General features: G+C 45.0%; 1 protein-coding gene across 1 annotated transcript; it reads right to left on the reverse strand.

Moving 5' to 3' along the window:
- Positions 1-1,362: 1,362 nt before the first annotated feature.
- Positions 1,363-69,547, reverse strand: PGBD5 (piggyBac transposable element derived 5). The gene is made up of 7 exons (XM_040968130.1): positions 69,208-69,547; positions 21,114-21,541; positions 14,562-14,696; positions 11,330-11,510; positions 7,796-7,993; positions 3,053-3,158; positions 1,363-1,680 (listed from the first exon to the last, which is right to left on the reverse strand). Exons 1-7 carry the CDS (start codon positions 69,545-69,547, stop codon positions 1,485-1,487), a joined length of 1,584 nt encoding a protein of 527 aa, XP_040824064.1. The 3' UTR covers positions 1,363-1,484.
- Between the last annotated feature and the right edge of the window lie 74,632 nt (positions 69,548-144,179).

The raw sequence follows: 144,179 nt of genomic DNA on the forward strand, positions 1-144,179 counted from the left end.
TTCAATCCAATTCAAGGGCACAGCAAAAGTGTTTTGAGACACAATCTAAAATTTGGCCCACGGTCCATGGCATCGAATTAAAACCGCAGGGCGAGGGTCATCACCATGAACTTGAACAAAGATGATACAGGGGTTTGGGAGCATGCTGCCAGCAACACTTTTGTTAACTGAGTGTGAACAAGAAAAAACGTCCCAAAGCCTGAGTAGAATAGGTTTTGCATTTGTAAAAATGAGGTGTTGACATAAACTGGGTTGCACGGTGACCCGGCAGTTCCTTGTCTATAGGGAGGGTCAGCCCGGCCCACCACCCCCACCTTGAGAGACACAATAACCCAGATCTCCTGGGAGCCCTGTGGGTGCCAGCTATGGGTTCCCTGCCTGGTCTTTCCTGTCCCGTAGCGAGCCAGCCCCTCTGGCTCCTGGGTCAAGTCACACCCATCCCAAGTGTCACCACAGTCCTGTCCCAAGGCCACCTGTCTGTCCTTTTCTGAGGATGGCAGAGGCCACCAGGGTTACTGCTCAGAGAGCAAGGACATTGGCTGACAGTCTTCCGTGGAGGGTTCTGTTGTTTGTTTCAGCAATGCTACTACACATTCAAAAACAAGGACTCCTGCCAATGATGGTGACATTGGTGATGACTCTTAAGGCCTGCAGGTGCCCAGGGTCTGTAGTGGACACAAGCCACCGCCTGGCCCCTGATGTGGCTCGATGCTGGGCATACACACCAAACTGCAATCATGCAAGGAACTGTGGCTGGGGTAGGAAGGGCAATTCCTTCCCTTTATAGCAACAGTAAGAAAATAACCTGAAGACATCTCAAAGTAAAAAACAGCATCACCCTCCATAGTATCTCCCTCTTCCTCCCACCCGCCAGCCAGAGAGGAAAGGAGGAATGGGTGGGGGAGGGCTGCTCTGTTCACTGACTAGACGCTCCCACCGTCTCCATGTGCGGTGCTCCCTGGGCTGTGTTCCCTCTTCTAAGGTACCTGCTATAAGCTACTCCCTCACGTGGTGACTTCCTGAAACCCTGCCAACCTCGTGAACCACCCCAGCCTAGCAGAGCCCAACAGGGCTTGCTTCCCCCGCTGTGAACTTGAGCCTGATCTCCAGCTGGCCTTGCATCTTCAATATGCAGGTGTGACTCCCAGGGCATCCTACAGCTCAGCCTGGCACAAGCATCTCCTGCCGTGCCATCACAGCCTTCCTGGTACCCACTGCTGCCACTGCCTTGCAAGCCTCAAGAATGTGGTGAGGAGAGAGCAGCACCCTCTAGAACCAGGGTGCGGCTCCTGTGCCTGCAGAGTGCTCCCTGCCAGGGGACAGGTTCTAGTTCCGGTGGAAACTGGGACAGGCGCTGTCCTCAGCCCACACCCCGAGGTACCCGGGGGTCTCGGGCTGGGCAGATGGAAGCAGCAGGCTCTCTTCCTCCTCTTCCTCCTACCTCGACTGCATCTCCTTCTGCGCCTGGCCATGTGATGCTGGCATCAGTGGGCTGGCGAGGCATCCTCCAGCCCCAGCAGCTCTCTGACGAGTCTCTCGCCAAACTGCGCCCGGCTGTACCTTGTCACGTGGTAGGCGTCTGACATCTTGTACAGGATATAGGCATTGTTGATGGCAATGCTGATGGAAAACCAGAAGACCTGCTGCCAGGTCTTGTTGGGTTTATGAGAAATGAAATACCTGAGGACAGAGGAAGGACAAAGGCTGACACTGGGGCTCAAAGACATCTATCCATCTGGGACAAAACTACCCAAAGGCCCTCCCTATGGGTGCCAGAGGGCTGCTGGGTCAGGCAGGAGGAGGTGGGGCTCTAGTCTGGAGCCCTGTCACAATGAACGTGTGCTTAAGATAAACAGAAAGTAAAAGCAACTCCTTCCCAAGGACCAGGAGGGATGGAAAGGGTTGCTGGAGGAGGCCCTGAGAAGCAGGTGTGAGGTGTTATCTACAGGTCCCACCCCTGCTGCCCACCACTCCCAAGGCCACCCTCTGCCTGTGCAACCATGTCCTTGCTCTGGCCATACCTTCCTTAACCCCAGGCCTGGCACAGTGCTCCCTTCCTCTCAGGTGCACCTTTGCCGCTCTTGCCTACCTGCCCAGCACACCAGAGGATGCTGCTCCTCCCAGGCCACCCATTCTCTGGCTGCACACTTGTGTGTGTACCTTGACCACAAAACATCTCACTGAAACAACCAGCCTGGAGCAGGTGGCCAGAAATAGTCACAGAACAATTGCCCGTTGCCTTATAATGGTCTCATGGGATTCAATAAGTTGCCAGCACACAGGAGATGTTGAGTACAAACTTGCTTGGTGAACCTCTAAGGAGTTGGGTAGCCACCTGGCACACACAGGCTGGGCTTTCCAGAGAGAACCAGGACAAAAGGTGAGAAGTTGCAGCTGGCTTCCATCTCCTAAGCAAATGTCCAGTTGCTTTCTGAATTAGTCTAGGCCAGTACTAAGTTGCAAGGCCCAATCTTAAGGATTTAGCAATTGCACTCACGCTCAGCAGCCATTGTCTGAGTGGCTGTCCTGAGCACTATGACCTTGGCATAGATGGGCATCATGGGTGGGTGCATGTTTGCACCCACATGCCCTGTGTTCTCCACATATTCCACAATATGAAACCCTATTTGGTTATCTTCAGGGTTATTTGAAAAAACCCAGAACCCAGCACTGGAGCACACATGGCTCAGGGTGAAGCAGCTGGGCTGGCGTCCCAGCTGAGGAGGGCAGTATGGGCCAGAGGGACTGGGTCGAGGGCATAGAAGGCTCAGGCCTGAGCTGACTGCTGAGAGAGAGGACGCATGTTGGGAAACCTGAGGGAAGGGCACACTGGGGCAAAGGCAAGGAGGTCTGGGAGTAGCGAGTGCTGGGCAAGGCCTTCTGGGGCTTAGAGCGGGGAACGTGCTGAGCCTGGGAGGCCAGGAGAGGGGCTCAGGGTCTGGTTTCACAGGGTCTCTGTCCTTCCAGTTTGAAATTGGGGAAACTCAGGACCACTTGCTGAAGTGCCTTGCTGTGATGACGCAACTGTGAGATGCACTCTGTGGTCACTTACTTGCTGTATTTGTCATCATATCGGCAGATGTAGCTAAGGTGAGCAGCGAATGCCTCCACAGCCAAGGGGCAGGGGATCTCCCCACTCTTCCTCTTGATGATGACACCTGCAGGGGGAACAAAAGAGCAAGCTCCTTCCTCAACTGCTTCTTACATGTGTGGATTCCCAGAGGGGCCCACATTCATCCAGCCCGTCTGCCCTGACCATGGCAATGAGAGGAGGTGGCAGCAGTGGCACTATCAGTGGAGTAGAAAGGGAGGAGTAGAATTGAAGGACACACAACACTGGCCAGAGGGCACTTCCAAGGAGTTGAGGAAGACATGTGAGTCAGGTGCACAGGCTGCTGCTGTGCAGTCAGCATGCTCAAGAACAGGGACATCACAGGTGTTGACAGGCAGCTTGGGGCAGGGTGCTCCACCCAACTGGCTCTTGAGACATCAAATGGGGTATATTCTGGACTCAAACTCCTCCCCCTGCCCACTCACACCAGATCGCGAGTCTCCCTCCGGGCTGAGTGGGGAGAAGCGTTCTGGAAAGAGATCAGGGAGGCCTGTGGAGTCATTTCCAACTCCATCACAGCAGAAGAGTGAGCCCTCCCCTTTCATGTCTGTAGGAGCTCTGGGGCTGGAAGGCACCTCAGTATGCAGGGCAGCTTAGAGATCCTCCCCGGCTCTACTCCCAACTGGACCCCCACCCTCCTACTAAAGACAGATAGGGACAAAGGGCTGGGCTCAAGTCATAGTGAGATTCACAAATTCCACTGGCTGGGCCTGAGAAACAAATGGGAACCCATAAGCACACCCGCCTTGTATGGTTGCCCAAGCCATAGTCATAAAGCCTGGGTTCCCGGGCCGGCTCCATATGGTATCAGTACACCCTGCAGCAACAAAGACAGCCAGAGCACGTGGTCCTTCTGTTAGCAGTTAGTGTCTGGGAGCTGCTAGGGCCTACCTCCCTCTTCCATTCCCAGCCTTTCCTCATGGAACCATCACAGGTATAACACTAGCTGGTGAGCCATTTTAAAAGAGATTAGTTCACCCATGTGTGTCATCTTAGCAATAGCTAACTAGATAAAGTATAATGGGAAAGTTCCCCCAGAAGCCCACCCAGAGCTTTGTTTGGGGCCAGCTGCCTCCTTGCCCATGAAGTACGGACCAGGATATGAGGGTGGCTCAGGCCCTGTCACCTGCAGGGGCCTTGCTGGGATCTGTGACTTCTGGGGGCTGCCCACTCTGAGGGTCAGTGTGTCCAACAAGTCGGGCCCACTCTCCATAGAACCCCATGTTATCCCTGGATTTGGCAGCTGGTTTCAGAAGGCAACCAGAGAAGGGGCACCTGTGTTGTCATTGTCTCAGACCTACTTCAGTCTCTGAGCATTTCCTTTAGTTTAAAAACAAGATCACTATCCTTCCCTCATGTCAGTTTAGATTTTGAGATATTATTACAACTGGAAAAGGTAAGGTGCCTGCCCCAGCACATCTTTTGCTGAGCTTCAGACCTGCGGATGGGACCAGGAAGTCAGGTGCTACTTATCATCTCTGTGGCCCATAACAGACATAGCAAGAACACCATGCATGGTGTCCATCTGTTCACTGGTGCACGCTGCGTGCCTGTGACCCCAGGAGAGCTTGCCCATGGCTGAAGGACTGCCTGCTTCATGACTCTCTTAGAATTTACAGATCTTTAAGGTCATCGTTCCACGTGTCTTCACCTTCCAGGAGCAGTGTTCTCTGCACCCTCCTCTGGGCTCCTGTTAGTGACATCATTCTTCAGGCTTGAATGAATGAGGCAAGACCTGGCTCCCACTCACATGCTTTCGGCCTTCCCATGAGGCTGAGTGAATCCAGATCTTCAACGGGCAAAGGTGCCAGTGGGAGATGACAGACTCAATACAGCTTTCAGGAACAAAATTCCCAGGGTTGGACTTTCCGTGGTGTGTCCATTGACATGGTACAGTATTTAAGTTTTTTAAAAAGAGTAATGGGGACAGGTAAAAGGAGACAGAACAGGACAAAAGACTGAGAGGCAATCTTTAGAATATATGGCCTATCACATGGGTGCCATTTAAAATAATTAGGAAAAGATGAAGCATTTGGTACATGGTTCAGGTGCAGAGGTGGGACTGCTGGTCAACCAACTCTTGCCACCAACCACTGTAAAACAGCAGAGGCCATTTGAAGGCAGGCATCGAGATACCTCAGAAGTACACCATAGTAAGAACTCAAGGCTGTTGTGTATGGCCATGCTACCCTGAACACACCTAATCTCAGAAGCTAAGCAGGGTTGGGCCTGGTTCCTGGTTAGTACTTGGATGGGAGAGCTCAAGGCTGCACTACTTAACAACTGCTGAGTTTGTGTTCATAGGGTCTTGGGGACAGAGGAGTCTATAAAGACCTGGGTGTAGAGAATATAGCCAACAGAATGACCTACATAGAGAGGGAAGGTTTTTTATGTTGAAATAACTTAAGCATAAATCATAACCTAAGGAAAAGAAATGCAGAGAGAAATCTGCTACAGGCAGAATGAGCTCAAATTAAGAAGAAAATTCACAAATGCTTTAAAAGAATCACTGAAAAGAACAGCAAGAAACCGTTTGAAATGAATCAATGAACACGTATAGACATGCCCAACCTTATCAGTGGTGACAACACTGCCACCAGTCAGATCGACAGCTTCAAAGATGAACAGGAACAGAACTGACAAAGCTGGAGGAACCTCAGATGGGCACAGAAGTGCAGCTCTGGGGCACACCCAGCACCCCAAAGCTGGGCAGAGTTCTTCCTCCCAAGATCTAGCACGTCCTCTAGGAGGATCTGGAGGAAATAGTTACATCCAAAGATCAATGTAATAAGACATTCACATGGTTAGAAATAACAGGGGGTCATTCACATGTTAATAGGGCAGCAGGTAAAGGAATTAGAGTAGGGCTGAAAGGATGAAATATGTTTTTTCTTCTTCTTAGACAAGTTTTTTTTTTGAACAACACTAAAGAGAAAACTATTTCTCTTTGTTAAGCAGAGAAGAAAGGAAATCTAAAAATGCGACCTAGAAAAAGGATTTCCAGTGGGAAGGAGCAGCTGGCCCCAGCCGCAGCTGGCCACCTGAGACCTGCACCTGTCTCGTCTCATGTGAGCTGCACCTGTGTGCACCTGCCACTTTCTAGAGACACCAGGGGAGGGGACAAGAAGGAGCAAGTCTCTAGGTATGCTGGGGTCATGGCAAGGATTTGAGGCTTTAGATGTAAGACACAGTATTTTGAAACTGGGAATTGTAACCAAATTAAACAGAAACACTACATTCATTAGATTTTTTTTTTTTTAAACCTGAGAGACCAAAACAGAAAAAAAAAAATCTCCATCTACTGGAATTGGGGCCACAGCTAGGACTCAACCCCAAGCCCTGTGGTATGGGATACTGGCATCCCAACCCGGGTCCTAACCATTAGGTCAAATGCCTGCCTCAAGTTCATGGATTTAAAAGTCAAATCTACCAGCTGTTTTTTTTTTCCCTACCAATGTCCTTACTAGCTCCCCTGCTGTCTGATTTGAAGCTCCTAATCTTTAAGCTTGGGTTGCAAGATTTTCCAGGTTGTTGCCTTAAATCTCATTTTCACACTCACTTCAGACAACACAGTGTGCTGTTCTGGGATCCCTCTTCAGCAACCATTGTTGAAAACAACTTGATGGGAAACAGTTCCTGCCATCTTCTCCCAAATATGCTCCCTGGAAATGCCCCCTGCCCCATACCAAGGCCCTCAGCACTGCAGTCTAGATCAATCCAAACTCCGCCCTTCAGCTTACAAGATAAATTCCAAACCTTTCCAAAAACGGCCATGGTATTCCTTAGTGCCTGCTTCCTATAGCCCTGACACAGGGCAATGCTGACACCTGCTTGAGCATCCTGATTATGACTACTACAGAAATGTAACTCAGCATATATGTAGGGATGATGGATGGGAGTAAATATACAACATACGTTAAGTATGCATGCATATATCACAAAATAGGAGCAGATATATCATACACACACAACACATGAACACAGTACCCCCTACAACATACACACACATACATGCACACACATCACACGTGGAAGGATGGTACACACAGAAGCTGTACAAACTTACACACATGCACACACACATGCTCCTTGCAGCATTCCTTCAGAAGTGAAAACAATAAAGTGTCCTCATGTAAAAGAATACTAGAGAATGTTCTTGTGTGTGGTGCCACTGTAAATCTTTCATAGCTCCCTTCTCTCAATTTTCTCCTCTTCCACGTAATAGTGTTTTTACTGGAGGTTACTTTAAATACAGACTCTAAGTAATACTCTTGATAATAAATGAATTTTATTTATTTTATTAAACCCCAGAGAAAATTCATGAAGAAATTAACAAATACCTGGCAAGCCAGCCAATACAGGTACTTTGTAGCCAACATTGAAAGATAAGAAAGGATCCATCTCGGAGCCTGGGGTTCAACCATAACTGATTACTACACCCCATGTGCAACCAGGGGGTGAGGGTGGGGTCAGAGAGGCTGCTTAGGTCGCCTGTCAGTCCATCAGCCCGACTTCACTCAAAGCTCAGAAAGCTCTTCCTCACCTGCCATCCCTGGACAGACACGGGTGGCAGCCATGACCAATGTGACCCAGCAACCCAGCACAGCTGGGGTGCACACCCTCCTCTGCACCATGCAGCCTGGGTCTGCCCACCAAGTCCCCTGGGACAGCCCCAGTGCTCACCTTGCTGCATGGGGGAGTAGGCATTGGTCAGGAAGCGAAAGTGCCCTTTGTTATACCAGCAGATTAGGGACATGTTGCCCTTCATCTTGATTTGGTACTGGCCCCGGGCAGGAGGAATGGCCGGGTTGGTCAGCATAGACGGCGGGAGGCCAGTGCAGTCACTCTTCCTGGAGCTGAGCAGGCCACAGCAATAGATCCCTGGTGGAGAAGAAGGCTGCAGAATCACACACATGCCATTGTCAGAGTAGTAGGTAGCTCCAAGTCCTGGGCAGGCCCAAGGTAAAAACAGAGCTCCTGAGAACCTTCAGGAGGCCCTTTAGAGCCACAGCTCATGGCTTTGGACCCCTGCACTGTCTCCCCTGGAACTTCACATGAATATATGTTAAAATTGCATGAAAGGCAATAGTGCAGCAATGGAACCACAGGAATGATGGAGCTTTTGCCACTAGAAGGCTCATCAGGTATACAACACATGCACCCATCACCTCATCTAAGGCCAGATATCATAAGCATGCAGAAGTAGAAGAACTGAGGGTAGATGAAGGCAAAACTCCTAAGGCTCATGGACAGACATGAAGTTCAGGTCCACTTGACAGGCCAGCCTGGCTGGAATTCCATGATCCTGAGGCCTGGTAGGTTATGGACAGAGCTGTACCACTCCAGGAAGCCATGTGAAACATGGGTCCTATCTCCTTGGGGAGCTCAATTACAGACAAAGAACACAGACTCAACCTCAACTGTGTGTCCTCCAGTGAGTGGTAGGGATTATGTCCTCTCAGACCCAGGGCCATCTCCCTAGAAGTGGCTGGGGTGGGTAGCAGAGAGCAGCATCAACAAACTTCTGCTGAGGCCTTACTATATTCCTCCCTGGACTCCAGGCCTCTGCGGGGCTTCCCCTTCAGGGTCCTGCTGTGTCCCAGACACCCCTCCTTGGGCTGAACCCTTGGAGAGGACAATGGTGACCTCTCCTCTCAGCTCCTCTCAGCTCCCTCCTGAGGCCCTAGAATGTATTCTGTATCTCATGTGCATCAGGGTTCATCATCTCCACCCTGCATTGGAAGAAGGACAATTTGATGAATTCTCTCTTTCAAGTTCCTCTCCTGGCTGCTGCCCACAGCCCTCGCCAGCAACAGGTGCAGGTGCAGGTACAGAGGAAGTAATGCTGAGAGGTATGCGTGAGGAGGCTCCCTGCTGCCTACAGCTCCACTCAGTTGGCTGGACCCAACCAAGCTACCCTAATCTCAAGATTTAAGGAGAAGCAACTATTTTTAAAAACAAGTGTGGGGAAGATCACAAAAATAGGCTGATGTGCTCACCACTCATCTGCAGCTCCATGTACATGAGCAGCCAACCAGCATCTGTGTTTTCTTTTTTAACTTTTTTTTAAAAAAAAAAAACTGAAAGAACTAGAGCTAGAGAGTGAAAGCAGGAGGCAGAGAGAGAGAGAGAGAGAGAGAGAGACTGAGATCTTGCATCCACTGGTTCACTCCCCAAGGCTGGGTCAGACTGAAACCAGGAGCCAGGAGCTTCTGGGTCGCCCACATTGGCCATTTTCCACTGCTTCCCCAGGTGCATTAGCAAGGAGCTAGATTGAAAACACAGGGGCTAGCATGGTGGTATATCAGCCTAATTCTCCACTTGTGTTGCCAGCATTCCATATGGGTGCTGGCTTGTGTCCCATCTGCTCCACTTCCAATCCAGCTCCCTGCTTATGACCTGGGAAAGCAGTAAAGGATAGTTTCAAGTCCTTTGGCTTCTGTACTCATGTGAGAGACCCGAAAGAAACTCGTGGCTCCCAGCTTTGGACCACTTTAATTCTGGTCACTGTAGCCATTTGGGAGTTAACCAGAGGATAGAAGATATTTCTCTCTCTCTCTCTCTCTCTCTAACTCATTCAAATAAATAAATAAATAAATAAATAAATAAACAAATAAATAAATAAATCTTGGGAAAAAACAAAGTGGAGCAGGCAGGACTAGAACCAGTGGCCATATGAGAAACTAGCATCACAGGTGGCAACTTTACTTGCTGCACCACAGCACTGGCCCCAGCATCTGCATCTTCACAGAGTGAAGGAGGAGTGGCAAGTACTACCCTTGTTTCCATGAATCTATCCTTATAGTGGAACATCTTTTGTAGCTCTTTTACAAGGTAGTCAGATTGTGCCCTGGCAGGGACAACTAGTTCAGCTGTCTTTCTTGCTAGACTCACACATTTTGTGTGAGAGATACTAATCCAGAGTAATACAATGAAGTCCTAGGGGTGGCAGAGCCACCAGTGACCATCAGTGACATGGGCACAATGGAGGACCACCGCCCTGTCACTTTGGAGGAAGCTCGTGCCAACACCTGTGTGAGGAGCTCTATAGTTGTAACTGCTTCTAAAAACAGCCAGTGAGCTCTTGTTCATGCATCACCCTGCCTTCTCTTGAGTAAGCCAAATTCCACATCTAATCATTTCCATCAAGACACAAGAACCTCTTCTCATTCTCCTAAGCCCTGGAGCCAGGAGGCACCCATTTTCAGAATGACAGGTGCAGCCCTGGCAGCCTGGGACCATCCGGGGACCATCCTGGGACCTGGCCACTGTCCTTCCAGCCTTGCTCTGCCTGGACTGAGCCAACCTGACACACATGCTCCGAGCCAGCCTTGAGCACACTGCTTGACCCCCAGTGCAGGTAGACAGAGCAACATGGGGAGCAGGCTCCATAACATGCATGAACACCAGCAGCAGGTGCATCACTGCCCATGCTGTACCCACACTGGGACTTGCTCTGGCTAGTACGTAAGGATGGCAGCCTGTGCACGTGCCATGTGCTCAGCCTGTGTATGCATATGTGCTCTAACAGGAGAACCTGTCTTCTGGTGCATCAGGACCAACTTTTCTTTCTTTCCATTCTTCACAAAGTCTGATCTCTGCATGCTTCTTTTTCCCAGTGGGGCTTGGCAATGATGATAAGCCCAGGCCAGCAAGCTGCACAGACTCCGGGACTGCTTCTTTACGGTGTCTGCAGAGCTCCCAGGGTGGCAGCTGCTTTAAGGCCAGATGTCTGATCTGCGGTTCTGGAGGCTGATGTAGCCAACCAGGTGCTTGCTGCACTTAAGTCAAACCCTCAAACCAGGCACCTCCTGCCACAGTGTTCGCTGGCTTTGTTTCCTCTTTCTGCAGAGCCACAGAAGGCTTGGCCAGTCTTGGCAAAGTATGAGTCAAGTACCCAGGGAATCCCAGGCCCCTCGGAGGCCCACTGTGTTATTCTCATCTTCCCATAACTCTCATCCATCATCAGGGAAGGGGCTGAAGTGAGGACTTTCTATTGCCTTTGTAGGAGAATAGCCTGGCAAGTGCCTTCAGGGTCCACAAAATAGCCTGAAAACAGCCACCATGCCCTCAGACCATGAGCCCATAAACTCAGACACGGTCCCTATGACTGGCCGCCCAAGACCTGCACCAGCCACTCCCCACCCAGGCCCGTCACTCCACCACATCCCCATGAAGGTGGAGGTCACACTTGTCCTGGATCCATGCTTGACCAACCTTGCTTCTCAAACTCCTCAAACAGGGTCAGGCTGGTGATACTGGGCCCCGTGAAGATGATGTAGTTCTTGCCAGCTGCATTCCGGCACAGGCTCCGGGCCACCATGCTGTGGAGCTGGGGTTTGTTCTTCAGGGCGTCCAGGGCATCAGGGCCCCCACCCTCCTTCAGGTGGACGTAAATCTGTGACAGAAGCACATGACATTCAGGATGGGAGTCCAAAGACTTGGACAGCAGGGGTCTTCCTTGTGGGAGTACCACCTCCTTCAGCCCCTCTAGGCCCACAGGAGCTTCAGTATGGAAGAGTCAAGGTAGAAAAGGATGGAAGCAGTAAGAGGTAACGAACTTGGCAGCTCAGAGCCACACAAATACATGCTCCAGTTCTGAAGTAAGACAGATGTAAGTTTTCCACCAATAACAGTGAAGGCAACCTTACTGGTTAGGGATGTGTTCACCTGCGCATATTCTGTTCAGATACAGCTTTCTAATGCACAAAGCACAATCGTAAAGATCACATTCACTCTCCATGGTAACACTCATGAAGTGCCAGTTCTAATCCTGGTGGCCCTGCACTCACACAGGAGACCTGGAAGAGCTCCTGGCTCCTAGCTTTGGATTGGCGCAGTACTGGCCATTGCACTAACTTGGGTAGTGTGAATCATCGGATGGGAGATCTTTCTCTCTCCTTTTCTCTGTATATCTGACTTTGCAATAAAAATAAATAAATCTTAAAAAAAAAAAAAAAAGAAACTCTCTTTTGAGCCCAGGATCAGCAGAGAAGATGTGTAGGTCTGAGTAATCTAAAAAACATTTGGAAGGCAGTGTTACAGAGAGAAACAGCAAAAGGGAAAGAGGGATCTACCACCCGCTTGTTCACCCATCAATAGCCATAAATCCAGGACAATATAAACACAGGAACCTAAAATTCTACCCAAATCTTCCATATGGGTACAGAGGCCCAAGAATTTTGGCCATCTTCTGGCACTTTCTGAGGTGTTTCAGCAGGTAGGTGAATTGAAAGTGGAGCAACCAGGACTTGAATCTGTGCCCTTATGGGACAACAGCATTGCAGGTAGCAGCTGTTGCAGGCAGTGTTTAAATCCTGTGTGCAAGTTGCTAGCATTAACATCATCCAAGAGGCAGACAGGGGAAGGTGAATGGATACCAGAAGAGGAATGCCCACAGTTAGCTTGGACTGGGCCAGACTGAAGCCCACAGCCTGAATCTCAGTCCTGGTCTCCCACGTGGGTAGCAGTGACCTAAGTACTTGAGCCACCGTCCTGCTGCCTCCCAGGTTGCACATGAGCAGGAGGCTGATACCTGGAGTGGAGCTGGAACCTCACCAGGGCTACTGTGCTAGGGAATGTCCCACACAGCATCTCAACCCACTGTGCCAAACACCCTCCCAGGATTTGAATGTAAGCAGCCCTGCAGGACAGTCTGCACATGTGTAAGTGGGAGATTGGCCCACCAATCAGAGCTGGTACATGTTTTTAAGGAATTGCTGGAAGAAGGATCTAGAATTGTGATTCGAGGACAGATGGGGATTCTCCCTGCTTCATGGAGGGGCCGGAAGTTTCGGCACCGCATGGCTCAGGTGCGGCAGCTCTCTGCCCTTTGTCTCTGCTTTCCTCCTGCTCCTTGAAGTGAGCTGCTGCTTCCTTCTCATTCTCAGAAATGAATGATCGCTTCATTTTCAGGATGATGCTTGCTTTAATCTCAACCCCTCACTTCCGTCCTGCTGCGGACTTCCCTATATTCTTGCAGTTAAATCACACAGATTTTTAAAACTACTTTCATCTGATTTTTTTTTTTTTGATGGTTCAACTGAGGATTTCTTATTTTTACAGTATTCAAAAACTCCACGAGATATTTAATGCTTTATAGCCATAAAGCAGGTTTGTATTAGATGATCTTATCCACTTTCATCTGAGTTTTTAAAAATCTATTTATTTGGAAGAGTGACAGAGAGGAAGAGGCAGACACAGAGACAGAGACCTTCCACCCAGTGGTCCACTCCTCAGCAGCAGCCTGGCATGGGTGAAGCAGCAGCCAGAGTTGGGCTCTCTATCCTGGTCTCCCAGGCGGGTGGCAAAAGCCCCAGTTCTTGAGTCACCCTCTGTTGTACATTAGCAGGAAGCAGAATTGGAAGCAGAACAGCTGGGGCTCGAGCTGGGACTCTCACAGAAGATGGTGGTATTGCCAGCAGCCACTGAACCCACTGCGCCATGACACTGACCCCGCACCTCCACGCCACTTCCATCTGATTGTAAGATTTCCTTTCAAATGAAATCAAGAGCATTAAACTGATATTGAAGATTTATTAGCATTCTCGGCATCACTGCTGTTTCACTGCTTTGTGTCCAGGTGATAGCCTGCCTGCTTCTCATGCAGATGTCCCTCCAGGAGACACTCAAATGAAAGGCACAGTGAGAGCGGTAGGCTGCACTGAGTTTCCATAGCTTTTCCTCTGGCCACCAAGAAATTCCAGGTCACTCTGGCATCTCTGCTTTTCACTTACATCTGGATCTAGAATCTTCTAAGTGGAGCTAATTTTCATTCAGCCCTACTTCCCGCTGATGCAGTCTGACCAGTCCTGAGCTAGAGCCTTAGCAGGATGGGACTTCAAGGAAAAGCATACATTGGTCTTTCCTAGAGGACACCTGCGTGTGCGCGCGCACACACACACAGATGGCCAATATCCACAGTGAGGACAGGCACCTCCTGGACTCAGGAAGGATGCAGTTGCCAGCTGTGTAGATGCCCTCAGGGGCCAGGAGGCCACGGATGCCAGGACACACTCCTGAGAGACAGGCTAACTTCCCCAGCTGGCTATTGAAGGTCTGGGGACTGGAAGGGAAGGGAGAAACCTGGGTGAGAGAGAGAGGGCATCCTAGAAAAGCCCAAAGCCTTGAGGAATGGCCTTTGGGAAGATGGGGATCATCTCTCACTGCCCAAGGCATGAGTAATACCTCCAGCTAACACTGCCAGGGCATGAGCCTTCATTGGGGAGGGACAATGTGCAGGGGATAGTGCTTGGCATGGCTGTGGCCTCTCCAAGGCCCTGCTGTCCTGCTGCTCTAGTAAGGTGTGGCAGCAGCCTGGCCAAGGCCTCTGTTGGTGCACCCAGGTAGAGTCAAAAGGAATAAGCCAGCAAGCAAGTTCTGTCAGCAATGGAGCTGCAGGTCCCTGAACAGCAGGTCTTGACGCCGCCTGGGCTGTCCTGGGGCTCACCTGGATGATAAAGCCCGTGGAAGAGCACTGCCGGACCCAGAGGCTGAATTTCCGCTTTTTCCTCTTCCGCAGCTCCCGCTCTGTGCATGTGGCTATGAACACAGGGTCCTCATCGATCAGGGGTTCATGTAGCACCTGGAAGGAAGGAAAAAGGCAAAGGTTCTCACAGAAGGCAGCGCTAGTTCAGGGGTTCGAAGCCAGCTTCGGCCTGTGACCATGTGTAACAGAGACTAAGGAACTCGACGCCTCTGATTCTGACTCTTCACACCCACGAAGGGTAACATCTATTTCGGCAGCAATTTCGGGTGAGAAGTGTGTGCAAAGCAGGTGACAGCCAGGACAGACGGCAGCTGCTCCGTGCCTGCAAACCACTCCTGTGGCTGCTTGCTGTTGGCCAGCCTCCAGGCCCCACTCTTACCTGGGTCCTTGACCCCTGGCTGAACACACCTGTTGGTGGGTACCCACTTCCTGTCACGGAAGCTTGCTTCCACTGGCAGATAGTGCCAATGGCTCAGATATTCTTTCTCTTGCTCCACCAACAACTACACCCCTTGGGTTTACATCTATGATCTGATTTCTGTTCCCTGAGAAGCAAAAATCAAGCACAATGTTTCTTCAGCGGATTTTTAAACAGCTGTCATGTCAGTCACAACTCTTCTTGGCAGCTGGGAATCCTCACTGGGACTGACCTTGTGGTGTAGCGCAGTAAGCCTCTGCCTGTGGCATCAGCAGCCCATGTGTGTACCGGTTCATGTCCCAGTTGCTACTCCAGTTCCAGTTCAACTGTCTGAGAATGGCATGGGAACACAATGGAGGATAACCCAGGGATCTCCCCTGCACCCATGTGGAGGTCAGGAAGAAGCTCCTAGCTCCTGGCTTCAAATCATCCCAGCTCCAGCCACTGTGACCATTTGAGGGAGAAAACTAGCAGATGGAAGATCTGTCTCTTCCCCTCTCTGTAATTCTGCTTTGCAAAAATAAATATGTATTTTAAAAATACCATCCTTAGTGCCCCCAGATGCCCAGGGAGCGACTTGGCTTTTGGCTCTCCTCCCAGTGTGTGTCCTTGCTGACAGTGGACCCCCCCAATGCAAACTTCAAACTTATGTCACCCTAGGTTCAACTTTTAATGATGTGGTCATATGACTTTTTCAACAAGAAGACAATAAAGTAAAAAGAAATGGCATAACACAAACAGGCTCCAAGGGAGTGGTTGATATATTATTCTTCAAGATAAAGTGCATTGAGGAGTGTTTCAGATGAAGTTTAAGACAGTGCCATCCTTCCCTCCCAATCCTATTTCAAGCTTCATCGTAAAGAGCGGACACTGTGGCATGATGGGTAAAGCTTCCACTTGCAGTGGCAGCATACTATATGGACACTGGTTGAAGTCCCAGCTGCTCCACTTCTAGTCCCTTGATAAGGTACCTGAGAAAGAAGCAGAAGATGGCCTAAATCCTCAGGCCCCTGCACCCACTCAGGAGACCTGGAAGAAGCTCCCTGCTTCTAACCTTGGCCTTACCTAGTCCCAGCCCCGGGCAGCCATCTAGGGAATGAACCAGCAGATGGAAGACCTCTCTTTCTCTTTGTAACTGTCTTTCAAATAAAATAAATCTTTAAAAATAAACTCGAGTATACACTGGCAACGATCAGATTGCACAAATGCCACATAATGCGCTGGATCAGTGACTAGCAAATCACACCGAATCAGACTCATTGCCTGTGCTTCCAAATAGAGCTTTATTGAGACTTTCTGCAAGAAGCAGTGACCTTTACGGTCACAACGGCAGAACAGACAAGACAAAACAGAGAGCATGACCCACACAAAGTTTATAACACTTCCGGTTAGGGCTGAGTGTTTGGCCTCATGTTGGGACATGTGTGTTCCACATCTCAGTGCCTGGGGTTGACACCCAGCTCTGACTCTGCATTCTACCTTCCTGCTGGTGTGGACACTGGGAGGCAGAAGTGACGACTAAAGTAATTGGGTTCCCAGTCACCGATGTGAAAGACCTGGATTACATTCCAGCTCCTGGCTTCACACTGCCCTTCCCTTGCCCTCTGCTGCAGGCACCTGGGAAGTGACCAGTGGATGACAGCTACATCTGAGGTAAGCATTTTGGGGCTGTAGCTAAGACAGTGCTTGGGGCTGTTGCCTTCCATCAGAGGGCCTGGCTTGAGTCCAGCTACTCTGCTTCTAATCCAGCTTCCTGCTAATGTGCAACCTGGAGAGCAGCCAGCGATGACTCAAGTACCTGTGCCTGAGCCACATGGGACTCCCAGATTGAGTGCTGGGCTTATGGCTTCAGTCTGGCCCAGGCCCAGATATTGTAGACATTTGTAGGGTGAACTAGCATGTGGAAGATTCTCTCTATCTGCCTTTAAAATAAAATGAAAACAAAATTTTTAAAAATGGATTTTCATTACATGGTCATTTACAGAAATAGTCCGAACACACAAGGCACCTACAGGTCTTGCTAAAACACCCGCTTTGTTTCAGTAGAGCGCAATCATGCATTTCCAGCAAATTCCCCCGTGATGCCAGAAAGCGGGGGTGATACCACGTGGGGACTGGACAGGATCTTTCATTCTTCTATTGATGAAGCCTTGTTTTCCTTGTTTAAAAATAACAGCCTTGTATTGTTCATGGTTTAGCTTGCATATAGTTTTTTAAATTGTGAGGCACTTGGGGACACTATGCTTGGCTTCCCCTGTCGCAGGCTCACGAAGGAGAAGGCAGGAGTGGCTGCCCTGGCTGCTTCCCTGAGCCTTCCTGTACTTGCTGGCCCTCTGCAGCTCATAAAACATTCAAGGTCCAATTTGGACCCATTCTAGCAAAATGCACAAAATCCATGTACAGTGGGATAGTGGGGACGGAGAGAAAGTAGGCTCCCAGAAGCCCTTGCCCTGCCTGTCCCTCCCTGACCGATACACCCATTCCTTCTCCCTTCTCAGGCCAGGGACAACACAGCAGCCCCCTCTCCTGCTCCTCTTCAGACTAAAAGTACCTGTACTCTCCTTGCATTGAATGTATCCTCAGTGGCAAATTCATATTTAATCACCTCAAAGTAAAAGGGTCAGCAAGATTATTCTGACCCTTTATGATTTTGCCCTCTCCTCCTATCATCAATAAATGAATTATGAAAACATCATTTACTAAATGTGGCATAGTGTGGTATGCTCCCCAGAGCTCCGAAGGCTGTGCCTGCCAGGAAGGCCATGCCTTCCTCCTCCTCCAAGCTGCCGATTCGTAAGCATTCCTCTGCTTTCCAGCTGCACCTCAGGGCCCCCTTCTGTCGGAGGAGCTCAGGAGGCAGGTTAAGGCAGGAGCAGGCCCCAACATCCACATCATTTATCTGCAGCACCTCTCTTGAAGAATCCTGCTTGAATGAATCCAACTCCACCTTCAAGAAAATGCAGAGTCTGCTGTTTTGTGTCTGTGAGCAAGCACACTCCTGACACTTCGGTTACCATCAGCTTCTGGGAGTCCTCGGTAGACCCTAAAACTAAACTTGCAGCAATTGGCCAGGTTTGTGGGAGTGAATGGTCTTTCATGTGGTGGTGCACTGAGCCCAAGGGGCATATGAGGGAACAGGGTGCAAAGCAGTTCCAGGCTCCTGTGCCCCTGAGCAGAGAGCAGCAAGCAGAAATGATGGCCTTCAAGGAAACTGTGAGGCACAGGGATAGCTGACGGCAACTCACAACCAGGCCCCTGCTTCTCCTGGGGTGGGATGCGCCAGAGCCCAGGGAGGGCTTCTCACAGACAGGACAGGCTGGGAAATCAGAAATCTGCAGAATTTCTGGCCTCTCCACTCAGGGATCAGCATGGGTAACCCCTTTCTTCTCTAAGAGGCAGGTATATCTCTGCGAAGAATATAGGGTGGAGATAAGCTGCACATGGCAGCTGTGAAAGAACAAGAAAGGCTAAGGTGTACAAGGTGCACCTGGGCTGCCACCCTGTCGGAGGATCTATCAGAAGCTGCTCCAGGGAGCACGGGGAATCACAGCTCAGTGAGGAGGTACCATACTCTAGTGAGGGTTTCACCTCCTTGTATTAAACTTGTTCCCCATGCGCTAACACAGAGCTGGGCCCACAGGCCTCTGGGACAGCACTCACACCTGGCTTTGCCTTGCTTCCTGCTCTAAGCTGAAGGATGGGGTGCAGTGGGTGTCCAGCTCTGGCTGCACTGGTCCCCTGTGCTCTCCACTTCCCCTCACCCCTCATCACATCCATAGGCATCATCCCTGCCTCTAATGCTCTTCCACGGCCTGCGGGGATCCTGGCCAACAGGGCACCACTAGAAAACCAAAACACATCAAGGTAAAGGAAGTCAGTATAAAGAGAAAACAAAACAAAACAATTGTGTTATTTAAGAGTGCTTCTCCCAACAGAGCCTCATATCAGGCCCCATTTCTCTGTCTTAGCAGTAAAAAGTTGTGAGTTGTAGAAGAAAACCATAACTCTACAGGTTCTCTGTGTTCCTGGGGCCTTCTCAGCACTGTCTAGCTAAGCTGCACCCCTGGGGAAGCCGGAGCTGCTTCCAGCAACACCTACCCACTCACAGAGCTGCAGCTGAGCTATGCCACCGTGCCTAGCTCAGAAACGCTGTTGGGCCTTCCCTTGAAGCACCCGAGGGACAAGTCTGTGAGCTGCAGATTCCCAGGGGACATTGCAGTATGCCAAAGAGGCAAAGAAATCATTTGACACTTCAGTTTTAGAGTGCAGAGACAGCACGGGGCTGGCACACAGTAGGCACACAACAGGTGGGAAGTATAAACGTGGATCAGGCCCATCTGGCTGGAGCTAAATGGATCCGCTGCAGCCCTATCTTTGGGCTGGTATCTGTCAACCATCCAAGGAGCTGGGCCCATCTTTCCTTTTTCTCTTCCTCCCTCTGTCTCCATTCCGTTCTTTAAAAAAAAAAAAATCTAGGGACAGGGAGAAATAGACAAGAGAACCTCTCACTTGCTTACTCCCTAAGTTCCTATAAATTGCCAGGATTGGGCTTGGCTAAAACCAGGAGTCAGAAGCTCACACTAGTCCTCTCACATGGATGACAGGGACCCAAGTACTTGTACCATCTCGCCTGCTGTCTCCGAGGGTCTGCAATGGTGGGAAGCTCAAATGGGGGGACAGAGCTAAGGACTGAACCCCAATACCGTGACACTGGACATAGGTGTCTCAGTCATCAGGGTAAGATGCCCATGTGTGGCTGAGATGTTCCTGACAGACACCTGAGCACAGCGCGCTCCCAGTCTCCTGACTGACTCCAGGACAATCAGATTGTGGTTTTTGCTCCCTTGGCCACAGCCACATATTCTGATTGGATTCCCTCTCTCCCTCCCTTCTCTCTGCCTTTCTTTTGTAAAGATTTTCACCTATTCATTTTGAAACTAAGAGCTACAGGGAAAGAGAGAGAAACAGAAAGATTCCCCATCCTCTGGTTCATTCCCCCAGATGTCCACAACAGCCAGAGCTTGGCCAGGTCAAAGCCAGAAGTTTCTTCTGGGTCTTTCACATGGATGCAAGGGACAAAGCACTTGGGCTATCCTCTGCTGTTTGTTCCTGGCAGTTAGCAGAGAGCTGGATTGGAAGTGGAGCAGTGACCAAATGGCACACTGATGTTGCAGGCTGCTGTTTATCCCATTGTGGCACCACACCAGCCCTGACTGGGTTCATTTTGAATTCATCAAGTCTTCAACAAAACAGCAAGAACCTTCTCTGGTCTTCAGCCACACAGGAAGAAGGCACAATACTGAGAGTTAGGAATAGGTTCCAGAAGAACGTCAACATGAGTTAGAGGCTTATTCAGAGGATCTTCACAGAAAAAGCACAAGAAGAACAGACAGGTGGATGGGACTCTAAAAATAAACATGAGGGAACTGAACTTCCTTCTCCATGTACAATAAATCAAAGGGAGCTGGTTCACGTGACCCAAAGTCTTCCTGGATTTGCCTAAACAAATCTCTAGAAAGTAGCCACTTGCTTGGTTCACTAGAAAGCTACTCAGGGAATTCCACAGTGCTGTGGATAGGTGCAACAGGCACAGGCAGACTCCCAGGGGAGGCAGACAGGGGCACAGGAGCCACAAGATCTGCTGCCTTTTGGAATGAGTGAAGAGACTGTGGCAAGCACAGGGAGCTAGGACAGAGAGGTCCAGACTGCTCAAGCTACACTCAGAGGATCACAGTCCTGCCCCAGAATCCCCAGAACATAAAAAACAAAGATGAAATTCCAGGCTCACTACCTGACACCTATAAGCGCTTTGAGCCCCTTTTCATAGGTTCCCTATAATTAGGAATGTAAGTATCATCAGAGGAGGACAAAGACAGGGCAGGATACAGGAGGGAAATTTCATCTTGGAGTAAAAGGCCCCCTTGTGACTCACCTCCGAGCAGAAGCCATTATTACTACTCCCTTCTCATAGACTATGTGGATTAGCAGAAGGAAATGGAAGGGTCTCAGGTGGCACCTAGAAGGGAACTCCGTGGCTGGGCAAGGCAGGGAGGACCAGCCAAGGTGAGAGGCCCTTGTTCTCCCACCAGCCTCACCTGCGTTTGAGAAGGTCTGAAGGCGGCGTCAAAGCTGTTCTCCAAGGAGTCAAGGAAGGGCTGAACCTTGTAGAGGCCATGCGTGGTCTGGCTGGAGCGGAAGGCCACGACGTGGAAGTACTTGAGGATCTTCTCAAAGCGGGCCTGACTCATGACCAGGGCGAGGCTCCGGTTGCTGTAGAAGCCGCCGCTCCAGATGCTGAGCACGGACTCGCAGTGGGAGATGCTGGTGGAGATCATGTAGCCCAGGAATGCCTTCATCTCTGTCAGTGACACCTCGGCCCAGGCCCCATCGCTCCCGAACCGCTCCTGGAACTTCTTGGCATACATGTTCGTCTGCACCACCATGTTCTTGAGGACATTGTCTGGAACAAAGAGCTGGAAGAAGTCCATGGCACTGGCGCTGGAGGGCATCTTCCGGGTTGGACCTGGAACCCAAAGGCAGGATGAGTGTTTATGACAACCATTCCCAGGGCCCTGGCTCAGCATGTAAGCGGTTGCTTCGTGCTCCAGCTCCCTGGGAAGCCAACCTCTTCATTCCTCAAGCAGGGGCCTTCAATGCTGCAACCCAGAAGTTGCCCTGGGCTTGACTGTACACTTTTCCTGGCCTTCATTATCTTGTAAGTTTTGTAAACAAAACACTTTTACCACTTAGGGCCTGAAAAAAATCCATCCAGAAAAGACAGCAATTTTTATGATGCATTCCCCACAGGGAGACTCCAAATTTGTTAGTGAGTGAATATGAAAGAGCTTGGTTAATTTCAGGCATGTCAGAAAAACCTCACAGATGGTGACAAACACAGTCCCTTTGAATACACCCACCGAGAGATGTTCCTCAATCTAGGATGGGGTCACATTCCTGAGAAGCCCAATGTTACACCAACATGTTGTTAAGCAGCAAATGCATTTAAACATCCAACCTGCTAACACCCCAGCTTAGACACGCAACACACCATCAAACAACAGTGGCTTAATCTTGTGTTCATGCCATGAAGAAAAGATCTCGCCAGACTCACTAGCTCAGGAAAAGATCAGATCTCAGACTTTGAAGTATGGTTTGTACCAAATGTACATTATTATCATGCCAGCTTAACTTGGGGATGGGTATGTTCTTTTTAAAGAGCTGTGGCTTCCCATTTCATGTGGTTACCTAAAGGGGCCAACAGCATGTAGGTATTTGGGGATAACAGGCTTTGCTCCCACTGTACTCAGATCGCAATTCCTTGTTAAAGCATCCTTCTAAATTTTAATTATTGCTCCTCTTAACCTTCCTTTACTTCTGACATGATCTCTGAAAAACATGCTTTCTCTAGAAAAACTGTCCAGAGAATGCACACAAGATAGCTCAGGTTTTAGAGTCAGGTGGACAGATTTGGGGAGTTGGCACCCAAATTTACTTCTTGCAAACTGCACAATCATGGATGCACTTCTTAAATGTCTTCCAGTTCTAGTTTTCTTGTGTGTAAACTGAGCTCAGGAATACCTATTTCAGAAGGTGGAGGGTGGGGTTGGTGCTGTGGCACAAAAGGTTAAGCCACTAGCTGAAACGCTAGCATCTCATGCTGGAGTACTTGTTCGAGTCCCAGGTGCCCCACTTCTGATTCAGTTCTCTGCTGATGTATCTGGAGAAGCATTGGAAAATGGATGTGTTTGGACTCCTGACACCCGGGAAGGAGACCCAGATGGAGTTGTGGCAATTTGAGGAGTGAGCCAGTGATGGAAGATTGTCTCTCTCTCTCCCTCTTTCTCTCTCTTTAACTCTGTCTTTCAAATAAATTTTTAAAAAGAAAAAGGTTCACATAACACCAGCAATATGCCTAACAAAGCACCTGGGCTTCAGGTAGGAACATAATGCAAAGTCATTTCACCAAGGAATTAGCCATGGGAATTCATTGTCTCCAGGCTTTCACTGTACAATGTGACTGGCCTCACTTTTCAGAAAGGACAGGGGCTCAGCGTAAACTGGCATGTTCACTTTCATCAACCACTTTTTGCAAGAGGCTGTTCAGGTACCCTAATCCACTGGGTCTTGGAGGAAAGAAGGCAAGACAATGTGGACATCTGGGGTCCCACCACCACCCTATTGGTAAGCATTTTACTTCTACAAAGCCTTGCAATTAGGGTGGGGTGGGACCCTAGCTCAGGGTTGGTGCTGAGAGAGGACACCTGCCTCCCCTGCACTGTGCATGGTTTCCTTACAGGTGCATAGAACTCTGGGAGGGGATTATAGGTGAGCCCAGGTGAGTCAGTTACCTCCACCTGAGGCAGCCTCATTAATTCGTATCTCATCTCACTCTGGCTCAAGACAGGAAAAAGATGCAAGTATCTCAGAGTGTGTCCACTGCCAACCTGCAGACTCCCCACCATCCTCACTCCATGCTCCCATTCCCCTAGAGTCCTCCCTGAGGGTCACTTGCAAACTACTTTTCCTCTGGCCCAAATGGACCAAGCCTGCTCTCTCCCTTCACACAAACCACTGCAAGACCACAGATGTGGAGACCGGGACTGCTGCTGGCCTTTACTCCACGGCGAGGAAAGGCTGGTTTGTGGGCTCGTAACTACAGCCTCTCCAAGACTCAAGCACTCACAGAATGGGGCAGAGTCAGAATGTCTTTAACGTGGACTTGCATTCTGGGGAGCAGAGGGCACAAACTGTCACTGGTTTGGGGACACAGATGAGGACCTGTCAGTATTTTCAAACTAAGGCCGTACTAAAACAGGGAATTGTTTATCTCCATACTGAATCAAGCAGGTAAGACAGAAACCAGAATGAGCTGCCTCAACACAAAACTATCCCTGCCTCATCTGGACCCCGAACACTGCATGCCACAAAAGGGCAATGTAGAAAACAGCAGGTCATGTCCAGATTGAGGCAAACCCCACACATGCTGGCTTCCCACAGGGGCCACAGGAAGTCATGAATCCCTTCTCTAGCACCCTTAGAGAACCTGCTTGGCTTCAGAGAGAAAACTCCAAGGGCAGTTACGAGGATTCATCAGCTCCAGGCCTTCCTTTTATTTTTATATATGTATTTGAAAGAAAGCAGAGTGACAGAGAGAAAAGATAAAGAGATCTTCCATATGCTGATTCACTTGCCAAATGGTAGCAAAACAGCCAACCGAGGCTGAAGCTACAGGCTTGGAATTCCATCCAGGTCTCCCAGGTACCACCTGCCTTCTTCTGCTTTCCCCGCATCAGCAGGGAATTGGATTGGAAGTGGAGCAGCCGGGGCTCAATTTGGTGCTCTAGTATGGGATATGCATGTCATAAGACCACAGCCTGACCTGCTGTGCTACAACACTGCCCCTGTACGTGCTATGTATGCCTCCGTGCCTGCTATACCTCATGCTCACACTACAGTGTTTCATAAAGAAGTTGCCAATAAAACAATTTTAGAATCTGGCATTTGAGCTGAAAATTTTTTATAGGAAACATGGACCACAGAATATCTGTGTGTAGTCCCTGCAGAATAAAAAAGATAGGTTTAATAAAGATGCTAACTCAATAGCTTTGACTGGATGGTATGTGACAAAGAACTGGTACACAGACAAGAAGTGGCATGTCCCCAAGCCCAAGGGTATCAAACATTTAAAGGTGGCTCTCCTTCAAAGCCATCCACTAATACAAAGCAGACATACGCATGCAAGTCCAAGAGAAAGCCACTCCCATACAAAAGAGTTTGCTACTGTTTGATGGCCAGCTCCTGTCCCTGCCACCAGTACATGACCTGTTGGCAAGCATCTCTTGGGGAGCACTCTGCTCAGCAGAGGTGGCCCTGACTATCCATACCAGACTCCCCTCCATCCATGAGCACTACAGCTGCATACACCTGGGCTAAGCACTTCCCCTCCTTACCCACAGCACACACACCACTTCCCACCGTAGTCGCAACTCTGTGAGGAGTGTCATGTAACATTCCAGGCACATTGAAAGGGTTCTTTGGCTTTTGTCAGTGAACAGAGATCAGGCCATGCATGTCTGTACAAACTCAACAAAGGACATGGACCGCTGCAGCCAGACCTGGCTCTCAGCAGTAGTAGCAAGACAACACAGGAAGCATCCTAAACACTATGCCAAGCACGGGGTGGCTCCGGAGTGAAACCTTAAATGTCAGTCCAATGAAAGGAAGAATGTCCCCAAACAAAGCCTCCATGGGAAGTGATGCCCTGAGCCTGGAGGTGCAGGTGTATTCTGTGAGCATTCCTGAGCTCAGCCATGTCTAGGTGTGCCGTGGCACCCTTCAACTCATGTGGAGCATGTGCAATCTCTCCTCCACCTCACTTTCTCTTCTCTTGACAAAATTCATCCATTAAGATATTTTGCTGCCCAAATCACACACTTCTCTCACCATTATTCTGAAATAGTTATCCAGCAAGACAGAGGGCTGGCTCTAGGCTCCAGCCTCATGATCAGGAGCTAATCAACCTCTCAGAGCCCCAGTCTCCTTGTTGACAACATGAGGCTAACAGTGGGATGGAATTCATTGAGTCGGTATGCAGATTAAGTGGATGATGATACATGTCAAACTCAGGTGCTGGGGCTGGTGTCTGGCATAGTGAGTTAAGTCACTGCCTGCAATGCCAGCATCCTATGTGACTGCGAGTTCGAGTCCCAGTTACTCCACTTCCAATCCAGCTGCCTGCTAATGACTTACGAAAAGCAGCAGAGGATGGCCTAAGAGCTTGGGTTCCTGAGTGAAGTTCCTACTTCTTCGCTTTGGACTGGTCCAGCCCTGGTTTTTGCAGCCATCTGGGGAGAAGTGCAGTGGATGGAAGATCTTTCTCTCTCCTCTCTTCATAATTTTCAAATAAATAAATAAACCATTTTAAAAAAAAAACCCTGCTGAGGTACCTTGTCCAGTGCTTAATTTCAGATAATGCCCCATAAATGGTAACATCTGCTGATTCCTTCTCTGAGGTTCCAGTCTCTCTCTAAGCCGGCAGCCCTAGAAGCCAGTTAATGTTTCATCCCAACACCTCGTCTACTGTTCACCAGGCTGTATTTTTAAAGTCCTGATGGGATCCAGCAAGGGCAACATACTTCTGTGCAACCCACCAGGAAGGGGTGCAGTGGTGGAGACCAGCCTCTTCGGGAGGCCTTGCTGCACACACAGGATCAGCCTCAAGGGGCCCACTGGGTGAATGCTAAACCCCTGCATAACCCCATAGCTGGCTCCTTCCCCTGAACACACCGATCACACCAGTTACAGCTTCCCCACCCCCATTTGGTCGATTTCAGCCTTGCCTCTCCCTGAGCTGCTGTTGTATTCCCCAAGGCCCTTCCTCCTCCTGTCCACCTGAGCACAGTCAAGGTCACTGATGTCCCCAGCTCCCCAAACCATGGGCCAACCTAGTCTTTCCTCAAGGGTCATGTTGCCAGCCATGCAGGAAGAATCTGAGCCTCTCTTTTTCTCTGTCTCTCCTCTCTGTAAATCTGCTTTTTCAATTAAAAAAACAAACAAACAAACAAACAGAGAAAAAAACTGAAAGGGGCTGGCATAATGATTTAATTGGCTAATCCTCTACCTGAAAGCTCCTACATCCCAGATGGGTGCCACTAGTGTCCTGGCTGCTCCACTTCCATCCAGCTCCCTGCTTATGACCTTGAGACACTGTACCTGCATGGGAAACCTGGCTTTTGATTCAGCTCTGCCCATAGGAGCCATTTGGGGAGTGAGTCAGCCGATGAAAGATGTTTCTCTCTGAGGGCCCAGCACCTAGCAATTAGGCCCAGTAGCCTAGCAATTAAAGTCCTTGCCTTGCATGCACTGGGTTCCCATATGGGCCACCGGTTCTAATCCCAGCAATTCCTCTTCCAATCCAGCTTTGTGCTGTGTCCTGGGAAAACAGTTGAGAATGGCCCAAAGCCTTGGGACTTGTACCCGTACGGGAGACCTGGAAGAGGCTCTTGGCTTTGGATCGACGTAGCTCTGGTTGTTGTAGTGGCTCTCTGTCTCTCCTCCTCTCTGTATATCTGACTTTCCAATAAAAATAAATCTTTAAGGGCCTGGTGCTGTAGCCTAGAGGCTAAATTCCTTGTCTTGCACACGTGAGGATCCCATATGGGCCCTGCTTCCCATCCAGCTCCCTGACTGTAGCCTGGGAAAGCAGTCGAGGATGGCAAGAAGCCTTGGGACCCTGAACCTAAATGGGAGGCTCCTGGCTCCTAGCTTCAGATCAGCTCAGTTCCGGCCACTGCAGTCACTTGGGGAGTGAATCACAGAATGGAAGATCTTCCTCTCTGCTGTTCCTCCTCTCTGTATATCTGACTTTGCAATAAAAATAGATAAATCTTAAGAAAATAAATAAATCTTTCAAAAAAGGGGGTTGGAGAGGGGATAAAGGAAATTCTGTGGCCTATGGAACTGTATCATAAAATGATAATAATAATAATAAAAGATAAAATTTTTAAAAAAGAAAAAGAAAAAAAAAGATCTTTCTCTGGGAATCTGTCATTCAAACAAAAACAAATAAAACTAAAAAAAAAAAAAAAAAAAAACCACACACACAAAAACCAGTGCTGCCCTCAGGGCTTCCAGAAGTGCACTCCAAGCATGTACTCTGCAGAAGCAAAACACGCAAGCACACCATGGAGGGTCTATATTGTTCTTAATTGAGCACCACAACAAGCACTTCACTAAAGCAATGTGGTCCTCCCATTTACCATCCCAAGGTCCTGGGATGCCTACCTGCAGGCGTGGCAGCAGAGGCTCAAGGTCACACCAGTTGGCCAACAAGAGTACTGGATATTCTCCTCCCCCTCACCATGCTGCATCCCACACCCCCACAACCAGGGCTCCCCAGATGGCTCTGTGATCTTACAAGTACTGTGTTGAAGTCCTAACTGGGAGGCTCTAGGCAGATGGTGAAGAAATGCCCCAAGCTGATGTCCTAAATGCACATATACTTGGGGTTATTTTTCATGACTCAAAGAAATTCTGAGAAAGGAATGTGGTACTGCTAAGGTGACACTGCCACATCCCTCAAAAGCAAGCGAGAAGGATGCAGGGTTCAGCAAAGCATCTGGCTGCCGAGACACCAACACAGAAGCTTGGGTATTTCTGGGGGAAGTCACTAATGGCGGATTCCTAGGGAGAGGTAAAAGCAGGGGTGCAGGAAAGGCCCACGCAGGTGGGGTGTTCTGTCTGCTTTGTTCCTGGCTCTGTCTTCAGAACTTAGAACAGTGTTTGGCCCCAAGGAGGCACTTAGCAGATGTCTTGTTCAGAGAGAGCAAGTGAGCTGATAAATGAATGAATAAAAGAGGAAATGAAATTAAACGCAAGGATGACGACGGTCAGCGCAGTTCAGAGAGAAGGTCAGAAGCAGTGAGGTGCTCACTGGCAAACGAGAGAGGAGGGAAAAGTCAAGGTGACAGAGCCCATCACAGCTGGGCTTGGGCTGCACAGCCTTCACCAGGGTGAATGCCAGGGGATTGTACGTGCACCCACAGGCCCATATGTACAGAAGTGCAGCGGGAGTCTGAGCTTTGCCCGGGCCTCCAAGATCTCTGCTCTTACATCCAAATAAGATTACACCCAGCCAGAGACACACAGAATAGATATACTACTATCTATGTAATGGTAGTATTAATGGCACTTAATAAAGAACACTGGGAAGCTCAAAGAAGCAAAAGCAAAAAAAGGAAGTGGCCCAAGGCTCATCCTGACCACTCTTAGTCCCTGGCCACAGGCCAGAGAGTGGGAGATGGAATCTCCAAAGAAACTAGAATGTTCTGCAAGGCCTCAGGGGAAGGAGTCTGGCTCTTCTCAACCCACAGGGAAAAGGAAAGATCATATGAGAACTTGTACCCAGACACGGACATGGGAGGGTGAACCTGGAGGCTCCCACCCCAAGGCCACAATCCTAGCTAAGAGGAGCTCCCTTTCTGCATGGATCCAGGTAGGTGACATGTTGACGTGAAGATTGTGATGGTCATGAGACAACAGGGAAAATATCACTAATGAAAACTGTAAAATACATGTTCAGGTGGGGTTCACTTACTCTCTGCCCAGCCTACAATGATTAGGCTCACGTGGCATCCAGGCCTAAACAACTGGCTCCGCCTGGCCAGTGCAGGTACAGAGGTTGGAAGGCACTGGGAGATCCTCTCCCCAGAAACAGCCATTAGGACAGGACTTTAGTGATTGTACCAGCCTACGTTTTGGTGCAAGTTTCATTCTCCCCTCACTCCCGCCAACACACACCACAAGGCTGGAATCAATGGTGCTATTCCTTAATTCCTTTGACAGATCCACCAGTTACTTTCACCGTGAGAGTTATACAGCCCAGCTCTGCTGAGCCCAGCCTCAGAGCCCAGCCTTGGCGTGTCTGTGTATGTGCTGGGGACAGGGAGGATGGGGTACCAAGGAGAGCTGGGGTCAAGGGAGTGGAGAGAATACATAGTGTGATCTTAGATGGGGTTCTTATCCCTCTTTTCACAATACCTGAGATATCCACAGCATCCCATAGACAGGTGGTGCTGGCCCCATCTCTGCATAGCTGGTCTAAGACACACAAAGCACGCTGGAAATGCTTTCCACTGGTGATGACCCATATCCCTCTAACAGACAGAACAAGGAGAGTGGATGAAATGATAAGGAATGGGGAATGCGGGGATGGGGGGAGAGATACACAGAAACAGAGACAAGGGCAATGGCCAGGAGGCCAACAAAGCAGTCCCATAGCCGTGTGAATATGGCAAGGAAGAGGCAGATGCCCAGGTCCAAGCTTCCTGCTCTCCTGAGCACAACTAGGCTGAGGACACAGCCAGGGGCCACTGCAGACTGCAGAACCTCACAGAAAGGAGACAGAGCAGAGGCGGGAGGTGTGGCAGGCAAGGAGCAGGAGCGATGGCATGGCCTGTGTCCTGTGATACCTCCCTCAGCAGAATCAGGGTGGGCCTGTAGTGCCACCTGCCTTGGCCCCTGTCCTGCTGGTTGTCCACTGGCCTCCACAAAGGCAGCTCCACAGCCCTATCAGCTTGGTTTTCTCTGAAGGATCGAAGGCCTGCTAAAGGTCACTGTCTCAGGAGCCCCTATCTCCTTCTTCCTGGAACTGTCTCCTTTCTGAGATGCCTACTTCCAGAGTTCAGCTCCAGGAGCGTTGCCAAATTTCATTTACTTACTGGCATATAAATAAATCATGTCTATTTATTTGATGAATGTGCATATAGCATATGCTTTTTACAAAAAAAAAATTATTATTTATTTGAAATGCAGAGCTATGGAGGGAGATAGAGGGAGAGAGGAAGAGGGACAAAGAGATTGAGAATCTTTTACTTCATTCCCCAAATGACCACAACAGTGGGTTTGACAGCCCCACCTCCCCCCAGGAGCCAGAACCCTATCTAGGTATTCCAAGTGGCACAAGTACTTGGGCCATTTTCTACTTCTTCCCCAGATACATTGGCAGGAAGCCGAATCAGGAATGGGGCAGCCAGGACTCCAAACAGGGCCCAAATGAGATGCTGGCATCACCATAACCTGCTGTGCCATAACACCAGCCCCAGATACTGTGGTTTTACATGTAGACATGGGATTTGTCTGCTTCACAAATTATAACTCATTTATTCCTTGATGATGACTTTGTGGGATACATAGCATTACTAATCCTTATTCAAAGAGGAAATGGTCACAGAAATGCAAAGGGCCATAGTTCATGCTACACAACTTGAGGTGGCAGAACCACTCACATGGAGTCAGTACTCTGATGCACATCTTACAGATTCCCTTGACTTCCTAGTCCCAACAAACATGGCTAACACCTGAAGGATGCCAAGACAGAAAGCCAAATGCCCCTATTGGCACAGATACAGGAAGCCAACTGCCAGTGATCCAGTCTCCCGTCTGTGAGCCCCAAGGCCCAGGGTAGCCCAGGCTCAATGTCCCAGGACCTCCTTTTTCCTTTTGAATCTGGATGGGGCAGGAGCACTCACTAAAGCTACCCAAAGCCACCCAGTCCTGGATTTACTTACTGATTCATTGAAACCTATCTATAAAGTCACCTCAGCTCATCAAACTTGACTGTAACAGTGCCAAGCTCAGACAGCTGCCTGTGCAGTTTTTTAAATCGCAACTTCACCTTTCTAACATACACATTCTTCTCATTGTATCCCGTGGCAATATTACTTTCCCCCCGAATGCTGAATTGCACAGTTCAAGGATGCACTTCCCACAAATAACAAGCTTTTCTTGGATGGACAAGACCCAGTTCTGGGGGCAGCAGGGGTAGCTTCCACCTCAGGCAGCCAGCAGCTGCTAGCTAGATTGTAAACAATTCAGACGCCCTAAGAACACTCTATGAGGACCCAGAGATGCCAAGGTGACCACCACCTAGCCCCTGGCCACAGGCACATCAGTGCTCAAGAGGACAGAAAACCAGGAACCCAGAGCGAGTCGTTTCATTATCAGTGCTCCTGCTGAAGCGGGAGAAGAGTCAGGTGAATCCTTTGGGGAGGAAGCTCTTCAAAGGCACGTCCTTCAGTCCCCAAGGGACTCAACTGTGAGGTGTCCAGGGTTCACCGGGGATGCAAACCTGGCTCCCGGAGGCCAGGTGGGTTGACAAGTCTACAGAAGTTTCACAGATGAGGAGATAGGCACACTGGATGCCTCAGCTGAGCAAAGGAACTTAACTCCTCACCCTCTTAATTCTTCCCTTGCTAATTAAGTAATTGGCCAGGTTGGATTTTGCCTTTTCAAAGACACAGCTGACCTTTCTTGTCTTGTTTTGAATAAATGGAAGATTCTCATAATGATATTGCAGAATATGCAGGAGGACCCCAGCAGAATATGAGACAGTGTATCTGTTCCCTACCCCAAGCACAAACCTGCACAGGCAGCTGAGCAGCTGTCAGGGGACAGCTTGAATCCTCCCACCTACCAGTAAGGGGTGGGGTGGCTAAGAACCCAATGGCCTGATGGAAACTGCTACTTCTTAGCTAGCTGTTGATCTGGAGTGTGATGACTCAGTCTGCTGATCTTGTAGAACTGTTGTAAAGAATCAATGAGTGAAGGCGTAACAAGATGTGCTCAGTAAATACCAGCTCTTCCGACTGTGGCTGCTATTGTTACTTTCACTGTCATCCCCATAGCCTCTTGGTTTGACATGGAGTTAACAGAGAGCAGAGTGTGGGCAGAGCATCACGGGACGTCCAAGTGCGATGTGCTGATTCATTCATCTCTATATAGGTGCACTGCCAAAGGAGTGCCTTTTCGGGGAAAGATTTTTATTTACTTGTTTGAAAGATTTTCAGAGAGAGAGGGAGGAAAGGACGACAGAAAAGCAGTGGAGGTGCAGAGAGAGAATCAATTTTCTATCCACAGGAAATGGCTGCAATGGCTAGGGCAAAGCCAGATGGAGGCTGGGAACCCAGACGTACATTTGGGTCTCTTATAGGATGTTAGGGGCCCAAGTGCTCAAGCAATTTTCTGCTACTTTTTTCAGGTGCATTAGCAGGGAGCTAATAGGAAATGGAACATCTGGGACTTGAACTTGTACCCACATGAGATTCAGCTCCACATGTAGCGGTTTTACCCACTGCACCACAATGCTGACCCCCAAAGGAATACTTTAGAGAGAGGTTTTGTGTAATCCTATTAGCACACCTTGCTAAGGAGAGGATTCCATCAAACCTGAGGCACCTCAGAGTAGACCCATCTTCCTGTCCCCTGCTCTGCCCTACTTTACCTGTGCTATCCGGGCTTTGTGATTCTTGCTCTTTGAGGTCTATGATACCTATCAAGAACAGAAGCATCATCCAAACCTCCTTTGCAAGTGGGCAAGCTGAGGCCCTGACTGCAGGTTTCTTGTCGGACGGCCCCTGCGTCCATCACCACCGTTAGTTATGCTCCCTCTCACTCTAACCCGCAGGGTCCCTGTCACGCACAGTTCCTGAGGTAGCACCTGAGCATGGTGCCTGGCCTGCTGGCTGGACTGGGCTGGGCTGGGCTGGGCAGTGGAAGTGTGAGCTCAGATCCAAAAAGGCAGTACAGATGGCCCCAAGGTCAGCTTCACCTCTAACAGGCAGCAAGGTGCCAGGATGATCACTCTGCTTCCTCCTCTACAGAATGAGGCAGTTGCACTAAGAGTGTCTACAGTCATTCTGGCTCTTTAAGGCATCACTGTTTCCACCAACAAGCTCTGAATTCACTGTTCTTTCTGCTTCCTCTTTTTTCTATCCCCTTGTTCAAAAGACTAGAAGAGGGCTGGGAGAGCATTTGTAGGGTGTTTAACACAGTGTCCAGTACAGACCATGTGCTTAGTACATAGCTGCTATAATCATGGTTGCCAGCAAGTAAGGGCTCCATTGCATAGGCAGAGCTGCTGCCCCCGGTCCACAGCATGAGCTCAGTTCACCTGGCTTTAGGAAATGGCTCTTCTACTCTCCACACGCATAATGGTGTAAGAGAGCAAGCTTTTGGCTCTCTTGAAACAGCTTTCTAGACATAAAGGGGAAGGTTGTTTTATCTCCTCCAACAGCAGAAAGGGACAAAGAAGTGACAATCCAGGTGAAATGCTGACACTGAAAATAGAAAGCTGGTAAAGGCAGAAGCTGTGATGGTGATGATGCCAACAGCACAATGACGAAGACCACATGGTACGCAGAGCAGGAAAGGCCTTGCGAAGAGAGTCCAGTCTGCAAATGCATCTCCTGGCTGCGGAGCCTGCCCTAGCATCAGGCTAAGCAACTGTCTCTAAGAACACAGGACATGAAGAGTGGCTAGTCCACCAAACAAGTACCCTGGACAAGTGCCCAAGCCACAAAGCTAGAGAATCCACCCCAAGGAGTAATCCTGGACTACAACAGAATAATGTGCATAAAGCACAGGGGTAGGGAAACACATGGAATAACACCAGCTATCATTAATGCCAACTGCCTGGATGCTAGCACTTTGAGCACATGCCTTTTAGTGCAGAAGGAAATCCCTGGTGGCTCGTCAACAACCACCATCAACACTCTCACTGCCACTTTAGCCACTGTCCTGAGCTGACCCCCTCCATGTCTAGCCCTGAGGGAAGAGACACCATAACCAGCTGCCAGACCATCTATCTCCTGCCTGCTGTCCACCTTAACCTACTTCCATCCTTAATATTCTCCTCCTGCAACCTATGACCAGTACAGTCTCCCATCCTTTAGTCAAACCACACCCTGGAGCTCTCCTTCTCCCTCACCTCTGCCTCTGTGTCCTCTTAGCACTGTCTCAGAACCACAACCCCAGGCCTCACCAGACCCCCTCTGCATTGCTACACACTGCAGTTTGCTGGTCAACCTCCTTGTCACCACGTTCACTGTGGGAGTTCACTTTTTTATTAATTTTATTCATTTTTGATGATAGTTGATTAGGGTGATAAGGGCCAAGGGCTACAGGAAGGTGGGTGAGATCACTATTTCTACATTCTTTTTTTTTTTTCTTTCCTGTATCTGGAGAAAGGGATGGGGGACAAGCAGAGAAACAACACTCAGCCTAGGAGTTCACTTTTTTTAAAAAAAATTACATTTATTTCATTTTATGACACAGTTTCATAGGCTCTGGGATTCCCCCAACCCTTCCCCAAACCTTCCCCCCATACTGAATTCCTCCATATTGTTACAGTAGTACAGATCATAACCAGTCATGATTCCTTCATTGTGGGCATGGACCATGCAGAGAGTCCAGCATCTTATTGTCCAGATAAACTCAACAGTTTCATTGGGAAACCATCCCTGGTCTGAAAGTAGAGCTGAAAGAATATCATCCCCTCCAATGAAAAGCCACTAAACAACTTAAGCAATTTACAACATCATGAAGCTAATTGACATGGTATTGAGTGACCCATATGTTAGAAAATGCAAGTTCTTAACCTCATCCTGAAACTATTTCATTGACATCTCAATTATAGGGTTTGTATACAACCTGCTGCTATAAACCTTAAAATAGTTATGGGTGCTATTCAGCTGTCATGTGTCTATTTTCATTTATATATTTAGCAGCTTAAAGTATTCAAGTGTGATTTCTACTGAACCACACGAAATTTAGTATAGTCCAAACAGGCTTATGCCTCAAACAAGCCATATGTTAACAATTGAGAAGCAGAACAGTTATAGGAGGGGTGTGCACAGAAATCTTCAATACCTTGGTGAGGAGTAACTAATCTTTGTGTCCTATCTAGTAAGGTAAATGGGAGTCCAAGCTGAATGTTTCCTGTCCTAAGCTTTCCTTATTGGTCTCTGTTAATCTAATCTAATTTTTGGGGGGGGTGGGGGGGGACTCCGGAGCAACCCTGATGGTCATTGCAAGAGAGGGTGGGGATCCAAAGTTAGAACTAAGTAAGGACCAGAGAAATCTTCTCTCCCGAGTCCCGAAGGAAGTTTACCGTTGTTTCTGAGGACCGTTCAGGGCTCCTGGCTGTTGTTCTGATGACATCAGATCCTGTGAGGAAGGATCTGGGCTTCTTCCATCCTGTGTGGGAGATCCGATAAGGAATGGATGACCTCAGAGTTCTTGGCCTGTGAGGGCACTCCAGTTCCCTGTGGTCTCCTTGGCAATTGGGATATAGTCCTTGGTGCCATCCATACTGATAGTTCTTGGTGAGGATCTGGGAGTCTCCAGGGTTGGGATACAAGCCTGCTCCTGTCCTCCTGCTCCACTCTGGAGTCCCCACCTGCCACGTGCACATGACCTCCTGTTAAGAAGGCATCCTTTCTTTTATTTGGACCCATCCCTTGTGCAGTCTTCCCTTCCAACGCTGCAGTCAAGCATCTAGAATGGATGTGAGCGGCCTCTTTCCACCTTACTTCTCTCCTTTCCTATCCTTCCCTTCACCATCCCCCAACCCCATGAGGCACAGGGTGCCAAAATGATCACCCACAAGCTTGTCGTAGTATGCTGGGCTAGGGAGCTCCCTCCTAACTGCCTCATACCCCACACATCCATTCTCTAAAGGGCTTACAAAATCTAACTCAACTTTGAGCTTTTTATGAAACTTCCTAATGAATTTTTTCATCTTAAAAGCAAACTCTCCTTCCTTTGGGTTCTCAAGCACATCATATCTTTCTCATACCAGGTCTAACCCTTCTGCTGTAGACTTGGGGTCTCTGCTTTAGTCCTGCTCCATTCTTCCTAGTGAGTCCACGGCATCATTGCCTGCTGCAGTGTCTTCACCAGTGGGAGCCCAGCAGATAATCACGTAATTACCTACTGGTTGGTGGGTTTCACTGTGGTTACTGAAGCAGGTGCTAACCAATGCTCTGTGCATTTTGAAGTAGCCAAATGTTTTATACAACACAAAGTGCCTGAGCCAAATAAACAGAAGCCTACTGATAGAATTTAAGAAATGCCCACTAGTGGGGAATTTACCATGCCCTGTAAGAAAAAAGCATTATGTGCCTGATACAGACATAGTGGAAGCTAGACTGGACTGCACAGGGCTCCCTGACAGTGGCTTTTGTGGACTGGATGCCCTGATCTCATACAATCTATTCATTCATTCACTACCTTGCAAGTGTTAGGGTGACTAGCTGCCCAGGTTTGCACCGGCCTGGGGTTCAGGACTTTTTAGCTCTGAGGCCAGGAAATCCTGAATTACCCTGGGAAGATTGGTCATATGGGAATGAGAGATGGATCTGTTAAGAAAGTTTGTGCAAGGTGCCCAGGGCTCAAAGCAGCAGATGGTATTGCTATTGCACGGCAAGGCTGCTGGCCACTGAAACTTCCTCTAATGAGTTCGGCAGTGAGGTTGTTTGGCTGATGGCCCTGTGCCATCTCAGCCTGAGAGGGGGCAACAGAAAGACTGTGGAGGGGTCCAGGACACTTCAGAAGGAGCTTGGGCCCAGCAGGTGCCTGAGAGCACCTGTCTCCAGCCTGGGCATCGGCTGCCTCCACTTGGCTTTTGCCTTCAATTCTGTCTTCACAGGCAAAATCCACCCTGGAGGAAGGTGCTCTGTACTTATGCCTTGTGGACCAAAGGCCATGTGGGCTGGAAGGATGAGCAGGGAAAGGGACAGAGCCAGTGACAGGGGAAGGCAGATTAGGCTCGGCCATCCTCTGTGATTTAAGGAATTGGCTTCAGTTGGGGGGTGGGACTTGGGACAGGATAGAATGCCCATCCTGACAGTCAAACACAGCTGAAGAACTCCTTAGCTAGTTTGCTTTGCTGTGTGGAAAGAAAGATTCTCGATTTGTGGGCTGGTGTGTTGGTGCAACAAGCTACTCTGTCACCTGCAAGGGTTGGCACTCATATGGGCACCATGTGGTATCCCAACTACTCCATTTCTGATCCAGCTGCCTATCTATGGCCATAGAAAACAGCAAAAGATGGCCCAAGTCCTTGGGACCCTGCACTCACGTGGGAGACCAAGAAGAGGCTCCTTGATCCTGGCTTCGAATCAGCTCAGCTCCAGCTGTTTTGGCAGTGAATCAGTAAATGGAAGATCTCTCTGTCTCTCCTTCTCTCTGTAAATTTGTCTTTCAATTAAAAAAAAGAAACAAATCTCTTAAAAATATTCCTGATTTGAGGAAGACAAGATACTTTTCAAAGAGGGCTGGTAAAACTGGGGGATGGCAACATGCAAGGTATTGGTTGGATATTTCAGTCACTTTTGGTTTAGATTATCAAGTTTTGTACTAACAAGACACAACAGCTGTAGAAAGTGGCACGCTTGTTAGTACTTTGGATGTTTCAATTTTGAATTGTTTGGTGAAATGGATGTTTTTATTTTTAAAAATGTATACATCTGGGCCCAGCGTAGTAGCCTAGTGGCTAAAGTCCTCACTTTATATATGCCAGGATCCCTTATGGGCGCCAGTTCTGATCCCAGCAGCCCCACTTCACATACAGCTCCCTGCCTGTGGCCTGGGAAAGCAACTGAGGATGGCTCAAAGCCTTGGGACCCTGCACCTGCATAGGAGACCCAGAACAGGCTCCAGGCTTCAGGCTCCTGGCTTCGGATTGGTGCAGACCCGACCACTGCGGCCGCTTGGGGAGTAAATCAGCGGACAAAAGATCTTTTTTATATCTCTCCTCCTCTCTGTATATCTGACTTTCCAATAAAAATAAAATCAATATTTAAAAAATGTATACATCTATTTTTCCACACATTTAACACTCCATTAGATAATGATACCAATAAAGGGCAAGTAGAAAATAAAGAACAGAAAAAAGCAAGCAAAAACCAAAAAACTTGTTATTCCTCAGGAGTATAAAGGCAGTATATACTAATCGAATCCCAAAGTGCTATTCTCATACCTTTCAATTACATTTTTCAGATACTCTGCATATTGCCGCAGATCAGGGAAAACATGAATTTGTGTTTGTGGGACTGTTTTATTTCATTAAGCACAATGGTTTCAATTGCAACCATTTTGTCATAGATGACTGGATTTCACTTTTTTTTTTTTTCCGACTGAGTAGTATTAGATAGTGTATATATACTACTGTTTCTCTAGGGAAATGCAGGTTTTGACTGCCTTGAGTGGAAGCGGCTGTGAGGAATTATGGTTTGGAAAACTCAGCCGGAAGTTACAGCAAGGTGAAGTGAGCCTCTGCAGGCATGCTGGCTACAGACTCGTCCAGGTTCAAATCTTACCCTTGCACAGAGGACCAGGTTACTGGCAAGGTGCCAACCCTCCTCATGGTGCTTTCTATCCTCTCAACAGCCACCAGGCACTGGGAACCTGCTGAACAGCTGCCCTGTGAGCCCTCAATTCAGCTTTCGAAATACAAGAGATCATGGTAGCACCAACATTTCATAAATAAGGTAATGGAAACTTAGAGGGCAGAAATACTTCATGCAAGATCACACACGTCAAAGAACAAAGACTGCAGGTCTGTCTGGCTTTCCCATGCTGCCACGCTGCTCTATCTCCTCGGTTTCCCCATCTGTCACACAGGTGTTGTGGTGGGTATAGGAAAGAAGATGCTGAGGTCCTGAACACAATCCTCTGTGTCAAGTGGTTGATAAAATATTAGTTCCTTTCTTCATTTTAGTGCCTAACCATTGCTCGAAAAAGCTATTTCCAGAAACAGTTGCATTGGCTTGGAGCTTGTAGTCTGCCTCACTCCTGTGGCTTATTCCCATTATCTAAGTGAATACATCTTTTGTCATTGAACTCAGTTTTGCTTTTATCAAAGGTGACAGTTAAAACTGCCGCTTTGAATTTTGCCTTGCATGCCAAATGAAAGAGGTTATATTCTTCCCATCATAGTCCAGCCTAGCTTTGGGGCTGAAATGTCAGTCTCATACCATGATACTTCAGGCTTTTGATACGGGGGCCGCCATCACTCCTTGTGATCTCCTACTTGCTGAGTCACAGTGTCTTCTGGCTATGGGATTGACTTGGGATTCAGACAGATGCTGGGTGCTTACAAGGGTTCCTGCCTACAGCACGGGATTGGCAGGAGACTGCTTTGTTTTTTAAGGCAGCATTTTAAAGAGCCATATCTGCAGCTTTTAGACAACAGAAACACAAAATGGACCCTCCAATCATTTCTTCCTCCTTTCCTGATGCAAAAGGGGTCTTCGGAAGTGAAGTGCTGCTGAGACTGCTACAGTGATGGGACAAGATGAGAAAGGTCAGAGGGACCAGAAAGACCGGCACCCAGGGGCACCAACTGTGCCCAGGAAGCACTGCCTTCTCCCTCCACCCCTTTTAGAGGGCAAAAAGAAGACTTTTTTTCCTATTGTGGGAAAAATAAGAACATATAGATAAGCAAAAAGAAAAATGCCCTAAATTCCCATCAATCTAAGCTATGCCCTCTTTGCATTTTGATACACATCTTTCAAAGCAGCTGGGTCTAAGAGTGTGCGTGTCTGTCCACAAGCTGGTACTCATTACCTGATTTCACCCCTCCCATTGACCACATACAGGCAACAGGCATCTTGTCAGCACACACCCACCCATATCCTAAAGCATCACCTGTACCTAGGGCTTGTTAGAAAAGCAGATGCTCAGGCCCAGCCCAGACCTACTGACACAAAACAGCATTTTCACAAGCTCCCCAGCAGTTTTTATGCACTGTCATTTAGGCAGCACTGAACTACACCCTTTTAAGTGATTTCCTGACAGCCCATGTTGTGCATGCCCTACAATTTAGATCACCAATCTCTGCTTATCTGAACATTCAGATTTTATGCATATTTTCCCATTTTTTTAAAGATTAATTTTATTTTTATTGGAAAGGCAGATGTACAGAGAGAAGGAGAAACAGAGGCAAAGATCTTCCATCCACTGGTTCACTGTCCAAGTGGCCTCAATGGCCAGAGCTAAGCTGATCCAAAGCCAGGAGCTTCTTCCAGGTCTCCCACGCACGTGCAGCATCCCAAGGCAGGGAGCTGGACGAGAAGTGGAGTAGCCAGGACATTAACTGGCAACCCTATGTAAGGCATTGATCTAGCACCAAGGGCCAACTTTTCCCTTTTATAGTCAGTGCTAGGATCCTTAAACTAAATGTTTCACACTAAATAAAAAGAAGATTCTCACACTAAATCTCCCTTTCACTAGGGTACAATATTGGATGAGAATGGCCTTATTGACAGAGGTGAGGAAGTTGCTAAATTTCACTTTCACTATGTAGCATGAGTGCCCATTTCTCATGCTAACTCCAGCAGTTACCCTGCTTTTTAAACTTTAGTAATTTGTTGAAAATAAATGGAAACTCATCACCATTGGCTAATTTATCTGATTACTAACACAGTGAAAACTAAGTGCATTTTTTTACTGCCTCTTTGAATTAATTATATGATGGGTCTTTAAAGGACCTGTGCAGGGGCTCAACAGGCTAATCTCCCTGCAAATGCTGGTTCATGTCCCAGCTGCTCCACTTTCCATCTGGCTCCCTGCTAATGGCCTGGGAGAGTAGAGGAGGATTGCTAAGTCCTTGGGTACCTGTACCCACATGGGAGACCTGGATGAAGCTCCTGGCTCCTGATCAACTCGGCTCTGACTCAGCTATAGCCATTCTGGGAATGAACCAGCAGATAGAAAATCTGCCTCTTCTCTGTAATTCTGTGTTTCAAATGAAAATAAATCTATGTGATGGGTCTTCAAAACACTGTGTGGATTGCAATTTCGTTTCAGTTCATTTTTTCCATGAACATGTTAAGGTACACTCACATAAGTTGTTCAGGTTTTTTAAGATGACTGTCATTTTTCTTTTGCCATTGGTAAACAACTTTTGTATATTTAAAAAATATTTCTTTGAAGTACATTACAAAAGCAGCACAAATTTTAGATGTATCTTCCCTGCACTGGACTATGCTTCAAGGGCAAGAAGAGATCTTGGAAAAGCAAGTGTGAACTGGAGGAAAATGTTTCACGACACTAGCAAGTTTTTCCTTCTTAACCCGACATGAAAAATCACTGTTGGTAGGAGACAGGAGTCTGAGGTTCTGGCCTAGCTGCTATTTTAGGGGCCAGAAAACCCTCACTTGAACTATGGACAGAAAAACATTTTCCACTCCTTCTATTTTTAGATACTGGATTTTTTTTTTTTTTTTGAGAATAGAGGTAGAAATACTTCTCTCACACACTCTCGATCTAAAGAAATCTCACTGTCTGGAATTTAGGTAGTAGTGTCATTTGTACAAAATTTTAAATTTCCAAATGGCAAGGCATCAAGTGGCATAGATAGAAATGTATGCTTTTAAGGCATTCACTGCTCTGAAAGACTTGACTTACCACCTCAGTTCCAAAAGATGCATTAATTCTAAGCCAACAACAAATTAGGCTTACTAATGGTACCTTTCTCTCTTGACCCTGATTCAATTACTTATTAGGGAGTCTGGGAGGTTGAGTTTAGAATGAGAATGAAGGACAAAATGGGTAGAGAACAGGATGGCCCCAAATGGCCCGAGGACTTTGGCGAAGCCACTCTGATGCCATGAAGTTGAGGGTGTGCACCCAAGGCAGGCAGGAAGCTATAGTCGTGGCAGGTGCAGCCAGCTCTTAGGGCAGGGGGAAGAAAGAGGTTCCCTTTTCTTTTCTTAGCAAGTGTTTAGTCAAGGTCTATCAGCAATATTTTCTGCCTGTTCAGGTCTGCCTAGGCTTGTAGAGGGGTGACCGTCAGAACTAGGGAGGCCCATAGCTCCAGGAAAGGAAGTGGAACAATTAGGGTGTCAAGAGTACCTCCATGGTTATTTCTAAGTCTGAACTCACCACTGGTACCCTCCTAGAAGCTCTGGTTAGCTCCTAAGGGAGGGTGTGGCCTGTCATGCATCACAGAGCATAACAGAGTATGGTACAGCAGCAGCTAGGCTGGGGAGGAACATTTCCAAGGACTGACAGTGATGCTTGGAGGCAGGGGTGTGACAAGGAGGGGCCATACATTTGAAGAAAGCCACTGGGGGCTACTGAGGCTGTCTCCCTCCTGCCCACATCACTGGAACTCTCTACTGAACTCAGCAGTTTCCCCAGACTGCCTGTGCCCACAGAAGACCAGAGACCAAGGAGACCAGCTTGCAGAGCCGGGCTGGGAGCCAGCACACTGGGCACATCCTGCCCAGAAGGGTGGGTGGACCTGCACCAAGTCTGATGGCCTGGCCTCTGCACTCCAAGTGACCACACTGGGGTTTGAGTGACGTCACAATATCCTCACATGGTCCCAAACAAGGGACAATGCATGGCATCATCCTTCCCAAGGGCAGCAAATTGGAACCACTGTCACAGCCCCTTGTGGGCCACTTTAAAAAAGTTTCAGAGGGGCAAGCTGAAAGTTCATCCTGCATCACCTCTCAAAGTGACCACAAGCTCCAGGGAGGGAAAGAATTGGAGAAGCTGCTACTACCAACAGCTGTGGTTGAATCAGGCCATGGGAATGGAAAAGAAGTGGCCTCTTGGGCTGCAGCCTGGGCAGGGCAGGAGCTGGGGACCTTCTGGGGCAGGTTCCTGCTCTTCCAGGTCTCTCCTATGCCCATCTCAACCCTGCAGTTCTGGCAGGGTTACAGAATGCATCCCAGTGTAGGGGTTGCTGCTGCAGGGCCCAGCTTTCCAGTTAAGAATCTTTCCTCAGGTTCCACATTTGAGGAGGCTTCTGGCAAACTTCTGCGTTGTGCCAGATTCTTAATGATTCCATGGAACCAATGACACTCTCCTTGTAAGAGCACGTGCAAGCTTTGGAAGACTTTGAAAACAACAGCGATGGCTCCTACTATACCCTAGATCTTTATTCCTGGTCTTGTAAGAACTCATGGCCTTCAGGGTGTCTGTAGGCAGGAGTATGGGGCATCTCATTCTTTAGGCACTGTGGACATGGGGGATCCAAGAACTAAAGTTAGAGAACAACCTGGACAGGCTTTGCTGATTGCTCCATAACACAAACAAAAGACAGAGGGGTCAGTGCAGTGGCAAAATGAGTAAAGCCACTGCCTGTGACACTAGCCAGCTTTTCCATCTCATTTCACACTGACTGGCTGTATGGGCTGGGCTCAGGCCATTGAGCAGATCACCAGGCACAGCACCAAGGACAATTTGCCTGATGGTGCAGAGGGCATGGAGGGGTAACAAGAACTGTTGCTGGTCTGCTGTGCTCCCTGGTGGCCAACATCTGGGACAAAGCAAATGGGGCTTCCAGGCAGCAGCTCTAAGCGAGAGTGGAAGGCAGGGTTCTGGCTCTCTCTCTTACTGAGTCATCAGAACACTCAGGAAGGATTTGGAAATGGCATAGGAGACTCCAGTTCAGCAATTTTCCCAATGTCTCTCCTAGGAAAAAACAGGAATTTGTGCTCTCCTCCCCCACAGGAATGTCATAGAGGTTTTTCTTATCACACCATATCCTAACAGAGTGGTATACACCTCATGCATGATGCTGCTGGCTATGAAAGGCCCAACACACTGGACCACACCCTGCCTCCTGGTCTTGGTTCCAACAAGTTTTGGGTTCTTGTAGTAAAACCATTCCCATGATCCATCTATGAGATGCCATGAGGACAAAGAACTAGGCTTGGTCATCCACAACCTAGGGAATGCAGTGTTTACAGAGCAGCAGACTTCCTCCTCACCAGCTCTGACAGGCCATATATGAAGAAGGCTCTGCTGTGATGAGCAGTTCTGATGTGTGCCACTGAGCTTAGGAATGCTGCCATTTTTCATGCTCACCAGCAGCCACTGTGCCAGAGAGGAGGTCATGCTGCCCTTGTCCTCCGTAGGGAGCCAGACATGGGAGTCCTGCTAAGGCATCTGCCTGTTTCAATAATGTAGCCACAAAGGCACGATGATGAAATGAACTTTACAAGGAAACGGTGAGCAGGAGGCCTAGGACAAGTGAGAAGCTTCATGATCGGTGCTTCAAATGAAAATCTGACTGCCTTTGATTTTCTTCCTTTAAAAGTGCCTTCTAGAGTTGGTCCCACCTACAGCTAGCTGGTCTTGGCGCTTTCTGGCCCTGTCCTGCACAGGGCCTAGAGGTGAGGGCAAAGTCAGGCATCACTTGGAGAGCAGCAGGGAAAGCCCTGTAGCCTCTTATGTGCTAGGGGTCTTTCTATACCTTGACACTGTCTGTCTCTGCACCCCACTGGGTGGGAATGAAGCCAGGGCAGGCTGAAGCCCAAATGAAGCTCACTGATGTGAGGAGGGTTTTTGGTGGCAGTCGCTACTGGAGCCTGTTTTATGTGAAAACTTCAAATGTCATTGTATTCCAAGCAGTCTTGCCTCCTCCAAAGCCCAGTTACAGAGCATCCAGAGCTGTCATTTTGATCTCTGGCTCACAGGAGCCCTGGGAGGGCAGCAGCTTTTGGAACTCTGAGTCAGCGCCACCCTTTCATCCTTACCTGTCCCCCTTTCTGAGCTCCTTGGAGACACATCCCTAGCCAGAACATCATGAGAATTCCCTACCACCAAAACCTTGCCTCCATGACCCACCCATTCCAAACAGGTCCACAGAACCTTCCTTCCCCTTCCTACAGTCCCACTTGGGCTTAAGAAGCCACCGGTGGAAATGCCGCACTAATTACTGATGAGCCTATTGCATGCTGAGACCCATGGGGTGTACACGAAGCTACAAACTCACTCAAGTGGCATGAAACATGGCCAGCAGTGTATCAGACCCCAGAAGGCCAAAGAGCAGAAGGAGAGACCGCTGGGCTGGGGATGGAGCAGTGGTGTGTTCAGGAACTAGAGAGGCCCAGGATTTGCCTGCAATATTGAGACCACAGATGACTGAGTGAAGAGGTAGAAGACAGCACAGGGAGAGGAGGTGGCACATTCCAGGACTATTGTAGGACCTGCCAGAACTCTCCTGGGACAGGGTCTCAGATCCAGAGCTAGAGTCTACTATGGTAACTTTAGAAACACGTCAGGAAAGAGGGCATTATCTCTGGGAACTGGAAATACAGGGGGCTTTCAAGACTGAGGTGCCATTACCCTCATCCGCCTACTGCCTGGTCTGCCCATCCTCTGGTTGGGCTATGTGGACTTTCAAATTCTCCCTTAGGATCCCCAAAGAGCACAGCAACACAAGCCCATCCCATGACACAGCTGCCATCTTATCTCCCCAGATACCAGGACCTTGGGTTGGGATTAGTTCCATATCTCATCTGCTAATGAGGGTAAAGTACTCAGCCAGCTCTATCTGATCTGCTCTGGTTGCCTTCCATCTTTAGATTCACTGCCATGTCCACAGGGTCAGCTCCAACTGTGCCTTCCACTGTGTTCCTAGGGCAGGGGAGGTCGTGGGGAGGAGCCTGCTCAGAAACAGGACTTTCTCCAGTAACTGTTGACGCTCTTCCCCACTGCCCCTTCTACTGCAAGGCCTGCCTTCTCCTCACTCCCCTTCTCCCCAGTCGTGCTACTCTGCTCCTACCCTCCTCCCTCTCGATGCCCACAGCTCCCTGGATCTTCTCCCACTTGCCATTCTCCACCTGTCAGGCGTTTGGTCCTAATGGCCGGTTGTTGTTGCTCAATTATGTTTGTAACACCTGAGGCAGGATACAGTCACTGCCCCACCCATGTATCTTGGATCAGTCATTTTCCAAGCTACCTGGAGATGTTCCTACACAATGGAGGGCAGCACAGAATAATGGCCTTAGCTTCACAGCTGCCAAGCCCAGGGTCCAGCTTGAGTTGGGCAGGTGATTAACCTCTCAGAATCTCTATGTCCTCATATGTAAAAGCAGTGGCAAAAGTCTGTGGAAATTTTACATTCATTCTCTGTATATTAAATTTATTTTTATTTGTGAGAGAGGGAGTGAGTGAGAGAATTTGTGGACATTCCTAGATGGAAACATCTACTGGTTCGCTTCCCAAATATTGGAATCACATTCCAGACCTCCCATGCAGGTGGCAGGAACCCCACTTCTTCAGCCATCACCCTGCAGCCTCTGGGTCTCCATTAGCAGAAAGCTAGAGTTAGCTGCTGGAGCTGGGAACAGAATCAAGAATCTGATGTGGGACACAGGCATGTAACTGCAGGGCAAAAGCCAACTCCTGCATTATCTTGTCACTCCATTTTTCTAGGACCTTTGTGAAGTATCTGTACTCAGAGGACACTCCCCCCCCCACACACCAGTGCACTGCTGTGAGGATAAGACCAATTGGCACAGAAGCCTGTTCATGAAGTGCCACAGAAAGAAGTCACTCATGTAGGGATAGGTGTTTGGTATAGCAGGCAAGATCCCACTTGGGATGTGCAAGGCACACTCACAGTGCCTGGGTTTGAGTCCCAGCTCCACTCCCAAATCAAGAGGGCCCAGCACTGTAGCATAAAGGCTAAAGTTCTCACGCTGGGTTCTAATTCCCATATGTGCACTGGTTCTAATCTCAGTAGTTGAGGACAGCCCAAAGCCTTGGGACCCTGCACTCACATGGAAGACCGGGAAGAGGCTCCTGGATCCTGGCTCTGGATTGGCATAGCTTTGGTCGATATGGCCATTTGGGGAGTAAATCAATAGATGGAAAATCTTCCTCTCTGTTCTCCTCCTCTCTGTATACCTGACTTCCCAATAAAAATTTAAATATCTTAAATAAAAACTTGTTGCTGTGCACTCTGCGAACTGGAAGATGATGGCTTGAGTATTAGGTCCCTGGCATGAGCATGGAAGACTGCGTTCTAGGCTCCCACAAGGTTCCAGCCTCGTCTATTGTAGCCAATTGGGGAAATAAACCACTGGAAGATCTCTCTCTGCCTTGTAATTTAAATTTTAAAAGTTTTAAACATCTGTCCATTAAAAAAAAAGTTTTTTTGCAGCTTCCAGGGGGTCCTTTCAAAGGAGAGCCAGAGCAGCATAGGGGAGCCCCTGAAGAGTTCCACTTTGGTTTATGCCAGATTCCCAGCTCTCTGAAGTCAGATTCCAGGAGCTGGAAATCACACTTGCCTGGGGACTATGCCCACTCCTTCTCACGTGTGCATAAAGCACATATACATATGCATGAGACCTACAACTTCCCACATGTGCAAACACACTCTTGCACACTCACACTAAGCTTCCAACCTAGACACTGCTGATGTAGGTTTTTCCCCCACGATGCCACTTCAGACACCTGTGAGGACAGGAAAGCCTACCTGGCAAGCGGCATTGATTCATCACGTGCAGCTACCATCTGGCTTGGCAGATCTCACCAGCTATATTTTCCCATGAAGGGCCATGTCTAAGGCAAAAGTTCCACAGTAGCATTGAAATAGAAAAAGGGGGAAAGTATATAATGTTGAACGAAGTTCTAAAGCTTAATGAAACCCATAATCCAGAATCAAGTTTTGCTTTTATTCCCTCAATTTAGCCCAGTCCTCTAATTCGATTTTTGACATTTGAGGTGACATTTTTATGAAGGAAGACAAACTAATCCTCTAAAGGACAAACTAATCCAAGCAACAGAGGGGACTTAGGAAGATTTATCAAGCCCAATTCCTAAGAAGAATGATATAAAAATAATCAGAATTACCCAGAAGCTTCACTGCTGTAAAAATAGATCTAGGACAGCATTTTTTTCTGAGCCCTCAAAGAACACATGGATATACACTTACGCAACAATCCACGGCACTGTGACTTCAGCTCTGTGCTCCTCTGTAGATGTGCTACAGCTCAAAATACATAAGGAAGTCAGCCCTCCTCCAGATCAGGAGTCTCATGGCTCATGAGCTGAATGATGTTTTCTTCCTGTGACTTTGCCTTCTGCAGAATCCAACCGCAGGATGCAGCCAGCAAGATGCCAGCTCAAAAGCTATAAGCATGGGCAAGAACATGAGGGCTCAGGAGTCAATCATCCCTGCCGGAGGGCTCTTCCCAAGCTAGGGCCTCTGCTCCAGAGGTACTGTCCCCTTCCCACGGATCAAGATCACCTTCAAGTCAGAAACAGCACAGCTGGCCCTCCAGACTCCAGGAAACAGCTCCGTCTGGCAAAGCACTAGCGGCACACAGCTAAGCTCACCTCATCTGCAACCCCTAGGGTCCTGCCTTCCTGCTTGACTTTCTCATCTGGTCTCATCCTCCATATCTTGTGGGATGGTGTTTTAGGTTGCCCAATATTTAACAAAGCACCACATGTGGGGGGGGGGGGAGGCACTGCAGCACAGAGGGTTAAGCTGCGGCTTCAGATGCCCACACCCCCTATCAAAGTGCTGGTTTGAGTTCTGACTACTATGGTCCCAATACAGCTCCTGGCTGATGCACCTGCGAGGTAGCAGGTGATGGCTCAGGTGAGGGTGTCCCCACTACTCACATGAGGGACACAAGCTACTAGCTTCAGATTTATGCAGTCCTGGTTGGTGCAGGCATTTGGGAATTGAACCAGTGGGTGAAATATTCTCTCTCTCCCCCGCCCACACACACGCTCTCTCCCTCTCTCTTACTCTGTTGCTCTGCCTTTGAAGCAGATGAAAACAAATATTTTTTTTAAAACAAAGTACTACAGAGTTGCTTAAACAGCACAGTTTCAGGTTTTCACAATTTTTGATGCTGAGATGGCTGGGTCGGCTTCTTCTGAGGCCTCTCTTTGGGTTGTCACTGTCACCTTCTCTATGTAACCACACGAGGTAGTCCCCTGTGTCTCATCTCTTCTTACAAGGACTCCGGTCCCAGTGAATCCGGGCCTTGCCCTAATGGCCTCATTCTGACTTGATTGCTTTCCTTAAAAGACCCTGTCTTCAAGCAAGATAACCTCCTGAGGGGTTAGCTCTTGGGGACACTGTTCAGTCCATGGCAGGAGACAGGTGCAATTGAGGACAGAACAAGCAGCAAAGCCTTCTCCCCAGCAGAAAAGAACAAAAGTTTTCATGGGCAAAGCTCACCCAAAGCTGCAGGGGTCACCCAAAGCTGCATGGCTCCTGGCGTGGGCCCCATCCTGACGTTCCCAGGATTGCATTTTCAGGGGCTGCTGACCTTTACCCACAGGACACTGAGCTCAGTCCCCAACATCCCATCCCTCACGTGTGCACTGACACAGCCAACAGGGGTAAAGATGCCTGCATCCATGTTGGCGTACCCGAGTTTGAGTCCCAGCTCCAACAGCTTTCTGTAATTGCAGACCCTGGGAGGCGAAGAGGCATGGCTCACATAATGCGATCTCTACTAGCCATGTGGGAAATTCAAACGGTATTCCCAGCTTTTGGCTTCAACCTGGCACAGCCTAGACAACTGCAGGCATTTGGGGAGTTCTCTCTTTCTCTGAGACCTTATCGCCACCTCTGCTTCTTAAATATTTTTAAAAAGCCAACAAACAAGACCACCCCAGCCTCAGGCTAGCAGGTAGTCCTCCCACAGCAGCAGCTCTCCTGTGCCAGAGACATGGAGGTCGAGGGGGCAGGAAGCATGGATGGTTCTGATGGGCATTCAGCTCTAGGAACTGCCTGGCAGCACAGACCCCAGGGAAGGTAAGACACAGGAGCCCAGCAGAACTTTCTCTGTACAAACTCAAATGGCTCTGAATTTCAAAGTCAAGTCCTGTTATCTGGCAACACTGACAGGGCAATGACTAAGATGGCAAGAGCACATCAGACAGGGTGGGCAGACTGAGCAAACTGAGACACAGGATGTCCAGTATAATTGAACTTTCAAGCAACAAATAACTTGTTAGTGCAGACTAACACCTGTGGTATCTGGGACAAACTTACACTGAGATACTGTTGTTTATCTGGAACTAAGACAATGCGAAGGTCTTGGGTTCTGGCTGGCCATCCTCCTCCATGACACCAGCCCTCATTTGGTGTCTTCTGGGCAGCCTGTTTCCACACAGGAACCAACTCCTCCCAGCAGGAGGTGCTGCACGGGGTTATTCCAGGGAGTGGGACCCCAGGGAACTGCTTACCTCAGGAGGAACGCCATCAGTACTCCAACCCCCTCACCTTGGGCCAGTCCCAGCCATAGAACTCTAGTGTGTGCCCACTTAACAGGCAGAAGTAGCTGTGCCCCACCTTTGTAGCCATTGTGGATAACGGACAAGGGGTCTTAAAGTTCAAGGAAAATATTAGGAGAAAAGTATAGATGGATTCCACATTTTTCCACCAAAGCAGACACCTTTGAATTCAGCTGTCGACGGACTTGTTGAAGGGCCTTCCTACACCAGGTATTCTGGTCCTATCTTCAGATTCTGCTATCACTACCACCAATGACGGCAGCATGAATACTGAAGTGCTGTAGGCAGAGGTTCCAGAGGATACAGGCTCTTAGCAAGCAGCACAGATGGTCTCTGCACACGACACGAAGTTAAATTTGCCAGAATGATGCCTATTTCTTCTGCCTACTTTATTGAAGATTCCTCCAACACTTTCCCAAGTTCCAATCTCAACCCGTTAAGTGACCCAGATGCTTCAAGTTCAAAAACTATTCAGAATCTTAACCCTTCTCACCATCCTCACTGCGGCACCACTTCTCCCCACGATGTAGTAGTAGCCAGGTTACTGGCTACTCTACAATGTATTCTTAACTCAGCACCACCAGGTATGTTTATGCTTTTCTTAAATGTATTTGAAGGACCAGCATGGTAGCCTAGTGGCTAAAGTCCTCATCTTGCATGTACTGAAATCCCATATGGGCACTGGTTCTAATCCTGGCAGCCCTGCTTCCCATCTAGCTCCCTGCTTGTGGCCTGGGAAAGCAGTCAGAGACAGCCCAAAGCCTTAGGACCCTGCACCCACAAGAGAGAAATGGAAGAAACGTTTGGTTCTCGGCTTCAGATTGGCTCATTCCAGCTGTTGTGGCCACTTGGGAAGTGAATCAGTGGACAGATGATCTTTCTCTCCTCTCTGTAGATCTGACTTTCAAAATAAAAATCAATTTGAAAGCACAGTGACAGAGAGGGAAGGAAAGGCAGACAGCAGAGATCGTCCATCTACTGGTTCACATCCCAAATGCCCAAAATTCTAAAGCCAGGCTATGACTTGCAGTACAGACAAGAGTGACAGGAAGAGACAGTAGCCTGGTAAAAAAATTTTTCCCCATAAAATAAGTTCACTCAGAGTCATGTCCTGTTACCTGGTAACATTGACAGGTTAGTGACACAGCAGCCCGAGTCTCAGGTGCAATGGGAAAAATGCTGGTTCAGGATGAATCTAGGTGTCAGGAACTCCATCTGGTCCTGCATGTGGGTCATCATCTGCCTTGTCAGGTGCATTACAGAAAGCATCACAGCATCACAGCTGGGACTTGAACCTGATAGTCTGATATGGGCTGTGGACTTTGCAGGCAGCAGCTTAATCCACTCAGCCATAGCACTCCAGCTGTGCTGCGGGGGTGAATGTTTGGCCCAGTGAGTTAAGCTGCTGCTTGGGCTACTGGCATCCCATAATGAAGTTTTCAGTTCTTAGCTTCAGCCTTGTTTACAGTCCTGGCTTTTAAAGGCATCTGAGAGTGAACCAGCAGATGGAAGATCTCCCTTTCTGTCACTCTGCCTTTCAAATAAATGAATCTTTTGTATAAAGGTGTGTGTGCCAGAGCATGTGACCCCTTTGCTAACCACAAATCAAAGGTTCTCCATCTGGTACAGCTCGAATGTTGTGCATCACCCTCAAATTCATACATGTTAGTCCCCAAAGTCTTGTGTTAATGACACCAAAAGGGTAGAAATGCAATCTACTTACGGTGTTCACAGGTAGGACCTCTCAAGCATACTTGTTGAACTGAGTCATCTGGGTGGGTGGCTGTGATTGGATTCTAGTGAGGAGATAGAGCACAGACATGGAAAAACATCCGTGCTCTTGCCAACACGTGAGACAGCTTGGGGCACTCACCTAAGTCTGTGGCAAACTGTTTGGACTTTGAATCTGCAGGAATGTGAACCAAAAGAAACCTTTTTCCTTTAAAACTAGCCTCCTGGGCCTGGTAAAGTAGCCTGGCTGCTAAAGTCCTTGCCTTGTTCATGTTGGGATCCCATATGAGCGCTGGTTCTAATCCCAGTGGCCCTGCTTCCCATCCAGCTCCTTGCCTGTGGCCTGGGAAAGCAGTCGAGGATAGCCCAAAGCATGGTACCCTGCACCTGCCTGGGAGACCCAGAGGAGGCTCCTGGTTCCTGGCTCTGGATTTATGCAGCTCCAGCCTTTGTGGTCACTTGGGGAGTGAACCAGTGGATGGAAGATCTTCCTCTCTGTCTCTTTTCTTCTCTGTATATCTGACTTTGCAATAAAAACAAATAAACAAACAAAAACCTTTAAAAAAAATACTAGCCTCCTCAGATATTTCCTAATAATAATGATAGTGTAATACGCCATCTCACGCCCACTTCACAGCAGCCTCTAAGACTCTCTACAACCCTTCTCTCTGATCTCCTTACTCTTGAACCCGCTCCATCCCAGCCACCCCAACATTCCACTCCTGGTTTGCTGCCTGCCCCCAGGCATCTGACATACTTCCATCCGTGGTTGTGCTGAGGCTTGCCACACCCAGACATGTGCTCACTTCCCAGAAACGCACTCAGTCTGCTCCCCCACCTCCCATCAGTTTGCTCTACTGCGAGCTTCACTCCCTAGACCCCATCCTATCTGCTGCTTCTGCCTTAACACTTCCTGTCTAACCAGTTATCTGTAGGTCTTGCTTTCTGCTTTCTGTCTGTGACCCCCTTGAGAACATATTCCGCCTACAGGGAGAAATCTATTGTTCACAGACACAGGCCAAGAATCTACCTTAGTGCATGAGACAGAACAGGCACTCAATAAAGAATCACAATGAGAGTATCTCCAAGGTTCACAAAAATAGAATTGAAAGATATTCTGTTGCAAAAAAAACTTTTGAAATTCACGCATTGTTTTTCATTTTCCATGAATTTTTAAAGACCTCATGCATACATGAATTTCTGAATTGTGTGTGTGTGTGTGTGTGTGTGTGTGTGTGTGTGTGGGTGTGTGCGCGCGCACGCGCACAGAGGACAGGTGCTGTGGCACTGCAGGTTAATCCAACCTGTGTAATACCAGCATCCCATGTCAGAGAGCCGGCTCAAGATCTGGCTGCTCTACTCCTGATCCAGCTCCCTGTCAATGTGCCTGGGAAAGCAGCAGTAGGTGACATGAGTACCTGGGCCCCTGGCACCGTGTAGAAGACCTCATGGAGTTCTTAGTCCCTAGCTTCAGTCTTGCCTAGTCCTAGTTGTAATGACAATTTGGGGAGTGAACCAGCAGATAGATGATCTCTTTCTCTCTTTCTAAACCTCAAATAAATATTTCAAATAAATGAATATTTAAATATTTAAATATTAAATGAATATTTAAGAAACATTTTTGCAGGGCTGGTGCCATGATGCAACACATTAAACCTCTGCCTGCAGTACCAGCATCCCATATGGACATCAGTTTGTGTCCTGGTTGCTCTGCTTCCCTTCTATCCCCCTACTAATGACCTGGGAAAGAAGCACAGGATGGCCAGTTATTGGGACTCTGCATCCACAAGAGATACCTGGAAGAAGTTCTTGGCTTCAGAAAGGCCCAGCTCTGGCCACTGTAGCCATCTGGGGAATAAACCAGCAGGTAGAAAATTTCTTTCTGTGTCTCTTCTTCTGTATTTGGGACTGACTTTTAAAGAAAAATAAATAAATCTTTAAAACACATTTTTGCACCACAATACACTTCAATTCCATCTCTCATACATGTACTTCACCAGGCACCACATGGACATGGGAGAACAGCAGGAAATATGGCAACATTAAAGCCTCCCATGTGCCAGACACCATGCATGAGGCTTACCACCTTAGACAATGTAACATTCACAGCCATCCTGTTAGTCACCTTGAAGTTTCTCCCCTTTGCAAATGACACTGACTCAGGGAGGTCACTCAGCTACCAAGTAACAAATCAGGATCCTGACCCAACTGTTGCCACCCTGAGAAGCATGCAGGTGTCCAGTTACTCGGGAAGCACCCTTGTCCTCACCAGTACCAGCACCCACTGACTGTGCCTCCCACCTGATCCCTAACATTTTCCAGCAGGGGTGGTCCTACATAGGATTGTTATAATAAGTACTGGGTCAGGGTCACCTTTAGGGAGGCTGTGTGGTGTGAGAAACGGATATTAGCCTTGGCTCCTGGGCCTTAGGAGCACAGCCTGGCTCTGTCCCTCACTCACTATGGCCAATATGCAATAGCTGGCTGGGGTATATGAATACACGCGACACACACATGAGCATCAAGTGAGTGCTCAAATGACTGCTTGTTCACAAGCAGTGTGGCTCATCCTACTGGAAAGTCCTTTTCCATTTTATTTGGAAGGTAGAGAATCAGAGAGAGATCTGCTGTTTAAGAGAGCAGGAGCCCAGCTACCAAAGTCCAGGTTACTGCCAAAATGGATGACAAATGTTGGCCTGGAACAGGGTGGGAGGGTGCATTGCAGTTACTCTACCAGGTTTGGACCCCATAAGCCTACATGAAGGGACCACCTCCCTTCTTTGGATCTCAACAGCAGAGACAGGAAGTTCACTCAGAACACACTCCCAGAAAGAGAGAGAGCTGCTGAGGCTACAGATGACACAGAGAATTTTAAATAAAATAATGACAGGACTCACCAGGATTGCAGTGCAACACACACAGGGAAAAAGAAGGGTCTCTGTCACTAAAATGTCCAACCTCCCCACTAAAACAAGAAGGTGAAGGAAGTCACACGGACAGCGAATTACTGACTCTGAAGATCACAGCCAAGAAACAGCCAAGCAAGGGAGATAGAAAGCAGAAAGGATGAGACACAACCCTGGGAGGTCCCATCCCGAAACCCTGGGGATAAAAGGGACAGACGGGGACAGAGGGGCAAGGACACGCACTGAGCTCTGGAAATAAGCAATGAGAAATACAGAAATAGATGCTAAAATTCCCAAATCTAAGAATAAAGAAAGACAATCCTTCAGGCAGGATGAGCTGGTGCTTAAAAGGAAGCAGATGCAGATTAGCAACAAACACTGGATGGTGGCCAACTTCTGGCAGCATGGGAACTGAGAACAGCTCCCCAGGATCTGTTCGGCTCTCATGACAAAAGAAACGAGAAGGTAAGAAGCCAAAGTCTACTCCTCCACTATCCACTGGATAGTTCCCAGCAACCAACAGCCCAGAATTAAGACCACGCTGTCAGACAAGGAAAAGAGAGACAGATGACCAAAGAGCCAGCCTTAGCGATTGGCTGATGCCTATCTCAGCATTGTTTCTGATGTCCTGGATCTGCTGGCAGATCAATATCACTTAATCAGGCAGATTCACACCATGCCTCAACAGTGTAATCCCCTCTCTCAGTAATATGCACAAAACATGTACTTCAGACTTTTTGATTAATATGTAACTTGGACTAAAAATTCATGTATGTGCATTACAAGGTGACATTATATTATGTTAGGCATAATACAAAGGCATTTCAAGAAGTTCATGGAAATGAAAAGGTATGTTCTTGTACCAAAAAATGTTTAAATCTATGCACAGGTTTTTATAATATGCACTTTCTATGAACTTCTTAAGACTCCTTGTTCAAATGTATAGCTATTATTATAAGATAAAAATGTTATAAGAGTTATGGATTACAATATAATAGATGCTGATTTTAAAACAAAAACCATTAGGTGATTAGAAGCTTTGCAATACATAAACTGAGATAGATAATGGCAGTCAACATAGCTATCACAACGATGATGAGTACACTGTCCAGATAACATTAGAAACAACAATTACCCTCTTAGAACTGCCAATTTTAAGATTTAAGTAATTAGAGTAGCAATTCAAATATAAACTTTACAGAATTATTTCACAGTTTTTATAATACTAAACTTAAATAACCCTTAAGAATTTAATGCACTGTTATACTCATTTAATCTTATTCAGGCTACAACAATTTCAGAAAAAAATTCTATTTGGGAATTCCTCACTTAATGATGTTAGGATAAAAGTAGAAATTCAATTGTGCCAAGTTAATAATTCAGGAATGGGGTGGGCAGGGGACACCGTAGTTAAAGAGCTGCCTGGGACACGTGGATCCCACAGGGCAGTGCCTGGTGTGAGTCCCAGCCCCTCAGCTTCTGATCTTGCTTCCTGTAAATGCACACCTTGGGAAGCAGGAAGCAGCAGATGAGGCCCCACCACCCACAAAGGAAGTGGATGAACTCTGGGTTCTTGGCTCCAGCCCTGGCTTTTACAGATTTTCGGAGAGTGAACTAGCAGATAGAAGATTTTTCTACAGCTATCCATCTGTTTGTCTGTTGATCTCTCTCAAATAAAATGAATAAAATATTTTTAAATTTAGAAGCAAATAAAAACTACACATCCTTCTACGGCAACATCTGTGATAAGTTGCTTTCAGAGTGAAACTAAAAAGAAATAGAATAGGAATAACATGAAGTGGTATAGGCAAATTCTGTTTACATTAATTTAAAATCCCTTACAAGAAATGTTTTTTTAAAAAAAGATTTATTTATTTTTATTGGAAAGTCAGATATACAGAGAGGAAAAGTATAGAGAGGAAGATCTTCCATCTATTGATTCACTCCCCAAGTGGCCGTAATGGCCAGAGCTGAGCCAATCAGGAGCCAGGAGCTCTCCTGGGTCTCCCATGTGGGTGCAGGGTCTTAAGGCTTTGGGCCATCCTCAACTGCTTTCCCAGGCCACAAGCAGGGAGCTGGATGGAAAACAGGGCCGCCAGGATTAGAATCAGAGCTCATATGGGATCCCAGCATGTGCAAGGTGAGGACCTTAGCCACTAGACTACTGTGCTGCACCTAACAAGAAATGTTTTCTTCTTCTTTTTTTTTTTTTTTTTTTTTAGTTCACAATTGTTTGTAGGTTTAAACCTGTGGAGATTAAAGCTACATTTGAAATGACTGCTGAAATGATTACTGCAGACAAACTGCATTTTCAACAGTGAAAAGATTAAGAATTGCTGAGATCAAACCAACCATGAATCTTGGTTGCAAAGTTCCTCCTGGAAAATGTGTCACTGGGTTTTTTTCGGTTGTTCTGTTTTTCTTTAATCTGAATGAATGTGTTCCATTTGCATCTTACAGAGCAGATATTTGGACGTCTGGACATGCAAACACATCTAAGCCTTTCAGGTTTGCCAGCCTGCTGGGTTAATGAGTAATTCAGCCGCATGTCTGTTTTTCCGACTGGTGCGAGGCATCCTGGGTAAGCAACCGACAAGGGTTCCTCACACAACTTCAATTGTTTCTCAAGGATGAGACCAAAATTACGCCCACACACTGACCTCTGAGATGCAGAAACAAGTTCAGATACTATACCATCTTCTTGAAAAAAAAAAAACTGAAAAAAAATATATGGCTCCATTGCCACATGCTTAAAGTGAACACTTGAACTGTATCCCTGAAAATATCTAAAGAACGTCCTTAAACAGTAAGTCAGGTTTACATCAGTGAAACCGTATTATCCAAATGGTCAAGTCTAGGAGATGATAGGAAAGCTAAGTCTTTGCCTTCAAGAGTGACTGCTGGACAGGAAGCCTGAAACACCCCAGGCAGCAGGTCCCAGCCATGGCGGACACAGCCACACAGGCTTGTCCCATCCCCACTTCAGTGAAGTTGAGCACCTCTTCATCCTCACAGACGTGCAGCAGAGTAAGGTCAGGCACAGCCAGACACCTGCCAGCACAAAAATGATCATTCCTGGACTACGCTGGGAGCTTTTGATTTTCAACTCCTTTAATAAGAGGTAACATTGAATTTTGAGATGGTGTTTCTGATTCTTACAAGTTTATTCTATAATTGATCTTAGTCTTCACGTTAGCAAGCATTTGGTATAGTGTGTGTGTGAGAGAGAGAGAGAGAGAGAGAGAGAAAGAGAATATAAAAAGTATAATAAGAATCTGGGACTATGTGTGCATAATAAAAGTTAAATACATATTCTTGACAAGGAAGGTCTTACTCTAGGGAAAACAGTCTCATTTCGGGAAGTAGCATGTTATTTTCCAATGACTACACAGAAACATGCATTTAATTATGAGGCAGAAGATGACAGAGGGAGAAAATATTAGTCTAATGAGAAATAAATTATGGACAATTGATTTTTTACAAGGGCACCAAAACAACTCAATGTGGAAAGAACGATCATTTCAACAGATGGTGCTGAAATAATTGAATGCTCCATGCAAATGGAGAAAACAGGAACCTTACCTTATACTCTTGAGAAAACTCAAAATAGAGCAAAGACATAAAAGTGAAAGTGAAAATAATAAAGCGTAGAAGAAAATACACAAATACATAAATCATAGTGATCTTGAACTTGTCAATGATTTCTGAACTGTGGCACCAAAAGCAGCAAGCATTGTGGTGCAGTAGATTGTGCCACTGCTTGGAACTCTGGTATCTCAGACACATCGTTTCCAATCCACCTCCTTGATTACTTGAATTCCTGCTGTCCATGGCTGCAGCCTGGCCGAGCCCCGCTACTGGGACCAATTGGGAAATGAACCAGCTGATAGAAGACTCATATTTTTTTTCTCTCTCCCTTTTCCATCCTTCCTCTGCTCTCTTCCTTTCCCATCCCCTCTCCTCCCCTCCTCGTCCCTTCCTTCTTCTCTCCCTCCTCTCCTTTCCCATCTCCTTTCCTCTCCTCCTCTCTTCTCCACTTTATTCCTCCCCATCCCCCTCTCCTCTCTCTCCCTTCATCCACCCTCTCTCTATATAACTCTGCCTTTCAAAAAAATCTAAAAAAAAAAAAAAAAGCAGTAGGCTGGCGCTGCACAGTGGCATAGAAGACTAAACTTCCACTTGTAGTACAAGCACCCCTTATGGGTACCAGTTGGAGTCCTGGAAGCTCCATTTCTGGTCCAGCTCCCTGCTAATGGCAGTGAAGGAGGGCCTAAGTTCTTAGGTTCTTGAACCTCTGTGGGAGACCCAGAAGAAGCTCCTGGTTGCTGGCTTCAGACCAACCCAGCCCCAGCCACTGTGGCTATAAGGGAAGCAAATCAGTGGATAGAAGATTCTCTATCTGTCTCCTTATCTCTTCTGTAGCTTTGTCTTTCAAATAAAAATAAAATAAACCTTTTTAAAAAAACTGAAAAATGTAGACTAAGTACTCTAAAAAAAAACTACATAAATGAGACTATCGAAATATATATTCAATGAATAGAAGGATAAATTTTCACATTGTACCTCTGGTAACAATCATACAGCCAGAATTCACAAAGAATATTTATAACTAAACAATAAAAAGAAATTACTCAAATTAAAAATGGACATTAATCAATAGAGAAATGCAGATCAAAACTGCCAGGAAATACCATTGCACAGCCACCCAGATGGCTAGAATCAAACCCACAGAGAGGAACAAGTGTTGGGGAGGCAAAGAAATAGGAATTCTAACATGTTGCTGGTGGGATTGTAAAATGGTACAGACACTTCGGGAACAATCTGGTAGTTTCCCAAAACGTTGAACATAGATTTTCTATGTGATCCAGCAAATCTGCTCCTGGATATGTGCCTAAGGAAAATAAAAATTGTGTCCACATGAAAACTTGTCCACAAAGCTGGCATTGTGGTGCACCAGCATCCCCAATCAGAGTTCCAGTTTGCGTGTCAGCTGCTCTGCTTCTGATTCACTTACTGCTAACATACTGGGAACAAAGCAAAAGGTGGCCCAAGTGCCACACCCATGGCAGACCCAGTGGATAGATCTTTCTGTCTCTCCTTCTGTCTGTATATTTGCCTTTCCAACAGAAGTCTTAAAATGCATAAAACCATAGGAGTTAGCATTATGAGCCACTGCTTTGACTCCAGCATCCTACATCAGAGTGCTGGTTTAAGTCCCAACTGTTCTCATTCCCGCTAATGTATATAGGAAGGCAGTGTGTACTGGCCCAAGGATTTGGGTACCTGCCATCCAAATGAGAGACCCAGATGGAGTTCCTGACTCTTGGCTTCAAGTGAGCCCAGTTCTGGCTGTTGCGGTTATTTTGGGAGTGTACCAGAAAATAGGGAAAAAAAAATCTGTTTCTCCTTTCCTCCCTCCCTCCCTCTCTCCTTCTCATTCTGCCTCTCTTTTGCTCTGTCACTCTGGTTCTCAATTATTTCTATATGCTGTTCAAGAAACATACTTAAAATGACAAGTAAGATTAGAAACAAGTAGGATGGAGAAGCCAGGGAAATGTAAAGGAGAAAGTAAGAATGCCAATATTCATAGCAGATAAACTGGACTTGACATTAAAGGTGTAAAAAGGATAAAGAGAAATTATTAAGGGCATTGCTCTGGAAGACATATACATGCACCAAAGAAATGTTAAAAAGAAAGAACATGATAAAAAAAATTTAGCCAAATACATAGTGTGTGTATATGCAGGAAGCTGGACTGAAAGCAGAGTCAGGACTCAATCCCAGGCCTTCCAACATGGGACACAGGTATCCCATGTGGGAGCTTCACCCGCTGTGTCACAATGCTGGCCTCCCCAGTGTGAACAGGTACCCACAGTTATTCATCTAAAATATGAGTGCCAAAGACAACCCAAATACCACATCACCAGTTACTTCCAGTGCTGGGAGGCAAGCAAAGTGCGCTTCACCCCAGGCAGAAATGGAAGACGAGACAGACTGCTTTCCCCACACATCCTGAAGTGAATGCCTACTCACAGAACCTCCAATCTTCTCACAGCCCACTCAGCAGTGGGATTCCTGGGAACACGGATTAAAGGTAGCCCTGGTGGTGGAAGATGTCACCTTCACCAACTGTATAAGGTGCTCAGATCAACACGACTACCCCACTATCAGGACAAGTCATCCTTAACTCTTCGTAACCCTGTTTCCAAAACAACAAGAAAATCTATTTTCTTTCTTCCAGTTACCTCTAAGGTGATTCCATTTTCAGCTTTTGTTGCCATGGAAGCCTGTTGGAGACTGCGAAACATGAAAATCATATTTATGTGAGATGGGGGATGGAATGGTGGCACAGGGGTTAAGCTGCCACTTGTGACATGGGCATCCCACATTGGAGTGCCAGTTCAATTCCCCTCTGCTCAGCTCCCTGTTAACGCCTTGGGAAGCAGTGGTGGACTGCCTGTACCTGCTATTGGAGGGCCTGGGTTTGAGACCCAACTCTGCTCTCCATTCCAGTTTCCTGCTGATGTACACCCCAGGAAGCAACAGGTTATGGCTCAAATACCTGGATCCCTGCCACCCGCACAGGAGACCCAAACAGCCGTACTGGCTTTCAACTTGGGCCTTGCCCAGTCATGACTGTTCTAGACATTTAGAGAATGAACTACCAGATGATCTCTTTCTTAGTTTATCTTTGAAACAAGTAAATAAAAAACTTTAAGTTAAAAAGGCACACAAGGAACCAGTGTGATAGCCTAGGCTAATTCTGTTCTGCTGAAGATGCAGCTGCAGGGCTGTCTCCACCACAGTCAGCACTTCATCCAGCTGGGCTGGGGCAACACACCCCCGGAATACCACACACATTCCCGTTCATCCCAGTCACCATGTGCGTCAGAGACTTACCTCTTTTTCCCCACTTTGTCTCTCTGCTAGACCCCAGGGAACACATCTGCCTTATCATTTTCTCCCAGTAGAGTTTAGTGTGTTGCTCAATTAATGCACAGCACATTTCATACATTGCTGGTGGGAGTGTAAACTGGAAAACTGTTGGACCATAATTACTAAAGCAGTTTTCAGGGACTAGTGATTTGGCACAAAAGGGATACCTGACAATGTTTGGAGATACATTTGATTGTTGCCAACTTGGGAGGAGGGCATTAGAGAATAGAGGCCTGGGATGCAGCTAGATGTTCCGTAATGTACAGGATAACCCTCCACAACGTGCAAAGCATCAACATGCTCAGGAAGAAAGATCCTACATTAACGGTAACATACCTCTGACCTATGACTCAGCAATCGTACTCCTAGGCAATTATTCTAAGGTAGATAATTTCTATGTCCGTCCAAAAAAAAAAAAAAAAACACATGCAAAGGGCAAAAAAATGTTTGGTCCAATGGTTAAGATCCTGGCTCATTAAGAAGCCTATATCCACACCAGGGGATCTGTGTTTAGTCTGCTTCTCATTCCTGACTTCATCTCCTTCCAACACACTCCTAGAACATAGAAGTGATGACAAGTAAATGGGTTCCTATCACTAGTGGGAGACCTGGGAGAAGTTCCAGCCTCCTGGCTTTGGCCTAGCCAGTGGAGGTCAGGGGTATTCTGTTTTTGAAGAATCAACTGTGGGAACACACTATCTCCCCTAAATAAATACATAAGCAAATAATTTTTTTAAAAAATACATACAATAATGCTTGTCACAGCTTCAGTCATAAAAGCTGCCCTCCCAATACACACACGCACTTGGAAGAATCCCAAAGCCCAGCTGTACAATAATGGATAGACAAACTGTAGCATGTATATATAATGGAGTACTACACAGCAGCACAAGAATAAGGCTGCTACATTCAACAATCTTAAAAGATAAAGTAGCAAAATTGATCTACAGTGATAGAATGCAGAATAACAGCTTTCAGGGCAAGTGGAGCACAGGGTTATCATTTAGGACTCCCACATCCCTTACCTGGGTGCTGATTCCAGTCCTAGCTGCTCTGCTTCCCATCAGGCTCCTTACTAATGCACCTGGGAAGGCAGTGAGGCTGAACAAAGTGACAGGGCTGCTAGCTGGCTTTCCTGGTCCCTGGCTTCAGCCTGGCTCCCTCTCAGCTGTTGTGGCCATTCGGGGAGTAAATCCATGGATAGAAGACCTTGCTGTCTCTGCCTCTTCTTTGTCAGTCTGCCTTTCAAACAAAATTAATAAATGGTTAAAGAAAAAAAAAACAGAACTGAACAGTAGCCACCTCTTGGGGCAAAGGTAGGAAGGAGCCCTGGAGGGGCTGGGACAGTTTTCCCTGATCCAGGTGGTAGGGATGTGAGTAGAAACACTTAAAAATTCATTGATCTGTTCTCCAGTGACACACACTGCAGGTGTAGTACACTCCTAAGACTTTCATTAAACAGATATTCCTCTAAGAGCCAATCATGCCACGGGAAGCAGACACTGGTTTGTTGCCCTGCAGGCTGGCACAAGTTCTAATGCACTCTCTGGCATGCCCCAGGCACAAGTATGAGTAGGTATGTCTCTGCAAGATTCCATCACAATGGCTATCAAAACCTTAAAAAAAAAACCTTTATACAAGGGATGTGCCCACAAACTTAAGCTTCGAGACTATTTATTAGCAGTAACAGAAAAAAAGAGAAACAAAATAAGATCAATTAAAAAAAACTCAGTGCTAATTGCTAACCAAAGGGAAATGCAGAATATTATGGATTTAGTAAAATATGTTTTCAAAACGGAAGTGGAGAAGATATTCACACATTTAATTACGACTAAAAAGCAAGCTTCCCAGATCAAATTCTTGGTTTCTGCCTCCAGCACATCCAGCCCTGCTATAGGCAGCTGGGCATGAACCAGCTAATGGAAGCTCCCTCTCTTCATCTCTCCCTCTCTCTCTAATGTGGACTTTCACATAAACAAATAAATCTCTTACAGAAAATCAGGTTTTGCTCACAATATATAATATAAGATCTCTGAAGTATAGATGCAGTGTGTCAACTGCAGTTACCACTTAGCAATTAAAAACAATGGGCTTGCTGTCTATGTCAGGATACACTTAAATAGCAGAATGATGAACTTATGACTGCTTATGAAGGATTATATGATTGTAATAATATGGGGGAAATCAGTAAAGTGAAGGGAATTTGGAGAGTGGATAAAGGAAATCCCAAAGTCTATGGAGTTGTATCATAGAATTTAAAAAAAAAAAAAAAAGACAATGGGCTTGGGGCAAGTGTGATAGCTCAATTGGTTAATTCTCCACCTGCAAGTGCCAGCATCTCATACAGGTGCCAGTTTATGTCCTGGCTGTTCCACTCCCAAACCAGCTCCCTGATTGTGGCCTGGGAAAGCAGTGGAGGATGGCTCAAGTTCTTGGGACCCTGTACCCATGTGGGAGACTTGGAAGAAGTTCCTGGCTCCTAGCTTTGGATCGGCTTAGCTCCAGCCATTGCAACCATCTGGGGAATGAACCAGTGGATGGAAGATCTTTCTTTCTGTATCTCCTTCTCTGTGTAAATCTACCTTCCCAATAAAAATAAATAAATCGTAAAAACAAAAAAAAAGGACAATGGACTTGAAAATGCTTTAAATAATTTTTCTTCTTTTTATTTATTTTTCAGAATGAACACATATTTTTTGTTAAGAAGAAACAATATAAAGTCACAGTTCTCAAAAAGACAGATGAGGTTTAGACCTCAAATATCACAAATCATCCACTTCAGTGTGATAAAGCTCACCTCTTGCAAACACTCCAAGTTCCCACTACAGGGCACAGGAAGAGCAAGGATTAATAGAGTGCTAGCTTGTGTCCCAACTGCTCCACTTCCCATCCAGCTCCCAGTTTGGGAAAGCAGCAAAGGATAGCCTAAATTCTCAGGTCCCAGCACCAAGTGGGAGACCCAGAAGAAGCTCCTGGCTCCTGGCTTTGGATCTGACTGGCTACAGTACCACTTGAGGAGTGAACCAGCAGATGGAAGATCTCTCACTTTCCTTCCCTCTCTCTAACTCTGCCTTTCAAATAAAAATAAATGAATGTATTTAAAAATTTGAGGTTCTTCTGTTCTACACAGCCACTGACGTGTTGATTACAGAAATGTATTCATGTATTAAAATTCACAGAACTATATGTCCCCTCTCCCAAGGTTAAATGCAATTCCATGTACAAAAACAAAACCATTTTTGACTCAAAAATGTTCTAGTAAAAAAAAAAAAATCCCAAGTGTGCTTAGCTGGGTGATGATGACTTAAACAGGTGACCTCATCCTCATTAAACCAAAGACATAGGTGTCTCCCCGTGAGAGCAGAGATGGTAACTGCTCCCCCATGTGTGCTCAGGAACAGCATGTGTGCTAATGCATGTGACAGTGAGCCTCCAGGAGAGAGCTGCCCACGATCCCTGGGTGCTCATGTCACCCAGTATGCGCACAGACCCCTGGAAAAGGTGCACAATATTCCTCCTAGGCACTTCAATTTCCTCAAGCACAAGGTGGCCGTGGCAAGATGGCATGCAATCTGGTGCTGGGATTTCTCTGAAAGCATTGCCCAAGATTCCCCCTCATTGCCCGTCAATATCTGAAGTTCCTCCAACAGCCACAGAAACAGAGGCAGAGTTAAAGGTCGGAATGGCTGCCTACATTTGACATCACAGAGACAGACTCAGATATCTGAGCTCACACATACACCTTCAATGCAGAGTCTTGTTTTCAACCTGACTTTCAGAAAAAAAAAAAAAATCTTGTGATTTGTTAGTCGAAAAATCTTTAAAGCAAATAAGCCAACCACAGTCTGAAGATCAGACACTCCACGCCACTGTCAGTGCCACAGGTGCCTCTGCTGCCTCCCAAGGTCGTCTTCCCCTGACCCTCTCCCCTGGAATGAGGAGAGGGGTGCTGACGTGGTCCCCAGCAAAGACCAAAGCAAACCTCTTCGCCACAACAGAAAGAGCTTAGATCCAAGGCCCCAAGACAAAGGACCTGACAAAACTCAACACACAGCAGCGGGCGGGGGTGGGGGGCAGGGGAGAAGGCGGCTAGAGGTCCCTAAACCCACTTGTTCTCTTGCCTCTTCCGAGGAAAGGATCACAGGACTGCTCGGAATAACAGTAATCATAAAAAGGCAGATGGGCCTGAATCTCATGTTGTTTACAGAGTGAGCTCACATGCTGTGCTGGTTATTTGCTCAGTGAGCGGGCAAGGCTGACAGCTTGAAGGAGCTATTTGAGGGGTGTCTAGTCCCATCAAGGAAGGATCCCAGAGAGCAGTGCAGCTCCCAGAGTGTCCCCTCTAACTTGGCAGAGGTTAAGAGCCCGTCAGATGGCCCTGAAAGCATCCAGAAGGGAACCCACCCCTCAGTGCACAGCCCGAGTCTGGCAGAGGTGACAGAGATGGCAGGGGGTGGTAAGAGGGTGCGCTGGCTGTATGCCCAAAGTACAGGGAAAACAGAAGGAAGGGGTTGGGCAGGCTGGACCTGCTTGGAGAGCAGCTCACATCCTCAACTGCAGAATCGCTGCACTTATGGGTCTAGCTCTGCTCTCCTCCCATCCTCCTCTCAGCTAAACACCAGACATCTTCCTCCTGGCACACTCCCCGTGGAGGGGCCACATGCACAGTGGTCCTCAGTGTCTACTGTCCAGGTGCAAAGGTTCTAGGACATCAGAGGACTCACAGACAGCAATCACAACCTCTTTCCAATAGAAGGAGCCCTACTCAGTACCAGCTAGCACAAGCAGAACATGTTCATACAAGCACAGTTACCCATTTTCACATCTGTGTCTTTACCTATGCCACATATGGACAACACGTACACACACGCCTGTCTGGACAGTGGGAGCAAGACAGCAAGTCTTATCTATGAATCTAGAAACCTGTGCTTTCTTCATCAAAGCCAGCAGCGACAATTTCATTGGCAAACTTTCTATTACAAGGCTAGATGACAGATGGCCATGTCACCTGCTTGCTCCTCTCCCTGCTGCCCCACTCCACTCACCCAATGAGGCTGGTTAATAAGCTGGGGGACAGAGATGGAAAAGAGAGTTCCAGGCTGCATTCTTTGTGAGACAGGAGCATCAGCTTGTTAGACTGTCTCAGATACTGCACTTCCAAAGCCCAGCAGGCTGCACCCCTTGGAGCAGCTGGGCTAGGCTCCCGGGCCTCTTCAGAACACATCCATCTCTCTGCTCCCTGCCAGGTGCAAGGACTTTCTCTGACTCCCCCTTGTCTATTTCCAGCCTCTATAAATCATTAGCCATTGTTTCAGAAAAACCTGAATTCAAGCTACTAGTCTCACGTTCTCAACCCCCACCCCTCCATTCCCTCTGGGAGAGGTACTGAGAAGAAATTCTAAATTAGATCTGGATTTAAAAGGGTCTTAGAGCTGCCACATGAAACAGGAAAACAAAGCCTGACTCAACACCAGGCACCACCTACTGATGCCTACAGTTTGAGGGCTGGGCTGTGATGTCCAGGCGGGGACTTCACGGGCATCTTCAGGAAGCAGAATTTGAACCTCACGCCAGCTGACACATGATATTGCTCTACATGAGCATTAAGTGCTGCAGTGGCTAGATTAAATGGCTGCTGCAGAACCGTTCTCATTTCTAGGCTGCTGAGAAGTATGAGATGGCTTTAAAATTTATTCCAGCAAGCCCGCCCTCCTCACAGCAGCACACTCATGCCCAACCTGGCACAAATGTTCAGTTTTCAGCCTGGGATATGCAGGCACTCACTGCATCCGCCCAGGTGGATGTGCATCCCAAGTGTTCCAAGGTGGAAACTGGATCACAGATGCTCTCAGCAGAAAGTCTGTCCAACCAGGGCTCTGAACTGCTGCAATTCTTAAGCCTCCATGGCGAGAGGACCTTAACAACATTCTGGAAAATGTAGGGCAGTGTAAAGGGACTATGCAGAGTGAGTGATTCCCAAACTTCCCCAAGTATTGATCCTGCACAAATGATCATATTTTAAAAATCACCCTCCCTGAAGTACTGCACAGTGAGCTTAGGCTCTGCAAGCACAACTGTGGTGCAACACCTCTACACAGCAGCCTGCCAGGGCTTGGCAGCCCACTCCCTTCAGAGAGGGAGGCTCAGCCCACCCTATCGACCTCCTGGCAGACTAGGGAGAGATGTCCTACAAGGCCCAGTCCAGGCACCTTGAGCCTGCCCTCCAATGCGCTGTGTTCCTGACTGGCTGAACAAGACCCAGATCTGAAAGCCGCATCGTGCCCAGGGTAGCCACTCCCTAGCCCCCTCCACATTGGTTGCGACACTTGCCCAGATAAACGTGTGTGCAGATTCCTGGGTGGTGCACACAGGAAGGTGGCAGAACAAGGAGCAGTAGCAGACAGGGTGGCTGGTTGTCCACCTCTGGACAAGGCAAGGCAGCTGAGCTTAGAAGTGCTGATATTTTAAGACCCAACTGCCATAAAAGCAAGCAGCAGAGACACGAGCCATGGCAGGCACCTGCCGGGGCCACCTTCTCCAGATGCCAGAGGCTCCTCTATGAAGGTGGTGGTAAGCAAAGTACCACTGCACTTCAGGCATCATGCACCTTCAGGTATCACGCACTTGAACACTGCTGTGTTGGTCCCTCTGTTCTCAGCAACAGACTCCCAAGGGCGCACACAGGTAAAGTTTCTTAGATTAAAGCGAAAACCAGACCGCTTAAAGACTCCCTGGGTGTCTTCTCTCAGCTCTCTCTGGGTCCAGCTCAAATGGTTACCTGCCTGATTCCTGGCCCCTGAGGAGACGACTGCTCCAGGATTGTCAACGCAAAACGACTCCCCTCCACTCCAGCCCCGACACCCCCTCATCATGTCCCATTCCTGACCGAGAATGCTGCCTTTAACCAACATCCCTGAGGTCTGACCCCAGCAGGTGTGGCAGGTGTGGCAGGTTGCCGGGACAAGAAGCTGGGTCACCCACCAAGTAAAGACAGCCCCCTGGACGTCTGTGACCTCAGCAAAGTGCCTGCCGGGGCTCCCAGTCCAGAGAAATCTGGAGCTTCCAAGCACACAGGGATCTTGCACTTCAGACCCCTTGCAACCGCAGTCTCATTTGTCTCCTGGAAAGCACAGCTGCCACCGACGAGCCGGCTCTCTGTACACCGGTACACGGGACAAGGTGCGCGCTCGGGCATTCGTGCCTCATGCAGGCCAGGATCCCAGTGCTGCGACCCCACACCCTCAGCCCGCTGCGGGTCGCTCCTTACCGCCAGTGTCCTCGAAGCGGGGAGGCGGACGGTCCCGTAGCGTGGCACTCCAGCCAGCGCTGGCCTCGTCCTCCTCAGGATCCTGCGCGTATGGGGCGCGGGCAGGAGGTGGCGGGCTGGCGAGGGTCCCCGAGAAGCCGGGGCGCTCGTGCTCATCGTCCGAGGAGGCTGCCGAAGAAGAGCGCGAGGCGGCCGAGGTGCTGTAGAAAGGGTTCCCGCCGCTGTCCGGGCCTGACTCTCCGAACACATCATCCGAGATGTGTAGGCTCTCGTAGCGCGCCCGGGCGGCCTCGAGCAGCGCCGGCGCCTTTCTTCGCGCGCCCCCGCCGCCCTCGGCCATGGCCCCGGCCGCCGCCCGAGTGCCCGCTCCCCACAGCGCCTCCCAGCCGCACGCGCCGGGCCCCGGGCCCGCGCCGCGGCCCGCCGCCCCCCACCAGCGCAGCCCGCAGCACAGCGCCCGCCGCCCCGTGCCCGGCCGGCCCGCCGTCTTGGCCGCCTCGGGCCCAGCGCCCGGGGATGCGCCCTCAGAACTCGGGCGCCGCAGGCTGCTGCGGCCGCGGCGAGAGGCGAGCAGCGTGCCGGCAAAGAGAAGGGCCGGCGGGACGCAGGGGCTGCGGGCGAGACCAGACGCCGCCGCTGCGTCTCCGTCGCCCGCCGCCGCCCCGGCCAGCCGCGTCCCCGTGCGCCCTCCCCGCGGCACCCCGCGCTCCGCGGCCGACCTTCCCGGGCGCGAGCTGCCAGCGGCGGGTCCCGCCTCCTCGCACCTTCAGCCTGCCGGCCAATGGGGAACCCGGCCCGGGCGCGGTCAGGGAGAGCTGGGCGGGCCCTGCGCCGCGGAGGCCCCCACCCCCTTAGCCGGGCGGGGCGAAGGGAGGAAGGCGGCTGGCGATCGGCTCCGGCCAGTCCTGGCGGGCAGGGATGCGCCGTCCGCAGGCTCCGTGCTGCCCAACGGGAGGGCGGCGGCCCACAAGGCTCTTCCTCCCGCCCGAGTCCGAGGACACCGGCGACGTGCCACACCAGCTGGAGGTCGGATTTCGCGGTCCCGCGCTGGGCTCCCAGGAGCTGTTCACCACGGTGGTTCTGAATCAGGCTCTGCGGAAACGCTCCAGGTAGGCGGCCGGCTCAAGTGGCAGCCCAGGGCGGCTGCTGCTGGTTCTAAGGGTCGTCCGCTGTGCCGCAGGCTCCAGTACCACACGGGGGGCTATCTTAGAAACCTCTCCCTAACTAGGAGGCCAGCCTCGCCAGTCCATTCCTGGATTCCGATGCCAACTCAGTCTTGCTTTAGTATCGCTGGCAATAAAGGGTGAGAGCAGCGGAGTTAGTCATTTCTCATCTTTGGACGGTTGACGCCTTTTGAACTCAGAGGATTCATTGCTCCCGAAATATTGATTACCCTACTTTGTCTTTAAACACGCACTTGACACTCATCTTTTGACATACGACACAATCACCGGAGCTTCAGTGCTCTGATAAATAATATAAAAATAAAAGTCTCATCTGTCCCTCCTCCTTGAGCAGGAGCGTGTGGTAGTGGCAGTTCTGCAGACGGCAGCCCATCTACCCAGACTCTCCTGTCTTCTTCCTCACCCATCCCAACACCAGCCCTCACACAGCAGTGCAATAAGTCACATTAATGGTAATTGGTTTGTCAAGTCACTTTCCCTCAGAAAGTAAATCCACGGAGATGTGAAAGGCTTACAAGTCCTGCTGGGAATAACTAAATAATAATTACACAAAACAGAAAGACCCACCGCTATTTCAGAGCGTGCATAAAGGATGAAGAAGTAAGAGCATTAGTGAGGGCAATCCTACGAGCAAGCATGAGCCTTCACCCGCCTCCCCAGCTCCCAAACCAGAGGCTTAAACACACACACACACACACACACACACACACACACACACACACACACACACACAGGTTTGTGAGGATCACTAATGGACAATATGTCAGAAAGAAGGAATTCACACATTGCTTGTTATAAAGATTGGCTTCTAAAGGAAGTGTTTGCAAAGCATTTCCACTCCCTTGGAAGAACTGTACCATGGGAAGGACAACTTTGTAGCATATCACCATAGGGTATTAACCAGAACAAAGATTTCAAAGAAGGCATAGATGATGACCCCAAGAAGGGTCATGCTGAAACACAGGCTAGAGATACAGGAACAAAGTGAAACTCTAGGTCAGGTTCAAATTCTGCAGTACAAAATTTTGCAGGACTCCGGAACCAGCATTGTTCTGGAGCAGAAAAAGCCACTGCCTGCATTGCCAGCATCCCCTGTGTCCCAGCTGCTCCACTTTCAATCCAACTCCCTGCTAGGGAAAAAGCCATGGGAAATGGAACAAGTATTGGGATTTCTGTCCCCCCATATGGGAGACCTGGCTGAAGCTCTTGACCTTCAACTTTGGACTGGCCCAAGTGGGATGCTGTGGCCATCTGTGGGAGAGAACCAGCAGGTGGAAGATCTTTCTTTTACACGTTGATTTTTGAAAATATATATATACATATATGTATATATGTTTTTTTTTAATCGTGAGAGTCCTGCAAAGTTTTACGTGAGCCTTTAAAATAATTGAAAGAAAATCAAATGGGTGAATGTTGTGGTGCAGCACATCAAGCTGCCACTTGCTGGCCATCCTGTTATTGGACAACCCATTTGCTTTCCTCGCTCCTCTGCTTCTGATCCATTTTCCTGTTGATGCATGTGAGAGATAGCAGATGATAGTGCAAGTACTTGAGCCTCTGACACCCTTCTGGGAGACCCAGAAACATTCCTGGCCCACAAGTATCATGACCCTGGCCAGCCTTAGCTGTTGTGAAAGAGTGAACTGGTGGTTGGAAGATTCTTTCTCTCTTTGCCTTTCAAATAAATAATTTCTTTTTAAAATCTTAATTAAATTTGATGGGGAATACATAAGGAAGCATTTTTTTCTCCCATTAGCCAATGAAAAAGCCAACAGCTATGGTGTGTGTTTTAAAAATAGTGGATTGTTTTGCTGCTTTTTGGAAGCTTAGAACAAAGCAGTAAAAATTACAAGAATGAACAGTCTTTTATTATCTCTGATTTGCATTTATGTGGTGATTATTCCAAGGAAACCGGGTGCCCTGCTTTCTAAGTTGAAAGTGCTTGTAGTTCATCTAGCATGTAACATTGGGAAAGGGATTGTTGTATGGTCATCAAAGAAACAAACTGTTACTTGTTGAATAAACATTAGATGACTACTTCAGCTTGGAGTCAAGTGTTCAGGATGTTAACTAAATGTGTCCAAACAAGAGAAGTAAAAATATTCTAAGTTTTGAAGAAAGGTGGGCATTTCTCATTTTGAAGAGAGAGGTGCAGAGCTTACAAAACTATTGGGAAACAAAACAGTATCTCATCTTTCTGGCATTCTCTTCCTTGAAGATTTTCTTATGATTCCACATCATTAGCTTTTATTAATAACATATTTGTGAGAGTAATTACAGGATCAATATTACACTGAGGTCTTTTAAGTCATTTGAAAACATCTTCCAAATAATTTAAATTTGAAATATAATTAATTTTTAGGTTAATATTGAGCTTTTGGTTTATGGCTTTCCAAAAGAGTTCCAGGTAAAAGCAAGCCAATTCTATAGTAGATTTCTGAGGCTTTGTTAAGCCAAATATTGTGCTTTTCTGTAACTGGAGCTAATTTTCACTGACCATGAACTTCCTTTCATGTTATCGTACACAAATTCTTTGTTTATCACTAACAAAGAAAAAGCAATATTCTAGAAAACTGATACAATGAAGTTTTCACTCATAAATTTAATGTATGCTTATTTTAAAGATTTATTTTTTTATATTATTACAAAGTCAGATATAGATAGAAGTGGAGAAACAGAGAGGAAGCTCATCCTTCCGATGACTCACTCCCCAAGTGAGCACAACGGCTTGTGCTGTGCCGATCTGGAACCAGGAGCCAGGAGCTTCTTCCAGGTCTCCCACTCCAGTGCAGGGTCCCAAGGCTCTGGGCTGTCCTCGACTGCTTTCCCAGGCCATGAGCAGGGAGCTGGATGGAAAGTAGGGCCGCTGGGATTAGAACTGGCACCCATGTGGGATCCTTGTATGCTTATTTTAAAAGCTCCTAGATGATCATACAGATATTTGCCATGTATCATTCTAATGTAGTCATAGAGACAAAAATAAATTTAGAGCCATTGATTGAAGCTTTCCTAATTTCACATTCAGAATCTCACAATTCAAAAAGACAACTGTGGAGCTGACAGTTGGCCTAGCAGTTGAGATGCCAGTTAGATTGCTCAAGTCCCCCATCGGAGTACCATCGCTGAATCCTCATCTCTTGACTCTTGAGTGAAGCTTTCTGCTAATGTACATGCTGGAAAGCAATGGCTCAAGTGATTGGATTCCAACCATTCCTGCAGGAGATATGGATTGTCTACACAGCTCTTGCCTACCCTCAGCTGTTGCAGTCTTTTGGGGCATAAACCAATGGATGCGAGTACTCTCAATCTCTGCCTCTCAAATTTAAAAAGGGGGGAAAAAATGAACATTTTACTATCTTTACTTGCTTTCTAACTCATGGTTGTCAATTCCCAGGTTTCACCCTCACAGTATGTTCCTCTGAGCCAGTTAGAGCCTGCATAATGCTATGCTTTTTTTTTCTCCAAATATTTATTTATTATTTATTTGAAAAACAGTCTTATTGAGTCAAGGAGAAAGAGACAGAAAGTAAAAGAGAGAGATCTTCCGTTTGGGGGGTTCACTCCCCGAATGGTTGCAATGACCAGGGTTGAGACAGGCCAAAGCCAGAAGCCAGGAACTCCATACTGGTCTCTCACATGGTAACAGGAATTTAGGCACACAGAGCATCATCTGTGTTTGGTCTGAAGTTGGACCAGACATATTGAGTGATCAATACTCAAACCAGGCCCAAGACACAGGATACAGGTGTCTTAAATGGCAACTTAACCCACTATGCACAACACTCACTTCACTACATCCAGACTACCAGTATCACTTCCAACATCTGGACTCCTGCTACCCTCTCTACTGCAGTTGGTGCTGATGTTCTGTTTGATATGATTTGTTTTACCCAAAGTTTTAATATGATAACCAGATTTATTCTCCTTGTTCAACAGGCCTTATTGCCGGCATTGCTAAAGGGTATTTGAGACCAGTCATGATATAGGAATAGCAATCAAGTCAGTATTTCAACAAGAGGGATTTTGTTTCCAGGGACTTTTCCACACGAAAAGGGCTAAGGCTATGGTAACTGCATAGAAACTTGTGCCTGCTTTTAGACAATTCTTAATGTTAGAGATGCGAAATGTATGAAAAGGGAATGGGGTATATTAGAATCAATAAAGCACAGTATGTTGTTTCCCAAGGGTACCTTTATGATGCTTGGTTTTGCAAATGGACAGGCTGCTGCAGGAAACAGAAGGGAGCAGATCCTAAGCTGCAGAGAATGTCCTAGCCAGGCGCAGTCTGCACAGGGCAGATGAGGCTTGAGAAGACTCTGTCTTTCCATCACTGTGAGGGAGAGGGCAGAGCTAGAGTCAGCCCAGCTGCTATTGCTCTGCACACTGCCTTAATTGCCAAAAAAGGAGGGAGGTTGGAGCCAAGGAGAAGTGCTGGAACTAACAGCAGGGAGAAGGCAAAAGAACGTAGCTGGTGAAACATGGCCAGCATCTGAGGGGGGTTGGAGGTAAGTGTGCACAGTACAGGGCAGCGTTTGGAGCCATGCCCAACATAGGGAACTGAGGATTCAGCCTTGCTCACCATGTTTTACATGGAGACTTTATCTAGGCTGTAACAGAGAGGCAGAGAGAAGAAAAACCCATGGCTATAGGAAAGTCCCTGGAAAAAATCCCTCTTGTTGAAATTGAGATGCTATGAATTTGTTACTAATTGCTTCATTTGTTTAATCACTAATTTGTCAAATACATATTGAGTGCCTATTATGTGTCAGGTCCTCATCTAATCACTGGGAATAAATCAAAGAAAAATGGAAATGATTCTATTTTTGTCACACTTTTGTTCGCATGCACAGGGAGATAAGAGATAAAAAGTTGTCCGTTGTTGATAAGAATTTTAAAAATAGAGGGCAGAGATTGATGATGATTGTGATAGTGCAGTTGTGTGTGGGTATTTGCATGTGTGTGGGGGCTTATATAAATTGGTTGGGAGTTCATCTGAGACAGTGACATTTGGCTAGATCCTTAAATAGATTAGGAGAGAATATTATTCAGGTCTCCACTACTACAAAAAAAAAAAAAAAAGCTTAATGTTACATAACTATGAAGAAAATGGGTTTATTTAGCTCACAGTTCTGGAGACTTAAGTGCATGCTGCTGGCATCCACTTGGCCCTGGTGAGGACCTCATAGTGGATGACATTGTGATAGGAGCATCTGCAGGAGCCAGAGATAGAGCATAGCCACAAAGCAAGAAACCAGAGAGGCATGTCCGAAATGACCTGAAAACTTGCTACTGATGTCACCATCGTGAGGACCATGCCTCAAACCCATGAAAACTTGGGGACGAAGCGTATGCAAAGATAGCACATGGTGCATGCCAGGAAAAGGAAACAGGTGCAAGAGCCCCAAGGCAGGATCACACTGTGCCTGATAGGCACTAAGGAAGCCAGTGAAGTTAAAGCAGGGAGAGTTTACAGAAATGCAGTAGATGAAATTGGGGAGCATTTAAATGCTGTCTATTTCATTTGAGAGGCAGAGAGGGAGAGGGAGATTGAGAGAGTTGCCATGCATTGGGTCACTCCCCAGATGCCTACAACTATTAGGGCTGGGAACCAGGAAGCTATTCTAGCTCTACCACATAGGTGATAAAGCTCATCACTTGAGCCATCATTTCTTCTTCCCAAGGTTTACATTAACAGGAGGCTGGAATAAGGTGATAGAAGCAGGAACATACTGAAGGTACTCCAATGAGGAGTTATCAGAAAACAATACCCAAAGTATAGTGCCTTGGCATGCTGAGTCCTTTGAAGTGAAGGACTTTGGAAGAGCCTCCAAAGCAGAATCCCTTTTTGACATTCTCCTTCTCTCCCGTTTTCCCAAAGACGGGTTGTAGAAAGCAGAATCCCTCTCCCTGGGAGCCAGCCATAAAATCTGTTTAAAAGTTGGCCATAAAGGAATTGTCTGAGCTATTTCGTCTGTTGAGGGATCGTTAGACCCTTGTTCCAGAAGGGGTAATGCTCCACACCTGGAAGAAAGAAATGCCCCCTAGAGAGGCAAGAGGAATATCAACAGGCAGGCCTTGCTAAGTTTGTCCTCTGAGTCACATAAAACTTCGATTAAATGCATCTGTTATACTCTTCTTTTGTTAACCTGTCTTTTGTTATAGGACGCCCAGCTGTGATCCTTGGGATGGGTGAATGGTGCTGCACTTGAATACAGACTGGGGGAGAGAAGGGAGAGAAGTAAAGACCCCATGCAGGCACATTCATAGATGTAATGATCTGACGTTCTTAGTGAAGTCAGAAGCAAGATCATTAGCTATACCTAGGAATGGAGGACAAAGCGTCCTACTTTCAATACTGGTAGTATGTTAGAATTGCCGACAAAGTTTGAAAAGCACGTTCACATCCACCCCAAATGGGTCAGATCTTCTGGAGATAAGGCCAGGCACTGGCATGTTTTTACAGGTGTCCAGGTGACTCAACAGGGAGGACATTGTGCAGTTGCAGGAAAGCTGGTGAAATGAGTCCAGGTTTGTGTTCTGGTGTTGATGACAATTTATGAGGCTAGGCACAACACTGAGAATAAGAAGTACAATTTTATGAGTAAGAGAAAGAGAAGCTCCAATGATATGCTTAGAGGTTGCTAGTAAAAATAGACCACGCCATTGAGGCATTACAGTCTAGGGATGTTTATGTCTACCACGCTATCTCCAAGTGGTTATACTGGCAAGACCAGGGGAAGTCTCTATGAGCGCTTTCTAACTTTTTAATAAAAACCTAGATCCTGTTATCACTGACAAGTGTTTGTCACAAGGAGCTTCCATCCTGTGTTTGGGTTGGCAAGGAGTTGCAGTCTGGAGTCTGCCTGGCTTGCTTCTACTCCCAGGCCCCTCAGTGGCATAGTGGTTTAAGCATATGATTTGTCATACTGACATTCCATATCCTAGTGCAAGGTTGAGTCTCATCTGCTCTGCTCCTATCCAGCGTCCTGATGATGTGTCCGGGAAGACAGAGGGCCCCTGTCCACACATGGGAGACCCAGATGTGTCCGGGAAGGCAGAGGGCCCCTGTCCACACATGGGAGACCCAGATGTGTCCGGGAAGGCAGAGGGCCCCTGTCCACACATGGGAGACCCAGATGTGTCCAGGAAGGCAGAGGGCCCCTGTCCACACATGGGAGACCCAGATGTGTCCGAGAAGGCAGAGGGCCCCTGTCCGCACATGAGAGACCCAGATGGAATTTTAGATTCCTGACTTTGGCCTGACTCAGCCAGGACCCAGGACTCTTACAGGAATTTGAGGGAGAAACCAGCCAATGGAAGATTTTTTTTCTCTCTGTCAATTTGCCTTTCAAATACATTTTTCTTAAGTTTTTTTTTTTTTTAATTGCAAAGTCAGATATACAGAGAGGAGGAAAAACAAAGATCTTCTGTTTGTTGATTTACCCCTCAAGTGGCTACAATGACCATAGCTTTGCCAATCCGAAGCCACAAGCCAGGAGCTTCTACCAGGTTCCCCATGTCAGTGCAAAGTCCCAAGGCTTTGGGCAGTTCTTGACTGCTTTCCCAGGCCACAAGCATGGAGCTGCATGGGAAGCAGGGCTGCCGAGATTGAAACCGATACCCATATGGGATCTCAACATGTGGAAAGTGAGGACTTTTGCTGCTAGGCTACTGTGCCGGGTCCTCAAATAAATCCTAATAAAATTAAAAAGATACAGTCATAGCTGAGGAATACTGGACTAGGATTTTAAAGAAAGAAGGTATTGAATAGTCAAAATTAAAGACTCAGAGACTTTATTGACTACAGAAATACACTTAGATTTGTGGTCAAGAATTTATTATGAGGGCAGCATATGGACAGTGGGCTAGGTCGCTGCTTGCCACACTGGCACGCCATATCAAACTGCCATTTTGAGTCTCAGCTGTGCTGCTTCTGATCCAGCTCTTGGTGATGAGGCTGGAGAGACAATGGTTGAATGGCCCAAGTACTTGGAAACCTATGCCCATGTAGGAGACCAGGATGAAGTTTCAGAATTCTAGCTTTGGCCTGGCACAGCCCTGACAGTTACAGCCGTGTGGAGGGAGTGACCCGAGCAGATGGAAGCTCCCTTTTTCACTTTGTCTCTCTGTTGCTCTGCCTTTCAAATAAAGAAAACAAATCTTGTAAAAAGCACTTAATGTGACTTGTGCCATGACAACTGTGCTTTTCTTGAGCTGCATTCAATTACTAGGAGCAGAGCCATGTTGACAGGGGTGTGGGTTTGACTAAAGTAGGATTTTGACGCATGTGTCTGACGTGGCAAGAGAGTAATAATAGCAATAACGGACTAGAACTCTTTGCTGTGATGGAAGCGAGAATTTGGGGAAAGGATTGTGGGATCTTAAGAAAAAAGTCATATAAAAAAAAGTCATATCCGAGGAATATTTCTCCTCTCCTGAGTTGCTTAGGTAATTAACATTTCCATGAAGTAATTCAGGGCAGACAGACCCCTGCAGAGTAGCACAAACAGTTCTGATTAATGTTTCAACTCACCTTTTCCTCTAGGGTTTGAAATTATTCCTTTTTTTTCCCAACAAGTGAACATTTGAGGTTGAGAATAAAGAGAAATGTATATTGAAAGTCAGAGACAGGCCTAGCATGGTCGCCTATGGCTTAAGTCCTGCTTTGCACATGCCAGGGTCCGATATGGGCACCAGTTTGTGTCCCAGCCATCCTACTTCCCATCCAGCTCCATGCTTGTGGCTGGAGAAAGCAGTCAAGGACAGCCCAAAGCCTTGGGATCCTGCACCCATGTGGGAGACCCAGAGGAGGCTCCTGGCTCCTGGCTTTGGATTGGCACAGCTCTGGCCGTTGTGGCCACTCGAAGAGTGCATCAACGGACGGAAGAACTTCCTCTGCCTCTCATGCTCTCTGTATATCTTACTTTCCAACAAAAATAAATCTTTAAAAAAAGGAAAAAGAAAGTCAAAAAGTGTCACATTCTTAGATATTGGAATCATTTGGAGAGTCAGTGCTGACTCCCCAGTCCTCTCCAGAACTCCGTGTGTTTGTCCTACATTTCTTCCCTGCCCTCTTGCATCACCCTGTCTCTTTAAACACTCCCAACTCCACCTGTTCCCAACAAAAGGAAGGTATCTCAGAGGCAACCATCTCCGAGATTCCTTTGCCAGTACACGGGAAGCTGCAGGAGGAGGTGGGTGTTTCATGCAAATAAAACACAGTGTTCCATATTGATTCTGGCTGAATCTCAGGTATTCCAATGCACAGGGAGAGAGCTGACATTGTACCACACTCAGTTAAGGTACTACCTTTGATGCTGGCATCCTATATCAGATTCCCAGATGTTTTGCTTCCCATCCAGCTCTCGGCGAAGGTAGGGAAGGGTGGTCCAAGTGTTTGGACCCCTGATGTCCATATGGAAGACCTGGATGCTGTTCTGGGCTCCTGACTTGAGCCTGGCCCAAACCTGACTGTTGTGGTTTTTTGGGGGAGGGAATCAGATCTCCCTCGTCCATTCTTTCCTTCTCTCTCTCTCTCTCTCTCTGTCACACTGTCTTTCAAATAAATAATAAGTAAATCTAAAATAAATACATAAAAAACAAGTAGGGAGTGCTGCTCCCTGCTAACTAGGAGCCCTTGCCAACATTCCAGAATTCACAAAGCTTTCAGCACAGGTGCAATTTAACTGAAGCTTTAGGGTCAAATTCTATTTAAATTAGTGAATTGAGAAATTGTTGACAGCTTAGTTTTAAAGCAACATCTGTGATTCAGGTTTCATACTGTGGGAATGATAAGAGGTGTTTTGACAAGCTTATTGTTGAATGACCGTATGTGTATCATCACCCAGGTGGAGTGTGTGTGTGCCCTAATTGCAGGGGGAAGAGAAGAGAAGCTAAGATGGAACACTCCGTAGATGTCATGCAGTTTAATGCAACCTCCATTCACTTCTTGTCTTTCTGCATGATCCTTTCTAGGAATCATTAACGTTGGGGCTGATAATGCCCTTGGTTTAATGAGCAATTTGAGCATCATAAAAAAAATTGGTTCCTCATGTTTGTTCTAATTGCAAAAGCAGAATTGCTGACTAAGGTTAGAAAATTTTCAGTAAGATTTAAACACAAACACTTTTCTGTTTCACTCTAACAAGGTCAACACAAGATTCTTATAACATTCCAAGTGCTAGTTATTTTTAATAAACACCTTTTCATTCTTTTTTTTTTAAGATTTACTTTTTTAAAATTCTTATTGGAAAGGCAGATATATACAGAAGGAGGAGAGATAGTGAGGAAGATCTTCTGTCGGTTGTTTCACTCCCTAAGCAGCCACAATGGCCAGAGCTATGCCAATCTGAAGCCAGGAGCTTGGAGCCTCTTCTGGGTCTTCCTTGTGGGTGCAGGGTCCCAAGGTTTTGGGCTGCCCTTGGCTACTTTCACAAGCCACAAGCAAGGAGCTGGATGGGAAGTGGGGCCACTGGGATTAGAAGAAGCACATATATGGGATCCCAGCACGTGCAAAGCAAGAACTTTAACCACTAGGCTACCACACCGGGCCCAACCCCAGACCTTTCTTTATAGAAGGCTTGAAAATTGAGATTTCATAAAAGTGATAGTTAGCTTTTATATGTGCTGGAAACTGTGCTAACAAGTAGATGTGTAATATCTACTGTAACTCCCACAGCACATGTGATGAGTTCATGAGTTCTGGAGCCAAAACTTAAGTTGAATGCAGAAGGGAGGAAATGGTGTTCTAAATAACACCAACAAGTAAGCATCCATCACATCCTTCTTCCTTCAGGTTACAGTGGTCTCACCAGGTTGTAGTTATCCAGTTTCGTTGGCCAATAGTCAGCTGTGGATCAAAACTCTTAAATATACAATTTCAGACGTCACTGGAAGGCATCATCTATGTTCAAGTCCTTGGAAGTGTAGTTAATTGTGATCCTGAAATACAGGAGTAGTAATGCTGGCAGGTCAGATACTCCAAGGAGAATCTGTAAACTGCTTCTTTAAGTGACAAATTCATGAGTTAGTTTAAAAACAGAAATTAAAAAAGAAGTCATATGCCAAGGGTGCTAAGTAAGATCTACAGGTAAGAGAAAGAAACCACATTCACATAAATTTTATTCTAGAAGGTTGGTTCATTTTTCATTATTAAAATGAAATACTTGAGGCAGGATACTTTTATATAAAGAAAAGAGGTCTATTTGGTTCATGGTTGTGGAGATGCAAGGTCCTGAGGTGATGGCTCGTCAGCTGATGGCTTTCTTGTGGCAGGGTCCTGAGTTGGCATAGATGGCAACTCAGCCAAGATGCAGGGAACTTTTGCTCATGTGTGTCTGTCTGTCCAGTCTCTCTCATTCTTATGAAACCACCAGGACAGTCATGTAGGTTCCTCCATAATAACCTTATTCATAGTAATCAAAGGTCCCATCTCTAAACATCATAGTTGGGTTAAGTGTCCACTGTCTTCATACTTTAAAAGAGGGGCTAAGTGTCAACATTGGAAGCCTTGGAGGGCACTCAGATCATTCCCACACCAAAGCAATGTGTTCTTATCATCGTCTGATTTTTCCACAAGGTATCGTTATTAATCTCCTTCTGTGGCTAATTTATAAATTGATAATATGTATATGGTTTACATATGAATTATATATAGAAAGTTCAATACTTTCTGCAGTTTCAGACATTCACTGGATGTCTTAGACTATAGCATCTGTGAATAATAAGGGACTATGGTACTTTCTTATGTAAAGCAATCACTTAAGCTGATGATTGTGGCATAAAAGGAAAGTGACTGATACAGCAGTATCTTGTTCCTCATCCTTCCAAACCTCATAGACAGTAGGACTATTGGTGGAATGTGTGGACATAAAAGAATAAAACTGTTCTGTTAGTTTTGTGCAGTTTCCACCATTCCAGTAAAAACAACAGTGTATGTCTCTCACCACTGTAGTTCTAGTGAATACATGTGTGAATTATTAAAAGCTGGCATTACTCAATAAAGGTGAACAGTAAAATCTATACTAGTAATTATAACATATTTTCCTTTATTTAGAATTACAATAAATATCAAATAAAAATGTCACAGGGGTAAATATTGTGATGTAATTAGTTAAACCACCACTAGGGAATCCTATATTCTATATCAAAGTGTCTGATTTGAGTACTGCCCAGTTCAAGCTTCCCACCTAGCTTCCTGATAACACACCTGGAGGCAGCAGATGGTGCCCCGTGTGCTTGGCTCATCTTCTGCTGCTTTCATAGGTGCATTAGCAGAGAGCTGAAAACAGAGCAACTGGGACTCAGGCCAGTACTTATGGGAATGATAGTCTCATAGGTGACAGCTTAACCAGATGCACTGCAGCACAGCTCCCTGCAGATGATTTCTAAAGCTAAAATTGTATTTTTTGTGCACTTTATTAGATAGGTTGAGATATATTTCCAGTTTCACAGTGAAGCATCCTTTGGAATGAACAGGCAATGCTTCCATATAATTCTATAAATCCATAATTAAAATAGACCCCAAAGCTTCATAATTTGTGATTTAACCACCTTCTGTTCAGTGGCAACCAAAACCTGCCCAGTTATTTTCTTTTGTTCTACTATAAATTAACAGGAAAGGGAAATGAGCATTTGGGCATCTTGCTGGTGTTTGTTTTTAATCATGCTCTACTCAGATGTCCAAACCTAATTAAGCTCTTGACTTGATAGAACAGGGATGAGGTTAATTACATGTCATTGGCCACCGTGTACTTTTTAAGCTACAAAAGGCTTCATTCAGAATCCATAATATATCAAACACATGACATTTCATGAGTATCTTCTATTTTTGTCCAAGACACTATTAAAGACCAAATTAATGACCATTTCTCCACTTCTTTTGAAGAGACAGCCTGTCGCCATTTTGTCTCCTTTCAGGGCTTTTCTCCAGGGAGGATCCAAAAATTTTAAAAATGATTCCAAAGAAACCCCCTGGCAACCGGTAGTAAACCCCCTGGCAACCGGTAGAATTGTTTTTTTCACAGAATGGAGTTCATTCTTAAACAAGCTAATCATGGGTAGAGAATTGGCTTTAGTTCCACCTGATGAGTAATAATATGATTCATAATCTGAGTTCCATATTATGAGCAATAACACAAGACAGTAGTTCCTCTTAAGAGTGACGGGTGAGGGCTGCTGAGGTCTTGACCATCAATGCTTCAAGGTACTCATTGCAGCTCATGGATACACCATTTTCAGTCTGTGTTAAGGATGTACCATGTGCCTTATTGAGAAATCACACAACTCTCCCAAAAACCTATCATTACTGCAAAATCAGCCAGGACCCCATCTTTCAATACTGTAACATTAGGGATTAGGCATCTAACACAGGAACTCGGGGGAACACATTCAGACTATAGCACATGCCATTGTGTTGACAAGTGAGTTAGGAAGATGCCTAGACCCCTGAACTCACTAGTGGAGTGGGGGTTTGAAGCCACGTGCCGCAGTTGTTAGCATTTTCTTGAACATCTCTTATGGTCAGTGCTCTCTTAATGGATTGCCCAGTGGGTTTCATGAGTTTGATTTCTGGCTGTGGTGTGATGGCCTGCAACTAAGAAAATGTGCTTAATTTTACAGATATCTTTATTGCTTTGAAAAAAAAGATCTTAAATATTACTAACATGTTGACTCAAAATATGAACATTTGATTGATTTTCTTGGACATTGTTTTGAAAAAAAAATAACCTAAAACTGTCTTGTTTTTATTAGTCAATATGCTATAGTGATTTTTTTTTGATAGAAATAAGAGGGCTTCTTCCAACAGGGTTAATGCCAGAAATATCTTTTGATGGAATAAAAGTACTTCTTCCAACATGGTCAGTATTTAGGAATACCTTATGTATTGGTTGTACAATAAACTCTTGTATGCTTGTTAATGCTCAACTTTCTGGAGCCAGTGATGTGACACAGCAGTTTAAGCTACCACCTGCAACAAAGACATCCTAAATGAGTGCTGACTGTAGTCTCAGCTGTTCCACTTCCAATTCAGCTCTGTGTTAATAAACTAGGACAGCATGGCCCAAGTGTTTAGGTTGTTGCCACCCATGTGGAAGATCCTGATGAAGCTCCTGCCCATTGTGATTATTTAAGCAACAGATGGAAGATTCTTCTTTCTTTTTCTCTCTCCCGCTCTGTCTCTCCTCTCTCTTTCCTCTCCCCTCCTACACTCTCTGCAACTCTTCCTTCCAATTAATTAAGTACATCTTTTTTTTTTCATTTACATTCAACTTTTGGAGAATGGATTTATTTCTCATACAAAGATTTTTGTTTATATGGAAAACATCAGGTTGCAGATGAAAAATTTACATTCATTGAGGAGACATAATAAGCAGTTTTTCTATAAATAAAGACCCTACAGTCTGTGGCTGCTTTTTAAAAATCTATTTGATTTTATTTATGTAAAATTCAGAGAGAGGGGGAGAGACATAGATGTTGCATTCACTGGTTCACTGACCAAATGGATGTGTCAGTTGGGTCTGGGCCTGCCAAAAGCCAACAGCCAGGAACTCTATCTGGGTCTCCCATATGGGTGGCAGCGGCCTAAGCACATGAGCCATCTTCTGCTGCTTTCTCAGGCACATGAACAGAAGAGGAGCAGCAGAGTCTTGTATTGGTTCTCTAGTATGGGATGCTGGCATTTTAAGCAAAAGCCTAACTCACTGTACCACAATGTTGTGGCTGATTTGATAAGATTCTGAAGAGGCAATAGATGCCCAGCCACAGCTATGACTCCCGCAAAGACAGGGGGGCTTAGAAGATATAATGGAAAAGATGTTGGAGAGCCCTTCACAATCTCATGCTGGGGATTAGCTCCACTACAGTGGAGACCTGGAAGAGCATCTTATCAGACTCCTGGACACCAGTGGTTTAAATAATGTAAGCAAGGCTTTCTTTTATTCTTGACATGAGGCCACAGAACGAAAAGCTGCACTTTTATGAATGGTCTCATGCTTCCATAGCACCCTGTAAAGAAATTTACACAAGTAAGTGCTCAGAGTGTACCCAGAGATCCTCTTGGCATTTTTATTTCATCCTGTGGTGTTACTGCCTTCTCTAAAGGTTTACTTAGAGTAGCAGCAGCTTCTAAGGTGTGGGCAGCTTGGGAATGAGCATTATATAAATTTGTCTTAACTTATTGTAAGCTTTCTGTGCACTTGCTCTAATAGATCCACCGATTCTGAGTGATATGTGTTACGCTGCAGTGCTGATATAATAGTGCGTGCAAACTCTACCTGCAACTGAACACAAAGGTAGGGTTCATTAACAGTACGCTGACTGGTCATCGGGAAGCAATACTTTTACATTTTGTATCTCTTCAAGAGTGTACTACTTGCCTTTAGGCGTTCCAGTGTGTTTTGGTTTGTCTTAGTGAGTTCAATAAGGAATGTCTGTTATCACACTCTGTTCATACATTTTCCCATTTAAAATAATTGGGGAGTTGAGCATTTGTCATAGTAGTTAAAGTTAACACTTGGGGGGCCCACAGTCCACACAGGAGTGCCTGGATTCCAGTTCTGGATTCACAGGAGTGCCTGGATTCACCTGTGCTTCTGACTTTAGCCTCCTGCTCATGCATACCTTAGGAGGCAGCAGATGATGCCTAAAGTATTGGAGTCTTTGTCATCCATGTGGATCCCAAGGTAGAGCTGCCAGCTCTGGCTTTGGCCATTGCAGCCATTTGATGAGTAAACCAATAAATAAAAGATCTCTTTCTATATCTCTGCCTTTCAAATAATAAATACTTTATTTTTAAAAGGAGATAGAAAGGACACATTAATTGTTCAGAGCATCTGGCTTCCAGCAGTGCATTAACAAATGTCAAATGAGAGATATCTATGGATCCTCTTACTTTGATTAAGGCTAAAATAAGTTGGAGGAAAAAAAAAAACCAACGTTTTGCTCAAACAAGGTAAAATAAACTGCTAGTAGACAAAGAACTGCTTTTCTGATTCAAACACTGGTTGAATCTTAAGATTAAAACAATATTGGAGAAATTTTGAGCTCTTGTAGCTAAATTGTAGTTAATACTTCTGACATTTATTTGCTAAATCCATGTTGTTATTTTGAGTTCCAGTCTGAATCTACAATCCTTTGCAATGTAGCACCAGTCATTTCTAGTACATAAAGCTCATCTTGCATTAGTAAGCCACAGACTATTACACGCCTAAGTTGGAAATTACTACAAAATAGCTTGTAATTATATTAAAGTGATTTTTTGAAAGTCTTATCTATTTTTATTGGAAAGGCACAGATTTACAGAGAGAAGGAGATACAGAGAGAACAATCTTCCATTCACTGACTCACTCCCTAAGTGGCTGCAATGGCCAGAGCTAAGCTGATTGAAAGAACCAGGAGCCAAGAGCTTCTTCCGGGTCCCTCTTGAATGTGCATGGTCCCAAGGCTTTGGGTCATCCTCACTGCTTTCCCAGGCCACAGCAGGGAGCTAGAAAGGAAATGGAGCAGCTGGGACACAAATGAGCACCCATATGAGATCCTAGGTGTACAAGGTGAGGATTTTGCCATGGAGCCAGTGTGCTAGGCCCTATATTAAAATAAATTTAGTGATATGGAGATTTTATTGATTTATGAAGGATCTACCTTCATTTTTTAATTAAAAAAAATAGATCAGTATGGCATAGCCAATTAAACTTCTGCCTGTGATGGCAGCATCTCGTATCGACACTGGTTTGAGTCCTGGCTGCTTTGCTTCCAATGTGCTTAGGAAAGCAGCAAGAAACAGCCCAAGTGCTTGGACCCCTGAATCCAGATAGGAGATCCAGAAGTTCTAGGTACCTGGATTTAGCCTGGCACAGCTCTTGCTGTTGGAACCATTGAGGTAATGAATCAGCAGTTGGAAAAATCTCTCCTTCTGTCTCTCCTTCTTTCTCTTTGTAAGTATACCTTTTAGATAAATACATCTTTAAAAATAGGTTATTCTATTTATTATTTGAATGCAGAGTGAGAGTGAAAAATCTTCCATTTGCTTTTTGGCCTCCAAAAGGCTACAAATACCAGGATTGAGCTGAGGCCAAAAGTCAGAAGCTCCGACCGGAACTCCATCAGGGTTGGTAGGAGCTCAGATGCTTGAGCCATCATCTGCTGCTTTCCCGTGTGCATTAGCTGGGGGTTGGATCAGAAGTGGAGTATCTGGGACCTGAATAAACACTGTATGGGATGTAGGTGTCCCAAGTGGCAGATTAACTCACTGTACCACAATGACTGTTCCTAGCTTTTAAATATGTATTAATTCAAAATTTTGTGAATTCTAAGTTACAATATTAAATGATACTTTCAAAAAGTGAACCTAGTAAAAAAATAATTTGAACCCAGAGAGTAGCGCTGCTGCAAATGTTCATGGAAAGCACAACAGATTAAGATACTTTAAAAATATCCTGGAATACTCTATTTCTTCTCCTTTATGCTGTTGATATTTTATTTTAAAATAATCAAAATCCCAGATAATGAAAAAATTGAGTCATTTGAGAGATTGTTAATAATCTGGATGCAGCATTATCCTTGAATACTTCATGTGTATTTCCTACACATGAAGATATTCTTCCACAGGAGCAAACTGCAAGCTCAAAATCAGGACACTAACGTGTATACATGGCTACTGTTAACTCACAGGTGGTCTCGGTTATTGCAACAACCCATCACATGATGAATGGGATTGTTGGTCTCTTAGCGTCCTCCAATCTGGAACAGTTCTTCAGCCATTGTGTTTCTTAATGACTTTGGTGCTTTCAAAGATTACAGTTACGTTCCAGAATGTTCCTTAGTCTGAGTGTGCCTGCTATTCCCTCTTGATTAGATCCAGGTCTGTATCTCTGGTAGGAATAGTACAGACATGATATTCTGTTCTTCTCACTGCCTTCTAAGATAAGGCCTCCTAAGCTTTGTCCAGTTCCTGGTGATGTAATTTGATTACTTGATGAAGGTGTGATGGGTCAATCTTCACTGTATTGGAAAAGTGACAGATGAGTGAACATCAGGTTACTTTAGTTGCCTGTTTTGGTAAGGATTAAAGCAGAGGAAGTGCATTGTCCAGCCATTGAGACTGGCCTGGTCTGGAAAGTTGACTGTCACTGCTCTTTGCTGGTTTCTTGAAAGATCAGATAAACAGTGGTTTGATGATGTGAAACTTCATTTTGATATTTAGCCTGGTCTGTTGGGCCCTGATGTAGGAACCTAGACCGAAACAATGGCTTCTATAATTTTTATCTGATTTAAATTTTTCTGTAATATCATAAAGAATGCAGTCTAATCTGCCTTATATTTGAAACAGGATATTGGGGCAAGTAAACAGTGAAATTCTTGGGCAATGTTGTCTTATAAACAAGATATATAATATTTTATATTCTGCTGACCTTGAGTTTCTAATTGTTATGTTTTTAATTGAGTTCCCAATTATTGTGATTAAAATCCCATTTTATATAATTTTATGTTCAATAATTTAATTTATAAAAACTATACAGGTTTGAATTTATTTTGGTAGTTACTATTGAGAAATAAATAAATTTTCTAATTACACTTTTTACCTTATAGAAGAAGTACTCTTTTAAAGTTAAATGCATAGTATCATAGGAACTCGTTCCAGCCTGTGTTAAACCAAAATTACTTAGACCCAGGGAATCTTTAAAACAGAAGGGTTTAATTCAGCTGTGACAGAATGCTAGCCAGAAAATAGTACAAGTCCTACAACAAGTTACAAAAACTTCTCACAGCAGTTCTGGATGGCTGTTGAAAGAATGTCCGCTAGACCTAGAGCTAAGAATATTTTCATAGCAGTTAAGTTGTTGTTGTTGGTACTACACTGGCCTACTACACTGGTGCTACAAGGTAGGATAATGCCAAAGGGAGAGGGAGCTTGGGATAAGAGAGTGATCCACAAGGAGCAGTAAGTATTGGTTCTGGGGATTGGTTGGCATTAAGAATCTGGAAACTGGGCCCAGTGTGGTGGCAAGCAGCCAAAGTCCTCACCTTTCATCTGCCAGGATAACTGGATTCTTTTTTCTTTGTGTCTTCCAACCTTCCTAATTAAATTAAGAACATCTCTGAAGTTTTATTTTGTCATAAGCCAACTTCCATATGGCCAGACTTTCATAGGAAAGAATGAAAGTCCCACAGCACAGTAACTGGCTTTAGGTCAGGACGTATGCTACTTTGGGGTACAATGGCAGGTGAGATATCTCACACTTCACTAACTTTGTTGACTTTCTAGTCTCTACTTATTCCATGATTACAGATTTCTCGGCTTGCTCTGGTGGTTGCCCTGGTAGGTAGAGCAGGCCGTGGGTCTGGAGATGTAAGTATATACAAGAATATTATGACAATAATTGTTCTGCAGCTCGGGGCCTTGGTCTTTTGACCTTGTTGTCTCCACAGATTGCTACCTGCTTAAATGTAAATTTTAAACGTATGATATAATTATATTAAAATAACTCATTTTCTTAATTAAAAATTGAAAGAGACCACTATTTGTATTGAAGTTCCTGCACCCAAGAGACTAGGCTGAAAGTCAAAATGGAGTCACTCATGTTGTAGTTTCACGTCACCCAGCTGAAACCATGCCTGTGATCTGATCTCAGAAATCAGGCTTAGAGTACAAACAACCAGATTTGCCAAAACAACTGCTGAATTTGCTGAACAATAGAATTGGTGTTACATTAAACTTCCCTTGGCTTAAACTCTTAAACAAAGGAAGTAATCTAAAATAATACATCGTTTAACTAATCAAGTGTGTTTTATTTTTCTGTCCCTTTCCTATCTTACAAGGAATGTAACTTTGTTCACTTTTTGCTGTTCCTTCCTCTTCAGCTTTGTGAATCCAACTTGGTTCAACTCATTGGAGTGTGTACTCTATGGAATGAAGTGATTCTGAATTCTAGAATGGATACTAAACAAAGTTGAGATCATTAAATTGTTAGAAACATTTGTCTTTTGACCAAGCCAACATGAGTGGGCTTCCCATTACCACTGCAAAAACTGTTGCCGAGTCCTCTTACTTAATGGGACATGTGGGCATCTGATGCCATGGTTAAATCACTACTTGGGATGCCCACATGCCATATCAGAGTCCTGAATTCAAGTCCCACCTTTGCATCTTTTCCACCTTCCTGCACCCTAGGAGGCAGCAGGTGAAGGCTCAACTGCTTGAGTCCCTGTCACCATGTGGGAGACTTAGATTGACTTCTGGGCCCCAGCCTTTGGCCTGGTTCAGCTCAGGCTATTATGGGCACTTGGGGAATAAACTTGCATGTAGATCTGTCTGTGCATGCCTCTATTTTTGTGTTCTAAGAAAGGATAAATAATTGGTTTTGAAGAAAAAAAATATGCCTGTTAAAATGTGCCTGCTTAGCTGCAGAAGTGAGTTCCCTCTGTCGTTGTCATCTCTTAGAGGGTGATGCATTTTGTGTGTCATGTTCTGCTTTATTGCTTATTTAATAATAAAACTGTCTTCTTCCTTTACTACCTTCATGGAGGATTGCTGGGTTGGGAGAAGATTTTGTTTCTTTTAATTATATGTTCCTGTCACCATGCAGACTACATGTTCCCTGTGGACTCCTCCAAGCTCTAAGAAGTTGCCATTCCATGTTTATTCCTTAAGCTCTTGTCCTGCTTAAGTACTAATTAAGCATATGCAAAAGTGGGAAATCATGAAATGCCTCACATGTACTACCTTGCAACCTTTTTGTCACTTGACTTTGAAAGAGTTTATTAATGTTAGCCTATTATTAACTCCCCTCTCTCTCACGCCTGGTTGATAAGTCTTAAGGGAGTCCATGTATGTTGTTTATATAAGAAAAGTGAGTCCCATTATGAAATGACAATTTTTCAGGGTTTAAGAATTCTCTAAGTGCCACACCTTGCTGTGTCTTTTTCTCCACTGCCTTAGAAAAGAGACAAAATATAAAAAAGTGTGAGATTCTATGCCAGTGACTCCAGAACCTGTGAGCCAAATGTCCTGGGAAGACCAACATGCCTGAGAGGCCAGCACTATAGGGAAGCCTGGGAAGGATGTTAATGGGGACTAGCCAGAGGAGAGCGCCAGTGTGTGTGGCAGGTTACTGTAGGAATGCTTACAACAACATCTATCCTAGATTATACCTTTTCGCTGAAGACAATATACCAAACTCTATTGGTTTTTCATTCATCCTCAGGACAGCGCTATGAGGCAGATCTTACATTCCTCATTTCATAATTGAGGGAGTGAAAGCCTAGGAAGATTAACCTGCCCAAAGCTGCATAGATATCTGCATTGATATCTGCATGCTCCAGAATATTCTCCTTAATCTATAAATAATCCCACATGGCCTTGATGGGATGAGGACAAAGTAGGATCTCATATCTCTGTGCTTTAATTTCAGCCAGATCTTGTGATTCCAGGACACGGGGAAAGCCTGGTGATGGAAGGCAGATCTTGGGAATTTGGCTGTTTAAATTTTGTGGAACTCTGATGTAGGTCAAAGGAGGTCAGAGGAGTGTTTTTGGTTTTTTTATTGTTTTGTTTTGTTGTTTTTTTTTTTTTTTTTACCGCTCTTGTACCCTCAAAATTTAGGGAATCTGGCAGCCTCAGATTCTGAATCAGGCCTTTGATGGCCAGATGTGAACTTGAAGTTCTCAGGTCTTGCTAACAGTCATGTCCTCCCAGAGACCTGCTTCAGCCAAGCAATTCCTGCAGAAGAGAGGGCCTTGTTCTCACAGCCTGACTTAGAACTGACATCTGCTAACCTGGCTGTGCCATAATGTCCCATGGGGAAATAACTGAAGGGCACCACAAGAAAGATACACAGAATCCCTGGAGTCAATTCAGCCATACCTAGAGTGACAAAAACTCATACACAGGTCAATATCACAATATCAACCAATAACTACTTTCATTTTCAATGATAATAAAATGACAGTACCTACCAAAGTCTTAACCTTCGGCAGACATTTACTTTGAGAATTAAAATGACAGTTTCTTGAAGGCTTTGCCAATGAGTATCTCCTATAACTCTCTGCTTTAAACAAGAAAATACAGTTCTGAAGTTCAGGGAATGGATTTCAGAACTGATTTTTAATATTGCCATTCCCTACATTGATTCAATTTGACCCAGTTTTGCTTTTCCTTAAGGTCAAAAGCACTGTGTTCATATAGAATGAATGCTGTAATAACTTGAAGAGCAGAGATAAAACTAGAAAACTGTGAAAATGTTGAATTAATTGATGGAAAGCAAAGATGGAGATCGCCTTTATTGTAGTAGAAAGACAGGGAAGTAATGTTTATGAAACATTTATTTTGTGCCAAATATTGAGCATATTATATACCTTACTAGATCAATCAGTTTTGCATTGCTATAACAAATATTGAAGGCCAGCTAAACTTCCCAAAAGCAAAGCAAAACCAAACCCACATTTACTTGGGTCTCGGTTCTGGCTGCTAAGAGTCCAAGCAGTATGGCCAAGGTTTTGAGAAGACTCTCCTTGATCACATCATTTCACAGCTCATAGCAATGGCAAGACTGTGGTCCTTCTCTGTGTCTTACCACAACCATGGGGGCTCCACCCTAAAGACCTAAGTCACACCTCTAAACACAGCTGTCAGATTCATTCTTTTAATACCATTATCATGTGGGAGATGGTCCATGGATCTCTCTCTGCTTGGCTTATGTGGGAGGTCATAAGAATGTAGCACACCATGTCATTGGGGGATCCCCCATTGCAATGGTCTTGACACATTAACACCTTAACTTGGCCATATCACCATACAAGTAAGAGTTGTGGGCTACATCACAGTTTCTCTTCTCTGTCTTTGGATGAGCTGTGATGGGAGTTCCTTGATCAGCAATTCTGAGAAGCCAGGTGTGGCCCATGTTACCTGCCTACTTGCATATTATATGTGACCCACAGCCCCCCTGCCAGCTACAAGTGGTGAATGTGACCTGCAGCATATCTGTTAGTCATGCATGCTACATGTTTGGAGGGTCCAGAAAGTTAGACATACTTTTTTAGCCAATTACAGTGTCATTGTTGGGTGGGAGGAATGTTGGGACACACCCTTCTGCCTTCCCCCTTTCTTAGTCTAGATAAGTTTGTGTTTGTTTTACAATAAACAGACATGCTCGATCAGATTGTCTCCAGTGGTTCTTGCTGTGGAACACTTCCTGCCACACTCCCTCAGTGATTGCAGGGACCTGCTGGTCAGACAACCCCGAAACTAACACAGAACATTTGGAGATTAAACCGCATGAGTTTAGAGGGGATAAATCATATTCAAGTCACTGCACTCTCCTCACCTAATCCTGGCAAAAATTCTCTGATAAGCCTTGTTATTTCTTGAATAACATAGGAGGAAGCAAAGGCTACATGTTTTCCCAGTGGGAACATGAGACTCTGTTTCATGAGATCACATGGTTTCCTGGGAGAAAGACAGGAGGAGGACCCTCCAACTCTTTTTAGTTAACAGTTGTAAAGGGATATTTAAGGAGGGATATAATCAATATGTACAAAGATGCAAATTTCTAAAATGGATCATTTGGTAAGTTTCTGCCTTGCTTCTATTGCTATGACTCCTGCCCATAACTAATAGAGAAGACTTCCACAACCCCGGGAAGCTCCTGACAGCCAATGACAGGAAGCCCTGTCTGTCAATGTCCATGTACCCCTGTGACCGCTGCCCTGAGGTCTGTCACCACATGGTAGCATTGCTGCACTTTGGAGCTACAAAAAAAGGGAATCACACAGTATTTATCTTTTTATGCCTGCCTTTTTTGGGCACAACCTAAGATTTTGCAATTCAAGTGTTCTGCTTATTGAATTGATAATTTATTCTTCTTTATTATTGAGTTCTCTTTTTAAAGGGAAAGGCCACAATTTATTGACCTATTCTCCTCCCTGTTGACAGACAACAAGGGGGTTTTGTAACCCCCTAGTTTTTGGCTATTAGAGGTAAAGCTGCTAAACTTTGATTGGGACCATGTTCCTGCTTCTTTTAGGAAAATACTCAAGACTGAAATCGCTAGGTGATAAGGTAAATGCTAATTGAACTTTTTAAAAGAAGTCTTATTTATTTATTTATCTGTTTATTTGAAACATAGAATGACAAATAGAGGAAGAGACACCTAGAGAGAGAGAGAGAATCTATCTACTGGCTCACTGCCCCAACAGCCATATTGGTTTGGTTGTACAAGGCTAAAGCGAAAATCCTGAAACTCCGACTGGATCTCCAATGTAGGTGGCAGGCAAGCAAGTATTTGGGCCATCTTCTGCTGCTTTCCCAAGTGTATCAGCAAGGAGCTGGATAGGAAACAAGGCATCTGGGACTTTAGCTTGTTTTCTGATAATGGGATGATAGTGTTGCCCATGGCAGCTTAATGTGATGCACCAGGAAACTGGCCTTTAATTTTTCAAGGACCTGTCAGACATATCTCCACATTATGGGTTTATTTGACACATATTTATCAAGCAACTATGAGTTTCCAGACAATATTTAATGGCAGAGGCAGCAGTAAATAAAGCAGAGCAGAAATATCTTCCCCAACTATCTGTCCCCAAGAGCTAGTTGGGGAAGACACAACAGACAAATAAGCAGGTTAAATATAGAATGTCAAATGGTGATAAGTGCTATAGGGAAAAATAAAGTTCTGAGGAGGAGGAGGAAGCATCTGGTGTGTTGCTGTGTGTGGTTAAGGTTAATTACCATCCTTAAAAATTAGAAAGAGAAAAAGAAGACTGGATTCTGCTTCTTTTATTACCCATAATGTTGGCAACGCCCGCGTCGCCACGTACCCCGAGCTCCAAGTCGAGCGGAGGGACTAGGGTTATGAGACAGACAAGACAGACAACACACAGACACAGTGGGTCATTCGTGCGGGGAGAATGCCGAATGCCGTTTATTTGAAGTTAAGCTGCATCTTTTATAGTCTGCTTGGACCCTCCCAGGATCCTCCCAATGGTTAAGCCACACCTAAGCTCCCCCAAGGACATGCAACAAGGGGAAGCAAGAAGGAGGGAGATTGCTAAGCCACACCTAAGCTCCCCCAAGGACATGCAACAAGGGGAAGCAGGAAGGAAGGAGATTGCAGTCAAGCCACAGGCTAAATGTATCAGGCCATGATTGCCCATTCTGTTACACCTTGATAAAGAAGTTAAGCTGTGGAGTTAACCCTTGGGAGACCGGGGCCTACATGTCCCCCTTTTTTGTTTTTTTTTAATGGACGCCCGTCTTAGGTTGTCCAGCAGTCAGTTGACGCCTTACCCGTCATGGGGAGCCCCACCCGGGGCATGTGGGATCCCTGTCTTAGGTTGGTCATCAGCTCTGCCAGATCTTACCCGTCTCTGGCTGCCCCTCACACATCATGCTCAACTAGAATTGAGCTCTAGGATTTTCCACAGCTAAAGTCATCATAGTTTGTCAAATGATGACCTGCTCTTGGGCTTGTTGCCTGCATAGGTGGCAGAGAAAGGTAAACAGTACTACAATCATGGCTGTAGCCATCAGCCCCATGGCTAAGACTCCACTCCATTCCTAAAACATCCATGCTGCCAGTCTAATGCCATTTACAATAACTTCCCTTGACATGAGGGGAACTCGGGTCTTAACAATGTACAAGTATTGTTGAAAATACTAACAATCAAGAATCTCACAGAGCTAAAATGTTACATGTATACCACAAACAGTTTTAGCAGGAACCAGAGACCCCAACTACCTATCATCCCATCTGGCTCTTACATTTCTAAACAGAAATGGACCCCAAAAGTTCTTAGGGAAAAGGGGCGTAGTCATCTGGTCTTAGCTTCTTCCTGCTGAGTGGGGGCTGCAGTTGGGTACCAGCAGCAGTTGGGGGTCAGTCCATCTAGTGATTCCTGATGGAAGGCAGAAGTCATCAGGTGTTTGATGTACATCCTGGCACTTGAGACTTCTCTTTGTTGAAATCCTGAGTAGTAAGTCCATTTGAATTCATTTGGAACCATTCAGCTGAACAGACTTTGTAGGTCCTTAGAAAACAGAGACAGACATGCCTCTCCAAGAGCTTAATTGTGTATCCATACATTATTTCAAAAGGATTTAGGTTAGCAATTGACATTTATAAATATTCTCATCTGTAAGCCAATTAAGATAGACTACATAGCTTGCCACATAAACATACATGTATATCAGATAACACATTATAAAACAAACTGCTTTTGTAACAGCTACTTGAGAATTCTCTTAAGTGTGTTAAAATTACCAATTGTTTAGAATTACATTCTGCTTTTAATAATCTGCATAAACCATACCTAAGTTTACTATTACATTTTAGCAATGCCCCCCAATTTTTTTAAACAGATCGAATCAGTTGTCTTTCCTACAATTAACTTTACCAACTGAAAGATACAACTTTTGAAACATTCTTCTGACTTTGAGGCTGCTAGGGGCCCATCTAGAAATCCCAAAACCAGAAGAGTTAAGTCTATTAAATATGCCAAGAAGCGTTAAAATACCCAAACTGATTTGAACAGCGACATATCAAAAATTTTTATCACATGTAAATGATCACCCAAATATTTCAAAGTAACATAAAATACCCTTGAAAACACAGCTCTTATAACTTTTTAAGAATTTTACCCAATTCAAAGGTTGGAACAAGAATAGAGCTTACTGAACCTGGATAGACATTTGATAAAGTTTCCAATTAAACAGAGACTATCTAAAGTTCAATGCTTCAATTTTTTAACACCTTTCAAAATTTTAAATACAATGGCCTTAAGCAATTTTCAACCATTTCTCCCAATTCATGGAAACACATTTTAACACAAACCGGCCTCAAAGTTGGGAAAGAGAAGTTTTTTTCAAACAACCTTCTTCTGAATTGGCGATTTACCCCCATTCAAATGAAGGCAGATAAGAATCATTATAACAGGGACAAGAACAAGGTCTCAAATTCTTGGAAGGGCAGACTCCATGCATGCCCCTCCCTTGTTTTGTGACTGGAGGGCCAGAAGCTCTTCCTTAGCTTTTTGTTTTCTTGAAGTCAAGAGAGCTGAAAAAAACTTCAATTTGGCTATTGTCTTGGGAGATTACCTAGGAATTTACTGAAGTTAGTTAACAATAAGGTGAAAATAACTTTAAAAGAGATGTTAAAACACTGTTGTTTCTCACAAGGAATCAGACTCCAACTCCATGGTCTTAAAAGCAGAATTCAGAAATCATACACATCATAACCAATTTCACTATGCAATTTAAATGAATTTGTTGTTTTCCTGTAAGCCAAAATCTCATACTTCTTTGTAAATAAGAATATAAATAATTCACAATCAGGGCCAGTTTCATAATTAGGAAACATCTGATAATCCAAATTATTTTGAATGACAATTACACTACTCAAATTTTTGTCTCAATCTTTGAGAGCTCCAGGGATCCTACTAGAACTCTCAAAGTCATGAGAATTGGTTTAGAACTCTGAAGAATTTAGAGGTCTAAATGAGTTTAACTTGTTAGACTTGATCAATACCAGGACAACACTGTAAGCTGAGGATCAAACAGTAAGAAAACATCATATGAAATTTTCCCAGTGGAGGTGGGGAGTCTGGTCTGGCCAGGTCTTGTTAAATTGTTAGACCTCTCTAAAATTATTTTTTTACCAGGAGAAAAAAAGGGGGTAGGTCATCGTCCATCCCATCTTGTCAGTCATTCACACACGCACCCAATTCTGAACAAGAACAACTTAACAATTCAAGACAAAGACAGAACTGGAGAAAGAATGTTAAAACAAAATCTAGTTTTTGTCCGGACAAAAATAATAGAACACCAACAATAATGACTAAACATATGCACAAACACCAAACACATCAGAACAGAGACATACAACTATTAAACCCTTTGCGATTTCCAACCTCTTCTTAGACATACTTTAACCTAGAGACATTTTATAGAACAAGTACTTAGGTTCATCTCATGCTTTAGGTTGATTCAACAGTGGACCACTCTACATCAGATTATTTTTGTTAAATTAAGTTACAGAACACGTGTCTTTCTTTCATTTTTTTTCTTTTTCTTTCTTACTCTTTTTTTTCTTTTTTTCTTTTATTTTGAATCTACCTTGCTTGAATTGCTTAACTCTCTGGTCAGCCTGTTCTGACCAACAGCGTTCCCCATTTTATGTAGAAGTTCTTCAAGCTCGGTGTTCAGTTTATCCTGGGAGAAGGCTGAACCCATTTTATAGTCCTTTTCACAGGATAAACTAAGCACCAAGACCTAACTATACTTCAAAATAAATCTAAAACCTAACTATGCCTCAAAATAAATCTAAAACATTAACTATATTTCAAAATAAATCTTAAACCTACCTGTATTTCAAAATAAAACTCCCTTTCCTACCAGTTTAGGAAAGACTTACAATACGTCCCACTTACCTGCTGGCCAGCCTCCCGGGACGACCCTTCGTCGTATCCTCTCTTTCTCGATCTCGGTGGGACCTCCATTTGTTGGCAACGCCCGCGTCGCCACGTACCCCGAGCTCCAAGTCGAGCGGAGGGACTAGGGTTATGAGACAGACAAGACAGACAACACACAGACACAGTGGGTCATTCGTGCGGGGAGAATGCCGAATGCCGTTTATTTGAAGTTAAGCTGCATCTTTTATAGTCTGCTTGGACCCTCCCAGGATCCTCCCAATGGTTAAGCCACACCTAAGCTCCCCCAAGGACATGCAACAAGGGGAAGCAAGAAGGAGGGAGATTGCTAAGCCACACCTAAGCTCCCCCAAGGACATGCAACAAGGGGAAGCAGGAAGGAAGGAGATTGCAGTCAAGCCACAGGCTAAATGTATCAGGCCATGCCATAAGTCAGTTCATTTGATTTCACAACAGGAGATGGTTTGATGACCTCAACAAAGAATTTAGAGAATCACATGACCTCTGAGTTGTCTGTGAGTCATCCTTGCCAGCAGGTGCAGAAGTGGGCTGTTGACCATTGTAGGGAAGAGTTGCATTCTGGAGTCAGGTAGCCTGGACTTGGATCCTGCCTTGGTTACTTACTGAGTCCACATGGCCAAGTTAAGGCCTGCTATGAGTCTCAATTTTCTTACTTGCCAATAGAGCAACAGAGATCATGATAAGAGTTATAACTTCATAGGTTTTTCTTTAAAAGATTTAAACAGTTTATTTGAAAGGCAGAGTTACACACACACAGAGAGAAAGAGAGAGAGAGAGAGAGAGAGAGAGAGAAAGAGAGAAAGCTGCCATACACTTACTCATTCTGCAAATGACTGCAATGGCCAGGACTGGATCAGGCCACAGATGGGAGCCTGGAACTTCATCTTGATCTCCAAGGGTCCAAGGACTTGGACTGTCTCCTAGATGTACTAGCAGGAAGCTGAAGTGGAAATGAACAAGCTAGAACTTGAACTGGTACCATGTGGGATGCTGGTAAAGGAGGTGATGCCTTAATCTGTTACACCACAGTACTGTCCACCTTCTCTTCTTCCCATTGGTCCTCATATCCTGCATTTGACCCAAGATGTCCACAATACCTGAAACACATTCTCATGGCTGTGCACAGCTTTGAACTGTTGCTTCTTTGAGATCACTTGTACATTCCTTTCCGTGAGTTCTTTCTTCTATATGCTGAACCACAAGTGGAATCAGCCCCTTTTTCTTCAGTTCCACCCACAATTTCAATTTTATGCAAAGTAGTTAGGTAACTGATGGTATAGGAAGATGAACAAAGAGATTTTATGTGATAGTGACCAAAAGACATATGTGTATATATATATGTGGAGACACATATATATATGGAGACAGGGAGAAAGAGCAAAGGTGGGGGAGAAAGAGAAAGGGAGACAGACATTCTATTTATGGTTCATTCCCTAAATGCCCATAAAGGGCAAAATGGGGTCACAGTCAAAGCCAGGAGCTGAGAACTCAATCCTGCTCTGCCAGGTGCTGGATAGGAACCCAGTTGAGGCATCACTGTTGCCTCCCATGGTCTACATTGGCAGGAAGCTGGAATCATGAGATGGAATTGAGTCTTGAATCCAGTCTTTCTGATGAGGGTCATAAGGCATCTTAATCATTACACCAAACATTCAGCCTCCCAAAGACATCAGATGGTCCCAAACCCCAGGAGAACAGGCATCCCCCACCAGAGCCTTTCTGACACTGTGCCACACTGTTCATCCATCCTCTGTTTTTCATCCATATTGTTTCCCTTCCCTTTATTCTCAGCATTTCTCCCTGTTAGGTTTTAGAATGCACTTAAACTTCTTAGGGCTCTTATGTTGTTACATGCAGCTAAATCCTGCAGCCAAGTCCTCTTTTCACAGTTAGTTTGCTACAAGCCCAAATCCGAGGGACAATGAGGTATTAGGGTGTCCTTTATTTCCAACAGTGTAGGAACGGGAGCAGGAACAGGAAGGGAAACATCTCCTGCCATGCTGGCAGGATGAGGGCGGGGGAAGGGACAGAATGGAGGAGAATGGGGGAAAGCCAGGTAAGAAGGAAAGGGAAGGGAGAGGGGGAAGGAGAAGGGAGGGGCAGTGTGGGCTGTGTGTTGGCCCCAGGGACTGGCGACTGAGATTATCTGAGCCACAGGTAGGTGGGTGGGAACTAGTGGAGGAGCTGCAAAAGATTGGGGAGTGGGATTCTCCGATAAGGTGCCAGGTTACATCTGATTGGTGGATAACCAGAATGGCACGAATTTCGTGAGCTGAGGGAGAGGGGAAGCAGGAAGCAGTGTAGGGTCCAAGATGCAATGTTGGGATCACCCCTCACACTCCCCACCCCAAAGTTCCATTTCATGTTTCCTATTTTGTGAATCTTCTGTTCTTGGGGTCTACCCCCAACCTCCTACTGGCTCATAAACACAGACAGTTCCCTCTTGAAGATAAGTTTCCATAGAAAGTGTGTCTTCATCAAAAGCTTGTGTCCCAAGATAGCTCCTTCAGCCCAGCATCCTGCTGTGTGAGGTGAGTAGTAGGATTTGGAGCAGGGGTTGGCCTTTCTCCAGAGTCTGAGAACCTGAGACTTCTCATAGCAGGTGGTGTGACCCTCAGCATGGTTTTCTTACCAGGGCCATACATTTAGTCACATGTTGGTCCTTCTTACGGCTTTATCTTCCTCTTTTCTTTCCTTGCCTTGCCTGGGGTCTTCTTGAGGCACGTGCAGTGTAGGTGGTCAGAGCTCAGGCAGCCCAGCCAACTGCTCTGTTCCTGAATTCTGTTCTTGGGCTCTCTTTGTGAATTTCAGTTTCTTTTTAATGCATTTCATCACTAAGGAAGACTTAGCAGTTTTCTTTATGCCTTTTTTTTTTTTTTAGCAAATTGTACTCTTTTCTTTTGCTAATTTGCATTTGGAATCGTGCCTTGAATTATGCAGTTTAATTGTTCTTTTACTTCGCTTTTCTGTAATTGCTGAACTTTCTAATTTTATTTTCTTTTAAAAATAGTCTTCCCTAATATCAATAACTTTTTAAAAGAAAGAAAATTAATTTGAAGATACTTCAAAAGTTTGTGGCAAATGGAGTAGAAATACAAAGGTATTTCGGTGAAAATATTTTTGAAATCTTTGTGTATTTTTCTACATTATATTTTCCATAAACATTTTAAGTCTCACTTGTACTTATGTATAAAGTCAAACTAAAAATGAGGAAACTACAAAAAAATGAGGAAAACTACAAAAGATATGATCAATAAGATAGAAGATAGAGTCTAGGTACACGGATAGATGGATAGGAAGACAACATTGTCATGATGCTGGATCTCCCCAAATTATGGTGATCCCAACCAAAACCAGCAAGTTATTTTGTGGACATAGACAAACTTATTCTGAATTTTGTATGATAGCCAACACAATATTGAAAGAGAAGGAAAAAAAATTACAGAACTGATACTCCCCAATTTCAAGATTTATTATTAAGCAACGGTAATCAATACCGTGTGTGTGATACAGGCAAAAGACTAGACAAAGAGACCATGGCAGAAAGCCACTAAGGTAGCAAAACAGGAAGCCTGAAAATGGACCTCTGCAGTCACTTGGTTCTGCCAAAAGGAGCAAAGGCAGCAAAATGGAAAAAGGATAATTTTTCTACCTAATGTTGATGGGAACATCTGGATGTCCAAACAAAAACCAATGAATCTGGACACAGATCTCTCACTTTACACACGCTTACACACGCACACACACACACACACACACACAAATAACTGCAAATTGATTACAGACTTCAATGTCAAACATAAACCCAAAGCCACATAAATGATAGGAGATGACATAAGAGAAAATCTACCTGATTTGGGGTTTGGCAATGGCTATTAATGATAGTCAGTGAAATAAAAATTAATAAATGGTACTTCATTTTATTATTAATTTATTTATTGTTTTCTGCTAATGTCTGTGGCAGGCAGTATATAATGGTCCAAGTACTTAAGTTCCTGCCACCCACATGGGAGACCCGGATGGAGATCCAGCTCCCGACTTTAGCCTGGTCCAGCCCTGGCCATTGCTGGCATTTGCGGAGTGAACCAGTAAATATTGGAAGATCTCTCCCTCTCTCTTTCTGCCTTTCAAGTAAGATTAAAATATTTTTTAAAATAGACATTATGAAAAAACTCCAGGTTTTGAAGCATGTTATTAAGCAGATGAAAGACAAGCTAGAAGCTGGGAAAAATTACTTTCAAAACACATATCAGAAAACAATAGGATACAAAATATACAAGCTCAACAAAAAGAAGATAAACAACCTAATTAGGAATGTACAGAATGTTCGTGCAACTAACTCAGCAAAGATACAATAAATACAAATATGCACATGAAAGATGCTCAACATATTTTTAGAAAATCACAAGTTAAAGCAACCTTAAAAGGCCACCATAATGGTATGACAAGAAATGCACATGTATTCTACTGCATTCTTCTCCTCAAGTTAGTTTGGTGCTTGTTTCACTATTGGAGACTAGCTTCATTTCCAGTGTTGATACTTAAGCTAAAAGAATATTGCTTGGTTGTCCCACAGATTTAATACACACTATTTTCAACATTTTTTGTTTTCTAAATATCATTGCAGTTTGATTATAATTTCTTATTGCACCCAGGAGCAATTTAGAAGTCTGTTTTTTATATCCAAATATCATAGTGTATATCACAAAACGTGTATATATGATTTTTTAATTTTTAGATTCATATAAATACTTTTTAAAGAAGTACATTTGGAAGTCTGGGTGTTCTGTGGGTTATTGTTACCATGAATGTTGTATAATACAATTGGATCGTGTTCAAAGAAGTTGTACTGGGATGTCTGTGCTCAAAAGTGGTTAGGGTAGCTGTATAGCCTGGAATGCAGCAGTTTTCACAGGCTTTATGTGTGCATGAAAAGAATGTGTTTTCCTTAATTTTGAACCTGGTTGGAACTCATACAATGTGCTGTTGAAATTAACATTGCCACGAACATTTGCTATGCTTGATTTACCAGTTAGTTCATCAACTACACTAATCTACAGGGGTATTTTTAAATCTACTATGACAAGTTTTATAATTCTTCTTCCAGATATACCAATCTTTGTTGTTTGAACTGTAAAGCTAAATATTAGATTTGTGCAAGTTCATTCTTATGAGTTGAATCTTTTATCATTATTGTTATTTGTGGTAACATCTCAAATAAAATTTACTTGCTTTAAAACCTATGAACTGCAAGAACTCACCGAGCTCAGTGAATTGCACTAGTCCCATAGGAAAATAATACCAACTGTGGCATTGTATGGATCAAAATAGGTCCATGTGGCACCAGATCTAGCAGCCAACAGGTTCCGGCAAGATCAGCACTAACAACACCCTAGCTATATAGGACACCTGGTGTCTCCCTAATCCTGGGACCTGATCCAACCAGAAATGGGAGAAAGGTTGCAGAGACAACAGTGCAACCTCAGCACGATACCTCAGGAGTTGGAGAGTGGTGAGCCAGCAGCTGGGGCTACAGATACCATGGTGGAAATCTAACATAAGAACCCAGACCTGGAACTTGCTGGAGGGAGTGGCACAATTGGCTGCAAGCAAAGAGCTGGGTATCAACTGCAATAAGTAAAATCACATTGTAGACCTGTGGGTGACAGAGCTTAGAAACCTACCCCAAGGAGAAGAATTTGACAACCAGAAGTACAATGACTAAGAGCAAAACAAGACACACAGGCAAAAATGAATATTACCGAAAATTCCTTTGCAAAGGAGCAAAACCCTATGCCAACCTCAGAGTTAACTGAGGAAGACATCGAGAAAATGGGGCACACACAATCCATAAGACTCATTTTAAAGCTTCTAATGAACAATGAGAAGCGCATACAAGATTCAAAGAATTTAAGGAAGCAATAAAGCAAATCAAGGCTGATATATCAGAAATTAAGAACACAGTAGAGCAAATTAAAAGTACAGTGGAGAGTCTCCAAAATAGAATGAAGCAAGCAGAAGAAAGAATCTCAACATTGGAAGGTATTTCCTGTCACCAGGGGGAAGCAGACAAAAAGCTGGAAACAGAGCTGGATCAGGCCAAAAAAAGTATTCAAGAATTGAAAGACACTATTAAGAGGCCAAATATAAGAGTTATGGGAGTCCCAGAAGGTGCAGAAAGAGATACTGATTTTACAAATATATTAATGAAAGAATATGGGAAAATTTCCCTAATCTAGAGAAAGAATTGGGAAACAACATCCAGGAGAGGCACAGAACTCCCAACATGCTTGATCGAAAGCGATCTTCACTACGACACATGATAATCAAGCTCTCTTCAATCAAACATAAAGAAAAGGTCCTTAAATATGCACGTGAAAAAAATCAGTTGATATATAAAGGAATGCTAATTAAACTCACAGAGTGTTTAATTAGCATTCCTGAGAGCACAGGAAACTCTACAGGCCAGAAAAGAATGGAGTGACATATTCTAGATTCTAAAAGAAAAAAATTGTCGGCCCAGGGTCACATATCCAGCAAAGTTTCCTTTTGTCTTTGAAAATGAAATAAAATTCTTTAACAATAAAGAAAAGTTAAAAGAATTTGCCTCTTCCAAACCTGCCCTACAAATGATACTTAAAGATATTCTCTTGACAGAGAAGAGGAATAACACCCGACAAAACCAAAGGCAAATGTGAAGAATATCCCAGTAAAATGACAACAGAAGACTAAACCAATGAACAACCCATTCCTAAAATGACAGGACCAAAGTACCACCCATACATATTAACCCTGAATGTAAATGGCTTAATCTCAATCAAGCATCATAGATTAGTAGACTGGATTAAAAAATAAAACATCTATTTGTTGTCTAGAAGAGACACATTTCACCAACAAAAATCAGCAGAAGCTATAGCTCATGGATTTTGATATTTTTGTTTTTGTTAGTTTCATCTCTTCAAAACAGTTTCTTCTGATTAAATTCTTCAGTGACTCCTAGATCATACAGTAGCATCATTTTCTTCAAGAAGGCTCTTGATTTTCTTTTTCATTTTGTCAGCGACACATTAGTCATTCAGTAGCATGTTATTTAAGTTCTTGGTGTTATTAATTTCTTTTTTCTTCCTGTTGTTGATTTTGTGTCTTTTCATTTAAGGGGATGTGCAGTAACTGTGAAATGGAGACTATCAAGTTCAGATGTGAGGATACAATGTAGTATGCATTTCTACTTCCAGAAAAAGATGGACTTACAATGGAACTGTTTAGTATATCTTGACAATAGGATGCAGGACTCTCTGCCATTGTCCATGCCCGCAATGATGGATATATGACTGTGTATGAAGAACTATAGTAATGACATAGGGGAACTAGGTGGGGGAGGAGGAGTTGGGGAGGGGATTGGGGAAATCCAAGGGCCTATGGAACTGTATCATAAAATGATAATAATAACAAGTAAATACAAAAAGACTAAAAAAATAAAACCTATGACCTTTGAGGGTCTAATATTCATCCACTACATTTTATATCACTCACTGACTTTCAATAATTTGTTTTTGTGTTTTAGATATACCCCTTAAAATAAACATATACATAGATTTCTCTTAACTCATACGTACCTGTATAAATTTACCTACAATCTCTTTGCTTACTACGCTATTGTGCAATAAGTCTTCCGTCTGGAAATTCATTGAGTTTCTTGGAATTGAAAATAGATATCCTTTTATAATTGGGGAAAATTTCATCTGTCATATGGTTATTTCTCCCTATCTATTGTATTACATGTTCAGACAACACTATAGCCTATCTATCATTTTAGCCTCTCTTTTCTATCTATTTGTTCATGATTTATCTCTTCTTGTCTCCCTAACTTCATTTTGGAAATTTTTTTAGCCCTATCTAATCTGCTGACTAATCTGTCTATTGAATTTTCATTTCATATATCACTTTTTAATTTTAACTGTCCTATTTGTTTTGAAATAGCTTCAGGACTATTTTGTGAATGCATTTCTCCTAGGTTATATTTTAAAGCTCTCCGAAGATTCTTTTCAGCTGCCTGTTGATTCTGCTGGCTCTCACACAGGGCATTTCTTTGTGGGGTTTGTGATTTGTGCTGTGAGCAGCTTGTTTCCATGGGTTGTTTCTTTGCAGAAATTTGTTGGGACCCGTGTTGTTGTTGAAGTCCAGCATGGAGGATTTGCATTTGCTCTCTGCAGTGTCTGAAAATGTTACCAATCTGACCACTTTAGACCAAGTTAGCTACCCGTGGCTTTTGGTCATTACAGAGATCATGCGAATTTCAACTGAACATTTGTGTAGTACGTATTTTCAGGGAAATGCTGTTTTATTTTCCCCAGCACCAAATCTAGACCAGTAAGTTACATTGCTTTACTGTCTGTACATGAAAGTTTATTTCTAATTCATCCTAACATTTAGATGAGAGCTGTTTGGGGTTCCAGTCTTAAGCACGTGTTTAACATCAAGTTCCTCACCGGAGTAGCTCCTAGGATTTTCATCTGGCCTCCCTCATTTACCCATCATAACAGAAACTCAAGTGTTGTCATTTTCAGCAGAAACCTTTAGGTGAAAGCTAGCTCGGCAGTGGCCTAACTCCCAAACATCCCTAATTTTGTTTTGTTTTGCATCTAAATAGAGTTTTTCTTTTGATATTCCCCAGCATTATGTTATTGCAGGTTAAGCCTCCACCTGCAATGCCAGCATATCATGTAGAAGCACTGGTTTGAGTCCAGCTACTCCAAGTCCTGACTGTTCCAGGTTCTTTTATTTTTTTTTCAATTTTAATTGCTCATTTTCTTAATTGTTATTATTATTACTATATAAGGTGACCAAATCTTACGTATCTCACAATACAAATTTAGGAGCACAGTGATACTTCCAACCCTACCCTCCCTCAATCCAACTCCCTACCAATGCTCTTTGGAAATTATAGGATAATGACTATTACTCAAATCCTGGCCATGTGTGTGGGCAATCTGGGTGGAATTCTAGGTTCCTGGCTTTGGTCTGCTCAAGCCCTGGCTTGATTGGCCATTTGGGGAGTGAACCAGTGGATGGAAGAACTCTTTCTCTATGTTTTACTGCCTTTCAGATAAATAAATCAAATAAATTATTTTTAAAAATAAAATTTTAGTACCGGGCAGTGGGGTTATTTCAACCATTAAGATGGGTTAAAGCATCTACTCTGTCTAACGACAGAAATAGAAATCTTGCTTTTGACATTGATAGAAGCTCCTTGGCCACTCAATGTTTAAATCCAAAGAATCCTTTAATGACTCACCAAAAAAAAAAAAAAAAAAAAAAAAGCCTACCGATGCTTCACCTTTCCTGCATGAAAAGATCCTTTGATGGAAACCACAACAAAGTTTTTCAAAAGTTACTTGCAATGGCATTTCCGGTGTGTTATTTGTCACAAATGAAGGATTTATTTTTCGAAGTGACTCTCTAGAGGAGGCAATTGATGGCTCTTACATGAAGGTTAAGACAACCTGATAAAATTCCACAAGCTCACAGATGAACTTTTCAAAATGTTCCAAGGAGAATAATATGTAGGTTTATAATGAGTCCTCGAAGCAACACCATGGTGGCCAAGAATAGCTCCGAGTGTTTTGAATCCTACAGTTAACCTCTCTCCTGAGATGCAGCATTGCAGCCTTTCACAACCCAAGAGTGCGATTTATTCAGCCCTCAGTATTATGTGAACCAAAATGGATCAAGCTCATTTGAAATGCAAATGGGACTGCAATCTAATTACAATTGTCCTTGTGATTTTTGCTGTGAAACGGAAGCCATCAGATGGAGATTAGAAATATCTGAGCTACAACAGTAAAACATTTTGGACTTAGATGGGTTACCTTATTTATTAGAAGCATTTACTTATTTGAAGGGTAGAGTGACAGAGAGGGGGAGACAGATAGGGAGAGAGAAAGCAAGATATCTTCTGATCTTCTGATTCACTCTGCAGATACCTCCAACAGTGGAGCTGGCGCAGGCCAAATTCTGGGCCAGAGACTCCATCTGTGTTTTCCATACGGATAATAAGGACTCAGCTTCTCATCTGTTTCCTTCCTGGGAGCAGTAGGAGCTCAGCCAGGCCCTCCAAGACCAGATGCAGGCATCTCAATTGGTGACTTAATCTGATGCACCGCAACACTCCCTCACCTTCCCCCACATGGATAAGGAGGAAGCACTTGATATGAGGCAAACTTGGCTGACATTTGTTCTTTCCTGTTTGACAAGTGTCCTGCTACAGAGGCGATGAAGGTGTGATCCCCCCATTGCAGATGGAAGAGGATGATGAGGAAACATGGTAGTTATCCTGTTCCACTCAAGAAATGTTCCACTCAAAAGGTTTAATTAGTGTGGTCTAGTGATGGGGGCCCATCACTAAGCTCCTAAACCCATATTGAGATATGTAGGAAAGTTGTCCACTTTATATAAAGTAAAAAATAATATGAGAGACTAGTGGTGGGGATAAAGGATATGGGGCTTGTGGGAACTCTGTGTTACTACCTCACATTTTGCTTTGCAGATTTAGATTCGTTCCGAAATCACATGTTTAAAAATATGTAAGGGATGCTTGTAGACATTTCCTAAGGGTTCTTAGAGGTACAACATGCACTTTGAGTCATGGGAAAGGTATTTGCTTTGGTGACAAAGCAGCATCTCCTTTTTTTGTAGTGTGTTCTACTTCCATGAGATGCCCATGATGTGACAGTGTACCAGCTCATCGCTACTGCCCCTGTCCACATACCTACTGCATCTCACAGTGCACACTCATTCACACACATTAAAGATATGCACAGGGGGCCATACCGGCACTGTTTTTCCCAGGGGCCATTTTCATGGAAAGATTGAGCCCAAATTCTGGCACTTTCAATTTGATTTCAACTACTGGCCAAGACATCTTGGACAAATCACTTGATTTTTCTCCCAGTCAGTTCATTTTTCTGCAAAATAGCTAGTGCTGAATCCAGAGATGACATAATGCTAAACGATGTGAAAACAAAGCCTGTACAAGCGCTGGTAAGTTTATCATTAGTTAACAGGCTCTATTTGTCTATCTCTGTCTAGCTATCTTTGCATCTATCCATCCATCCATCCATCCATCCATCCATCCATCCATCCATCCATCCATCTCTCATACCAGGTGATTTTTAGGAATGCAATGTAAAATGCAATAAAGAAAAAAAAACTCATTCCTAAAATGGATAGACTCAAAATATACCCCTCCTACTCTTTTACACTTGATCCTTCCAGTAAGTCCTCCATCACATTACAATGCCCATGTTCCAACTTGACAAAGAGTGAAAGGACAACAAAGTGAATGTATCAGCTTGTTCCGTGGGAATGACGAATCCGCTGGTGGGCGTGACATTTTAGGCAGATGCAGGCTTTCTGACCAGAAGCTCCTTTTAATTCAGGTTGCCTCTATCTTAGAATTTCTGTATGCAAACGTCAGTGTGTTGTTGATGAGGGGAGTATATTTACTAGCAGAAATGATGGTGGGGGAAGGGTCATGAATAGCAGCAAATCTGAATTGCCTGTGCAAGCACCATGCTCCTTCTGAGAGTCGGGAAGCACATGTTTTCATGCCTAATATGTGGGACTCCACCACTTTGTGACAAGTAATTAGACCATGGATGGGTGCCCTTCCCAAAGCCAGATGATTTAGAGATTAACCTGTGGTGTTTAAGGTTGATGTAAGCAGAACACTGCAGCTTGGATCATGTGGATTGATTCAAACATATCCTCTTTCAAGGATGAACATGAGATAGATGCAAGAAAAGCACCTTTTCTAAAATGATTTATTTATTTGAAAGAACTAGAGAGAGAGAAAAAGAGGAGAGAGAGCAACTGAGATTTTCCATACACTGACTCAAACCCCAAATGGCTGTAACATTCAGCGTTGGGCCATATCTAAGCCAGGAGCTAGGAGATTCTTCTGGGTCTCTCACGTGGGTGCAGGGTCCCAAACATTTGAACCATCATCTACTGCTTTCCCAAACACATTACCAGGCAGCTGGAGCAGAAGTTGATGGGCCTGGTGTGATAGCTTAGTGCCTAATTCCTCACCTTGCATGGACCTGGTCCCCATACGGGTACCAGTTTGTATCTGTATGCTCCACTTCCCTTCCAGCTCCCTGCTTGTGGTCTGAGAAAGCAGTAGACAATGGATCAAGACCTTGGGATCCTGACCCAGGAGATACTCCAGGTTCTTGATTTAGGATCGACTCAGCTGCAGTCATTTGGCCAACTGGGGTGTGAACCAGCAGATGGAAGATCTTTCTCTCTGTCTTTCCTTTTCTATGTAAATTTGACTTCCCACAGAAATAACTAAATCTTTAAATCTTACTAAAAAAAATTAGTGGAACAGTTGGCACTCAAAACCACACCCATATAGGGTACTGGCACTGCAGGTGGCAACTTAACCCACTCTGTCACAGCACTGGCCTCAGGAAAAGCACATTTATGGACAGCAGGATGACAGTGACAGAGAGGCTGATGCATCACTTGGAGGACCAGAAGGGAACACTGGGAGATTGTGGTGGTCCCATGTGTAGGCTGTAAAAACCATAGCTGGCCTGAAACCATCTATCAACTTTGACTCTCTTTTTAAAAGACTTATTTATTTTAATTGCAAAGTCAGATTTGCAGAGGAGAGATAGAAAGATCTTCAATCTGCTGAATCACTCCCCAAGTGGCTGCAATGGTCAGAGCTGAGCTGATCCAAAGCTGGGAGCCAGGAGCTTCTTCCAAGTCTCCCATGCAGGTGCAGGGTCCCAAGGCTTTGGGCCATCCTCCACTGCTTTCCTAGAACACAAGCAGGGAGCTGGATGGGAAATGGAGCAGCCAGGACACAAATGAGCACCCACATGGGATACCAGTGCATGCAAGGTGGGGACTTCAGCCAGTAGGCTACCGCACCAGGCCCAAACATTGACTTTTTAAAAGGTATTTTGGTTCCCATGCTGTTGAATTTTGGTAGAATTGTTCTTGCAATAAAGAACAAAGTTCCCTAATCTTAGCTGCCTGATTCAGACTGTGTATGTTGCTCAACTGCACTGGCTGCAATGGCTCAGTTTTCCTAATCAATTTGACACTGTGTTGTAAAGGATTAAAAATTTGAGTATGTAGGATTGTATTAATATGTGAATTACTGAGACAATCTAACAACTTATCATCCTTTGAAGATAACGGTACTTGATATCCTCTTAGGGAAAATGTGCTGGGGTACATTTTGCAAATGAATTTATTTATCTTCATTTTATTTGAAAAGCAGAAAGAGGGAGATGCATGCATACACACACACACACACACACACACACACACACACACACACAAGTGAGAGAGAACACTTGTAAGTTGCAGCTTTTCTGCTGAAATGCCCAAATAGCTAGGGCTGGGCCAGGTCAAAATCAGGAGTTAAGAATTCAATCCAGTATGTTCACATTAAATGGCAGGGACCCAAAAACTTACATCATTACTTCCTGCCTTTCTGGGAGCACATCCACAAAGCCAGACAATGAAGCAGAGTCTAGTCTTGAACTAGGTCCCAGATATGGGATGTGATAGTCCAGTGGCTTTAGTTGAATGTCAAATGCCTATCTCATGCCTGTCATTTTAAACCAGAATGCCACTGAATTAGCTATTTAGGAAAAAAAGAACAGCCTCATGGTTTCTTAAATTTGGGTTACATGCATCAAGAATTGTGTACAAATTGTAATTGTATGCTGAACTTCAATACAACCAAAAGAAGGAAAACAGAACTTGGAACATCACCAAAGAAGATGTACATGGCAAAAAATGCACATGAAAAGATGTTCAACATCATGTAACTAGGGAAGTGCATATGTAAACAAGGAAACCTCCTAAATATGTATTCATAGGGTCACAATCTTGAACATGGACATCACAAAATGCTTGGCAGGGAGACGGAGCAACAGGAACTCTTACTGCTGGTGAAAGAGAACAAGTGAGAATGTTAAATGGTACAACTACTAAGAATGAGAATTTGGCCATTTTTTCCTAAAAATTAAGCATTCTTTTACCATATGATCCAGCAATCACAGTCCTTAGTAATTACCCAAATGAGTTGAAAACTTATGTCCACAAAACATCTGCTCATTTCATACTCAGTGAAAGCCAGAAGCAGCCATGATGTCCTTACAAATGTTCAAATTGTGGTGCATCCATAAAGTAGAATATTATTCAACAATAATGATAAATGAGTGTCAAGAATATGATGACTCAACATAAAGTGGTGTTCTGGATAGAATGATATGAGATGTAAGATGCTGGGGTTCAGGGTTCACTATCCCCACATATGGCATCTTGGAATTTGAAAAAATGACACACACAGAAGGGACTTATCCTCCTTCCCCCTTCTTCCTGAAGCAGGCTCTGAATTCCAGGAGAGATTTTTGTTCTTGCCTTGAAGCAGAGTAGAGGCCCCCTCTGCATCCTCGCCTCTGAAGACAGGGACGCAGGTGATATTTCGCGCTCCAGACCTTGCTCCACTTCCCCAAATTTATAACACTCCATTGTAATTTTGCCAATAATGCTTTTCAATAAATATGCACATCTTCATCAAATAAAGCATGAAAAGGTACAAAGATTTGGGTATACGTTGTGGTGCAATGGACAAAGCCTCGTTCACTGGGAAGGCAGAAGAGGTTGGTCCAAGTTCTTGGACCCCTGAAAGTTCTAAAAGAAACCCAAGAGGTCCAAACTCGTCTGGCCCAGGCCTGGCCATTGTGGCCGATTTAGATGAGCCGGTGGATGAAGGATCTCTCTTTCGCTTTGTGACTCTGCCTTTCAAATACATAAATAAATCTTATAACAGCCCTCCAAACACACACACACACACACACACACACACACACACACACACACGCACGCACACACACACAGATGTATCCACTTCTTATGTCCCTTGTTCCCTTATGAAGACTCCCCATCATGTAAATTTTATAGTAAATCAATCTTGCCTGCTTTTTTTTTCTTGTTAATCTGGCTTTTGTTATGAACCATATAAAGGATCAAGAAGAAGTTATTTTTCCTGTCCTGCCAATGGAAATTGGAGAGGGAGAAGCAAGGTGGTAGTTGGGAACCTTTTATACTCGGAAAATCTATCTCAAAAAGTAAAATCTGTTCATTAAAATAATTTAAAAAAAATAAAGTGTCCTTGGTGAGTTAAAATAGGAATGAACAATATTTTAATTTGCGTTTCCTAACTCACTGTTTTTCTAATTCAAATGGCTGTTTATACATTAATTTTATTTGGAAAGTGTTATCTGATTCTTTCATGCTCCTCTTTCCCCTGAACTCAGAAACTTTGGCTGAGCCTCTCTGCTTCCCCTAGCCATATAGGTGTCTGCATAGATACAGTAAAAATCACCTTCCTACTCTCTTTTCCTTTTTCTTTACCAAGACATCGTTGGGAAAATTATGCAATTAGGAGCTGTCATGTTGGAGAAGGAGTCTAACTAAATCCAGGGTGACAAGTCACTTCTGGAGCAAAGCTGACTTGACTTGAGGTGTCAGTCAACTCTTAACAAAGCTTTTCTGTAAAAACTGATTAGAACCTAGCTTACAGGTGCCAGGCGGGCTGCAACCCTTAACAAGCCTGCCAGAACTGTAGGGAAACCGGGGAAGAAGAGTTTCTGAGACTTAGTTTCTCACTCTCAGGGAAGCAAAGAACAGATTAATAGCAATCTGGGACTTCTCATGAAGCCTTTATGCTGACCATTAATTTTGTGACCTCAGCACTTGTTCGGTAATGTAAAATTCTGAATATGCAATAGCAAATTCGAGGAGCCCTTAATGGGTAGCAGTTTTGCTGTCCCTATGGAAATAAGTGGGCCAAACCTAAAGCAGTCGGCCTTTTCTGGAGTGTGTATCATTGTGAATGCCATTGTTTTGTAGTCCAGAGTAGTCATTTTTGAGATGATTGTGGGAAAGGGTGAGAAGGACACAATCAGGAAATACTGATTTTAAAATGAAGAAATGTTGCATCTTTAGTGTACCACACACCATTCTCTGATTTTTGATGTCGTGAGCTAGTTCATCCACTGTGGGCAGTTTGGTTTATATTCATGCAAAAGACTCTTGGCCACAGACATGATGATACATTTGCTCTGATGGAAGTACAATTAATTTCTTCTCCACCACAAAGAAAAAGCCAGTTTTCCACCTATTAAGCAAATCACGCCACTGTTGCTGATTGCCTTTGTATGTATTCAGCTCTTGGGATTTACCTTTTAATTGATTGTAGCCTGCTATTGTTTCTCAGATTAAATAGTTGGCAAAATAAGTAGACTCCAATTTAGAAGGTGAAGAGTTGAACCCAAAGGAATACGGACAGTTGCTCTGGGAGAATGACAATGATGGGCTCATCTATCTCCTTCCAGATACCAGAGTTTAAGAGATGGATGGAGGAAGGTGAAGCAAAGGGAAGAAAGACAAGGCAATGTGATGAATAAAACAGCACTCACACTGGATTGGCCTGTGTGCCTCTGGTCAGCTCAGTTTTGGTTAATTTCTGGTGATGGGACAGCTGAGAAAATAGAAATGTGAACAGAAGATGAGGATTTGGAGGATCAATTTTGGACCTAGGAAAGATACAGTGACAGAGGCAGAAAGGGGGTCCCTTTGTGGGTGGAAAGACTGGTAGGGAGTGGAGGACGAGAATGCAGAACTCAGTCGGGATGCTAGGGTCCTGCTCTAAGCTGGGCAAACCAGAATTGGTGACTTGTCGATGTTCACGTCAACAGTGATGGAGACAAGATGTGATTTCTTTGTGTATTCTTCTGCTGGGACTGGATGACACCCTCCCTTCCTGCATCTGATCAGCTGTGGGGTAGTGACTTACCAAGGAGTATACGCTGGTGCTATGCACAACACTCAGAGGAGCCTGGTTCTCTGGTTCCCCAGGTTCCAGCATGTGGATGCCTGTTATTGCACAATCTATCAATCAGGAGATGGGGAGCAGAGAGGAAGTGTAGAATCACTAGCCTTAAGTTGGCAGGTGAAATCAGGGACATGAGGGAAGCCAACTGTGGGTGAGTAAAATGAGAACTCGACAGAACTGCTCTGAGTAGCCCTGCCACTTGGGACAGGACACAAGGATACATGTTGCGGTTGGTTGCCTAGGGTGGAAGTTTCCTCAGGCAAGGGTAGCGTAAGGCCTTGCCAATTAGAATGAGCTGGAATTTGGAGGGAAGATGAAAACAAAGGCAAAGTGGCAGCTGCTATGCGATGAAGACCCGAGGTAACTGTCTGCTGTCAGAAGGAATTCAGAGTGGAGTTTATCCAAAGATGTGAGAATTGAAAGGGCTCTGGTCAGAAGGCCATGTACATCTTCTCATCTGTGCAGTTTGAGGAAAATCACTTACTCTTTCTGATCTCGTTGCCCCATCTAATGAGCACTGAATCAGACAATTGTCAAGATTGTCTAGCAAAAAAGGATGGTGTGTCTGTGTCCAGTGGAGTATCAGGCGGTGACTTGTCAAGACCTGTGATCCTCTTTCCCTATTTCTTACTAGAAAGTTGTAGGCTTAACTGCCCCTGATCTTTCCAAGAAATTCCATCTTCTTTCCTCCGTCTCTCCCTCCCTCCCCTCTTTCTTCCTTTCTTCCTTCCTTCCGTCCATCCTTCCTTCCTTCCGTCCATCCTTCCTTCCTTCCGTCCATCCTTCCTTCCTTCCGTTCATCCTTCCTTTCTTCCTTCTTTCCTTCCTTCCTTCCTCCTTTTTTTCCTTCCATCCATCCACTCTTGTCTCTGGCCTAGCTCTGAAAAAACAAGCAGTGGTCAATCTTGTAGTCTTTCTCTATGTCTGCAATTCAATTGTTCATGTGTGGTCAACAGCCATGGTTCTCTCCATATTGTCTACTTAAGTGGCTATGCCTTTAATCCTTGGCAGAGGCTGGCTGGAATCACACAGAAGACCTCCTGTGATGCAGTCAACTTTGTTTTCAGTTGGTAAGCTTGCTAAGTCCTATTGATCTCATCTGCTAGTTTTCTTTTCCTTAAACCTTTTTTTAACCTTAAAAGACATTTAGCCTAGTGGTGGAATGACTACAGTTCAGAATGCTTGCATCCCACAGCAAATATCTGGGTCTAATTCCTGATTCCTGGCTCTAGCTTGCTGGAATTCAGACCCTGGAAGGCAGTGGTCCAAGTTATTGGGCTTTTGACACTCAAGTGGAAGACCTGGACTGAATTCTGACCCAGCCCTAACCTTTACAGACATGTGGGGAGTCACCAACAGATGAGAGCTCTTCCTCTGCCTGTCTCTCTGCCTGTCTCTCTGCCTCTGAGGTCAGATGACACCAGTGACTTGCCTTGGAAGGGCACATGCTCCTGGGTGCTTGACTGTTAGGAGACCATTTTCTATTTCTCATTGACCTTCAGTGTTCATAGGGCAGAAGCCCAGGCTGTCACTCCTCCTGCACATGTGGGAGCAAGCATCACTGTTCCTTTGTGGCGGTTGTGCATCCACAGAGGCCTCCTAGTTCCTGTGCTTTGCACTGGGTATATCTTCTTCCCTCCCTCAGAATTTGGTGTCCACATTGGCAGCTTTGACTACAGGGAATGCTTTGGAAATCTTGTTGCTAACCAACTGGATGACTGAAGTGTTCTTGACTGGAGAGAACTGACAGCCCTGAGGTTCCAAACCACATAGGTACAAGGCAGATGCCATGCTGGTGGAAAGGATAGCTTGGACAAGGAAAGGAAGATGAGTGTCCCCTAGACAATTCAGCACCCAGATAACCATTTCCTGAATCATTAGCGTTTTCTATTTACTTCCAGCATTAATTGGAAATGCCCTTTAAGAAAGAGATGTCTTACAGATTTCTGTTCTCAATGTCTTCAAGTGAGGTGGAGACGTCACATGACAAGGTGTCGGAGGGGGGGGTATTCCCTTGGGAAAGAACAAGAAGGAGCCTGAATTGTTTATGGGGAGGGACCAGGAGAAGGACACTGGCTTGGCTCATTGCATTGGCTTTTCACACTGGAGGAAGATTTGGAGGGGTGGAGGTGAGCTCACTTTGGGGGAAGACTGAGAACACAATCTGGAATCTGGAGCTCAACTTTGCTCCAGAAGTCAGTTTGGCGCTTTCTCCCAGCAGGCATGGGAGGGCAGGCTGACATGGTTAGGGGAGATGGTGGACTTGGGGTCTCGCTTAGCTGACCTGTAAATGACTAGCAAACCAATTGTAGAGGTGGGGCTGTATCCTATGGGTAAGGCTGGTGCGGGCAGGGTGGTCAGGCAGAGAGCAGCATGGCAGTGATGCTTCAGGATTGGTTAGGCACCAACCCCAAGGTGTGTCGCTGTTATGCACCTCCAGAACAAGACGGCAAGAGCCAGTACTAGATAAGTCAAAAGTCATTTGGAACAAGACTTATAGGTGCCCATTCCCTCCAGTTGGCAAGTGGTAGTGGAATGTCAGCAGAGAAGGAAGGAGGAAACTTATCCATGAGCTTATACAGAGATTTCCCCTTGTTATGCACTTACAGTGGCTTATCATCCATAAACAGCCCCCACATGCACTTCAGTGATCCCAGAGTCAGCCTCTTCTGGACATCTGGAACGCAGCCATGTTGAAGAGATCAGCCCTGTGCCCCACATCCATAGTAAAAGTGGCAATAACTTCAGGCCACATCTATTCCCCTGCCACTTTACTTCGCTCTCCTCCACCAGCCTTGTGCAAGCTACCATGGCAGTGACCTCTCAACCAGCTTCACCACACACCCTAGGGAGCAATGCACCCTTGGCTTTGCCAAATGTCTTCAAACAGCTGTAGGAATGATCTTTTAAGAAGCTGTATCAAATTGTGTTTCTTTACTCCCATTGTCATCTTTCCATTGCTCAGTAAATACAGACAGGTTCTTTGACATGGTTGATGAGGCCTTGGAGAGGCTGGTCCCACCTCCCTCTTTATCACATTGCCCAGCTGGAGCCCTTAATTCTCCAGCCTTCTTTCAGGCTCTTGTATTTATTAAGTTGTCCTCTGCCACAGGGACTTTGCCCAACCTGTTTTTCCTGTCTGAAATGATCTTTTTCTGTTTGTCAATTCTTACTTATCTTGGTTCCACTTGCCCAAAGAATCTTTTATCTAATCTTTCTATCTGGTTTAAATGTGTTCATTGCCATGCTCTCTTAGGCTATGAGCACATGTACCTAACACAGTTGCAATTTTATATCCATGTGTAATTTTGTCAGCCTCTGTCTCCCTTCCTGCCTGCTAATTCCAAGAGAGCAGATGCACACCTGCTTTTGCTCACCGTCGTACCCAATGCCTGTCGTCCTCTCAGCGGTCAGCCAGGCACTGTTGAGGTGTCTACCATGTTAGGATCAGCAAAACAGACCTGGTGCCTCTCCACACTGAGTGGGCTTCTTAGCACCCACTCATAGTTATTAACTTCAGCTTGATGACATTGCTCAATGGTTTTTGTGTCTGGGCATTTGCTCTGTGCTTTTAGTGGATTATCTCATTTAATCCTCTGAAAAGCCTGCTTTTACCTTTTGATTTTTCTCTTTGAGGTCTCAGGAAGAGAAACATGTATTGCCCACCTCCTAGCTGGGCAGCCTGCTAGCATTAGTGATCTGCTAGGTACTGGAACCTTGTTTTGGCTGACTGATGTCCTGTTGGCCTCCGTTTCCTTTTCCTAGAAAGCATCCTCCCTCTGCCCCCTTGGAATGATTCCAGCGCATCTTTTAGCTTCAAGGTGATTTTGAAAATTGGAGTTGGGTGTTTCAGTGCATTTTTGTTGTGTGATGTTAGATGAGTTTTCAACTTACACAAATGCTTTTCTTTTCTGTATTTCTTACTTTCTGTCCAATTGCACCATTCTCCTGATGCATGCATTTGCTGGAAATATGTCTAATCTGTTGCTAATAGTTCAAACATTGCTTCAGATCACTTATGCAATGCACTTTCCCTCTCCTCGTCCCTAGAGATGTACCACAGGCTTTCACCAAGGTGACAAATGTGTGACGCATGTGCAGTGAGCCTACTACTGCACGTCTTCTTCTGTAAAAAGAAACAAAGCTATACACCTAAGAGTAGCATAACAGAATGCTTCAGCGGCGACAATTTACTACTGTGCAATGTGCTTAGAACTGATATGGAGGTCAAATATCCTGAAACATCCCATAGTAATTAGGGAAATAAAATATCCTGAAACATAATATGGTGCCAATTAGAATGTTTTAATTGTGCCTAAAATTAAAGAACAAAGGCAGGGCGGCAGGGAAATCCCCACGTTAAGTGAGCAGATTTGCTTTCAGATCCTTAGGGCTCTTGCAGGGAATGCAGAAGTTTATCCACTTCAGAGCAGCCTCTTAAAGAAGTCTGGTACTAACGGACACAAGCAGCAGCACAAAGGGCCTCTCACATGGCCATGACCAAGGTGAGACAGATTCATTGGAGGTCGGACATACAATGAGATAGTGAAGGTGTGTGCAGAGAATGAAACATGATGGAATCTGAGATTCCTTATGACTGCCCATGCTTGTGGTTCATTGATTGAATGATTCATGTCCATGTTTCATTGTTAAGTCTCTGCACCATCTCATTCACTCAACATATTCAATATATTCAACATATCCATTCAACATATGCAATATAGAGAATGAAGACATAAGCAGTACCCTCACAATGACCAAGGTACGGTCAGAAAACAAATAATGAACAGTTAAAAATAGCAAGGTCATTACATTAGCATGAATCTGCATGGGCCTTTGTCACAATATGAAAACACCTTTGCAAACTCAGCCTCATCAAATAAGAGACCAGAGATGAACCAAAACTGGTATTTGGAATAAAGAGTTGTAAACATGTACAGGAATGGGGATGAAGGAAACTGCAAAACTGTAAGGGTAAGGTCATAAGTGATGTTATTTTATTGAAAAAATGAAACTAATAATATTTAAAATAGCATTTAAAAATCAAGGATTCTTTATTATTAATCAAATTCAGAAGTAAATCTAGTGTAAGATATGCAGAATTTTATGCTAAGAATATACACACTATTGACAGGAATTTAAAAAGATTAAGAAGTAGAGATATGAGGGTCTGGCACTGTAGCATATGGGTGGGCTTCTGTCCGTGGCGCTAGCGTCCCATATGGTTGCCAGTTCAGTCCTGGCTACTTCACTTCCAATCTTGCTTCCTGCTTGTCGCCTGAGACAACAGTAGCGCTATCTCAAGTCCTTGGGCCCCTATACCCACATGAGAGGCGCAGAGGTGTTCCTTGGCTCCTGGATTCAGATTGGCTCAGGTCTGGCTGTCATGGTTATTTGGGGAGTGAACTAGCAGATGGAACATCCCCCATTTCCCTCTCTTTGCTTTTCTCTGCGGCTCTGCCTTTCAAATGGAAATGAAGTAGATCTTTAGAGAAAAAAAGTGAAGAGATACATATTCTTGGATTAGAAGGCTCAATATTTTAAACAAAAACAAAAATTTATTCCCTTAAGTTGTCTGCAGTTTCAGATTTTCAACTATAAAGTCTAGCAGGCTTCTTTTTTAAATAAACAGAATGCTAATTTAAAAATTTTATGGAAATTCACTTATCAAGGAATAGTGTCAAAGAACTTTTATGGCCTAATCTCAAAATATGTTATAAAATACAGTAGTCAAACTGGTAGGGCTTGTGTAAAGATACACACAAATTTCAATGCAGCAAAAGAGAAAGTTGACAGATAGATCCACACTTTTAGAGACAACTAGTTTTTGACAGGGGCATGGTTAAATATAACATAAGAAGAAAAACGTTGCAACAAATGTTTCTGGAACTTTCAGATGTTGGTACAAAAAAGAGGAGCCCCAGTGTTTTTCTCACTGTAACACACACACGCATGTGAGCAAAAGACCAGAGCTGAATCAAAGCCTATGTGTAAAAGCCAGAGCCATCAAACTTTGAGATGAATATGTAAGAGAAATTTCTTGAAGGCTTAAGTTAATTATGGATTTTTAAGACAAAATACCAGGGCCCGGTGGCGTGGCCTAGCGACTAAAGTCCTCGCCTTGAATCCGCCAGGATCCCATATGGGCGCCGGTTGTAATCTCGGCAGCTCCACTTCCCATCCAGCTCCCTGCTTGTGGCCTGGGAAAGCAGTCAAGGACGGCCCAGAGCTTTGGGACCCTGCACCCGCGTGGGAGACCCGGAAGAAGTTCCTGGATCCTGGCTTTGGATCGGCATAGCATCAGCCGTTGCGCTCACTTGGGGAGTGAATCATTGGACGAAAGATCTTCCTCTCTGTCTCTCCTCCTCTCTGTATATCTGACTTTCCGGTAATAAATAAATAAATCTTAAAAAAAAAAGACAAAACACAGATAGCATTTAATGTAAACAAAACAAAACTGATGAGTTGAATTTCATCACAATGTGGAATTCTACCCATCAAAATAAACTACTAAGAAAATAATGCTACAGATGGAAAAAAAAACCTGCCAAACATAGATCTGACAAACATGCTTATATTCCATATATAGTATTAGTAAACTGACTAATAAGAAGACAAGAAACCTAATTTTAAAAGTATAAAAGACTTGGATGAGTACTTCACAACAGAAGACATAAAGCTAGGTAACAAACATTGGAATATATCTTTGCATCATTGGCTAACATAAAAATGCAATCAAACCCACAATGATATACTATTACACATTCACCAGAATGATTAAAGTTAAACTGACTATGCCAACACTAACATTGGTGTGGCCATAGCACACCTGGAATTCTCATGCATGGTCGTGGAGGAGTTAAAAGGTGTAACTGCATTAGAGAAATGTCTGATGTCTTCTAGTAAAGTCAAATACACAGCTAGCCCAAAACCCAGCAGTTCCATTCTCAGGCATATGCTTACAAGCATAAAAAGTGATTGTCCATGAGAAGACGAGCACAAAATTATTCATAAGCGCCTTATTTGTAATAATCCCAAACTGGAAGCCGGCCAAATGTCCATCCACAGAAGATGTCTTAAAACTGTGGCCTAGTCACACATCAGAATGCACAAAAGAATACATTCTGCATGATTTTGTTTGTGAAGTACTAGGTCAGAAAAAAACAATCTGTGGTAATAGATGTTCCAGCAGATGGCTGCCTCTGGACTTGGGGGTAGGGGTGGGGAAGGGAGGCTGATTGGAAATGGACATGAGGGAACTTTCTAGTGTGCTGGAAATATTTTGGTTTTTGCCTGCATCTATAACTGTCAAGCTTCATTGAACATATCAGTCAAGATACTTTTAGTTGTTAATTGTTTAATTTATTAAAGAAGATGGAAGGACACAAAGGAACAAACCAACATTTATTGGTACCTGTAGATTTATCTACAGGTTCATCTGTTCTTTTTTTTTTTAAAATAAAACCTTATTTTATCCATTTGAAAGATGGGGGTGAGAAAGAGGGGAGAGAGAGAGGAAGAGAAAGCATCTTTCATTTGCTCATTCAGTCCTCCAATGTCTAAAATAGGCAGGGTTAGGCCAGGCACTCAGTCAGGTTATAGGGACCCAATTACCTGAGCCGGCACCTGCTGCCTTCCAGAATATGCTTCAGCAGAAAGCTGGAACCAGCAGCAGAACTGAAACTCAACCTCAGGCACTCCAGTATGCGATGCAGGTGCTCCAGATAGCCAAGGACCAAGCTGACAGAGACTCTTTCCATGTGGGCAGAGGAGAGGCCTGAGTGCCTCTACCCAGGGAATTACATTTGTACTTGGCTGCCTTGATGATGAATAGGGTTCAGGGGGGTGGTCAGCTGTTATAAGCCGCATAATTATAGTTGGTCTCAGTGGCACATACAGCATTATGTTTGATTCCCAACAGGAGGAGATAGCATTTTTCCAGTTGCTAGTGGAATTGGGCTCTGAGTGGTTACACACTGGTTCCTAATTTTAACATTCTTGGGAGAAACTGAATAACTTCACAAACCAGTAATGGAATGTTGTGCTAGCATCATACATCTGCTAAAATGTAGCTGTTCCTCCCCGTGTGCTCATGGGTAACTGTCACCATAGCAACAACACTAGCTCTCAACTACTGGCTCTTCAGTAGAAGCTTTCTGCTGGCCTAGTCTTGGAGGCCAAGCAAGGAGATCTGCTCAGGATTGTTGGAAGGTACTAGGACAGCTGGGATACCCGGCAGCCACTGGAAGTGTCAAGGCCTCAGGTGGGGAGGGTGTACATTGAGGGTAATCCAGTCGGAACATGGAATTTGTCCACCCCCAACAGGATTAAGTAACATTAGGGAAATCCCCACATCCCTCAACATTCAGTGTGCCATTTCATGGTGACAAGAAGTACTCCAGGTTTCTCCCAGCTTTGAAGCCTGACCTTGCCTATGTGACATCTCAGTGCTCTTGCCTCCCTCAGGATCTCCATCAACACCCATCTTCCTCCTTCCAGAAGCATGGCCTGTTGACCTGCACCTTATCATGTGTCTAACTCCATCCCCCAGAGAAAATGCACTGCCCCTCTCTGGTCCACCCCAGGGCTGTGTCTCAGCCATCCCTGTCCCATTTCAATCCTAAATCCCATGTTCTTCCTGCCTCTCCAACCAGAAAGCCATTTTAGGAAGCTTATGTGTGTTTTCTGGAAGCACTCTAATAGGGGAAGAATCAGAAGCTGCCTTTTGCTTTGGTTTTGGACCTGCCTGCATCTATGGGAGCAGATAGTACCCTTTTCTCTACAGCTTAGCCCCCAAGCTATCCTGGCACAGGCTGAGACTTATCCAGAGCAATGAGCATTACCGTTCCATTCCTGCTGCATCACACATGACGAATGAAGGCCACATGCATGACAGGACCCAACACATGCCCCTTGACTATGATGGAGCAGCCAGAACCTGGAATACTGAAATCACAATTCTTGGGCAAGGGAGGTCTCTGAGCAACAGGGAAGGGGGGAGGGTGCAGCAAGGGTGCTGCACATCTCCCTCTTCCCCTATATAGAACTATGAGTGCAAGTAAGGTAGTGCGATTACCCACACACTTCCTGGATACCACCTGACCTTGATTTCATGCCATAGTTTCTCGCTGTTACAATGCATGTGGGGGGCAGGAAGAGAGGCACCTGGCAATTGCTGGATTCATGCTGTATTGATTCTAGAAAGCAGAGTTTCTGTTTTTGTGTGTCATCCTTCACATCTGCCTCGGAAGAATCGAGATGTCTGGTAGGAATGTCCTACGCAGTTACCCCAGCATATTTCAGAGAGGAAGGGGAAGAAGGGTCTAGACAAGGTCACCCAGCCATACATGGATACCATACGTGTAATCCTCCAACAGGGCTAACACAGGGGCAGGAGGGGATTTCCCAGAACAGTGGTCTTTGTCTTAGATGGGAGGAGAGGGAGAGATCTCCAGGAACAAGGGGTCAGAACCTTCTAGCAGGAAGTGGGGGCAAGCAGATCTTCACATTTCACAGACAGGGCATTCTCCCTCCATCATTCCCTGAAGACAATGTCACTGCTTCAGGAACCAGCAGTGGGGCATCTTTCCCGCCTTGCCCTGACTCCATGTTCCTATCTGTGAAATCCAGAATGATGTGGATAACATCATCCAGAATAACATCCAGGGCAGGGCTGTTCTCCTCACAAGGTCAATACTATAAGACATTCAGCAAGAGGTAGAAGAACCCTGAACCTGGCCAAGATGACCATGTGCTAGCTGTGACCTTGGAGAGGTCGTTTTCCCAGTGTGAACAGGACTGGTGTGTGACACTCATCCTCATCTTCTTCATCACCATCATCATCATCACTACCATCCCCATTGTCATCCTCATCCCAGATCTTGTTCCGAAGAGTTTGTAAATCTGCCAAGAAAGGTCCTCAGCACAGTGCATGGCCTAGAGCATAAATAGCTCCTAGCTTGATAATTGAGGACAATTTCTTGCCAATTACATGTAGAAAACATGTCTTTATTCCTTTATGTCCTATTTCCCTTGCCATTTAGAGTTATAATATCATGGGTGTCTTCTTTCAGAGAGAGGAAGAAGGCTGACTACTACAAAGGATGAGATGCGGAGCCCCCTCCAGCCTGGGTGTTCCCCAAGACTGAACCTGTTGGGTTTGGACGCTACATTAAAGGAAGATAAGACCTGAGGGTGCAAATCTGACAGGAATCAATCAGAATAAAATAATAATATGAGCAGTTATCCCAGCAAAATGGGCCCACAGTTCTGTTCTGGGTATTAATGAAGTAATTACATTAAACTAATGTGCTTAATTGAGCAATGTTGATTCATACTGAGAGCTGGAAGAATCATGGTGATCTTGTGTTGTACTCATGGTCAAAGGAAGTTTGTTTTATCTGGTGCAAGCAGGAACAACCCTGGATGAAACAGAAACCCTGATACAACAGCGACGGATGCTGACAGGGGCAGGGTGGGGCTCTGGCATCATCATGCTGTGAGTGCCCAGGTGCCAAAACTGGGAGGGGGAAAGGAGTTGAGGCTGAAGAGGCCTCCAGGGAGTGGGAAGGGAGCCAGGAACAGATTCCAGGAGGAAGGAGGTGCTACAGCTTCCTTGTCCACCCCTTCCTTCTGTGAGATGCTGGCAGAGGGGCAGGAGGACAGGGAGGGATGCAGAAGGGAAGTGAAAGGAGTGAGACAGCTGCGTACACCACGGTGACTGCCCCACCACGCAGACAGCAACACCCACAAGCCTCGCGGCACTGATTCCGAAGTGTCCTTGGGTGGCTTTCTGGCATTTCCTCCTCACAGCAAACATGTTTGGTGGACATTTTAGGTTCTTGCACTTGATGGTATGACATAAACAGATGAAATTTATCTTCCAATCAAATAGTGAAATAGGCTATTAATATTCTTTTTCTATCATACCCATTTGATAAAGGAAAATGCATTTTCCTGGGTGTTTTTTAGCACGCACACCAAGTTGTCTTCCAGTTCTCCTGGGTGTGGCATCTGGTGGTTCACCGCTGGAGGAGCCACTAGAGGAGCACGGAAAGGTACGAGCAGATTTCTTGACACCTGCTTCTCTCCTGCACAGGGGAGCATCGCTTGCTCCCTTTTTTACAAAGAGAGCTCTGCACCAAAGCTTGTTTTAAAAAGTATATGTAGGAGGCTGGCATTGTGACATAGCAGGGAAAGCTGCTGCCAATGATACCAGAATCCCATATGTGCACCCATTCAGGTTATAGATGCTCCACTTCCTATTTAGTTCCCTGCTTACAACCTTTGGAAAGCAGCAGAGAATGGCTCAAATCCTTGAGGCCCTGCACCCATGTGGGAGAAGCAGAAGCAACTCCTGTCTCCTGGTTTTGGTCTCGCCCAGCCATTTGGAGGGCAAATCAGTGGACAAAAGGTCTCTTCCTTTCTGTGTCTCTCCTTCTTGCTATGTAACTTTTTCTCTTAAGTAAATACAATTAATCTTTTTTCCTTAAGTATGGACATAATTCAGTGGTTGTTGATATTTTCATAGAGTTGCACAAGCACTGACACCAATTTAAGGGCATTTTTTTCACCCATAAAGGAAATCCCATGTCCTAGAGCAGTGAAATTTCTGTTCTTCCTACTATTGACTCCTCTAGCCCGACCCCCTGACAACCACGAATCTAGTTTCTTTCTCTGAAGATTTGTCTTTTCTGGACAGTTGATATAAATAGAATCATACAGGAAGTGTTCTTTTGTGTTTGATTCCTTTCAAAGTTACTCTTCTATCTTTTGAATGTGCTTCCTGGAGCATGATCAGGCAGAGATGAGAACAGAGAGCCTGGGAGACAGCTCAGAAGGGACAGGATGTGGTGGGGGAAGGTGCAGAGCAGGACCCCCAGAAGGGGTCACTGGGATGTGTGGCATGGAGAGAAGGTTGAGACTGAAAGGGGGATTTTGTGGGGACCATGTAGTCTAGCTCAACCAGCCATGGAGGATGTTATAGGAAGGATCTTCAGATGGCAAATTGTTGGTTGAGGGGTGGGATTTCCTCTTAGATTTTGAAAGTCAGAATGGACTTCAGAGATCAACTTCATTGCACAGAGAAGGAGACAGATTCTTAGAGTGAGGGAGGGCCCTGTCTGTTGGTAAGGGAGCTAATGAGGCATTTGTTTCCCAATTACCACAGCCAAGGTCATTAATATCCACATGCTGCCTTCACTCTCTGGTACGAAAAGGGCAGTAGCTCTACCCTGCTGGACTGAAGGCAGTTCATTTCAAACGGAGCCAAGTCCTTTGACACCCTCTCCATGGAGGGGTGGAGTCTGGGCTGACCTTCCAATTTGGATGGATCTCTGACTGCACCTATGGAGTGGCCCAGGTGGTCAGCTCATGAAAGGCCAAGCCGGCTGGGGACACTGAGATCCCTACACATGGAAGTACAGGCCCATGGAATACCCACATTCAGGTGGTCCATATCAACACCCTCAAGGGTTTGAGCTGTCCTGTCTCTGCAGTCCTGATGCCAGGAGAGGAGCTGCCTGTAGATGTTTCCTTCCCTGTGTCCTATATGCTCTGCTGACTCCGAGCATTGGCGAGTTGTAGGAGCAGGTGTTGGGCACCACTGTGTTTGGGGGTGATCTGCTACAAACACCAGTTTAAGTCCTAGCTACTCCGCTTCTGATCCAGCTCCCTACTAATGTAACTGGGAAGATAATAAGTGGTGGCCCAAGTGCTTTAGCTCCTGGCACCTACATGGGAGACACAGATGGAGTTCTGGGCTCCTGGCTCCCATCTGGCCCAGCCCCAAGCATTAACACTCCATATGGAAGTTTCTCATTCTCTCTCTCTCATTCTCTTCTTACCCCGCTATCACTCTATCATTCAAATACGTAAAATATTAAAAAAATTTTTTAAAAGCTACACACAAATACAGGAGAGTATTAATTAATAAAGTGAAACTCAGCATTCTCCAATAGGCATGGAGAGAGAAGCATTAAATGTTGCTTTTTGGGGCCCGGCGCGGTGGCGCAAGTGGTTAAGTCCTCGCCTTGCAACCCCGGGATCCCATATGGGCGCCGGTTCTAATCCCGGCAGCCCCGCTTCCCTTCCAGCTCCCTGCTTGTGGCCTGGGAAAGCAGTGGAGGACGGCCCAAAGCTTTGGGAACCTGCACCCGTGCGGGAGACCCGGAAGAGGCTCCTGGCTTCGGATCGGCATAGTATCGGCCCGTTGCGCTCACTTGGGGAGTGAATCATCGGACGGAAGATCTTCCTCTCTCTCTCTCCTCTCTCTGTACATCCGCCTTTCCAATGAAAAAATAATAAAAATAAATCTTTAAAAAAAAATGTTGCTTTTTGATGAGAAGTAGCTTTTAGCTGGTGTTCTGAGTGAAACTGTCCTCCCAAATGTGTATGTTACACCGTGAGCTGCAAGTCCCTCAGGATGTGCTGTGGGAGGGTATTTCAAAGAGCTCAATAGAAGCTGGCATCATCAAGGAAACGTGTTTTCCATGAACTTTTGGAAGACTGCTCATATTTGGAGATTGAGTCTTTAAAGAGGGATTTCAGTTAAAACTGAGGGCATAAGGAGACCACGGGAAATTGGACTGCCCTTATAGACCAAGAACTCTGAGGTCATCCTCTCCCTTTCAGATCACCCACATGGGATGGAAGATGCCCAGATCCTTCCTCGCAGGATCTAATGTCATCGGAACAACAGCCAGGAGCCCTGAGCAGTCCTCAGAAACAGAAGAACAGTAAACTCCCTTCGGGACTCGGGAGAGGAGCTTTCTCTGGTCACTTACTTATTTCCAACGTTGGATCCCCACCCTCTCTTGCAATGACTATCAGGGTCGCTCTGGAACCCCCCCCCCCAAAAAAAAATAGTTTAGATAGAGAACAACAAGGAAAGCTTAGAACAGACAGGAAACACTCAGCTTGGACTCACTTATACCTTACTAGGTAGGACACAAAGATCAGTTACTGTTCATTAAGGTATTGAAGATTTCTCTGCACACCCCTCCTAAAACTGTTCTGCACCTCAGCTATTGACATATGCCTTGTTAGAGTTATAAGCCTGTTTGAACTATCCTAAATTTCATGTAGTTCAGTAGAAATTATGCTTCAACACTATAAACTGCTAAATACTAAAATGAAAACAGACACAAGACATCTGAATAGTACCCTATCGCCATTTTAAGGTGTATAGCAGCAGGTTGTACATAAACCAAAATTGAAATGTCAATGAAGTAATCACAGGATGTGGTTAAGAACTTGCATTTTCTACCATATTGGCCACCCAATACCGTGTCAATTAACTCCATAATGTTGTAAATCGTTGTTGATGTTATGTCGTGGCTTTTCATTGGAGGGGAAGATATTCTGCCAGCTCTGCTTTCAGACCAAAGATAGTCTCCCCAAGAAGCTGTTGAATTTATCTGGACAATAAGATGCTGGACTCTATGCTTGGTACATGCTTGCAATGAAAGACTCATGACTGGATTTGAACTGCAATACTGCAACAATGTAGAGGAATCCACCATGGGGGAGGGTATGAGGAGGGGACGGGGGAATCCCAGTGCCTATGAAACTGTGTCATAAAATGAAATGTAATTAAAAAAAAAATTAGCCACAAGCAAACAAAATAAATGCAAATGAATGCTAAGCTCTGCTTTATAATATGCATGGGATAAAGGGAACTGATGTCAACTTTTTAATGTATCAGAAAAATAACAGGAATTTGTGGGCAGATAAGGGGATGAAATAAGACAACAATAAAGATGGTGAAGTCATGGGCATCCATTGTACAACTCTAATTGTGTATTTGAAGTTTTCAAAAACAGAATGTCAAATTAAATGTTTACTTACAATTTAAAAAGAAAATGAGGGCATGAGGCTAGGCAGTAAGCCACAGATACGTGATCTTTAAGAACAGGACAGAAACACACAGAGACTAGGTGAGGACCCAGCCATCAGGCAGTGTTGGCAAGCTAAGGAAAGAGACCTCAGCAGAAACCCATCCTGTCAGCACCTTGATCCTGGTCTTGGCCTCCTGCTGGCTGGGGCACTAACTCATCACAGTCCAAGTGCTCTGTTAGCAGCTGGTGTTACAGACTTGTTTTTTTTTCGCTTGCATTGAAATGGAGCTGGTAATTGGTAACCTCTGGGCCTCAGGGACAACTGGGTGCTGAGTGTTTTTCCTAAACTAAGTATTATTACTATGATTTGCTCAAGCAGCCCAGAAACCACAGGGGTTAAATTGAGAAGTCTGAAAAATGAAATGAGGAAGGCTACTTGCTATCACAAATGCTTTAATATTTCTTCTTGTGAAGATCCCCAGAGCATATGTGTGAAATTTTATCTCTATTTCTGGTGCTGTTGCTTTCAGAGGATCAGCTGCTCTGTTTTAGCTGGGGGGTATGGGGGAAGGGAAACTCATCCAGCCCTAGCTCTAGCTTACCTCCTCCCTCTAATTACCTTTCCCCAAAGCTGCACACATAATGAACAAAAAAGTGTGTGTGTGTGTGTGTATTATATACACATATATAATATATACATGTATATAAAAAAAAATATATATATATACATATATATATACCCAATAATAGATTCCCTTTTCCCAGGGGAAAATAGAAATTTCCAACAGATTTTTACCTTTCTATTCAATCTGGGCTGAACCTCTCCAAAGCAGCCAGGTTCCTACCTATGCACCAATACAAAGGAGAATAGAGACAGACAGTGTGGAGACAAAGGTTGATGTATTAACAAAGGTTAATGCATCTTAAAGTCACATATCTATCCAAATGGTCTCAACTGGTGATGACACTGCCTCCTGAAGTAAGCCCCACCCCCCAAAAAATCCCTCCAACAAGCAAAGGTAGAGGACTTCGGGAGAGGGATTACAGCCCAGGGCTTTTGTTTGATCCATGTTCTAGGGGCATTGCTTCCCTCTAGAGCTTAGGAAACATAGCTTTCCTTCCCAGGAGTTCCTGTGAGTGTTTGTGATCCCCCAACTGCTACGAGCAGGTGGAAGGAGGACTGCATCCTCAGTGTGAATGAACAACCCAGTGGTTGGGATGCTCTACATAAGAAACCCTGGCCCAAAATATTAAGATTTATTCTCTAAGAGAACCTTCAGGTAAGACTAGATTTATTTTTCAGTCTGAGTTGGATTGCTTAGCATGGATTTGCTTTGTATATTTGTTGTGTTTTTTTTTCCTGTAGTGTGGCGCTTCAGTGAGAGGACACTTTGTACATGATATCCCCACTGCCTGAGCCCACCTGCTCATTCCCTGCCTTCTCTCAGGAGCTTCTCCATGCTCCTCTTCTCCCCTATGCTGCATCCCCTGTGCCATGGTCCTATATAGATAAAGGGGAAAGCAATTCTAAGGACAGAATCAGTTAGGGTTAGAGGAATAATGAACAACAACAACAAACAAACAAAGCTGGAATTTGGTAACAAAGCCCCAAATGAGCTTGTTTTCACTCAAATGCTTTCTAATAGTTACTTTAATGTGATAATGAATTCTTACTCAACGAAGTAAGAATGCTTCGTAAGTTCTTTCTGAGCCTCAATTTCCTCATTCATAAAATAGGAACAGAGCATCAATTTTGTATTAGCCTTATGGTGAGAATTAAAGAACTATAAACTGTCACTTATAATGCAAAAAAATGACAATTATTATATAATTACCTCACTCATATTTGTTCTTGAAGAAAACCTAGGATGATAAAAGGATGATCAACTTTATATTCTGAATTAACTAATTGATTAATCTTTTTTTTTTTGTCCATCTTATAAACAAATGTACTTGCTCTGTGTCATGATGTTATGGAACAACTGGTTTTCTGTTGACTTGCAAGGATAAAGTAAAACATTATGAAGGAGAAGCCTGTAACTGTGGAGGGCTGTGCACATCAAGGCAGAGTTCTAGTGACTCAGTACATTAATCTCCAGGAGTTGAGGTAGAAACCACTCCAACTGCAGCGTGACGTCAGCCAGGTGTGGGCAGATGTAAAGCTCATGATGGGTATGGACTCCTTTGGCTGTGAAAAAGCAAGTTGTCCATTGTTGGATGTCAAGGGTTTAGGACCTGTGCTTGATGGTCTGGGTTTCTAAGAGTGGCTCATCCGTGGTCTCACATGTTTTTTGAGTTCTCCTTTGGGCCTGCTGGCAACTGGAAGGTCTTAATGTGGCTGGAGACTGACCTTGCCATGCAGAACTGACCTCCTTGCCATGTTGGGCCCTTAGTGCTATCTGCTAGGTCATAGAGCAGATAGCAGAACTTGTAAGCCTGCTGGAGGGGTGGGTATGGGCTTGCAACTCAAACAGAAGGTCCAGACCTACAGATTCAAGAGGCCAAGTACAAGTGAAGAGGTAGGGAAGAGTATGAAGTAGTTGCCTTGTCACTCCAAGCAAAAACAAAACAAACCCCACTAAAAAGCAAAAACACACCAACACCACCACCAACAAAACAGATGCAAGGACAATGTGACTCAAGACTTGAAAAAGAGTTTTTGCCTTCCTGTAGAAGCAGAGATGATGGAATTCAATTCCAGGAGAAAAATGGACATGTGAATACCACCAAGAATGACAATTGCAAAGTTGTAGTAAGGCTGAGTTCATTGCTTAAGTCGGTCCTGCTGGCATGACAAGTGTGGTGAATGCCAAAATGGGATGTGATTACAAAGCACCTCTCTTGAACCAGTGGGAGAACAAGAAAAGAGTGGATGTAGGCATTCCATGATACCATGACAGGGCAGTCTAAAGGGCTCGGAGCCAAAACTAGGGGTAGCTTTGAGGAAACTTACTGTACTGTGGACATTTTTTCATGTTGGCTTCATTATTATTTCTGTAAAGTCAGATTAGCAGCTGAGGAAACATCTACCACAGAGAAGGTAGCTCCTGACTCACAGATCACAAGAAATAGAGAGCCCAGCATACCATGCAGTGTCAGAAGGGGAAGTATAAGGTGGATCAGGAGCAGGGAAGTGGGGTTGATGATAGGCCAGGACTTTCATTGTGGTTTCCAGAGAAAGGAAGAATGAGCCAGGGGGAGTAAGTTCAGGATTGGCTAGTTTGAATCATTCCAGGGCTCTGGGGCTCTAGGGTTGCACCTAGCTGCCTGTACTTGGCTCTAGGATGATGAAGGCAGGGAGTCATGACCTGGAGGGTGAGGGTTCCATAGAGGAGATGGTAGGTGTAGACCCTGCATTGGGTAGCTTGTGGATGATTTGTTCTCACACTGAGCCCTTTACCAGCTCTAGGAACCGGTTAACTTGGAGGAGTGGGGCACAACCCCTGCACAGTCAACAAGTCCCCAAGTGTCAAAGCTTCCGAACACAGAACATGAAAAGACTTAGTTGCTGCAGTGGGCATGCAGGGTTTTTCCACTTGGGATACAGGGAATCCTGGAGCAAGTTAGACTTGAGAATCATGGCTAAGCAGTTGTCTCAGGTCCAAGCCTGTGAGCAGTGGCCAGTGCAGCTGCCTGCCTCTTGGAGGGAACTGCTGTCGAGGGCAGACTGTGGGAGTAGGACACTTTGAGAAGCCAGTGTAGAACAGAAACACATTGTTTTCAGTTACGGGTTATGTTTCAAAGACATATGTTGTGTAGGTTGCATCATTTTGCTTGAGAATTCTTCAGAGAATGCAACCATTTTTATAATTTTTAAAGCTAGATTTGGAATATAACTTGTGGAATTTTATCACTGCAAGAACCTTACACATGACACTATCCAACTTTATCTCTTTATCCTCACTGAAGCTAAGGCTCAGAGAGAACATCTCTGAAGCGCTGCAAGACTAAATCAATAGATATAACAACTAATTGTGATATGTATCCCGTTCCCAGGCTCGCTAAATCTGACCAGTCTTTGGGGTGAAAAGATGTAGGCAGACTCAGGAGATGATGCCTTACTCATCATTTAATATACAGAAGCCTGGAAGAGTCATGTTTCTTAAAAACATTACAGAAAATCTAGTTATACATTGTGGCATGTAGAAAAATACATCCAAAATATATCAAGTGCATGTCTTAAGCTCACTTTTGGGAGTAGAATGATCCTTTAATTTTATCACAAGATGTATATTTTCACTTACTACTTTTATAATCTGAAAAAAACTGTAACCCTATTTTCGTCTAGGTAGAATGCAAACATACACAAGCATCAGATTTTCCTTAAGCCATCACAGCAGCTTAAGTGTATCCTGTGCCCAGTCTGGATTCCGTTTTTTCTCCCTTCTGAGCATAACAAAGAATAAACAGCTAGCAGAAGGATGCTGCCCACCCCCCACACCCTTTTATGCTGCTGGCTGCCCCTCTCACTACCCATTTCCTTGCATGATTCATATGCCTGAACACTGGTGACCTTAGGAGGGCAGGTAAACCTTGACTAGAAAACCAGATGCAGGCACAACAAAGTCAGGGGGATTTAGAAACACACAACTCCGAGCCACAACATCAACCTAACTGTGCATCCAATCAAAGCGCAATGCAGTAGAGACTGGGGACAGGGAGACAGGCTGGTGGAATTCAGATGCTGACCGTGTCCCAACCCATTCAGGTGTAAGGGTTGGAGCAGAGCTACTTCCACACCTGTGAAAATGAGAATGTCTTCATAGGGTTGCTGCAAATTACGTATAACATGTATGTGGATGTATAGTGCCCAGGGTGCAATAAATAGCTATTAAAAGTGATCTGTCTTTGATCCAGTCAAGAGAATTGGAAAAATAAAATGTGTGTGTGTGTGTGTGTGTGTGTGTGTGTGTGTGTGTGATATCTAAAATGTATACCACAACCATCCATTCTGTATATTGAAGTTCTATCCCCAGGATCTCAGAATGTGACTGTGTTTGGAGAGTCTTTATAGCAGTAATTACATTTCAGCAGACTCATTAGGACAGTGGGACTAATAGTCTCAATCAAAGAAAACCTGGGTATGAGAGCAAAGGCTAAATGAAGACACAGGGAAGGATGGCCTTTGGCCAGCCAAGGGGGTGACGTCAGGAGAACCTGACTCTGCCAACATCTGGGTCTCAGTTTTCCAGCTTCCACACCTGTGAAAGGACACATCCTGCTATTTAAGACCCTCAGTCTGTGGGTTTTCATTTAGTTGTGACAGCCCAAGCAGTATGTGTATCCATGTGTGTGTGGCAAGTCACAGATATTCATAGAGCCTGTGAATTGAAATGCTCTGTGTAATAGGCAACGTAGATAGGACTGCACAACCCATAGTTCTAAACCCTTCCCTCCCACCTTGGTTTGGAGTTCTTAGTGCAGTCACCTGCACTGTACCTCCCTTATCCTGCGCCTACTTTCAGCTGCCTGGACCAAGCTGGCTGAGCTGTACTAAACTGAGTGATAGCTCTGAACAGATGCAAAGCCAGACAGCCTCCCAGAGGAACGGGTGGGGGAGGGAGGAAGGGGAAATGAACCACTCTGCAATGGTAACAAAATCACTTCTCCTTGGAAACTCAGAGTAAGGAGGAGAGCAGAGAGCGAACAATAAAAAAAAAATCAGCTTCAATAAAGTAAAATGTGCCTAGTGCAATGTGACTTAAGTCAGAAAAGTTTGCATTTTCCTTACCACCAAAATTCTCTTGACACATGGAGTCAACTGTGCAATCTTAACCCAGATGTTGGATCTCTTTAACAATGGTCATGAAGGAGAAGGGCATGCAGGTATTTCCATTAGATGTGGGCAACATGAAGAAGTCTCATCAGAAATGAGAGAGAAGCCAGAAGCCAGGGGTAAGGTAAATGTCCCACCCCAGTACATGCTGTCCTTCTCTGTATGGTGATTGCAGTCTCAGGAGGTTCTGCAGGCTCTGCAGGAGGTTTGAGGCAAGGATTTGGGCCCCCTGGTTCCAGCTTCTGAGACTGTTTCATCAGCCTTTTCTTTTTAAAAGATTTATTTATTTATTTGAAGGAGGCAGAGAGAGAGATGCATCTTATATCTGCTGGTTCTCCACCAAATGGCCACAGAAGCCAAGATGGCTGGCAGTGGCCCAAGTGCTTGAGCCATTCTTCACTACTTTGCCAAGCACCTACACAGGGAGCTACACTGAAAGTGGAGAAGCCAGGACTTGAATCAGTGCTCTGTTATGGAATGCACCTATTTGAAGCTAAGTCCCATCTAGGTTCAGGAAGCTTCAAAAACTTTCTACTTAAGGCTTGACTTTAGGTTGGGTCAAAACTCTTGCTGAGTTAGGAATTCCTGCATCTGAATTGATTCTTAGGCAGAGTAGCATTCTCCTGCTTGTTGCCACAAACTCAGAATAACCTATGCCTCCATATGCAACGCAAAACAAAATTTTGTCATGAGTGTGTGTTGTCTTTGGAAGATCTATTAAAAATAACAGGGACTGGTGTGGTAGCCTAGCAGCTACAGTCCTCAACTTGCACGCTCCAGGATCCCATATGGACATCGGTTCTAATCCTGGCAGCCCCACTCACCATCCAGCTCCCTGCTAGTGGCCTGGGAAAGTAGTGGAGGACAGCCCAAAGCCTTGAGACCCTGTCCTGCATGGGAGATCTGTAAAAGGCACCTGGCTCCTGACTTCGGACCGGTACAGATCTGGCCGTTGCTGCTTGGGGACTGAATCAGTGGATGGAAGATCTTCCATCCTGTCTCTTCTCCTCTCTGTATATCTGACTTTCTAATAAAAATAAAATAAAGTCTTTTAAAAAAACACAATGTTTGTAAATGGTACTCAATAAAATCACTGATATAAAATGCTGGTTAGGGCACAGAGTGATAGGAGTGCTACAAAGCCCAACTGCCTCTTACACCTGCACAAAAACCTTCCCACAGATCTTGGTAATTTATTCCTAATTGCCAAAACTTGAAACAGCTAAGAAGTTCTTCGAAGAACAGATGGATATATAGATGATACATTTAGACAATGGAGTGTTACTCAATGCTAAAATGCAATGAGCTATCAAGACATGATAATATGGGGAATAGTCTTAAATACATAGAATCAATGAAAGATTTCAATCCAGAAAGGCTACATATGTGTGATTCCAACCATTGCACTCAGAGGAGGGTGAACCTACAGAGACAGTAAAACATCCATGACTTCTGTGGATAAGGGAAGGGAGGGTTAGTTAGACGGAATATAAAGCTTTTACTGCACCAAACTACTTTGGTGCAATACTGAAGAATACATGGTTCTTCAAGAGTGGATATGATTTTCCAAACCCATCAAATGGATAATACTGAGGGTGACCCATGGCCTGACCTAAGCGTTTTGGGTGATGATGACATGTCAATGTAGGTTCACTGATTTTAACAACTGCCCCACTCTGGGGATGAGGCTATTATTGATGGGGAGGAGGAGGCTGTGTGTGGGAGAAAGAGAGTACGTGGGAACTGCTTGTACTCTCTAATCAATTTTATGCTAAGACTAAAATTGTCATAAAATGTTTATTTAAAACAATAAAAATAAATGGAGGGAACATGGAAGAAAAAAATTATCAGTACAGAAAGAAATTACAGCCTGGCTGTGGCTGGTCTGGGGGATAAACGAGTCTTTGTGAACAGGAATGTCAGGAAGATAGCAGGTGCTCCCTGCCCCCACGTGGGGAGAGTGGCTGGTGAGGGAGAGGTAGCATTGGCAGAGTGTGATCAGGAGGTCACAAAGGAAGTACACAGAGACCCTGTCTGAGGCCAGTGTGCCAGCTGGCAGCCATCCTCATGGGCCACAAGAAGGTAGACGTCCCTGTGCAAACAGGGAGGATGGATAAGCTAGTCTGATTAGGTGATGGAAGGGAATGTGACTTTATTCTGAAGTCACAGATTGCTGGAATCTGATACACAGACTCCTACTCATCAAGAGAAAACGAGCCATGAAGGGGAGAACTGGAGAAGAGATGAAGAGCAGCAAAAAACCTGAAAGGAGTAAGACTTTTCAAGTGGTTTGAATGTCCACACGAAGTTGTTGGAACTTAAGCTCTTTTGTGGGATATTAAGAGGTCAGGAGGCTGTTGCCCTCATGAACAGAGTAATGCATGAACTCACATATGAGTGGATTACTCAGTTATCTTGAGAGCGAGTCTGTTATATGAAAACTTGGCTGTGTCTTTTATATATATAAAAGGTGATATATATATATATATATATAGGGTGACCTCCCTGTCACCCTATCCCCACCTTTAGCCTTGGGACTCTGCCAAGGCCTTACCAACAAGAAAGCCTCATCAGACACAGCCCCTTGACCTTGGGTCTCCCCACCTCTAGAATCAGGGAGCTGATCTCCTACTCTTTTGAAATAACCCGATCTTAGTTGTTTTTTTTTTTAATAGCACCAGAGAAGTAGAGAAGAGAGATGCAAAAAAAAAATTATGAAAGGCAGAAGAATGCACTGGGGAAATCTTTAAATCAATGTACTATTCAAAATTCTGAATATAATGATATATTTTATTAGCATGCTGATTTAATTCTCAAAGCAATGCTATAAAATACTAAGAAAATTATGACTGCCTTTCATCTGGCATAAGATGACAATAATTGAAAATGCACATTATTTCTTTGTGTCATAAGCCAAAAATTTCCAATAAATGTGCTATTGTTCTGCTTATCATAGGAAAACATGCCTAGAACGTAGTGGCTGTAGACTTCACCATTTGAAGGTCACAGTTGTGTGAACTAATTAGTTCCTGGGTGGCTGCCCCCTGGAGTGTCTCACAGGGTTACAGACAGATGTCAGTGAGGCTGTGAACCTCTGAAGGGGAGATGGACCCGATGATGATGTGCTTCCAGGTCTGGAAGCTGTTGCAGGCCATCAGCTTGGCTGGGGTTGCTGACCAAAGCACTACATGGCCTCCAGAAGTAACCTGAGCTTCCTTACAGCATGCAGCTGTGTTCTGAAGGAGAGTGATTTGAGAGTGAGTATTGGAGAAGTCCCAGGAGAGTATGGATTCTTAAGATGCAGCCACAGCTGTCCCAGAGCAATGCTTCTGCTACCTTCTGTTGGTGAAGCCTAGACTCAAAGGAAGGAAACAGACTCCGAGTGTTGAGGTGAGAAGTGCACTCATAGAGAGGAAGGAATTAGCCACCTTTGACTACCAGAGTCACTATGCTAAGCATTGATTGGTGGAAGACCCATGTTTGCCGCTGCCACCTCCCATAGTTTCAAAATATCATTCATCTCTCCTAAGGGATTTGGCAAGCTTTCCTTCTTTCCACTGTATTGCTCGATCTGTGAAAGCCAACACTTTAGCATGGATCTCAGTATAAAATGCAACTCCACTTCATCTACTCATGAGCATCTTCATTTCTCAGCCTCTGTAAAGCACTTGATCGTTGCTCTGCAGGAAAGCTAAATGAGCATCTTCTAATGATGGGCATTCACTGACTGTTCAGCGGAGGAAGGTAGAGAAAGCAGAATCCTAAATATTATGGAAGGAGACCTTGTGTGATTCTGGGATAAGCTGAGAAAGTAAAGGACCAGAAAAGGAAACTGGAGAAAGAAAAGATTTATTCATCAACCCATCTGATGTGCGTGTGCACAGTGACTATGACTGAGAGCTGTTGGAGAAACCTGGGAAAACTACCAACTCTGCACAGATGCTGTTTTTGCAGGTCTCTGGATAAACATCTGGTGATCATCTGGGACTGCTGACAGCATGATCAGCAGGAGAAAGGAAAAGATGGGAATGAAGGTGGGAAACCAACAAAACAGCTGGAACCTGCTCACCCCTCTATATCTGCTTGTCATCGCATCTGACTACCAGGCCCATCTACGAGTAATGACTTCTGCTTCATTTCCACATTTCAAGGTCATACAGGTTCCTCTTTGGGTCAGATCTAAGCTGAAATCAATCTCACAGGACTGGAGATCCTGAGAAATATGCCTCTGCCTTCAATGGTACAGACAACTGCTGCATACACTGATATTAAATTCATCCTCTCCTGTCCTTGAGGGACCATCTGTGTTCATGATATCTCCAGGTGCTTTGCTGAAGCATAGTGTTATCCTTTGGAAGGCATTTCTGATTGACAACTAACTTCAATAGTGGTGGCACCAGCAGTGTACAGTAATGACAATATGAACAGCTCGACCAGATTTGTGCTTGCACAGGAAGTTGTGGTCACTGTGTTGTGACTGACTGGCAGGATTTACAAGATGCCATCACCTGTAAGACACATCCCAACCACAAAAAAAGTCAGAAGGCAGGAATGTGTGTCGTGACCTTTTATTGTTTCCATTATTCCAGTTTTAGGCAAGGAACATGAGACACAGAGAGCCTAAGCAATGAATAAAAGATGCTGACAGAAAAAGATAAGGACATCATCGAACATTTTGTCAAAATTTTTCATTCTGTGAAGATGCATCCAAGGTCATTGAGTGTGAAAGTCTAGACTTGTTAACAAACCTCAGTAAAGATAAGGTGAGGTTAGAAACCCATGTTTTTTTAATCAAGTGTCATTTCTTGCGTTTTATATGGATTATAAAGCACAGAGCCTGAATCTGTGAATAGTTCAAAGAAATGATTTTTTTCAAACATACTTTTAACCAGAATCTCATCTCATTATATTTTATACTTACACTTAATGCAAAATACATAAATAAATACATACAGATGTAATTAAAACAGAAGCCGTATGAAGCAATTTTTACCACGTATGACACATTGCAATTTTTTGACTTGTTTGTTTTAGATTTTGTTTAATTAAAACAATTTGCTGAGGACCTTCACTTCTGATAAAGGTACGGTGACTTGTTTTGACTAATCTGTCAACTGAGAAAGAACAGCAAAACTGAAAAGAAATGGTTTTAAAATCTGACTCCCTGGAACCAGCACTGTGGTGCAGCATGCTAAACCATCATGAGTGACGAACATCCTGTATCAGAGTCCCGTGAGGGTCCCAGCTGCTCTCTTGCTGTTTCAGCTACTAACTAACATGCCAGGAAAGCACAGGAAGATGGCCTATGTTCTTGGGAACCCGCTGCTCATGTTGGCAACTTAGCTGGAGTTTCAGAATCCTGGATTTAGCTTGCCCCAAACTGGACCATTGCATCTATTTGGAAACTGAACCAGTGTGTAAGATTCTTTCACTTTCTCTTTTCTTCACTCTGGCCAACTTTATCAATTAATCAATGTGTTTTTTTAAAAATAAGTTGAAAAACAGATATTTTTATGTTTATATTCACATATACAAGTATCAATCAAGCATACTGAGGGAATCTGTCACTAACTTTTTTTTCCAAAAAGAGAGTTATTTTATTTTTATTGTGAAGACAGATTTGCAGAAATGAGAAGAGATATAGAGAAAGATGCTCCATTCACTGGTTCACTTCCCAAATGGCTGCAATGGCCAGAGCTGGACTGATCTGAAGCCAGAAGCCAGGAGCTTTTTCTGGGTCTCCTACATGGGTGCAGTCCCAAGGACTTGTCCTCCAGTGTTTTCCCAGGCCAGAAGCAGGGAGCTGGATGGGAAAGGGAGAAACCAGGACACAAACAGGTGCCTGCATGGGGTGCTGGCGCTTGCAGGCAGAGGATTAGCCAGTCGAACCACTGGGTCAGCCCCATCACCAACTATTTCGCACAAAAGAATATGAAGAGATTATTTAAGCAGAAAATAAATGATTACAGATAAAAGTTTACAACAGAGAAATATGTAGCTAAATCAAAATGAATTATCAATTCTTAATAACACCAATAATGTCTTATAAGTTTCAATACACACACAAACACACTTCAGAAAAATCCAATGAAAAAATAGAATTTAATGATGAATTTTTTGATGCAAAACTTTCTGAGGGACTGGTAACCTAATGGTTAAAGTCCTCCCTTGCAAGTGCCGGGATCCTATGTGGGCACTGGTTCTAGTTCCAGCAGCCCTGCTTCCCATCTAGCTCCCTGCTTGTGGCCTGAGAAAGTAATCCAGGATGGCCAAAAGCCTTAAGACCCTGCACTCACCTGGGAGACCTGGAAGAGGTTCCTGGTTCCTGGCTTTGGAGCAGCTCAGTTCCAGCCATTATGGCCACTTGGGGAGTGAATCATTGGATGGAAGATCTTCTACTCTGTCTCTCCTCCTCTTTGTATTTGACTTACTAGTAAAAATAAATAAGTCTTTTAAAATATTTTTGAAATTGTTTTGCATAGGTTTTTCTTTGTTGTTGTTGCATAGATTTTTAATCATACACCTTTTCCAGAAGCCTTTCTTTAAATTTGAGACAGGAAGAGGGCACCCATTCACTATTTCTTCCCTAAACACCCACAATGGTTGTAGCTGGATGAGGACCAGGGCCAGGAGTCATGAACTCAATCCATGTCTCTTATGCGGGTGGCAGGAACCCAATTTCTGAAGCCATCACTGCTGCTTCCCAGGGTCTGCACTGGCAAAAGTTGGAGCCAGAAGATGGAGCCAATCACTCTCACATGGGAGGCAGGTATTTGAACAACTAAACCAATCTTATTGAACATTTTAAAGTTCTCTTCTATACACACACACACACACATACACACGCATTTATTAACAGTAGCATAGAATGCAGAAAAGGGATAAATGCAGCTAAATTGTTGAAAGATTTTTGTGCTATCCAAGAATTTGCAAAATGATTAGCTTATAATAAATTTTTATAAGCTCAGGATGTATACTTTAATCTAAGATAATCACTAAAGGAATATTGAAAGATTCTGCGTCTAAATTTAAAAAACAGCTAATCAAAAAAGGTAAATGAGAGGCTTACATTGTGGAGTAGTGAGTTAAACTTCTGCCTGTGATGCTGCTTCCCATATGGGTACCAGTTCAAGTCTTGTCTGCTCAGTTTCTGATTCAGCTTTCTGCTAATTTCTTGGAAGGCAACAGAGATTGGTCCAAGTACCTGGTCCACTGCATGCATGTGGGAGACCTAAAAGAAGCTCCTGGCCTTTGGCTTCAGACTGGCCCAGCTCCAACTGTTTTGACCAATTGGGAAATAAACCAGTGGATGGAAGATCTGTCTCTTACTGTCCTACCCTCTTTCTCTGTAACTCTGCTTTTGAAATAAGCAAATAACAAAAATAGACTTTGCTTAAAATTTATTTATCCTTATTGGAAAGGCAGCTATACAGAGACAGAGAGAAAGATCTTCTGTCCACTGATTCACTCTCCAAGTGGCTGCAGTGGCCGGAGCTGAGCTGATCTGATGCCAGGAACAAGGAACTTCCTCCAGGTCTCCCACATGTGTGCAAGTTCCCAAGGCCTTGGGCCATCCTCTGTTGCTAAACCAGACCACAAGCAGAGTTGGATGGGAAGTGGAGCAGCTTGGTCAAGAACTGGTGCCTATATGCGATCCCAGTGCATGCAAAGCAAAGATTTAACCATTAGGCTATTGGGTTGGCTCCAACAAAATAGACTGTAAAAAAGAAACGAGTACAGAAATAGAAACATTAAAAAAGCAAACGAACTTTTTCATAAATTTCATCCCAAGCATATTGGCAATTCTA

The sequence above is a fragment of the Ochotona curzoniae genome, unplaced genomic scaffold (assembly GCF_017591425.1).
Source record: "Ochotona curzoniae isolate NIBS_2020 unplaced genomic scaffold, NIBS_Ocur_1.0 scaffold_4683, whole genome shotgun sequence".
Lineage (NCBI taxonomy): Eukaryota > Metazoa > Chordata > Mammalia > Lagomorpha > Ochotonidae > Ochotona > Ochotona curzoniae.

What these genes read in the sequence shown, in the direction of transcription:
- PGBD5 (XM_040968130.1), bottom strand. Translation starts at nt 69,547, where the DNA reads ATGGCCGAGGGCGGCGGGGGCGCGCGAAGAAAGGCGCCGGCGCTGCTC. An exon ending in TCAGACCTTCTCAAACGCAG is followed by an intron (nt 14,697 to 21,113) that starts GTGAGGCTGGTG and finishes CCTTCCTTCCAG; the next exon opens with GTGCTACATGAACCCCTGAT. An exon ending in TATGATGACAAATACAGCAA is followed by an intron (nt 1,681 to 3,052) that starts GTAAGTGACCAC and finishes CTCTGTCCTCAG; the next exon opens with GTATTTCATTTCTCATAAAC.